The 129,322-nt window shown below is 33.7% G+C and overlaps 1 protein-coding gene and 1 long non-coding RNA gene across 2 annotated transcripts; one reads left to right on the forward strand and one right to left on the reverse strand.

Annotated features, from left to right (window-relative positions):
• Positions 1-34,098: 34,098 nt before the first annotated feature.
• LOC127871903 (uncharacterized) lies at positions 34,099-37,726 on the reverse strand. The gene is made up of 3 exons (XR_008045604.1): positions 37,613-37,726; positions 34,561-34,679; positions 34,099-34,242 (listed from the first exon to the last, which is right to left on the reverse strand). It is a non-coding gene; the product is annotated as an uncharacterized LOC127871903 (long non-coding RNA).
• Positions 37,727-52,599: 14,873 nt separating this feature from the next.
• Positions 52,600-121,386, forward strand: LOC127872195 (slit homolog 1 protein-like). Its single transcript, XM_052415525.1, has 10 exons — positions 52,600-52,808; positions 57,859-57,930; positions 67,676-67,747; positions 74,691-74,762; positions 79,389-79,570; positions 95,019-95,132; positions 95,913-96,026; positions 113,823-113,967; positions 114,665-114,746; positions 116,352-121,386. Exons 1-10 carry the CDS (start codon positions 52,600-52,602, stop codon positions 116,526-116,528), a joined length of 1,239 nt encoding a protein of 412 aa, XP_052271485.1. The 3' UTR covers positions 116,529-121,386.
• The last annotated feature ends 7,936 nt before the right edge of the window (positions 121,387-129,322 follow it).

The following is a 129,322-nucleotide window of genomic DNA, read 5'->3' on the forward strand; positions in this document are numbered from 1 at the left end:
ACACACATAATGTTAACACACGCATAAAAACGATTCTAAAAAGTCATTATTGTTTTATAACGAAACGTTACACATTGATCTAGTATAGATACCTTTTGGGTACACACTATTATTTCAAACAAAGAGTGCAGAGTTTGACAGCCAATCAACGAGACAAAAATTGCTTCGTAATTTCATGGTTCACACCATAAACGTGTGAAATGAATCCTAATGTCATAAACAACAAAGTTTGCAATATGTTTTTAAACATAGATGGCATGTTCAGATCTAGTTATTTCTCAAACTTGAATAATTATTTACAATATTTATAATTAAACGATTAAGAAAAAATGCTGATTATGCTTTTGGGTTTCCGGAGAGCTCAGGCTGTGGATTCTCTACCGCTCTTTGAATGCATATGAACGTTGTTCATATTCAATTGATTATTTCACAGTAATAGGTACTAAAAAGAGGAGCTGACATTGGAAGCTATTGTATTAAGTGTTGTAAGTTTCACTCAGTATTAGGGGCGCCGTAAAATATACGTCATACTTAGCGACAAACTCCTTAGGTATCTAGTAGTCTTTTTGCAACGTAATACGAAAAAAGAAACCGGTTTCTTAATCCATATTTCAACCTAATTTTGAATGGAGATTTACTGACATCAAAAACAGCTTAATGTATACCATACCCCAAAACAAAAAATGTTAACATGTGGGTATTATGTCAATATATTTTTTATAATACATTAATTGTATGTGTAGTTTCATTTATTGATAACTCAGTTCGTTTTTAAGGAACAATTACCGTATTCATGTTTCAGGCCGAATTGCGGACTGATATGTTCTTTTAAAACAATTACATTATCCAAAATTAATCACACATCTTTGAAAAATATTTTATATGTATCTATACTATACGAATATTGTTCTAACACTCGACTAAGTAATATGGTATTTTCATAACACAGGCTTTTTACGACTGAATTACAGCAATGAACAGATAATTAATAACGAAATAACTCATCTATCCTTATTCAGGCCGTTTTCAGAACTGTATTTTTCGTTAAATAATAATCATACATTATACTGATTCTTCGAACTGCATTACATAACTAAGAAAATGACGTCATTCAATTCGAATAAGGGACTGGTATTTTCTTACTTAACCAATAAATAAACATTAACCAATCTGTGAAAATAATTGAACATAAAGCTATGGTGTCAAAACTAATATCCCTTCATATTTCCACTTCGTTCTGTTTACTAGTCATTCAGATTTTTTTCGAGGCTGAACACGGGATCTGCATTTTTTGCTCATCTATTTTTTTTTTGAAATTATGAGCTTTTGTCATCATCTTGGAATCGGCGTCGGCGTCCGGTTAAGTTTTGTGTTTAGGTCCACTTTTCTCAGAAAGTATCAATGCTATTGCATTCAAACTTTGTACACTTACTTATTATCATGAGGGGAATGGGCAGGCAAAGTTAGATACATCTGGCGTGCTTTTTGACAGAATTATATGCCCTTTTTATACTTAGAAAATTGAAAATTTGGTTAAGTTTTGTGTTTAGGTCCATTTTATTCCTTAAGTATCAAAGCTATTGCTTTCATACTTGCAACACCTACTAACTATAATAAGGAGACTGTACAGGCCAAGTTATGTAACTCTGACTGGCATTTTGACAGAATTATGTGCCCTTTTTATACTTAGAAAATTGAAAATTTGGTTAAGTTTTGTGTTAAGGTCCACTTTATTCCTAAATTATCAAAGCTATTGCTTTCATACTTGCAACACTTACTAACTATCATAAGAGGACTGTGCAGGCAAAGTTATGTAACTCTGACTGGCATTTTGACAGAATTATGGGCCCTTTATACTTAGAAAATTGAAAATTTGGTTAAGTTTTGGGTTTTGGTCTACTTTACTCCTGAAGTATCATAAATATTGCTTTCATACTTGGAACACTCGCAAACTATCATAAGGGTACAGTACAGGACATGTTGCATAACTGTGGTTGTCATTTTGACGGAATTATGGCCCTTTTTTTAAATAAGTAACTTTGAATATATGGTTAAATTGTGTTTAGATCAACTTAACTTCTAAAGTATCAAGGCTATTGCTTTTAAACTTCAAATACTTTCATGCTATCATGAGGGTACTGTACCTGGCAATTTGAATTTTACTTTGACCTTTGAATGACCTTGACTCTCCAGGTCAAATTATTAAATTTGGCTTAAATTGCCATTACTTCTTTATTTATGATCAGATTTGATTGAAACTTTGACAAAACAATACTTACCTGACATACCACAATAGACTCCATCCAAACCATCACCTACGCCAACCCCCCCGAAATCCCCCCCTGTAAAAAAGTTGTGTTTTTTTTTCATTTTTTTAGAGATCATCTAATAAATGACCACACCTTCACACTATAGCCCCCACCCTCCCCCCCCCAAAAAAAAATCATTCTTTTTTTTTGGAACATGGTTAAAAAACACAAATATTTATTTTTATCCCCCGCCATAGGCGGAACGATATTGTTTTGGCGTTTTCCGTCCGTCCGTTTTCCGTCTTTCCGTCCGTCTAACCGTACGTCCGGCACTTTTGTGTCCGGGGCCATATCTTGGAAGTGCTTTGGTGCATTTTATTGAAACTTGGTATGAGTGTATATATATATAAGAGGATGATGCACGCCAAATGGCATTGTACACCATCTGTAAAAAACAGAGTTATGGTCCTTTGTATCTTGAAAAAATGCTTTTTTTGTCCGGAACCATATATTGGAAGTGCCCTAGCGGATTTCATTGAAACTTGGTATGAGTATATATAAGGATAAGAGAATGATGCACGCCAAATTGCATTGCACACCATTGAATAATAACGAAGTTTTGGCCCTTTGTCTATTGAAAAAATGCTTTTTTGTGTGTCCGGTGCCATATCTTGGAAGTGCTTTGACGGATTTCATTGAAACTTGGTATGAGTATATATATGGATAAGAGGATGATGCGAGGTGGCGTTGTCCATCCGTCCAAAAAACTTGTGTGTCCAGAAGTATATTGGCGGAGGATATCAATTTAACGAATTTGCTTGTTATTATTTGATTTTTGAAATACCGTCTAACCATCCCACCCAAGAATCCCCCCCCCCCCCGAATAAAAAATAAAATGTTCTTTTGCATTTTGTTTTCGTATTGTTGGAAGATAATGTAATAAATGACCACACACCCACACTATACACCCCTCTCCATCCCACCCCTCCCGCATTTGTGATTGCAGTATTGAGATAGGTCCCGTTACCTTTAAAAAGAAAAATAGATGAGCGGTCTGCACCCGAAAGGCGGTGCTCTTGTTTACATTTGTGCTCTATTAATTAAAATGTTGTTATGATTTCTAGATATATTTATGTATTTTAAGCCATTTCTACACAACTTGCTTAAAGCGGGACTGCCAACCCTGTTAAAAATAACAAAGTTAAAAAGTGTAAAATATATTGATAACAATTTGTAACAATAACACAAAATAAGCAAGAAAAATTATACATTGAGTACGAACTTCATAAAATGCAGAAAAGACAAATAAGCGCCCCGAGCCAATTGTGACGAAGATATTTCGTACATATTTTCCAAAAATAACCGAAGCATTCGTATTTTTATTAGGGTCGGAGTTAGTGTTCGTGTGTCGTATGAATAGATATCGTTGCCTGAAATTAAAATGATCCTTAAACATAAATTTAGATTCACATCGTACATGCATGATATACATGCTGGCGAATTCGGCTGTACAGACATTTCGATTTCAGGATTTAATATCTGTCTTATTTCGCATTGTTCGACACATGTTCTTTCTAACTTTTATTTTAATGTATATTAAAATATATGTAAAATAAGTTTTTGTTTTACATATTTTATATAAATTCATAAATATTTGACAAAGTCGTGGAGTCCCGCTTTAAGGTATAAAAACTACAACGCTAATATATAGTCACGTGCCGCATAAATTCTTTACATGTGTGTTAATTTTCATTCAGTTTAGCTTTCAGTATCCAATAGAACAAAATATAATTTTTCCCGGACTAGGAATTAGTACGTTCTATAGAAAACTAAGGCGGCTTGTAAACTGATACAGTCACTTTCCGTTTCAATGCAACCCATGCACGTGACTATTCGTCCAATTTATTCCACGTGTGTGTTTTCATTTTGAATTATAACGACCATTTTAAGTATACAGATGACATATACACGAGTTTTCACCGACTCTAGACTAACACCTGCTTGTAGAGTACATATGCACTTATCATGGTGATAGAGTGCCGTCTAAATCTGCCACTTACGCGCGATCCGTAATCGAATGTAGTGGTTGTATAACATTTAAATGCACATAACCCATGTTTCATTTTCCGAAATTGCAAAACATGATCTTTCACGGACTATGGACTAAATGATTTGTGTGCGAGCACAAGCAGCTTCCAAGCCCATAAAGTCACATACCGTCTTTAATGCATCTCGTACACCTAGCGATTTGACTTATATAGCGTTCTTGTTTGATTATTTATACCGGAAGTGCAATCGTTCAACGTCCAAAAGTACACAAGCATGTACCAAGGTGATATAGTCATGTAACGTGCATAAACGTTTCCTTTAACGTATGGTGCCAATTATCCAGTGTCCAAAAGTCAAAACTAAGAGCTTTCCCAGACAATGGACACTTTAGTTCTTGTAGATGGAAGTATCATTTTCCAATCTGAAAAGTGCCATGACCATTAAAGTAAATGATCCATATTCAACAAAAGTGTTCATAATTCGAGAGCAGCTTGATGTTTATTCCATGCTGTTAATAATAATGGGTAACATTGTCTTTTTATATTACAGTAGCAAACAGAACATAATAGTCCATTATGTAGAGGTCAATTACCAACGCATACTTAGATGTTTTACCTTTTGAACCATATAAATTATTTTATATATGCCAGATATTGAACAAAAACGATAACAATGCAAACTTTAGGTCACAAATATTTTACTAATTTACCCTTTGTTTTATCCTTTAAGTGAATATTGCTAAAACAAAGTCTTAGTTGACGACGATGTGAATATATTTATGACTAGTTTATCAATCCAAGTGTTTGCACTACATATAAAGAAAACATTTATAAATACTATAAATGCCTGTAATCGCCATGTAAACACTAATTAATGTTATTGGAACTATATTGTTTCATAAAGTACAATGATTCCTAATATCCTTATTATGTTGTTTTTTACTGCAAAATAGTTACACATATTAAAGTTAGTATTAAGTACAACAAATCAACATGTTGGAGCTGAAATGAAGAAATCATTTGTTAGAGCAAAATAATTTAGAAATGATATCATGTATGATATGTTAAGACATTATTTATTTATGGAATGTGCATTTTCATTCTGAAACTCAAATAACAAAACAATTAAAAACAATCAATATCAAAAAGTTTTACTGTTATTTTTAACAGGGTTGGCTTCTAAACAATCTATTGTTTCTTATGTTAAATAAAATACAGATGCATGGTGCAATAACATATTTAGTTTTATAAAATGTTTATTTTTATTTATACACAAATCCTATAATAACAGATACATATACGATTGCAGTGCTTACTGGCACTCACTGAAGATCACTCTACTGGCTTACTTCGAGACTTGTATGTTCAATGGGGATGCATGATTTAATATGTTGCTTGTATTATTATGAAACTTTTGGTGTTCTTTTAATCCACACCGGGAACCTACGAACTATGTTTATCTGTACTTCTTGAATGTCTAATCACGTGCCGTTGTTTGTTGTTTCTTTAGGTACCGGCACAGGTACTTGAAAATAGTTTTTTGGTCCTTATTTGTATAATAAGAGTATATATAAGGATTAAAAAAAAAATTGTTCAAGTACCTGTGGGTACCTGAGTCACAACCATTTACGGTGTGTTTTACGTCCTAATCAAGAACATTTGAAATACGTTGGCATATGTTACTTGGTGTTCTATCACATGGCGCTGTTTGATGTTATTTCAGGGACCTGACGTCCAACCGGATTCGCAACATTTCCCGGCCGGCGTTCAGGGGCCTGACTAAACTACGCAAGCTGTGAGTTACAATAGAAGACAAATGATGTGTCGTGAAATAAATGCCATCCAGCTGACATATATAAATGGGAAAACTTTTTATATTGTTGTTTCTTTCTCTTATAATTGTACAATGGTGCGGTTGTCTGCGCCTTCCATGAATAATGTTGTTTATCAATGAAACTGTGAACTATTCTTGTCTGTTGCTTATTGTTTTTGAATATACATACCTGCTTGCCTTTTCCATATACAGACTTAAGCAGGCGAGTGTTAAAACATTCTTAGCTAATTTTTTAAAATATTTGTTAAAGTATTTAATGGCAGTATAGTTATTGTTCGCTGCTTATGTTAACATTGTTTTTGTAACAGATATTTATTCGAGAACAAACTCGAAGACATAGACGGAGTATTTGATGGAGTGCCGAACCTGCAGACCCTGTAAGACATTTTCAGAAATTAAATACTGTACACATTACGATGTGAAATTATAATTTTGTAACTTTCAATTTGCACCAGGCATAACTGATCACGTTTTCAATTACAAAATGCGCAATTTACAGAATTTTATATATACATGTCACACAACTTCGATACCATATACAAATCTTAAATAATAAATACTGTTGACAATATTCCAAAACGCTTCATTTAATATGTCTAACAATGGTTCAGAATACCCATTTCGGTGAAGATAGATCGAGATACTTTTCTGGTAGAAACATGTTCGCATTTCATTTTACACATATTGTAAACAAATATACACTTAACGTCTTACACATGCAAAACATCTCCGCTTTTCAAGGAAGTGCTTTTGATTCCGTTTGAATAGTTGACTATTTATTGGTTGAATCAAACTTGTTTTTCGATATCTGTTCGAAAAAGTTCTGATACAACTGCCATGTAAGATTGTATTGTCGATATCACGTATCTTAATCACTGTATAAAGTAAGAGGATGCGATTGTGGGCGCAATGGTACACACGATCGTGATTAATGGTGAACACAGTTTGAGAAACGAATTAAACTGCATGTTGATTGATTAAAATATCACGACTGGTATATAACATGTCTTGAAAAATGTTGTTAAGTTTTCATATTTGCAGTATATTCGGTAATAAAATTTACTAAGTATGTCTTACAGGTAATTGGAGAGTTCTGTTGTCCTTATATTTTGTGAAACTACGATGATTGCTTATATAAAGTATAAAATACAACGCTCATTGTTTGAGCATGGATGGCCGAGTGGTCTTTTTACTATAGGACTCCAGGGGTCAGTGGTTCGAGCCCTGTTCAGGGTTACCTTTTCTCTCTTTTATCATTTCATTCTCGATTTTTTACTGGAGATTTTTAGATCCAAAGTTAAAATTTAACAAGCATTTCATGACGGTATTTTAAACCTTTTCTTTTTTTGTCAATCTGGTTGACTGCCCCTTTAACCCATGCATTAAATGATAACATACATATTTTATGATTCACGAGGCACCGTGAAAAGTTTTATATTTTCAGCATTTGTATTGAATTATTTAGAAACAATTATGAATTTTTGAATGCGGGCTAAAATAAAATACTAAGTCTTGTTAAAAAATATTTTCGCTGTGTAATAAAATAATTCCCGTTACATTCGTAGATAATTTATAGTCAAGTTAGAAAATGTCATATTTTTATACGGCTCGAATGACAAATAATGATTAGGTTCCTTGTTGCTTATTCAGCGACGATAATACTAACTATTGATAAATAAACAAATTATAGAAATGATTTAGAAAAACTATTTCATTAGTATAACAACATTGATTTTCAAAGCTATCGGGTACAACTTCATACATGTTCGACATCATTTTAATTTGATAATGTCAGTTGTGCATAGGACTTTTATAAGGAATACAGCACATAAAGGGAAATAAAATTTGTCTGCTGCAAAAAGAAACAGAATAAACGTATAAATAGACATGTATTGGAATATATATTTAAAGCATACTGACATGCAAAGGATGTTCAAGGTAATGTGGTACACTTTCGTCCTTATACGGTTTAAATCAGGAACTAGTTACTTTTTCCTTATTCCTTATCAACACACGAAGAAGCAGAAATATTTCAGAACAATAACTTTGATATTAAATACATTAATACAGGTATTTATAGTTATGTGGTACATTGTGCTACATGTTAAAGTACTGTTCTAATTAAAATAATGGTTGTAATATAAAAATATTTGAATAAGAAATAGAGAACGTGTTCCTTTTTTCTGATTTAAAGGGGACATTTAGTATAAACCAATCAAATGTGTTTGAGTACGTGTATGTGACCAATCAACATATTAAGAGATCAATGATCTTTCAATATTCTTAATTGCGCATTTTTCAGATTCCAAACGTCCCAAAAAAGGGGTTTTCCTTGAATAGGGACTTACACGTTCTTGTAGAGTACATGCACAACTACCTCACTGATACTGTCATGTGCCTCTACGTTCTTCATTTTCACATAGCATGTCATACAATATGGCGGTTATAATTGATAACAATCAGTGCTCATGTTTAATTGTCATGTGTATGTATCGTCACAGTTTGACATTTTCTATATGTCAATTTTTACTTGTAATGACTTTGCATGCATCGTTCCAAAGTGCACGCGAACGTATAATTATCATCGCGCATGCGCCGACTTTTCCGTTTGTCCTCGTTTGTCTTTGTCAAGGTGATTTGTAATTGTGTCGTCTGCTGTTGTTGGGAGAATCGGAATACTTCGGATTTATACATTTAACAATGTATATCTACGAAGTCGGCTGAGGCTATCCAACTGCTGCACGTGCTTTCGTGTGAGCACAGTTTACCGTATCCGTCCAATTGTTCCTTATTTTTTTTTGTTTGAATGAAAGAAAGATTGAGAGAAAGGTTCCTATTGGGTTGTTCGTTCACACTTTTCTTCCTTCCCCGCCAATTTCCTTCGTCCCTAACAACCCTCGATAAATTTCACAAGTTAAGACGGTGTAAAATAACTCTTTATATTAACTATAAAGGAGACTTATTATTATTAATTAATCGGACACTGTGGTAAGCTATTTTATATTATTCTTTATACTTTATATTATTAATGTATATGTATTGTTTTCCGCAGCGCGTCCCATTAAATGATTAAGTTTTATTGTGATTTTGGTATGTGTAATCTTTGTATTGTGTGCTTATGTTAGATTGTTTTATATATTTCTAACTAGATGATATATCTTTATAGGCCCGTTTTATACGAATAAATATAATTTAGAACCTACGCCAGGACTTTGTTGATCATATAAAGCACCCCTGTGACATTGGTGGCCATTGGGGTTTCCGTTGGGCCATAGTGTTAGGGACGGCAGGATCGCCGCCGCCGAGGATCGGGCCGGATAGACGTCGGTCCGGAGGAAGTCTCAAGGCTGAGGCTGAAGAAACCATGATACGGTTTTGTAGCGTTTCTGGACTTTGATCTGGGTACCAGCGGATGTAGATCCATAGGCGTACGCAGGCTCGATCTGAAATCGGCCCAAGATAGAAGTCCGTACTTGGAGATACGGAAGAGCGAGTTTGAGATTTTACTGAGTCAGGTTCGTTGCAATATCTTTCTTCGTTGAAATTTGGATCCGTATGGATTTTCCATGGTGCATCAGAGTTTGTTGAATTTTTGAAAGCTAGCTAGTGATTTTTTTAAGTGCGCGCACTGGTAATTGAATAACTACGGTAACACTGGAGCGATTATCACGACGTGTTATTCTTTCGGAGGAACGGTGGAGGACAGTTGAACATTTGGAACTGTGAGATTCTGAACTTCATTGATATTTGCAGGTAACTCCTGTAGATTATCGGTGTACACTTGTGTGATTTAAATTGATCATTGTGTATAGTGACGGTGAGTTGTGTACTTTGTGTATTTTTCATGTTGTCATGTAATTTGTTGTTTTGTCACATGTTTTCGTGGTAAAATTTGGAGTTAAAATTTTTTCTAAGTTGAAAATTATTGGTTTTTCAAGTAAAACTTTGGCTAGATTGAACTCTACCGGTACGCAGTTGTTTACCACTATCGACAAAGCGGGGGTTTGGGGGCGGTAGTCCCCGATACTAAGGAAATATATAGGATAAAATGGATTATAAGGTGTTGCGTTAGTTGTTATGTGTTAGGTGTTACGGGTTAGGGTTAGGGTACGCTGTTTGATGTTAAGTGTTGCGTACCGGTAAAGTTCAATCGTCCCAAAACTTAAGTGTGATTTAGAAGATATTTTAAGGAAAAACTATCATTTTGATATTTTTAAAATCACAGTGTCTTAGGGGAAATTTTGAGCAGTTTTCCTAAGATTTTGCCTGATTTTTTTGCAAACTTTAGGGAGTGTTTATTTACTGAGTGTCCCAGTATCTGGCCTGAGTTATTCTTGCCCAACTATCTGGCCCTCTTTTTGTACATTACCTTTGCACAAATTCTTTGCACTGCACCTACCCCATAGATGTATGATTGAGAAGAGGAGCGAGTGAGGTAAGTGATATATGTTCTGTGTTGTGGTGTCCATTTCTGATTCTATTTGTGTTGAAACGCGCATGCGTCGTGCCTACTAACAAACTGTTTAACTCTCGTCAAAATTTATTATAAACACTAATCTTAGACTTCAGGGGATTGTTTTCTTAGGTTTAAATAGGTAGTTTTCATTAAATAAGAGGTTGTTTCACTGATTCATTGGCTACTTGCCTCCGTTTCTGGTAGTTATAACACTTTCGCGTGCATTACAGATTTTTTTCGTAGTGACCGTGACCTTCGGAACCGCCGTTACAGACTTGTTTTGAATTATGCATACAGGTATTTTGATTCATTTTACAGCGTTCCTGTTTCTATCCTTGTTTATAACAGACAAAACAGAAGCCTACCCAATCACCCAAGGCCCACTGTTCGTCCAAATAGTATCCAGCCGGGAAATGTTCATATTTATGGTTGTTTACTGAAATTGAACAAGTGGCATATTCCACAGAAATGTACTAGAACTTCATTATTGATGTACTTATGTATTTGCTTCTTTCATTATATAATGACATAGAGACAAATCCAGGCCCCGAATACCTATGTAGTTCATGTGGTACTGAAGTTTTTGAAAATGATTTAGCCATACAGTGTGACACATGTTCTCAATGGTTCCATATAAATTGTCAGAATGTTGATCCCAACACATACAATGACCTTGTAACATTAGATGAGGCTTTTTCGTGGATATGCTCGATATGTGATTGCCTTAATTTTTCAAGTGGCTCATTGCACTCGTTGTCGTCTCTCTCTTCCCATAACAGTTTTCAACCACTCAATGATGTTACACAGACCAGATGAAATACAACGCAGACGGCCACCAAGCCTGGGACACAGAAAACACCATTTAAACAGTATCCAAAATTAAAAGTTATTCTATGCCTTATTAGATCATCATAAACCATATATTGTTGTAGGTACTGAAGATCATAAAGACTGTGAAATTTTCCCAAAGATTTTAGGTTACACCCCCTTCCGAGAAGACCGAAGCAGCAAAGGTGGAGGAGTTTTTATTTTAGTGAAATACACAATTTTGGCAACTGAACAGAAACAGCTAAAAACTGACTTTGAAATACACTGGATTAAAATTCATTTAACCTGATGTAAACCTTTATATATTGCAGCATACTATCGACCAAAAGAAGCTGACGTGCAAAGTTCGGAAGAATTAGGAAATTTCTAGAGCTAACCGCCAACCTGAAAGGAAATGTTTGGATACTCGGAGATTTTAATTACCCCAAGCTCTCCTGGGATACAGAACACAGACCCACAATAAAACCTGGATGTAGTTATGTAAAACTTTATGATGACTTTATTGACTTGCTTGCAGATTTCAACCTTACTCAAATGGTGACTGAAAACACAAGAGGAAACAACATCTTGGACCTTTTCCTGACCTCTAATCATACACTTGTTAACTCTGTAAAAACTCTTCCAGGTATTTCAGACCATGATATTGCATCTTTTATTTTAGATCTAAAAGTAAAAATAGCAAAACAGAAACCCAGGGTTGTACCGCTGTATAGAAAGGCAGACTGGGGTTCTTTTAAAACATACATGCAAGGAGTGAGTGACAGGGTTCTTGAAAAAGGTGAAAGTACCTCGGTCAATTTTTTCAGATGAGATATCAGATGGTATTAAACAATTTATTCCCTCAAAAACTATAGGTACAAGAAGATCACTACCATGGATTACACAACCGATAAAACGACTAATGAGAACAAGAGATAACCTTTATTTCAGACTTAAAAACAATGGAACACATAAGACCAGGAAAATGTTTCTCAATATTAAAAACCTTATCAGACGAAATACTAAAACTGCGTATAATAAATATATCGAGTCCATTTTAGGCATTGAAGACCCTGACGCCCAAGAAGACAGATCCAACTTTAATTCGAAGAAACTGTATACTCTCTTAAAAAACTCCAAACAAGACGCTCAAGGTATATCTACTCTTTTTGACAATGTTTCAGGAAAATCAACATCTGTGAATCAAGAAAAAGCCAATGTTTTGAACCAAAAGTTCCAATCCGTTTTCACCCCTATGTCCCCCTTACCCTATCTCAATCATGTCTCTCTTTTTTCAGAAATCTTAATGGAATTATATCTTCATCTTTCAGAAAATTTCCAACAATGCTAAAGATCACAGGCAGTGTCAATGAGGTGCAAAAGTTGCTATCCAACCTTAAACCAGACAAGGCATCAGGTCCAGATAACATCAAACCTCTTGTTCTTAAAGAATTAAGTAAACAAATTTCTCCCATAATAACACTTCTTTTTCAGAAATCATTGGACTCTGGAATTCTACCAAAAGTATGGACATCTGCAAATGTAATACCACTGTACAAGAAAGGAAACAAAGAAGACCCAGCAAATTACAGACCTATCTCTTTTACCTGTATTTTATGTACATCCTTAGAACATATAGTTTCCTGAAATCTTTCAGCTCGCTTCAATAAATATAACATACTTTATGACTTACAGCATGGCTTCAGAGAAAAGCGTTCCTGCGAAACACAACTTCTACAACTCATTGATGACCTGGCACGAAATATGTCATCTCGACAACAAACTGATCTAATATTGCTTGATTTCAGTAAAGCGTTCGACAAAGTGAACCATCTCAAACTGCTTTTCAAATTAAAGGAACATGGTGCGGATAAAGATACTCTCTCATGGATCAAATCATTCCTTATAGGTCGTACTAAACGTGTTGCTCTAGATGGAGAATTATCATCCGAGGTACCAGTGACATCTGGGGTACCACAAGGGTCTGTGCTTGGTCCGTTACTTTTTCTTCTTTATATAAATGACTTACCTAAATCTATTACTTCTCAAGTTCGCTTATTTGCAGATGACACTGCCGTTTATCTAAATATCAACAATATGCATGACTGTCATACTCTACAAGAAGATCTAGATAAACATATGAAATGGGAACATCTTTGGGACATGGAGTTCAACCCAAGTAAATGCCAAATTTCAACATTCGCCAGCTGGCATACAAGACAATAGTTAGACCACAGGTCGAATATGCTTCTTCCGTATAGAGTCCTCACAATTTACAAAATATACAAAAAATTGAAAATGTACAGCGTCGAGCAGTCCGCTGGGTCAAGCATAATTATTCTCCATATGACAGTGTCACCTCCATGCAACAGGAACTTGGTTGGCAGACCCTACAAGACAGACGAAATGATACTAAATTAATAATATTTTTCAAAATTTTTCAAGGTTTAGTAGCCGTGCCGCTGCCATCATATATCGAGCGACCCACCAGATTCACTCGTCACATGCATCCCCTCTCTTTCAGACAGATCCATACCACTGCAAATTATTATAAGTTTTCATTTTTCCCAAGTGCTATTGTGATGTGGAACAACCTCCCTGCCACTACAGTATTACATCTTGATCTTGAAGGGTTTAAGCTGTCCCTGCTTTCCCCTTCTGCCCCTTGAACTCCGAGAGACATGTTTTTATCAGTTTTAACTTTAAATCACTTCACCATGCATGATTAATCGAACATACTTTTATCTTTCTCACTTATTCACTTTTAACACTTTTATCTTGCACTGACTGCGCACCTGTCAATAATACCCGCAAGGGGAGTTAGACAGTATAGATAGATAGATCGATAGATAGATAGAAGAAACGTTTAAATCAGACGAGCGTATAATTTTATATATTGTCCGTATTGTTTAGAACATCGGTTGTGCGCCTCAATTATTTGACTTTTGCGCCTGAAAAATATTATCGCGTGATAATATTTCGTGTTGCAACGAAGGTCTGATATATATATTATAGCAGATTTTCTTTGTATTTGTTGTGCTTGGTAAGAAAACCATACACACGTCTTAAATTTTGGATTATTTTAAAGTTGTTTCATTGTGGTATTATTGCAGTAAGTTGGTGACTGAATACCATGTAACTGGGTCCGTGGTATTATTAGGCGGATTGTTGTTACAGTTCAGTCAGTCAAATTGAATTTGTAAACATAAACATACACCTTAAAATGTCAGAATTTCACTTCCGGGTTATTAATTATGCTAAGTTTTAAACACATTAAGACAAAACAAAAACGAGAAAACTGCTGTAAAATCCACACTCACATTTCTTATGATGTATCCTTCAATTTATCAACCTTGTATTTGACGTATTATTAACATTAATCCATTTATTTCGCTAATAGACTTCTCAGTTGTGTACCGCGCAATTTTGCAAATCCGAAAAAATGCATTGAGGGCTTTTGTCGATATAGCTGTCAAAGTTGATAAATAAAATTTATATTGAAAATAATTGCGTGTGCACCTGCTGTCTTATAATTACTTATTTGAAGAGGTAAAAACGTTGTTTTCATTGGATCCGCAGCATAAAAAAGTGTGTTATCGGTCCTAATCTTATTGACATTCTAAAATATGGTTTTTCTCAACAACGTCATTTGCGCAATAATACCCAAAGTCGCTGGTAGCAAGACACTTCGACCCCTTGACACTTCGACCCCTATTTTCAATATTTTTATTGAAGACAAATAGACCCCTGATTATTTTAATAAAGACAGGTCAACCCCTTAATCAAAACACTCAATTAGCAATAAATTTTGTACTTTTGGGCTGTGATTATTCTATTTAAAATTCAGCAGTAATATAATTATGTTTTCTTTTTCCTCAATAAATTGATATCACAATAAATAATTATTTTTATAGTTGATTTTTTATATAAATAATGTCCAATGTATTTCAGAAACCCCTATTGAACGCCCTATTGTACCTTTACCCTCTCCCTTGAAAACGTACTTTTATGATCAAGTATAACACGTATGACTTCGTCACATAATGCATATCCTTTTTTAATCACGAAAATCAATTCCAATAAGAATAATTATGTTAAATTTATAAAAAAAAATTAACAGGGGTCAAAGTGTCTCAAAAATAAAAAACGGGTCCAAGTGTATTAAAAAATAGGGGTCTAATTGGCTAAAAGGGGTCGAAGTGTCATCTTTAAAAAAAGAATCAAAGTGGTCGAAGTATCAAGTGTTCGAACGTCATTAATCAAAAATGTTCACGACAAATAATGTTATAATAAAATAAAAGAATTGAAAAAGAAAATCCAACCCTTTATTTTGTATAAATATCAAGGTATAAATACAGTGTTGATTGAACGTTCAAATTACACGATGAGCATGGAAGAAATCTACACTATAAAATGACTTGCTATATCGCCCTTTAAGTAAATGTACCTTTATGCACTGATTCGTCGCTTTAAGTATGTTATAACACTATCATAATACAGCTTTTTTTCTATTAATCGAATAATGCATTCATCGTCTTCTTGTTGGATTCGGCGCACAAAGTAAGATATTCGAACTTCTGTTAGTAATTTGTTGGTACAACATTGTTGGGTCATTTTACTGTCCAACCAGATATGTGATTTCTGATTATAAAATGTCCCATCTGTATGCAAAGGATCCTGTGTTACAAAAACCCACCAAAATTGCATACAGCTCATGTTTAGTATAACCGGTCCTATTTACTAACTATTATATTTTATTTCTTACTTGGGAGTTTTTGGATATTTTAGGATATCTTAATGTTTATTTGTATGTTTAATGTTATTCATGAAATTATATTTCCATTTCCGCGTTATATATATATAACGTTATATATATATATATATATTCCTTGCCTGATGGTTTGATGATATTAATTCAAAACCAACGATCTTGCCAAGGCAGTTCAATTTTATTTCTGTAAAGCGAGACAGAAAATACGGTTTGCGCGAAGCTTAAATACTGATATTAGTGGTGTGATTTCGATTGTGATAGGTCGGCTATCTCCGGACTTTCTGTCAGAGTGCTAACTGGTATTAATCGATTTCTCCATTTTTGGTAAATTCCTAGGTATAATTTTCTTGTGAATCAGTGACCAATTAACTGGTTTTAATAGATTTGTATAATTCCTAGGTGCTGAATAAGTGACCCGCGATCAGTTTGCGTACTGTTTTTCCACCCTGATTCATATTCTTGAAACTGGGTATATGTGTTTTGCTGAACCGAATTCTCTTATATTTATAGGTCTTTAAACTCAACCGAAATATATGCTTTGTTTCGTTTTTGTTAATAAGAATTTGCTTGCGAAGTTTTTTCTTGCTGTGGGTAAAGACAGATGTAAAAACGTATTTCTTTTGTTCTTGGAAATCATTTGCTATTCTAATATACTTATTTTATATGATAATTAAAATATAAAACAAAATGAAAATTATAATATTCTAATATGATAGAATTACCTTGATTTTATTTTGCTTAAACTTTCCAAAAGGGCATTTATTAACTACTATATAACATCACACGGTAGGTAAACAACGCAAAATACAAATATAAATTTTCAAAAGCATTAACGTCTAAAGAACGCTCTATAAAACTAAGTATTTATGACAATATATAGCAACCAAAACAAGATAGATACTGATACACAATGACAAAATATTCATGTTTAAAAACAAACGTCGTATAAATATATATATATATATATATATATATATATATATATATATACATATATATATATATATATATATATATATATATATATATATATATATATATATATATATATATATATATATATATATATATATATATATATATATATATATATATATATATATACATACAATCTTAACAGTTAAAATGTATACATCAAAACTATTGTTATATAAATTTCGTACATGTATTACTGAACTATGATAGTCATACCTGTACAAAAATGATTTTTTTCCCAGATTTTAACATTATCTTACAAATTGACATTTTATATTGGCTTTGTTATGGATTATGGTTCTCAAATGTAGTACAAAAATAGTTCAACTCTTCCAACTTATAGTCTCACGGGGGTAGTTCCAAAGTGATTAGTTTCTCAATTTCAAATTTAAGGCATGCCTTCACAAGATTTTGAAGAAGTGAGGAATGGTATAGCCAGAAACCTAATGATGTTATAAACATAAACATGTTGATCGATGTCGTCCTGAAAAAAAAAAACACAACTAAACATGATATCATTTTTTTATCACGATATGAATTAATCAAGATCCCAATTTTCTGTGGATGGTGCTACAAAGTAATTTGAAGGTTGACTATTAACGGTTGTTGTTTTTAGGCTTGTGGTGTCGCAAAATTTACAAATTCTTATTAAACCCCTGTACTTGTAAGAATCTCCGCATCGACCATGACACCAAAGCCCACAACACTCGTTATAATCGTACTGATCCCATTTAGTAGACAACATTTCAAAGCAGATGTGACATAATTTGGTTATATCCCGATAACTTTTGTTATTATTTTGGTTGAAATGTTTATAATGTTGTCCACAAATAATGAAATGTGCTTCCTCATTTATTAAGTAGAAATCTTCTATCGGCATGCCTCGATATACGCGTGGTACTGAATTAGAATGGTGAAAACGGTGATATGCTTTTTTTGTAATGTCGGAGTCGATTTCAAATGTTTTAATTATTTCTATTATAAGTTTGTTATTTATAATATTGTCCACTTTAAAAAAAATAAGCAAGCATTTGTTCCCTAAGTACCGGAATATCAAAATAATTAATACAGAATAATAAATTTTTTATTGAAATGATGTCTGATAATAACATAAATGTAAATACTGACATTTTCTTTTTATTTATTCTTTTTCTTAATGAATTAAACGTTTTCAGAAAGTACAAAATTTCGTATAAGTCTCTTTTATTTATATATGGGAGAAAAATTGGGATTTTTAATCAGGTATTATTAGTAAATTTAAATAAATTGTCAAAATAGATAGAAAAATGAATGAGAAAACAGAGTTTCATTTCTATATCAAGAAACATGGTTAAACTAAAAATAAAAACAATGAAACACACTTAAAAATATGATAATGTATGGTTATGAGGTTTTTATATCCACGTCACCAGAAAAAATGTGATGATATTTTTTTATGGTAAATATGATTATACAGATTTTTATTTATACATCAATAGCCAATTATAATATTGATAAAAATTCAAGTTCAGGGCAGAAAGAATCTCCATTACAATTTTCCCAGAAGTATTTTCAAACAGTATACCTGTCGTGTCAATGTGTAATTTGGGAACTAATCCAAAGTTCAATATCCTACTTGATATATTATTAGGTAAGTCAATGTTCCATTCTGATCTACATGTCTTAAAATTTTAAATACTAATATCTTAACAAATTAATCCATTACTAATGTAAATGTAGAGAATTGTACCTCTCTGTTGTTTTAAGAATTACAATTTGTTCAGGATCATTATTATACTTTTAACAGGTGAATGAAGATAAGCATGATAATAAAATGTGTGTATTGCAAGGTTTCGTTTAGAGAATTTGCAAATTCGCGTATGGGAGATAAGTTTGTTGAGAGCGTGAACATCAATGTCTGAGCGGCGGTGGGTTTAATTAACATCATCATTACTGTCAATTCCCGTAGTTTTCTTGTTACGATTACGAGGAAAATCGTATTACAGAATGTTAACGTGATACCTACCATTGTAATAATGTTAAAGGTGGATAGAGTAGATTTGAATTTCACCATCTAACATACCTTCTGTTTGGTCATGGTACACGCTTTGATTATTCTTTGTTCTTTTAGCGAATGCATTCATATCTATTTCTAGCTTATGCGATCTCTTTAATATATCTTGCGTATTTTTCTCAGATATTTTAAGTTCAGGTAATACAACTTCTATTTGATTGTTGTATGAGATTTCGTTTAACATTTCGTCCAAAATTGTATTATTAAAGAATTGTTGCAATAACGGTAGATTTACTGGATGTATTTGATCAATATTTATGTCGTTTGTAACACATTTGGTGATGTGTGCTTCTATGCGTTGTGCGTTATTCAACAAATTGAACCCACATTGTATACTTAAAACACATAATTTGTAATTAACTGTGAACTGTTCAAACATTCCAGTCGTTAATCGGTTTGCTAGTAAACTATTGTTTTTTTTCATGGTTGAGTATTCTTATTTCTGACTGTAACGCGTTACGTACAATCTTATATTCACAAATGTCTTTAACTCTAGCCTAATCCCCGTGTTTCATGAGCTCTATGAAACACTCATTATTGACATCTTTATCAAATACCAAATTCTCTTTACATAAAATTGTTGTTCCAATTAAGGGGCAGTGTCGGAAGAACGTTTCCTGAGGAAATGCGTATATTAGATGCTTTTCGTTATAAACAAGACAGTTTGGTTTCTTAGTGTATTCGTTGACGTCTGTATTTTTGATATCGTTGTTAAGAGGAATGGGAAAGAAATTTAATTCATAAATTTAATTTTCCATACTGTTAATCAGTGGAAACAACACCTTATGTATATCGAGCTGTCTATACGACCATACATACATTCAGTGTGATTGTAATAAAATGACAATTCCTGGCTGACTAATTTATATGAAGGATACTGTTCTTGTAGTTTTTCCATGATTCCTACTATCGTATGTGGCATTATTTCGGGGTCTATCATGTGAACAGATAATGTCTTATTACTCAACGCCTCGATCCGTATTGATAAACCTTTCAAATGGCGATCGTATTTTCATCATATTACTATTAAACTCTAGCCTGATTTTTTTCTGTAGTAGTATGGTGATTTTCACTAGTTTCTTACGCATTTACTACGTTGGATCTAAATCGAGAGGTGTTTGCAACAAATTCATTAACTAGTGTTGTGTGCTCGTGTTTATGTCCAGCGAGTGATGACATTTCTCCAAACGTGTGACTAATCGCATTCGTAACAATATTAAATCGTGAAGCTAATTTATTGTCGCGGTCTCGTTATTTATTTAATTGTGAGACCGTAGCGATGCCAAACAGTGTGCCGATATCCCATAAAATGGTAGCAATCCCGTGGATTCGCGAGATAGTCTTTTGTTTGATATAGTAGGTATCATGCTTTGAAAATTATTTAACAAGAGTTTCAAATCGGCTTCCATGAGGTTTCTGAGATTATTGACTTTAATATATATTGTGCATGCATTTTCATAGTAAGCATTGCTGACATTTTTACAATAATGAAAAACATTTAAAAAGATTTTCAAGTCGGTTTCCGAGTGATTTTAAAGACCATTCAATCTTATAGATGATGGGCATCGTTTTTCATAGTGACTATGGCTGACATTTCTACTCATAGAAACTCGTTTACTAACTATGTATCGAAGTTGTAATCAGGTATCTTGAATTCAAACGTGTGGGTCCAATTGTTCTTCACAAAGTGAATTGGTTTTGGATCTGAGAACTGGATACCATGGTTCACAAGTATTTGTTCTGTATACACTTCCGTTATTGCCATGACAAGGATAATCACTCTAGCGATCATCTTGCCCACAATGACATGAAATAGCATGTATAATATATTTTTGTTGCTGTCAACTGTGTCGTGACATAAATAGTTTTTTTTCTCTAAAGTCATCGGCATTTATAAATCTCCGTAATCTATTTATATTAATAGGAACCTTTAATTCTTTGTTTGAGTGTCTTTCTCGTAATATACATGTTCCATTTTTTAATATTTTAGTTATGTAATATAATTGCTCTGAACATTTTCTAAACAGTTTTCTAGATTTATTCAAAGGAACTTTTTCTTGTTTAATGAAGACGAGATCTCCCAGATTGAACGACCGGATCATTGTTTTATGATCATAGTTTTTCTTCATATTTTTCCTTGAATTATCTATATTGTCTTTGGTTATTTGCCAAACGATCGTAAACCTTTCCTTCAGCTCATTAATGTAAGATTCTATTGATGGATTAATTTTCTTTTCTGAGCAAAGTTCTGAAATAGTTGGTTTTATCATGTGTCTGACAAAAAGAACATAATTAGGTGAGAATTTTGTTGTGTCGGAACCACGGAGCGTATATTGACCTCTTATCTAAAGTCCGTGGTCGGAACATACAGAATTATAAGCATGTGTACACTTGATAATTTATCGTGCCATTCATTTTCTGATTTTAAAGTTGTACGTTATATATATAATGTAGTGTGGAATGGACTCGTTCTACTGCCCCATTAAACATCGAATGAAAGCTTCTAGTACGCTGTCTCTTAAGTTGAAATAATTTGTATAGAATGTCCATTATCCCACTTAACAATTTTTGTCCTCTATCACTTGTAATATGTTCTACTGTACCTTGAGATTTTAAAGGAAAGAACATAGCAAATTTTGAAAACTCGCAAATGACACTTAAAACATATTTGTAAACTTTACTCTCTTTTCCGACGGTTATGATATCTATGTGAAGCATTTCAAATTGTTCACTTGCGATGAAATTTTGGTGTAACGGGTGTATTTTAAAATTGTCATGTTGTTTAAATATTTGACATATTTTGCATGATTGTGGAAAATAATAATACTGTTTTATGGTCCAAAAAGTTTTATCGACGCCAAAGCGACCGTTTTAATCATGAAAGCTATACATTATTTCCTGTCTTAATGATTCTGGTAAAGCTAAATGTTTTATGAATACTTTTTCAACTTGGCATTTCTTTGATCTTTGTTAAAAAAAATGAAATAAAATGTTATCAACTATTTCATACTGTGTACTTATATACGGAATTCGTTTTGCGTTTTTATTGTCAGGTAATTGTCCCTCTTTAAAAACATATAAATTTGCCAAAAATCTTTTGAAATCGATTGCAAAAAACTTATGTTAATTTTATCACATATTTTCTCTGGTGTTCGGTCATTGATTTCTTGGATGTTACCTGCATAAGTAAATTTTTCCTGATTTAATGTGACTGGGGTTGATTTGTCCGGTGTTGTCTGATGATTTATTACTGGGATAATGGTTTGTGCTGATGTGTGTTCTGGAGGAGAAAATGGAATGGAATGTGCCACATTATCTAATTTACCGTTTGTCTCAGAAATGGTTTTTTTGCCACCTGTTGAATTGTGGAAAACGCTTTATCCTGATTGTTTGTTATTCCTGGAAAACGCGTTTGTTGTTGTTTCTGGAGATTAGGGCTTAAGTCTGAATAATTCGTATTTTTATGAGTTCTAGATTGTTGCCTTGTGATAACATCAATGTTTTATTCCTTCTGTTCTATGGTAATGCTAATTTCATTCTGAAATAGATTTTTTATGTCTGTTAAGATCATGTCCGTAGTTTCTTGCCTTTTTATTTGATGATCTATTCTGCTCAGAAATCGCTTGGGTTTATTTTACCAGCGGGAAAAATAATTTCGTGGTCGTAATTTTCCTATTCTAGTGCCCAACGATACAGTCGGTCATTTGTATTCTTTGCTGTATGTAAATATATTAGTGCTTTATTATGTGTAACAATTTTAACGTGAATGTCTACATTCTTTAAAGGCGTACATTATTACTTATAATTCTAGTTCACTACTGGAGTATCTTTTTCTGCGTCATTTAATTATCGGCCTCCGTATAAAATTAAGTGAGGGTGATTGGGTTTACTTTCCTGACATAAATTAAAGCCTTCTGCTGATTGACTTGCGTCTGTATATATTGTAAATTCTTTGTTAAAATCGGGTAATCTCAATATTGGTATTCACATGAGTGAAGTTTTTAAAGTATTTAAACTTTTGTAATGTTCTTTGGTCCATTTGAATATTGTATCTTTTTTAAGAAGCCTATTTAAAGGTGCAACAATATGTGAATAACCGTTAATAAATCTTTTCAAGAAATAAGTCATTCCGAGAAAACTTTTGAGTGATTTCTGATTGTTGGGTTTTTGAAAATCTTTGATAATTTTTAATTTATCAGGGTCCATTTGAATTATGTTTCCTTCAAAAACCGTGCCTAAAAATGTTATTTCTTTGTGCAAAATGACTCTTTTTGAGGTTAATTACTAATCCTGCCTCTTTTAATTGGGTAAGAACCTGTCTTAGTTCTTTTATATGAGTTTTTATATTGTTACTCATTAAAAGACAATAATCGAGGAAAAATAATAATTTTTTAAAATTGAATTCTTGCAATACTTTTGACAAATATATTGACCAATAATAAGGAGATTGGCTAAGGACAAATGGGGCCACGTTAAACTGAAAACAACGTCCTGTTGGTGAATTAAACAATGTATATTTTTCAGAATCTTCCGCCCGTGGTAAACTAAGAGATGCCTGTTTAATGTCAATCTTATTAAACTGGTTGTTTTATTTTCTCTGCAATCATATTTTGAACAACAACCATAGTTGGCATTTGATAGTACATCTTCTTTGAAATTTTATTAAGTAGTCTGTAATCTATACATAATCTGTATAATTGGTTTTCTTAAGTTTGGTCTTTATCACTAGAGTCTTTAACTTCAGAATGTGTATGTTTTTTAACTAGTACAATTTATTATGGCAAGCGAAATGTACATTAATTCCTTAAACCACGGTTTAACAGTTAATTATATAGTAAAGAGACTTTGAGCCCGGGTTCAAAGTGCCGTTTGCACATTGATTCCTTAAACCCGGGTTCAAGACTTTGAACCGCGGTTCAAAGTCTCTTAACTATATAGTTAAGAAACGACTAATAAAATATTGACATTTGCCTTCTAATTGTGGTATAAGCTCCGCTGATTGGTTGTCTCCGCATGATGTAGATAAGAGATTTGTATCTATCTTTAGACACACTTTGAACCGCGGTTCAAACTCTTGAACTCGGGTTTAAGGAATAAATGTGCAAACGGCACTTTGAACTCGGGTTCAAAGTCTCTTAACCCTATAGTTATCTGTTAAATAATTAATATGCATTCCGCGCGTCTTAACCCCAGTTTAAGACTTTAAACCGCAGTTTAAGACTTTGAACCGCAGTTTAAGACTTTGAACCGCAGTTTAAGACTTTGAACCGCAGTTTAAGACTTTAAACCGCAGTTCAAAGTCTCTTAACCCTATAGTTAAGAGAGGGGCCAATACGGAATTAATGTGCAAACGGCACTTTGAACTCGGGTTCAAGCTTTCTTAACTTTATAATTAACTGTTAAATAATTAATGTGCATTCCGCGCCTCTTTACCGCAGTTTAAGACTTTGAACCGCAGTTCAAAGTCTCTTAACCCTATAGTTAAGAGATGACAAATGGAGTCGCGGCATTTACCTTCTAATTGTGGTTTAAGCTCCGCTGATTGGTTGATAACATATTTGTATCTATTTTTAGAACTCTTTGAACCGCGGTTCAAAGTCTTGAACTCGGGTTTAAGGAATTAATGTGCAAACGGCACTTTGAACCCGGGTTCAAAGTCTCTTAACTATATAGTTAACTGTTAAACCGTGGTTTAAGAAATTAATATGCATTTCGCTTGCCATAACAATTGGGCTACTCCAAATTGAGGTTGATGGTTTGAATGGGAATCGAACACGGTGCTAATTCAGTATTATAATCGAAATCTTTTACTGTGCCAACATCTGTTTCTGTGTCGCTAAATATATTTTGAAATTGTAAAACTTCCGTTTATATTATTTAATTCGTAAACCTTCGTCATATCTAGGATGTAAATATATGCTAATATGGCGTATTTATTAAATGTATTTTCACAATTAGAATCATTATAAATTGAAAATTGGAAAATTTTATTGTTGAAAGAATTCGCTTTAATCTTTATTTTTTATTTGTCTGAATGGCATTCATTAGTTGCATTGAGAAATCGGACCCAGATTTTGTATGATTTGTATTTATTTAAATGGCATTTGTTGTAAAGTTTAAATTCGCTTCGTATTGTATTAAAAAACCTATTCATTAAATAACGTTATTCGCCAATTCTGGGACTATGAGGAAATCATGATTAAACAGTGTGTTACCAATTATCATGGGCAAGTTTATTAGTTTTGATGCGTGATATGTTTTTTTCAGATACGGCTGTCTTAATCTGAATGTGTGAAATGATGCATTCCTGTAGGTCGACATTTGTTGTGTTGAAAATTTCTCGCTAATAACGGACAAGGGAGAACCTGTATCTAGGATAATTTTCGTAATAATATATGCAACTTTACCTTTTAAAAAATCTTTTTGAATGAATGCATAAACGACTTTTAATGCTAAAATTTTTGTGTGTTTTTGTTTGATTGTTTAACTTGATTTTTCTTTTTGAGTTTGAAGATAAATAAATTGGTGTTTTATTTTCCTTCATGCCCTGTTGTTTATGTCATTTACAAGTTCGAAAACACATTGACTGGAAATGGTTGATTTTTTTACAGTTATAACATCGTTTGTTAAATGCAAAACAGTTCCTTCCCCCATACATTGTGCGTATCCGTATTTAGAACATAAATCTGGCGGTCTTCGAGAATTTTGTAATCGCGGATTATTTACTGAGCGATCAATAATGCGCTGCTTTTGGTATTCAATCCGCATTGGATTTCTGTAATTTTGATAACGACGCGGTTGATGTGTTTGCTGAGTGCGATCGTATGCAATTGGCGGCATTTGATCTTGTGTTAGATCTTTGATCATAAGCGTTTCCATACATATTTTATTTCTTTAATTTGTTCTAACAAAGTTTGATTTTTTTTATCATTTATTCGCCAATATGCATTGTACAGTTGAATACAAACATCACTGGAATACTAAGAAATTAGATTACAGTACAATCGGTCATGTTATAATAATGTATGACAATGCTAAAAAATACAACACAACAATACTAATAATTATGAAGGTAAATTAGTATTACAAACAGATTCGACCAATTCCCACAAACTGTTATAACTATTGGCTAAATGCGTGTTTTGTATAACTGCATAGGCTATTTTGCAGCTACTTAGGAAACCATGAATTGTAGGGGTTACGTAACGTAATGTCATAACCCACAAACGTTTAACTATAACAGAACGTTTTTTTAAAGATAAATGCTACAGAAAATACATGTCGAATATCTTTTTAAAGATATTTTTTGATATATTTGATCGAGAATGTAACCCGCCTCCCAGTTTCGCTGAATGGGTCAAGTTCCCCACGGGTACTACTCTCCCGTACCCCCAATTTCTTTTTCGTACCCAATTTTTTTTCCTACCCAATTGTTTGTTCGTACCAAATTTGTTTTTCGTACCCATTTGTTTTTCGTACCCAAAATGTTTTTCGTAACCTAATTTTTATTCGTACTCTATTTTTTGCCATAATTTTTGTACCCAAAATTTTCGTTCCCATTTTTGTTTCGTACCCAGAATTTTCGTACCCACATACACAATTGTGGTGATGTAGATAAACTTAAATAGATGCTTTTATGTCAACCCTCTTCAAAAGCATCGTCACACCAGTACTATCAGTACTTTGATTTATTCTTGGAACTATGGGTTATGGGTTTTGCTGAACCGAATTCTCTTATATTTATAGGTCTTTAACCTCAACCAAAATATATGCTTTGTTTAGTTTTTGTTAATAAGAATTTGCTTGCGAAGTAATTTCTTGCTGTAGGTAAAGACAGGTGAAAAAAAATGTACTTATTTCTTTTGTTCATGGGAACCATTTGAAATTCTAATGATTATTATATATGAGAATTATATCTAATATAAAATAAAATTAAAATTATATTTGATAAAAACTAAAATTATCAATTAATGTAATATATTAGTCCGTGAAGTCAGTGTTTTGTTTTTAAAGGGATAACATAAGTATGCATAACGTATATATTCTATTCATTCTTGTATTTCATTATAGATCATTAAAATCAAGAAAACCGGGAAAAGCGCACATTGCGCAACATTTTGTATCGTGGTCCCACTTGTTTGCGTAGTAACCACTTTTGTTTGTTTCTTGTTTCAGTTTAATAGAAATAATGTGTTCGAACTTTGTATCTCTAAATATATTATGTTGGTTCTTATATTTCATTTATTATATAATTTTGTCTATCAAATAGCTTTCTACATGTTTCGACGCAGCTGTCTTACCAATTTTTAACTTTTGTTAATATAAAATAAAATGTTGATGAAATTCCCAACCAGTTTTCAAGAATATCTTGCTTTTTTACTATAAAGCCCTGTATTATTAACGATCCTGGAAAACTCTTATTTTGTTTTCAGACATCTGAAACATTGTCACTTAACTTTTAAAAGCTAATACAAACGCTTACGTCGATGAAGTCAGGTGACTATATCAGCATGATAGATGCGTATGTACTCTATAAGCATGAGATTGTCCATATTCCGGGAAAACACTTGTTTTTGACTTTTGGATTATTTAACATGGTCGCTGTATTTTACAATTTAAATAAAGGCGCTACAATTAAATTTGATTAATGGACACTTGCAGAAGATGTATTTAAACGTAATTATATAAATTTGTAAAATTCTAATGCGATCTACAAGAAATTACTAGTCTAAAGTCTGGGTCAACTCTTGGTTGGGACTTTGAAAACTGAACAACTGGTACTGTACATTAAAAGAAAAGTAAAAACAGAAGCTAAACTACAAGCGGGTGTTGGTCCATACTCCGGTGAAATGTCCTGTTAACTTTGCAAACTTTAAAAATAAATACAAAGGTTAAACATAACATCACGTTACCTTGCTAGCTTGGTATGTACTTGTATACTCTAAAATAACTAATTCGTCTATAGTAAATGAACATTCCGAGATTTTTGGACCTTGAAACATGTGTACTGTGCGTTAAAAATATAATACAAGAACTCTAAATCAATTTGAGAACTACATGTGAAATAAGTTGCAAACATTGGTACACATAATCTCATAATTATATCAGACAATCGCTGATCCTTTTTTATTGTTTGTGTTAGGAATTAGGATCTGGTTCCCTTTCCCCTTATTTAAACGGGGGAAGTAAAGGGAATATTTATTTCAAGCAGAAATGTGTTTAAACACGTGGTTACATGTAGATATAAAACATACCTAATACGTTCACGAATATCTGTTTTTAATGTACTGAGTGCGTTTAAGGAAAAGCATTCTTCTACGAGGCATAAACGTGTGTCTCGAATGAAGCCTGGTTTCTCTGTATGTTGTTCATAACCAGAAATAATCTCTTGGCAATATGTTAATGGTATTGCGGATACGGTGTCTTAAAATATGCCCTGAGATACTCAGCAAAAAAATGTGTCATTAATGCTCTTCTTACCTCGACGATAGCAATATGTCCGGAGCTGCAAATAGGGCGTAGGTATGTTAGCATGTGTATATTTGCATGGATGTATAGATTGAACGTAAAAATGCATACACTTTTCCAAAAAGTATAAGATTAATTAGTGTACGTATGAATCCCCGATTGTGAAACAAGTTATATGTAACGTTACATGTTTGTCTTTATTGGGATGTATAATTAACTAACAGAGTCAGTGTTTCGTGAAATAACCAAATTTCACATTTTCAACCACAATCATAAATGATGGCATCAATCAACATTTATAAAATTAAATACTTACAGTTTCAGGTGCTTAATGACAGAGTATGGTTTTTGTTGACTTGAGTTGATCTGTCATCACAAAATTGAGACACTTCAACTTTTCGTTTACAATAATGTTCGTGAGATCACAATTTTGACTACGTTTTCAACAATCTGATCAAGGTTTAATGTATTTGACACTTCATTTCATCGTTCCTCAAAAAGTTGTAGCTCTGTTGCTCTGGTCTCTTTCCTACCATTGAGTAATTAAATGGTTATTAAATTGAATGCGTTTTAATTCCCTTTTATTATTGTTTAATTTGAGTGACGATGCTATGAGGTTAAATTTTATTTACACTTAAATGTATCATGAATATTGCTGGGCCAAGTGTGAGGTTGAGCGCTCTAAAACCGGTTTAAACCCCCAATGCTTTGCATTGGCCGTTCTAAGGCGGTGACCCCAGCTTTATTCATTTATGTGATATGTATGTTGTTTTGTATTGTGCTGTTTTGTGCTGTTTTTTGCTGTTTTGTGCTGTTTTGGCAATTGGTCACTTGCCTTGCCTTAAATAAGAACCAACTAATTGTGTATAATGAGAATTCAATACTGCTCCAGCAGCTGGAGTTTCACTTCTTTATTTTAATGTAATCAGTGTGGACTGATCACGATAATTATTACTGTAACTTAATCATATGCTCTAGTTTATCATCTACACCTTCTTACTCATTTTCCTTGCAATCATCACGCGCATCATCATTATCCGCATCATCATCATCATCATCTCCCGCAGAGTGACTATCATTATCAATTTGATAATTATAATATTCAAAACCATTATGACCATAATAAGAATACGAGAGGCACCCAGATTATATTTGAACAAAATCTTTATACACGTTTAGACATATAATATATTCTTTATTTCCTCCGATATCGAAGATTCCAACAGCATAGTTATTCAATAATCACAAAGCATGTTTAACATAGAAAGAGTGGCATGATTTACAAAATATGTAATCATGAATAAATATACAAACAAATAAATGCATGAAAAACCCGTGCAAATTGCTTTTACTCTATCACGTACAATCATAATGTTGATGTTTCAACCTTAATATTCGTCATTTATAGCATGATGCGTCGAAAGATTAGTGATAAAGCGGAAGGGTTAGTTGTTGGACTTTTGAAGACTAAACACACATATAGGAGTATTCAAAATGAGTTGAAAGCAATGGGATATTCGATTTCCTTGGGTTGCATCAAGAACATTCGTGATAATATTGGACATCAACGCCAAAATATCAATGCTGGCCTTCCGATGCCAAAGTTTAGATATCGTCGAAATGTGGCCACACCGAACGTCATCAGAAAAATTGTATGGCCGCCAAAGTTAATCCACCGACCCAACGTGAGTCGTCTATGTTAGGCATCTCTAAAGGGACTGTATATAACATTATCACAAATATATTGGAAGCTAAACTTAGAAATAAATACAAAGTTCATCAGCTTAACATGGCGCAAATTAAGAAGAGGAGGGCTAGATCATGGCATTTATACATGAAGTTAAGAGGTGGAAGCTGGAAGAACTTTGTTACTTCTGATGAGGCAATATTTCTATTAAGGTGGGCCGTAAGGGCGACGCAAAGTTTGCTACACAAGAAAAGGCGAAACAGTTAGCGACTAAATTAAGTTCGTTAAGCGGGACTCTTTCGCCAAGGGTTTCATGGCATGGGCTGGTGTCTGCTAAAGAGGAAAAACCGAGATTCGCTTTATCAACAAAGGAACTAAAGTTAATAGCAATTTCTATATCAATAAGGTATTGAAGTCGTTACTTCGAAATGACGTTCCGAAACTGTTTCCAGAAGGTCGGATGTCTATGATGTTCCATAAGAACAGGGCCTCAAGTCACACATCTAAACAGACCCTCCAGTTTCTAAAGAAGGAGAACTTGAACTTTATTGACAGTGACGAATGGATGCCGAAGTCTCCGGATGCTGGCCCAATGGACTTTGGTAATTGGGAATCCTTAAACGCCGTCTACAGAAGCGTAACGATAACTCTATTATAGGTCTTCGAAAGCTCTTAAGGACGAGTGGAGAAAACTGGACCAAAATATTATTAACAAGACTCTTGAATCGTGGCAAAATATGTGAAGGCTTATTTACGCATGTCATGGATCAAATATTGAACACTTACTTCAATAAAGGTACTGTTGCAATTCTTTTTGTGCGTCATTATTTTGTTCAAATATTATATGTGCGCCTCTCGTACTCATCATCAATATTATTGATTATCTTCCCAATTATTTTCAACATCGCATCTAACAATATCATAAAAACCACCACCACCAGCAACAGCACCGTCATCACTACCACCACTACTGTTACCATTATCACCACCACCAGCCCCCAACCTGCATCCCCAACCACCTCTACCACCGCCGCCGCCATCGCCGCCGCCACCGCCTCCTTCACCACCACTACTATCACCACCACCACCACCTTACCCAACACCACCACAATTTGCACCACCACCATCACCATCCTCCTTATCCTTCAAAATCATCATCGACAACAACATCATTATCGTCATCATCATCAGCTTCGTCATTTTTATCACCATCATCAACATCATCTTCATTGTAGTCCTCATTATTCCTTTTAAGTACGTGAAACGTATTGTTTAATTTGCGAGTCTATTCGCCATCTGATTAGTGTAAGGAAAAAACAAGAGGTATATACGAATCTAAAAAGCTAAATTTGCAATATTTAAACGTTTTGAAGCCAACATATTACTTCGTTTATTTTTTTACTATTATTTGTTTGTAACTCAAATATATTTAGTGTATAATAAGTTAGTTGTGTTAGTTGAAGGACAAGCCCCGTTTTTGGTTCATCTAAGGAGCACACATACGTATGCATATTATTCATCTTTGCCTTAATTTTTCATCCTCGCCACTTTCAGTGGGATGAGCTGGCGTATAGATGTGCACTTTTTGTAAATCCATCCGTCCGTTTGTCAGTTTGTCGCCCGTAACTCGACAACTATTGTTGCAAGAGTGGTGAAACTTGAAAAAATAGTAATAAGTAAGTTAACTTTTAAGTATTATTTTAACATAATCGGAAACTTTTTTGTTACCTTGTTTGAAAAAGTTTCATTTTTAAAAGTGTGACGCAATGAATTCAAATAAGTTTATCCGCAAGAGTTATGTATATTTATGCTCATATAAAAACTCACTCACCTTCTTACCTTAGTTATTGGGTGATATTTTCAAAATTTAATTTTTATACATATGTTTAAAGTGGACACATGTTGCAGTGGCTGGAAAAATGGGTAGTATGGCTCAAAAATCAAAATTTCATGTTTTTATATATTGTATTTCCACTTCCTTTTAGAAAACAAAAGGCAAACAATAGGTTTCTATCATTGTTAGTTTTCGAGATATTTACCTCAACGTAATACCACCGTTTAGTGCAAACTGACTCATATTTTCCGATTATCCTTACAAAAAATTAATATAAGACAAACACTAGTAGATGATCAATATACATCAATATTTTCAATACAATAATCTTTCTGTCGTTATTTAATTTACCATAAAAATGCATATGTAAATTTTATATATTTTTAATATTCATATTTCAGGTGTACCTCCTGAAACTATGAGTAAATAATTGATATACTACAGTTTTTTTGTGTAGACAGTAAATGCACAAACATACCATGCGCACTTAATGTAATTGACTTCACTTTGCAACATATGCTTAATGTGTGAACTTTTTTCATTGCAAATTGAGTTAAACAAGTCCCACATTTGTATTCACACAATACACATTTAACACAATTTCATATGAATATCAAAACATGTATTATTGTTGACATGGAAACAAATAAATAAAAAAGACCATAGAACATAAGTTTAGTATTTGGCTGTTCAAGAATAATGTTTTACAAATACAGTACCTACATTATAATGTTTATAATTATGAAAATGCAAATGCAATTAAAGGGATCTTTTCACGCTTTGGTAAATTGACAAAATTGAAAAAAGTTGTTTCAGATTCGCAAATTTTCGTTATAGTTATGATATTTGTGAGGAAACAGTAATACTGAACATTTACCATGGTCTAATATAGCCATTATATGCATCTTTTGACGATTTTAAAAGCTAAAAATTATAAAGCGTTGCAACGCGAAACGATTGAATAATTTGGAGAGTTCTGTTTTTGTCGTTAAATTTTTTGAAACTACGAAGATTGCTTATATAAGGTATAAAATACGTTATGATTTGTAAACGGCGGAATAGCTCAGTAGGTTAAAGCGTTTTTACTTCAGGACTCTGGCAGGACTGCAGGGGTCACTGGTTCGAAACCTTGTCCGGGCAATGTTCTTTTCCTTTTTTAAATTTTATTCTTGATTTTTTACTGGAGCTTTTACGATCCAATGTTTACATTTATCGATATAAAGCATTTAATGAATAAGTTAAAAAATGCCAAAATCTGTGAAAAGGCCCCTTTAAGATCTTATTGATTTACAGCCTTTGTAGGCAGATCGACCAATTAAATATATTCATTAATTACAAAACAAACAATTTTCCCGAAATAAAAATATGTTGCACTATCGTTCAAAATAGTGTACAAAATTAATTAATTGTATGCACATTCATGCATATTTGCAGGACAAAACCTCTGTAAAAATCTTAATTCATTCTAAGAACAAATAATAGTTTGAGAGTAAATGTACTGATTATTCATCATGAATATTAAACATTGCTTTAACAATCTTTTTACAACTGCATAACTGACCCTTAGTATAGTTACATAAGTGATATGAAAATTGTCCATTTACATAGCATTACCAATGAAGAAAAAGCAAAATAAATCAAATTATGAACATGTTCTATTATCCCAACCTGCATATATTGCTCTTTTATCCGCTTTACCAGTTCTTTCAACATCAGGCAATAGGCATGTCAATTTTTTCAACACATGTCACCTGCAAACTTCCAGTATGTTATCACAGAAATTCCACTGTTGTTTAGCTGAAGGTCCCTCTCTTGAGATCGTGACCGGCAGTGGTAACTTAAGTACCTCATTGATGCTGACACCTTTTATCAATAAGTTAAACTTAGTTTCCTCAACATTGTCAAGTTCGATGCAGGTAACAAGTCCAGGATCTGTTGAATTGAGCGCAACCTTATGGTGCTGAAAAATTCCCTTCAATAACACAAACAAACGCCATTCAGAGATATCAAATGTCTCGTACACAATAGGTGGGCAGTTGTGACCACGCAGCTTCCGACTCCTGTAATAATTGCACAAAATATTAAAAATTCATTATTTCCATATGTATAACAACCCTGTCTACAAATACCCAAAACACCTGCAACAATCACTTGAAGACATCTTACAGTAAAAAATAGAACCAAACAGCCTTGCAATATATCATATATTGATATAGATAGCGAAATAGGTATTTAAAACTGTGCCATAGAAGCATTGTTATGCTTTGCTTTCAGTGGACAAGGATGTTTAAGAAATTGATTTAATCATGAATTTGTATTAATAAATTACAAATGCAAAATACGTGCTAAATTGTACCCGATAATTGAGTCATAACTACCTGTCGTATTTCTACATCCATGTTAGTAAACGTGTTCTTCCAAATGCCAAAGTGCTGATCTGGGGCAAAATGGGTGTATCCAGCTATCATCATGCTGTACTCAATTTTCATATGCAAGCCTGAAAAATATGAACATTGCAAAATATAATGGATTTCTCTGCATAAAGTTAATTCATCATATTAAAACTGTTGTAGATTATATGTTCACTCATAGTAACGTTTACTTTACCGCCGTTTACCGGTATATTATCAAATAATAATCATTGGTACGCATATAACAAACATGTATAACTTAGTTTTATACGGGGGCAGCAATAAAACTTTCAATTGTCTGAGTCTCACAAGTGGCATCCATCCAGGTAATGGTGCATTCCTGAAGGCTTATTCAAGTTATTGTAAAATTACATTGACCAAATATTCTTTCTCAGTTAATGGTATATTCACAATTGTTATGCGTTAGTGTTTTTAATGAAGGGTACATGTTCAAGTCCTTCCTTCTCAAGTAAAGTAGCAACTGCTTGCAATTTGTTGTTAGGATTACATATTGGAAATAAAATTGCTTAGCAAACTTGTTTTTCCGATATCATAACTAAGAATTTTTGATTTGGTCTGCGTGATTGTTTACATACATTGGACGGTTGACATATGTTGCTATGTCTGATTTCACAACCAGATACAAATATTTATTGTTTTATGTAAATACAATTAATTTCAATATGGTCAGTGATGTAAAGTAAGTACAGATGCCGACAGCAACATGCCTTTTCAAAGAATTCTTCAAGTTGTGTTTTGTTACTAGTGACTTGAGAAGAACATTTACTGGAATAAATGTCAACATGTTGAAGGAAATACAAGGAAACTTAATAATGACCCGAATATTCCGACTCATCGCCTACATCACTGTTTTCAACATGTTCATTACTTTCCAAATATTCATGTATGGTTTTGATTTTATAATAATTGTTCAATAGACCAGTTCACGCGTGACATCACCCGCACCTGCGTCTTTACATCCGGAGTGCTCTGGTAGGCAAAAGAAAGACACTATCAATAGGGAGAAATAGGGCGTGATAGTTTATATTTAAACGATTATATATAGATTTTATTTTTAAACATGCCAACAAGTTGTTTTACTGGACTGTAACAAATAAGATTGAAAACAAGCAATACATATATAAATTCTATATACACAGCATATAAAAAATAACCATAATGATATTTGTCTCGGAAAACTAACACCTTGACACATTAAATGTAATTGTTTTCATGATATTGTTTGCATCAATCTTGAAATCGCGTAAGCCTTTGTATTCCGGTGTTTCATGGCCCGTTAGTTCAGCACGAACAGATAATATCGTTTTGATAACATATTGTACCGACTTAACGAACAACATAGTGTCATAAACCACACCGGGTCGCAGATGACAGTCTGGTCATTAAACACAATTGATTATACCACCATGTCTTCCCTTTCTTGTAGAATTAAGCCGTCATTTAATTGAGAAATTTACCGACAAGTACTGAACTGATTCTTAAATTAAATATGTTATATAGTGTCAAAATTAAAAGTCATACGTCGAATAAAGGTTATCAGAAACTGTACACCGTTAAGATGCTAGCCCGTTTAATTCATAAAAACTAAAGTATTTAATGATTTTAAAATTTACGTTTTACATTTAACGTATTTAGCAGGTATCGATTAATTAAAACTACGTCATTCCATATGAAGAGTTAATGTTACGGCAATGCGCGAACGACATCGTAACAACAAGAAATTACGTTTGACACCAACAGGGGTAAATAATATTTGCGAAAAATAATATATATATAAACGGGATAATGTTTTAGTATGTTGATGCTGTTTAAACATAAATAAGTGTATATGAAGTGAAAACACCCAAGTATAAACAATCGTCGCGATAGACACCTATAAACATAGCATAGACTGTTATATGCGCATAATATCACTTTAACAGGGCTTTGTAGTATTTTCAATTAACACCTGACACTTTCTATCACACATAGTCATTTTTTTATCTCTTTAGCTTACTAATACCCCTTTTAACTATAATTCTATAACTAGATGTATTATTATTTTTGTAATTTATTGAAGCTCTTTTGTAAAAAGTAAGACTGCTAATGCATTGAACTCTTTGTTTTGTAAGATTGTCGGTTTTTCAGTCTTCAGACCATTTTCTCTTTTATTTTAATGGTGTGTACTTTTTAAAGATGCAAATAAACTATATTGGCACTAAATAGGATTGATTTGAAATATTATTAAGGTATTATTATGCTGTTGTTTTTTTCAGAGTTTCTTTTCGATATATTGACTAAACACGTGCCGTTATCCATAAGTTTTACGTTATTGTAACCAGTGCTTTTGCCTACCGGTGCATCGCGCATGCGCGAAAATCCGTATTCAAAACAATAACAATGAACCAGTATATTTTAACATGTTAATGTTAGACAGAATAGTGACTTTCAATGAATCGAAAAGATTCAACCTCATGAATTACATCTTAAAACAAGAGCTTTGTTTGTAAAACACAATGCCTCCTACTGCGTTTTGAAGCCGCACGGCAGCTATTTTAGAAACACGGTTATATTTTGAATGTAAAGGTCAGAGTGACATTAACCTTTGACCTAGTGACCTTAAACCATGTTTGATTGTAGATCTCAATGATATGCATGCACATGTGCAGTTTAAAGAACATAGACCCAAGAGGTTTCATTTTATGAGCAAGGTTAAAGTTTTGGGACCGACACTCACACAAATGACAGACAGACAAGCCAAAAACAATATACCACCTGATCATTTGATCTGGGGGCATAACAATACTATGTTGAATACTTACATAAGGAATTGTGGTACATTGATTTGTTCGTGATTTTTTTTTACTTACTGCCAGTTTTACAATGCTGATGATTTGTAAACAAAGGCATACTACCTTAACAAGTCAGAATTGCACTTCCGGGTTATTTATTATCCTAAGTTTTTTAACAATCTAAGACAATACAAAATTGTGAATATTGTTGTAAAATCCACACTTACCGTTGTTTTGATGTATCTTTCCATTCATCAACCGTGTTGTGAACGTATTACTTACATTAAGCCATTAAAATCGTTTAAATACTTCTCAGTTGTGTACCGCACCATTTTGCAAACCGACAAAATGCTTTTAGGGCGTTTGTCGATATCGCATTCATAGCTTATAAATAAAATAAAATTACTTTAGAAAGATATTACGTGTGAACGTGTTGTCTTATAATTACTTATTAAAAGTAGTAAAATTGTTGTTGTCATTGGAATCGCAGCTGAAAAAAGCGTGTTATCGGCCCAAATCTAATTAACAATTTAAAATTACGTTTTTTTTAACAACGTCATTTGCGCAACTATACCCAAAGTCGCTGCGAACGTCACATATGTGTGTCCTACAGACCCGAAATAACTTATACGAACAGTGCGTATGTTTTATAATAAAAGGAATTTGTTTTATTCGTTTGCCTGAAAAAAGTGGGCTTACAAGTTTAAACACTATAATGTTGAAATAAACAATTTATTAACACTCATTTATTGATATACCTTTTGAATACAAGATACGTTTATGAAATATTTACCTGCATAAAGCAAGAACATTGTATTTATCGCAATTCGTTTTAGAGGACACTTGTAACTTGTTGGTGATTGTTTTGGCAAGGGTTTGTTTCGACGGCGGCGATAGTTGTGATTGCGGTAGATGAACTGGTGGTAGTGGTGGTAGTTGTGTTGACGTCGGCGAAGTGGCGGTTTTGTCGGTGGTGGCAGTGGTATCGGCGGTTGCGTTGGTGGAGGTTGTGGCTTTGTTGGTTGTGTGGCTGTGGTGTCAATGGTTTCGGTGGTTGCGGGGGCGGCGCTGGTGTTAGTGATTTTGATTTTGGCGGTGATGGCAGTGGTTTCGGTGTTTGCGATGGTTGCATAAGTGGCAACAATGTAGGTGGTGTCAGTTGTTTTGGTGGTTTAGGTGGTGGCTGTGATGGCGGTGTTGTCAGTGGTTTCGATGGTGGCGTCGGTAGCGTATGCGCCTGCAATAGCGGTGGCGGCATTGGTGGCGGTGGTGGATTTAGTAACGGTGATAGTGGTGGTTGTGGCGGTGGAGGCGATGGTGGAGGTGATTGCGTTGGTGGCGGAGGTATCAGTGATTTCGGTGGTTGCGGTGGCGTCAGTTGTTTCAGAGATGGCTGTATTCACGGTGAGGTCAGTAGTATTGATTAGGGCAGTGGTTGCGGTGATAATGGTTGAGTCAATGGTTTCGGCGATGGCGTGGGTGTAAGTGATGTCGGTGGTGGCAGTAGTTTTGTTTGTAGCGTTGGTGGCGTGGTTGACATTGGTTTCGGTGATGGTTGTGGTGGCGGTGGTGGCTGTCGTGGTTGCGGTGGCGGTGGAGGCGATGGTGAAGGTGATTGCTGTATGTCGATGGAGTCAGTGGTTTCGGTTGTGGCGAGGGCGTCAGTGTTGTCGGTGGTGGCGGCAGTTCAGGTGGTAGCGTTGGTGGTGTGGTAGTCTGTTGTTTCGATGGTTTCGTTGGTTGCGTGGTTGCCAGTGATTTTGTTGATGGCGGTGATGGCTTAGTTGGCTGTGGTGGCGGTGGAGTCGATGATGGTTGTGGTGGTGGTGATATAGACGATGATGGCTGTCTGTGGCGCTGGTAGCGATGGTTGCGGTTGTGTCATTGGTTCCGGTTGTGGCGTTTTTTCGGTGATGGCGGTAGAGTCATGGTTTTGGTGTTAGCGGTGGTAATGGGTTGACAATGGTTTCGTTGATTATGTGGTTGCGGTGGTGGCAGCGCTGGTGGTTAAGGCGATGGTGGCGGTGATGGTGATTGTGGTGGTGGCGGTGATGGCATTGGTTTCTCTCGGTTGTTGTTGTGTCAGTGGTTTGGGTGATGTTTGTGTCTTTCGGTGGTGACGTCGGTGTAGATTGTGGCGGTGGTGGCGATTATTATGGGTGTAACTGCGCTGGTAGCAGTTATGGCTTTCGAGGCTGTGATGGCGGTAGAGGCGGTGATGCTTGTAGAGACAATGGAAGCTGTGTTAGCGGTGGTGGCAATGATGGCATTTTGTAGCGATGGTTGCGACGTTTTTGGTATTGGCGGTGGTGGCGATGTTTTTTGTAGCGTCACTGATTTCGAAGGTGGCGGTAGTTTCGATATTGCGACAGTGAAAGGTGTTTCGATGGTGGCGGTAGTTTCGGAAGTGGCGGATAAGCGGTGGAAGTGGTGGTGTCATAGGAGGTTAGCAGTGATGGCGTTGTTGTCAGTGGTTTCGATGGGACATTGAAGGTGGTGGTTTCGGTGGTGACGGTGGGGGTGGTTGTGGTGATGGCGATGGTGGCTGTGATGGCAGTGGTAGCTGCGTTGGCGGTGGTGGTGCCTTACCGGTAGTGGCGTTGGTGGCAATGGTTTCCTTGGTGCCAGTTGTTACGGCTGTGTCGGTGATGGCGGTTGAGTCAGTGATTTCGGTGGTTCCGGTGATGGCGTTGATTTCAGTTTTTTCGTACTCAAAGAAGGTGTCAGTTGTTTTGGTGATGGCGTTGGTGTCAGTGGGTTCGCTGGTGGCGTTGGTGGTTTCGGTAATGGTGTTGACATCATTGGTTTCGGTGGTTTTGGTGTTGGTTGTGATGTCGTTGGTATCACTACTTTCGGTGGTGGCGGTGGTTTCGATGGTTTCGGTAGTTGCGGTTGTAGCTGTGATGGCGTTGGTGTCAGTGGTTTCGTCGATGATGTTGCTGGTCATAGTGGCTGTGATGGCATAGTGGTTTCGGCTTAAATTATAAATAAGGATATATGTTTTATTGATAAATACATATATTTTATGGAAAAGTAATAGAATAAATATTTAGTTTTCATAACGTCATCCGGTATCAAATTTATGAGGTGCAGTTCGGTATATGTTCAAATATTATTTAAAATATAAAATTTGATTTACAATGTGGCTTTAATGAAAAATATGTTACTGGTTCATTTTTCTTATTCAGCAGCGCAAAGTAACGGTATATACAATTGAGTACAAAATGTGCAATTATATAATTTCTACTGTTCATCCACACGTATCATGATTTGTAGAGTTAATTGGTACAGTTTGGTCCACATGGAATTATTGTTTACATTAAATTTAAGTTCATTATCATGTTAAAAGATGGAAAAAGATACTAGTTTCTTGTTCCTAATACGGTCGTGAAATCTGAACTTGAGTATAAATACAATTAAGCAGAAACACATTAGAACAATAATCATATTATTCAAATAGTCCATTCTTAAGCGTTAGAAGGTCTGCGAAGTTATTAATTTGTCTCACTTTTTTGTGGTAAGGTTTATCCATTTTTGCTAATAATGGATGCTAATAAATTGTTCAAGGTTTCGCAAATAAAATTACTATTTGTATGTTTCATTTGGTAACTATGTGTTCTTCAACAAGAATGTTTACGTTCAGGTACAAAAGAGCAAATGAACATAATAAAAAATGCAGGTGCGCCTTCATTATTGCAAATGCGCCTCGATGACTTATATATATGATTCATAGAAAGGACTGCCGTTATATACAGCACACCATGGTAAAACGGTGGTCTTATGAATTCGCGTCGTTGTCTTTTTAACAGTAATGCATACACATATAACATCATTCGATTTGTAAGAGTTTCTGGACAAAGGACAACTACTTTTCTTACTATATGTAAATGATATGCAGGCAGTGATTAAAAATAAACTTCTTCTGTATTCTGATGATTCTGCCATTCTTGTTGCAGGTATAAACAGGTCTTTCATTGAAAAAGAACTGACAGATGAATTACAGTCTGTCAGTCAATGGTTAATTGACAATAAACTTTCTCTTCATTTAGGTAAAAGAGAGACAATTTTATTTGGTTCTAAACCTAGGTTAAAGTCTAGTGCTTCCGTTAATGTTAGTTGTCATGATAAAGTCAACTTCTACAGTCAAATATCTTGGTGCTACACTTGATCAGTCTCTGTCTGGTGATTCCATGGCTAGTTCTGTTGTTAAAAAGGCCAATACCCGATTACAGTTTCTCTACAGAAAACGTGATTTTCTCTCATTCCACACTAAGAAACTTCAGGTCATGGCTCTAATCCAATGTCATTTCGATTACGCATGTTGTTTTTGGTATCATGGTATTACCAAATTTTGGAAAGATAAACTTCAGGTCACACACAATAAATTTATAAGGTTTGTCCTCAATCTAGGTCATATGTCACATATAGGTAAAACATTTTAAGATTTTGAACCGGTTACCTGTTTAAAAGAGAGTGGATCAAGCTACCCTTTGTCATGTTTTAAAAAATGGTTTGGCTGCTGAATATATGAGTGAAAACTTTGTTCCTTTTGACACTCTTCATTCATACAAGACTATGTCAAGTTTAAGTGGATGCTATATTTTACCCAAAGTCAAAAGTTTTGGTGCTAAATCTTTTGCATATAATGCTTGTGTTCTGTGGAACAAACTACCTTCCTCCTTAAGGAGTATTACAAGTATAGCTAATTTTAAGTTGTCAGTTAAAATTAATCTTCTTAATTTGTAATCATTCTTTAAGATCTATATCGTTAGTTTTTAATTGACCTACATTTTAATATACCTACCTTTTTATGCAAATAATTGTCTTTTATAACTCAAATCTCTGATATTCATGTCTCTATGTCACTACCATCAATATCCATGGACCACAATGGAAATAAGAAATTAAATTCTCTTTTTTGTGTAATCCTTGGTATAATGTTATTGGTATGGTTTCATTTCTCATACATGTTTTTTGTTTTACTATTTTATCATGTATGTAGATATGCTTTATCATGTTGTATCAATATACTAAAATACATCTATCTATCTATCTAAGGTTATGAAGGTGGCTTCATAGGTTTATCATAGACAACATCAAAATACTGTATATAATTGAATAAATATAATTAGCAGCCTATACATGAACTCTTATGTAGTCTTCGTAGCGGTTCATTAGAACGAAATACCATGTCATGAATTGATTTGAAAATACACGATGCATGTTTATATGAACGTGTGTTATTTATTTGATTTAAACCGTTCACAAATCATCATTTCAATTATATGCCTTAAACACGAGTGGATTAACTCTTATACTACTGATTAACCAGAACTATAACTGGTGCATACACTTTTTGTTGTTAAACAACCACTGAAGCTGAACAATATTTCACGATGTTTATGGTAGAGTTTGATATTGGTTGCTTATTTGAGCGGATCTCTAATCGCAAAATTAAGAGACCTCCACTTTTCGTTTATTATAAATGTTTCATAGATAATATTGTTTTATGGGGTTTCAGCACTCTTGATTAGTGTTTAAAGCAACCTTTTGGCCCGATTACAGTCAGCAATACCGAACTTAATCATAGGCTTCCGATTAGCATCTACCTTCTTAATTTACCTTGTCATTTATCACAGTAATCATGATACTATCAGAATAATAAGTTTTATAATCTTCATTATTTTTACTACCACCGCCAACAACATCACCAAAACAACCAACGCATCCAACAAAACCAACTATAATCACCCTCTTCACCACTGGTATCCTCTTCCTAATAATCCACCTCCTCTTAATAATCATAATCATCATCATAATCATTATTTTAATCATCTTCATCATAACTGTAATCATCATTTTCTTCACTATCGTTCATTTGAGGTGAATGCAACTTATTGATTCATGGGCTGGTCTAGTCAGGCATCTGATCAGAGGAAGTATAATATAACCAGTATTTAAATTACGTTGCTGTAGTGAAAATATGCAATTTTAACATATTGAATTAAAACTATTTGGTGCTCTACAACTTCTTTAATTTGGAATGAGGAAATTTGCAATGAGAAAAATACTATAGTTTTATTTATGTATTCGTTTTTCATTAAAAGCTTAAAAAAAAACATGAATAAACAATTGACATCGTGAATGAAAGCCCCATTCATACTCAAAATCATCGAATATTTCGTTAAATATTTCGTACAATAAAGTTTAAAGATTTAACACAATAAAATGCTAGTTTTTTTATTTATTTGTGTGACAAAATATTCCATGTGAATTTCCTGCGACGATATCCGAATATTTACGAGCGAGCGATAGATTGGCTTCAGGCAGCGTCGTAAGCACGAACTTTTGCTATTTATAATACAGTTTAAATTCAGTTTTCTATCAAAAAGTATTTCGCTTAGATGTTTCATTTAAAAGAAACAAAGAGATTTTTAAAGACCCGCGTCATACGAAAATGGGTCTTATGTCATATGCAGCCAGCGCAGCCCATGCCCAGTCTGCGCCTTTGTGCAGTTTGGTTAGGAGCTGCGCTGTCCGCTATAAATCACGCAAGGCACAATTTACAAAAAAGGTGTCCTACAAAAATACAAGTTGCGTATTGGTGTGAATAAGAAATAAGGAACAGTAGTTTGATTAGGTATGAATACAATTAAGAACATAATTGTTAGAGGATAGGTTAGTAAACGCTGAACTTGTGATAGCATGCATTATATTTTAAGAGATTTTTTTAGAATGTAAATTATCCATTTCGAGATGCAAAAACAAAACAATCTTGAACATTAAGATACTTTGAAATATATGGAATGTCGAAAATATGTTACATTTTCCATTATGCCAGTCATAATACTATGCCTTCAACACATATTCAATGATACAGTCCGTTTAATGTAAACACGATGAAGCAAGTTTTCATGGTATCAATGAGTTGTGACATTTGAAGACTTTTTCTTTTGTTCTCATAACAAATTAGAATTTACCGCTCAAATAATTCAATAGCTGTTTTGAAATTTAATTAAGTTTACAAAATAAAAAATAAAAATAATGTGATGTATTTGGGCACATTTAGTAAATGTTTCCATGTTTTACCAGAGTACCACTTTCAGCGTTCAATGTTGGTTTTTTGTTTAACGGTGTAAACTCAACCGAAAACACACAGTCTAATCCAATGTTATATAAATAAATGAAGTATTTGGCAATTAAAATATAAGTTTAAAAACATGACTTTCCTTTATGCATACATAAATCTCTGTAGATAAATATACAAATAGTGTGTTTCACATAGCATGCAGCAGACAAGTTTACCTCTTATTAAGCTTGGGCTCTAGTTGCTCACGACTAGACTCGCCCATTCTATGGTATTACGTGATTTCATATTTTGCTTGTATTATCAAGAAACTTGTTAATTTTTGGTGTTCTTTATATCAACACTGAAAACCTTTTCAATGTGTTTACCTGTTTTGTTTAAATAACGACTCCAATAGCGTTGTATGTTTTTACTTCAGGAGTTTGGCCTTCAACAGTTTACGCCACATTTCTCGGGAGTCGTTCAAGGGCTTACCTCAACTACAATATCTGTGAGTTACAATAGACACATTATTTTCCTTAAAATACATATCATCCATTTGTCAATGTATACATGTGTTAGTCTGTGGTCTGCTTGATTTAATAGATGAGTGTTTTCTGTTTTTGTTTATTTGCTTCATAATTACCCTCTAGACAGGTTGATTAAGTTCACTTTCTGGTAAAAATGCTGTTGAACAATGAAACGGTTAAATATTCTGACTGTTGCTCTTGTGGCGTTTGAATACTGACACATGCTATTCTTTGCTATATAAAGACCGATAAATATAGGATTATATAGGATTATATCTCACCTCCTACAACAAAGACCTTATCCGATTGGATTAGAGCGGTCAAGTACCCAATGAATATTTTCCATATACCCCGAGTTACTTCCATACCCACTGTGTAATCGAGTAGTCGGTTGAGAAATTATCGTTACACCGTTAGTCGTTACACCATAAGAAACAGTGTAACTAATAATACTGCTATGAAATATTTAATCAAAGACTAAAAAAAAGCTAAATTATCCATATAAAGATATAAAAAAAAAAGAAATGGTTTGTTTTGATCATTTTCAAAATTATTGTTTTTTAAATTTGTTTGAATAATACTTATAATATATCTCTTAGGCTCGTCAGGGGATACCTTGTAAGACCGCGAAACCTTGCATGACTTATTGAGGATAGTGCAGCTTCTAACCAGACTGAGCAATTGCGCAGACTTGACTTAAGCTGCGCTGGCCAAAACGCTATAAGACCCATTTTCGCATGACGCTTCTCTGAAAGTGTGATTTGAATATGTCCAAAGAAATCTGCGCGTTAATCAAATATTAAAATACCATATATTTCGATGTTGAAAAAATATACTCATAAATAACCATGTGAGGACACATATGATGTGATCTCCCGAAGTATAATTGTTATGAACGAACATTTACGTGTGGTTTGAATATACGTGCACATACTATAACAGAACAGAACAGGACAGACGGTTTATTACGACTTATACAAATGTACATCGTCTAAAAACATGAAATATAATATAAAATACTGTCATGTGTCTCTATATTACAACGTATGGGTTACTACAAAATATAATCTAACAATTTGAGACAAAGTATAAGTAACAAAGTAATACGACTTTATATTACCATGGTATAATATCATTTCACAGGAAGTAAGGAAACTTATTTTTCGTTGATAATATTATTTGTTATATAATATGTTACGGCTTAAGCTTTCTTTATATATTTACAGAAATTTATAATTTCAATTTCACAACTTGAGTTCAATAAAGTATGGAACTTAAAAACTGATGGATTGAAGTGGAATTCGTCTTCTATGTCCCTTTGATCACAACATTGGCAGTATCAATCATTACGAGGAATATGGTTACGTCTGTATCTTCCAGTTTGAATTCTCATACGGTGGACAGAAGCCCATAGTTTAAGAATGGTATGGACGCAAACTTTTTGGCAGTAAATCTAAATTCGTTTCGGATTAAAGAGTTGTTTTGAATATCCTATACATATATTAAACAGAACTTTTATTCATATTGCCGAACCATTCTTGTTTAAATGTATCTATTATTTTACATTTTAATTAACATAAAACGACTTTATATTAATCATAGTTGCACTTTTGAATATATATGAAAATCCATAATCATTTAACATCTTTTTTAAATTCGATACCCAATGTGTATACCCTTTATTTCATTTATCGCTTGGTTATACACAGTTTGTATGATAATATGTTAACTATTTACAACTTTAAGCCAATATTTTACAAGACGACCATATCTATTTACATTTAGAGTGGGTGTCTACCTAATTCACCATACACCATTGTATTACATGTGCTGCTTTTAACATTTAACGACCTTTTGCAAAATTTTAAGTGGATGCGTTCAATATCTTTTAATTCATTGAAACCCCATATCTCTAATGCATAATTTTAAATCGAGCCAATAAAGGCATCAAACAATTGACACATTATTCTAGGTTTAAGATCGTACTGTTTGCATTTAAAAAGCAATGTATTCATAGCCGTAAGAGCTTTTCCTACTAAATGTTCCTGATTTAATATAAAACTACCAGTATAATTAAAGTGATATTATGGGCATTTTTCACTGTTGAATTGATCTGAAAAGAATTAACAGATCAAAATAGTTAGTTAAAATGTGGTAACTGACCAATTATATACAACTCATCTTGCTACCAGTTGTTTATAAAAACAATATATTATATTCGATATTTTACATGACTCACCCAGTCCTCTAAGCCGAAATGATCCGTAAAACAAAATTGTGTATGAACTCATCTGCATAAAAACTACATTTAGACTCACATCGTACATCGAATCATTTTTGTCGCCAGTTGTCAAATCGAAAGTACGGTTGATATTCAAATGCATTATTTTTCTATTTCCGGGATATTGTTTTGGTATGTTGGTGCTGCATTAACAAATATAAGTGTGTATAAAGTAAAAACACTAAAAATAAACAAGGGTTGCGATAGACAAGTATATACATAGCATATACTGTTAGATGCCCATACTATCACTTTAATAATTGTGCCAAGATAGTTAAATTATCGACGACTTCTATAGATTTTCCATTATTTGTCCATATCTCATCTTAACGCATTCTACCCCTTTTTCGGAAAACCATTATTTTTGTTTTGCTAGTATTAACAGTCAGTCCCAATGAGTTACAATAAAGGTAAATATTGTCTAAATGAGATTATATTTCTTCTGGGGATTTACCCAAAATTGCCATATCATCTGCAAATAACAATAAAATTAAAATTATATCTTCTTTATTTAAACCAGAATGGACGCTGTCTTTTAAGAAAAGTTCCGAATCCTCAACAAACAATGAAAACAGATTAGGTGATATTACCTCCCCTTGTCGTAAACCAACGGCTTAGCTAAAGTATTCGGAGTATGTCGCGCATGCTTTTACACATGATTTGACATTTTCGTACATATTTTAAATTATTCGTAATTTTGTGCCTTGTATACCGGATTTGTACATTTTTAGCCATAATGCACTGCGATATATACTGACAAAACATTTAAGAATATCAACGTAAACAACATACAGACGCTTATTTTCATTTACAAAATGTTCTACAACTGACATAGACATTACAATATATATGGCATTAACGGTTGATCACCCTTTTCTAAATCCGAATTGTGCATCCGAAATTTTAGCATTATTTTCGCAAACTGATTCGATGCGCTTGTTTAAGATAGTTGTAAATAGCTTAGAAAAAACAACTAACAAGGGTTATCCCTCTATAATTATTTACATCATCCTCAGGGCCCTTTTTATGAAATGGTATAATTATACCTTCTGTCCACTTTTTAGGAAAATAGCCCGAGGTTAAAATACTATTAAAAACAACTCACAAATGACGGGATAATATGTAAATACACTCAATAAAATATTCATTTAAATACAGTCACCACCAGTCGCTTTATAACGTTTAAAATAATTGCTTGCATGTAAGACCTTTTTTACCGTTGAAGGTTGGTCTAATTCTGGAAATGTACAATTTGCAATGTCAAAGTTATTATTCGAACGAAAATATTCTGCCTCTGCATTATTATTTTCTGAATTAGAGTTACTCTAATTTTCAAAATACTCTTTCAATACATCTAATGAAATTTTATTACAATTACCTTTATTTATTGATTTGAAAATTTTCCAAAATTCTTTCGGCTTTTAATTTTTTAAAGATTCAATATCCGCCATTTTAAGCTGATATGCATTCTTTTTATTGTTTCATATTTAATTTCTTATAAACACTTTTGTTTTCGCACAACGATTTTCTATTTAAATCGGTCTTGTTTAGGTTCAAATATCTTATCTTAAAGCGTAATGGTAGTGATTTCGTGCAGTAGTACAAACGTCAATATTGAATGAAGGTTTATTACCGTACGTATACGATTTTGAGAATAGCTCATCCGCTTCACTGTGAATAGTCGCTGTGAATTTATCTAAAATGGAATTAATTGACAATTGGCTCGAATTATTAATACTTCTAACAATATCATTATAAATGGGAAGTTTCGAAATAATTCTTGACCGATTTTTATCCCTATGCAAACTGTCCCATTTATATTTAACATCAGTGAATGCCTCGTAACTAGGTGAACATTTATTACAAAATAATGAAAAGTGCAACGGAGAATGATCACTCCACTCGTTGAATTCATCAACAGTAAATGTTGGTAACAATGGAAGGTTACTTTCATTGGTCAATAAGTAATCAACGACGGATGAACCGTTAATTGAATAGAATGTTTGTTTACAACTATCACATATTCTTCCATTGACAATACGTAAAGTGGTTGATTTACAGGTTTATTAGTTTATTCAAGTCTCATACAATACATGAATCGAGCAGTTTAATTCAATGATTAGACTAAGTGTGTATAGTATCAATATAGGCCCTAACGGAGGCGTGATCTGGTATATAGTCAATATCATCAAGTACAGTGTTAATTGAGTCATATACAATAAAATCTAATTTATTATTGGTTCTGCTATTTATGTCTCCTGTAACAAAGACCATACCAAGTTCAGAATAATATGAAATATCATTTTCTAAAATATCAAACAGATGCACGTTAATGGTATTATTAACTGGCGAATCTTCTCGCCATACATAGCTTCCACACTTATACATATCACTTGCAGTATTAAAAAACATGCTTAAGTTTCAACCAAATAATAGTGCCGTAATGGTTACGTACAATTTCGATGCCATCTTTTAGCTTATCTTTAAAATAAATAAATAATTTCCACCGCAGCATCGTCGTGCATTCCTGTGTTGAAAGTTTCTAGATTGATTTTAATGTTACTCGAAGCTTTGGTCTATGATTCAAGCAAGAAACATATATCAGAAGAACCTAAAATATTTACAAACTCAGCACTAGATTTTTTACATTCGCTCAGTCCCTATTCATTGCACAAATAACACACAAGTCATGTGGTGAATATATGACTAACAAATGAAAAAACAATAATAATTAAAACCTTTTTTTTAAATTAAATTATTTTTCAAAGGTAATATTCTAACTTAATTTCAAAGTCAGGATATATGTCGAAAATATTTTAATATATATTTCCTGTTTAAACTTAACTTCATCTCTGTAATCAAAAGTGGACTTTGTGTGTATACATTTTTGAGACACTATAAAACAATGTCATTTTTCTCTTGATGGTTTTGCTAAATATCCCAACTGTAGACAATTAAAACTCAAAAAAATATTGACGTTTGCATTTTTTACGGGCGTTCGATTAGTCTACGTTAAAAATTCGAACTTCATGCCCTGTGACTGTTATATCAAACACGTTGAAAGAGTAAAGATTGTAAACAAAACGACATGAATAGTTTACCGGAGGAAATACAATCTGCGTTTTTGAAGTACGTATTATGTTTCCAAGCGTGGAGACGTTGATCAAAATGGGATAAAATTTGAATGGAATACTTGGATTAGTTAATTGCGATTTGTCTACATGCATTCCATATGAAATCGCCATCACGGCAATAATATGAATACGATAATTGACAATAAATACATTTAATATACGGACTATTTTAGAATTCCTTGCTGGTCTATTATAAGCCGGTCAGCTACCATTTCATTCGCTTTTGTTTAGCGTCGGAAAAGATCTTATGGTTGGGTCATTTCCTCCATTCCCAATACACATAATGGAGTCGAACAATACAACTTCTTTTTTTTTTATTTCGACGAACACAAGGAAATAACCCTCTACTATTTTACAAATAGCTAAAATCGAATTATTAATGATTTGACTGGCATTTGAATAACGCGACAACAGAACAGAAAATGATATTGACAATGGTGAAAATGATATCAAATAAAAACATCTAGCAATATGTCTGAAATATGCATTTGTTACTAGAATAATCAGGCGGTTTCCCCGTACATAATTCTTAGTCTTTATATTATCCACGTGCATCCGCTCTTCGGAGTTGTGGTGTTTTGTTTCCAAATGTCTGGTTCCTTTTGTTCATCTGACAATCCATTTGTTGAATACGATGATAAAATATTGTTTTCATATAAAAACAAATGAAAAATATACGAAATAAGTAATAGTTTTAATTATATTGTTCATTGGTCTGAATCATTATATACAGTTACACCAGTTTACGATTGAGGCCCCAACGCTTTGGCCGATTGGGATGAGTTATTTTGATGTATCGCAAAGGACTGTTGCTTTCAATGATTAAAATCAAAGCGCTGAAGGCACTGCAGATGTTCGCTCTTTGAACGTTTTCAATATAACTTACAGTCACAGAACATAAAGTTCGACTTTTGAACACCAATGTAATGTTCTTTTAAAGTCTACAGTGGTGAGATTTTGAAAAAAAAATGAGGAAAATTCCACTGATGAACAATCTCTCATAATTAAATACAGGATTCATACAAACTTATCACTTATGATTACAAAGATAAAAACAGAAATTAAACGTATATCTAAGTTTGCGTTTAGGAAAAGTCCGTGAGTCTAACAAAGAATGAACAACACCATAATGCTAATAATAAATTTACTGGTATCAAAGAGCATTGTATTAAATTCTCGATCAAACCACATAAAAAATATTAAATATTTTTAGCCTGATATTAAATGCTTCATTTAACTCCTCTACTCCACCCGTCACCAATATTGTTATGAACGTACCATCTACTGCAATGTTTGATCCGTAAATTAACGTATATTTGCTATAGTTTCAATGGGTCAATACTTTCTCCTCGTGTGCATGTATTCCGATTTAAATTTTTCATCCAAAAATACTTAATGTTTTGAATTGCACGTCTATATTTAGTTACAGCACCTGGTCTCTTGCAACACGCACGCTTTTCATGTTTGGAACTTGACAGAAGACAGCAACTATTTCGAACTCTTATAAAAACACGTTTTTCTAGAAAGGGAATTAATCAGCAAATATTTACAAATGGCTAAAAAAGCGAAATATACATTTGCTGAAATTAAATTGCTACCGCGCAGATTCTTTGAAGGTTGTTGTTTTCACAACTTCTTCGCGATAAGGATTTAATTGCTCATCATTTGCTTTTAAATTTTCATAAGTAACTATTGTTTACAGTAAAAAGGTGAGAGGATGATGCCCGACATTGTCTTTAATGTACTGTATTAATTACCGTTTTAAATTACGTAAATGGAAAACTGTAAGTATGTGTTAAACAATCTGCGGTAAACGCTTACTTCATTGACCGACGTCAATCACAAATAATAGTCGCCAGTTAACCCCGTCCTCATTAGCATTGTCAGAACCGATTGGACGGCGACAATATATTTTGGCGACTAGAAAGTAACCTGCGAATTTCTCGTGACGCATCTGTTTCAGCACACATGACTGTTATGTGCTTTGCGAAATTAACCTCGGCTGCCGGGTATTCGCCAACGAAATAATTTTGATCCAAATAGACAAGTGCAAGGTGGCAAATGACACTTAAATGTGCACTGGAAGACAATTTAACGACAATTCATGTCCGGTTTCCCTGAAAAGGACAAGGTTATTCTGCAAAGGGAGTGCTGAAAATTAAAGAAGATATTCTTCTCGCTCCCCGTGCGCTGCGCTGCTTGTATGGCCTCTCTAGACGCCACAAGCTGTCGACTCGAACCAAAGAACGGTTTTCCCAGCACATTGAGCGTTCTGGGAACCGCCGTTCTTCGACACTTCCATTATCTTCATAGGGCCACCCCTCGTAATCCTGGCCTGTATCTCCGCCCAAGGTCCGCAACGCCCGTCCTCTACGCTGCCACCTCCACTTTCTCCGTCCCTCTTCCGGCGATGTAGTGAAACCATTATCTACCTACAGACAATTACCATTCCGCTTAGCGATCCTTCCAAGTTCTGTGAGTCAGCGAAGTCAGCAGGAGAGAACGTCCGGGTCGAGGGATTGGTACTCGCTTGATTAACAGAGCCGCCCGAGGAAGTTCCCATATCCGACCCTCTTCAGGCGATGTAGTTAAACCACTATCCTCCTACGGACAATTACCATTCCTCTTGCCGATTCTTCGGAGTCTTCAATAAAATCTTCTGCCAGTGACTCTCCCCCCGATCGCGACGTGCATGCTCCAGCTGCTGAGCGAGCTCTGTGAAACTAATTAATACTATATCATTTATAGAGTATCCTTTATTTTTGGACAATCGCCATTTTCTTTAACATTTTCAACTTTAATCGCGAGCTGACAGACTCAATTGCCATTGACGATTTTGTCGATCGGAAACGCTAAAATATAATATCGAGACTTAAAAATAAAGTTTGAATATACGCTTTAAATAATTTAATTAAACAGAAATATTTAAATTGTTGTTGTTGATTTTTGTCACTTGTTTGCCGCATATTCACCGCTGAAATTTGTGTCATTAATTGCACGTGTATTCAAACTACACGTAAATGTTTGTAAATAAAAATTATTATACGTGAGATCATAGCAGTCGTGTCCTCAATTTGTTTATTATGCGTTTACTTTTGTCACCATCGAAATATATAGTATTCAAATTTTTGATTAGCATGCAGTTTTCTTTCGACATGCAGTTTTCTTTTGACACATTCAAAGCATACTTTTCAAGCCGCGCCATGCGAAAATAGGTCTAATGGCGCGATGGCTAGCGAAGCTAAAGCCCTATCTGCGCAGTTGCGCTAGGTTTCGTGGTCTCATTATGTATCTCCTGACGCACTGCAAAACGCGCAGGCTGTGCCATAGCTACGCTAGCTGCATATGGCATAAGACCCATTTTCGCATGACGCGAATCTATAAAAATATCTTTGTTTCTTATTAATGGAACATCTTAGCACAGTACTTTTCGATAGGAAATTGAAGTCAAACTGTGTTGTACATAGCGAACTGGCAAATTTCGGTAGCATTTCAGTCGTTTAAGAACGACTTCCATACCGACTATAGAGTACAGCAAACATTTGTGGTTAGATAATGAAACGATTTTCGTCTTATCATGACATACTTTTGGTCGAAAAAAATATGAACAGTTTTGTCTTTGTGTTTTTGTAAAGTTGGAAATACCAGTTGCTTATGCTGATTGAGGTAAGAACTACATACTTTTTCTTATTTGGCAGCGAAAAAAGGAGCAGTTGTAGTAAGCTAAAAATTGAAGAAGAAAATAATGGTGTTTATAATTATGTGGTACCATGTGTTGCATGTGATTTTTGATAATTAGAATGATTTCCTTCTTAGATTTAGAATAAGGAACTGGTTTTTATTGCTAATTTAAAGGGGTATTGATAATAAATAAATCAAATGTGTTCGAATAAATATAATATTATTGATTTCACAATAACGAAATAACGATATAACTATTACGAAATAGTTCGTCATGTTCACGTAACCATTAATCCAATTTAGCATTTATACTTTTATAACTTCAAGTGCGCATTTTTCATTGACTAAACGTCCCAAACAAGGATTTCTTCCTACATACACAGTATTGTAGAGTACACGCACAGCTACACAGAAGATATTGCAATGTAAAATATAAATGCTTCACTTGCACATCACCATGCATACAATATATCGGTTAATAATTCCTTTGTAGTTAACGTATGAACTCGCAAATATGTTTATTATATAATTTGTTCTATATAATTTGTTCTACCCGGCGGAATTATAGTCACATATAATCTAAGAGCGTGACGAGCACATTAGTAATGATACTGTTTTGGGAGTTCAACTTTCATTATACCATTTTATTGTACATAAGGTCTTCTGTGGAAACATCCACTACTATTTATATCCAATGACATATACTCCGTATTCAGTGTAGCTGTCTAAGACTTTCTTGCACTAAGGTTTCTTAAGAGGAAATATGCAACGCCATCGAAATAACAAATTCTTTAATTTAGGGAAGGGTAACTTATATTAATGAGTCAACATAACATTATCGATATTTGAGATAAAACCCTCTGGAACATCAACGCCATGTCACAGTCAATATTTATTATAAACTTTTAGAAATTCTTGCAAAAATACTGCGGTATTTTCATTCTTAACTATTATAAACTAGATTGGAGAATCGCATTTCTTGACGTGAAATCCGTTTCAGTATTTAAAAGGAATACAAACAGACTAAGTTTGTTTTAATAAAGTATTGTAAATTTCCTTTACATACCGAAATGTTTTTTCGTTTTGTACACAATGAACAAGAAACTTGCTATTGGGTAAACATTACATGCATTCATGCAGACATGCCTATTTCTATATTATATGCGTTTTGACTTTATTTTGTGTAAATGTACCGATTTACAACACTACAATTGTTTTCAATAATAATTCTACTTGTTTTTGATAGGTTGCATATTATAAATCGAATATTACATAACAGTGTTGTTCTCGCACTCGTATAATACGGCGACAGCGCATGCAATAGAACTCATCGGAATACAAACAATTGTATGTAGCAAAGCGGCACAATTAAAACAATGTACTACTTCCCAGGCTGGCAAGTAGGTAACCACGGACGACATCCTCCGCGCGTCACTTATGTCTATGTATTCTTCCCATGGTTAGTTTTGTAAATGCTTAAAAGTAAATATTCGATTTTTATATTAGATGATTTCTGCATTAAAAAAAATAATTATCAAAAAGATAACCGAATTTGATAAGAATCATATTTACTATTATCATTGTGCTAAAATTTTACTGCACTTGGTTACTATCAAACCAGTGAATTAGCTGGCGATTTCTAAAAGAAAATGAAACGTTTTCCTCTGACAAAAGCGCGTTCCTGTGTTTCTGTAATCACAGTATGTATAGAAGAGGCGATTCATTATCCCCAATAATTGGAATACACAATCTTTAATTTACTTCTGATATTAATTTATTACTAAAGTGTGGTTTGTATTGTACAACTGACTAAGGTATATATATATATAAGGTTTCCGGTGTTGATTTTAAGAACGACAACAGTTAACAAGTATACTGATAATATAAATAACAGTATATATATATATTTAGGACACTGTAATATGTTTCGTGTGCGTTTTGAAGGTAAAAAAAACTCTAGAATCGATCGGCGATTGCATAATGTGGCCCATTTAGACGGAACGTATCTATATCAGTAATCAAGATGCGAATGTACTCTAAAATAATGTGGGAAAACACTTTTTCAAGCATTTTGGATACGTAAACATGGCCGCTGTACGTTACAATTAATACAAAAGCGATACAACTAAATTTGACGGATAGTAAGACTTTACCCCTAACATATGACAAACGCTTTTCTTTAAATGGGATTGCGTTCTAAAATTATGTATTTATACCTTGGCGAAATGGACCTCCATTTTGCCATTGTATAAAGTTTGGAACATTAACATAAAAAATAGTGTTCAATATATTGACACGTTTAATAAAGGTTTCCATTCTTTGTTACTAGAATATCACATTCCGAGTTCAAGGTTGTTTTAGTTTTTCTGTGTTAACTAAATAGAAAAAACACAAACCATTCGAATATTTTATAAATAATAGACGTAAAGTAATATTCACATATTGTGTTTTTTAAATGCCTTTCCTTTATTAATTTACAGATTCGATTTTAATAGATAAATAAATGATTGCAGTGCTTTTGAAATAGCGATCAACAGGCAGGTAAACGTGTTATTTAGCTGGGGCTCGCTGGAGATAATTCTACTGGCTGTACACTTGAATCGCCCATTAATTGATGTAACGAGATTACATGTTTTTTGTATGATAAGTAAACATTTTCACTTTAAGTGTTCTTCAAATCATAACCGGGAATCTGTTGAAAGGTTTTCCTGTTTTGTTTGAACGTTTAGTCACGTTTTAACTTCAGGGACCTGAGTTACAATCAGTTACGAAATGTTTTTCGGGCTGCGTTCAAGTCATTGAATCAACTTCAAAAACTGTCATTTACACTAGCATAATTTGTACTTAAATACATACTGTCCAATTGTCCATATAAATATTTGTAAGTTAATGGTCTGCTTGATTTTATGGAAAAACTTTCTCTATGGTTGTCCCTTTGTCATTAGAGGTGCATAGATTTAGCGTAGAACATGCATACACTTTATCAAAAACTATAATTATAATTAGTGTACGCATTAATCCCCTTGTGTCAAACAAGAACTATGTAACGTCACATGTTTGTTTATATCAGGAAGGATAATAAACGAAGGTCGACAGTGTTCAATAGAAAGTTCCCGTCTTTTGCGTTTTCAACCACAATCATGTATGATCACAATCATCGTCATCATCATCATCATCATCATCATCATCATCATCATCATCATCATCATCATCATCATCATCATCATCATCATCATCATCATCATCAACATAATCATCAGCATCATCATCATCATCATCATCGTCGTCGTCGTCATCGTTGTCTTCGTCTACGGCTTCGTTGTCGTCATCATCATCGTCGTTGTTCTCTTCGTCGTCAGCATCATCTGCATCATCAGCATTATCAGCATTATCAGCATCATCTTTATCATCATTTTCATCTTCATTTTCACAATCATTAGCGACGTGTTTACTTGTGTTGCTTTACTGTGTAATCACAAGGCGCTGTTTGTAGTTTTTCGAGGTTGCTTGGACGGAAGAACTGTCTCTGATTTGTGCCATTGTCTTATGTATGTCATTTCGTTTGCGAGGTTTCTTCGCTTTGTTAGAGGTGCGCTGTTTATTAATAAAACTATGCAATGTCCGTGTTGTTGGTACGTGCAGTTTGAATAAAGTCTCTCCTGCTTATTGGCATAAGCAAATGCACGTTAACCATTTCTTAGCTTATTTATAATACATGATTATTTGTTTCGTAGCAGAATAACTATGTTTTTTAATTCAGTTGACTTCGTTTTTGTTCCAGGAGTATAGGCGGAAACTCGCTCTCATCCCTACCCAACGATGCATTCAGAGGACTGCAGAACCTACAGTCACTGTAAGTTGTTTTCGCGTAGTACATATAATTTATGTGAAGTCTTAATTGCGTATGTTTGTTTATATTTGCTTCAGGCTGATGCATCACTATAGATCGTTCTCAAATACAAAATACGGTATTTTAAGAACTTGTGAGATGTTATTTAACTTGATTAGAAAACTAACCCGTTTCATAAATTGAATGCAATTCCATTTTTTAAAACGGTCCCCGGAAAACCTTTTCGAAACTGAAATTTTGCAAACTTATGTATCCTTGTTAATATGCCTATGTACGAAAATAGTATTTGATACATGCTGTTTGTGATAAATAACTGATTATCTTCGCTTAATAAATAATGTATTTTTCAGTTTGGAAAGTGTGTGCACAATTAGGATGTTTCCCTTTTCTCATGGGATTTTCATTTTTCATTGTGATTATATTATTGTTCAATGTTATATTTCCCACTTAATGCATAGAAGACATTTCCATCGATGTTTAAATGTTTTAAGTAGGCTTTTTAGTTCTATTTATCAATTTTAAGCAGTATTGGTGTAATTGCGCCAATTAATGTTTGAAAGATATTGATGGAAATACATTTGTAAATGGGGAAAACATTCGTATGTGAATTTTGTATATACATTTTATTGCATATATGCTACGACTATCTTGATTAAGTTTTATACATAGTATAGCTAATAGTTACATTTGAACAAATTTGCTTTAACTATTTAAATGTCATATTTCCCCATTTATCCTTAGTGAGTACAAATGTGGAATAATAGTATGTTTTCTACCTCAGGACACAAGTCATCGTATATAATCTGTCTGTATTTTTTTAATTAAAGCAATACTTTGAATTTTTCTTCTGAAAAACAGTAAGCGTATTAGTCATAAAATCCATTCTATGTTACATTGTGTTTTGAATTAATAAGTAGTATTAAGATAATGAATATGGATAATAAAACTACTATAACAATATAAGAATATTTCGTCTGTGCAATTCGTTTTCAATGTGTTATCTTGATAAAAAAGTTAGTCAGTTTATGTGATATTTTTGTAACCGAATCATTACATATGTATATTCATATACCGTCATTACAATATATGATTTAAAACACTATTTTATTATTGTGTTTGCCCTTGATGACTTTATCACTAAACATCAAACAAAATTCAAACAAAATGTCGCTTGTTTTCAATAAATGTAATTTGTAAAAGACCAAATGTTAATCTGAATAAACTGTAAGCAGGTTTGTTATGTACTGTTAGGTAAATAGCAGTAGGACGGCAGCTCAATTGGTTGTTGTAGTGGTGTTTTTTGATTTGTTATTGATACAGTACGTGTATTTATAGTTAATTTTTATAAATTGTTCCTTAAAGCATGTGAGAAGTTTGCGAACTATTCAGGTTTCCGTGAAATTTGATAGATGATGATGATGATGATTATGATGATGATTATGTTTCAAGTTTGAAATTTCAATGTTTATTGCTATATGGCCTCCGGTCCTTGCAAGTACAAATAACATCGAATACAACACCATTTCAAAAACACCGACAAAATATAAGCAAACATACATATGTAATGGTACAGCTATTTATAATTAACTGCTATTCAGTAACGCATTTCTTCTTTCAAAAGCATAATACAAGAACATAGAAGTACCCCTGATCACCTTTTCTTATCGGGATCTCATGATTATATTAAACGTATTTCTAGTAGCGGGTGTATAATACTTAATTGGTATATACCTTTCTCGGAGGTCTAAGTATGTCGTGCATATTAATAGAAAATAAAATTCATTTTTAATAACAGTTTTGCAAAAAAGACAGAACCCTTGGTCCCTGTCGATATTCAAATAGCGGCCCTTTTTAATCATGAGCTTATGGGAAGAAATTCGAAAGCATACATATGCATTTCGAAATTTATGATAATGATTATGATGATAATGATAATGATGATGATGATGATTCGTGCGTTCTCACGAAGATCTCACCGTCTCCAAGACTATTCTTGCGAATCCTTTCATGCATTCTCACGAATACTTTACAGTTTCCTATGCTCTCCTTGCAAGTCTTTTCGTGCGTTCTAATGAGGACCTCACATTTTCCAATGCTATTCTTGTGTGTCCTTTCAGGCGTTCTCACGACGACCTCACAGTCCCCAAGGCTCTCATTGCTGGTCCATTAATGCGTTATCAAGACGACCTAAAAGTCTCCTAGGCTGCCATTGCTAGTCCTTTCATGCGTTCTCACGAGGACCTCACAATATTCTAGGCTCTCCTTGCGAGTCGTTAAATGCGTTTTCACGACGACCTCACAGTCTCATAGGCTTCCCTTGCTTGTCCTTTCATGCGTTCTCACGACGACGTAACAGTATCCTAGGCTACCCTTGCTTGTTCTTTCATGCGTTCTCAACACGAACTCACAGTCTCATAGGCTGTCCTTGCGACTCTTTTCATGCGTTCTCACGACGACCTCACAGTCCCCATGGCTCTTATTATGGGTCAATTTATGCGTTCTAACGACGACCTCACAGTCTCCTAGGATCCTCTTGCTTGTCCTTTCATGCGTTCTCACGACGACCTCACAGTCTCATAGGCTGTCAATTCGAATTTTTTCATGCATTCTCATAACGACCTCACAGTCCCCAAGGCTCTCATTATGGGTCCATTTATGCGTTCTGACGACGACCTCACATTCGCCTACGCTCCTTGCGAGTCCTTTCATGCGTTCTCACGACGACATCAAAGTCTCATAGGCCCACCTTGCTAGTCCTTTAATGTGTTTTCACGACGAACTTACAGCCTTCAAGGCTCTCCTTGCGAGTCATTTCATGCTTTCTGACAACGACCACACAGTCCCAATTGCTGCACATGCTAGTCCGCTCATGGGTTCTCACGAAGACCCCACGATCTCACAGGCTGTCCTTGGGAATCATATCATGCATTATCACAACGACCACACAGTCTCCTAGACTCTCCTTGCTAGTCCTTTCATGCATTCTCACGAGGACCTCTCAATCTCATAGGCTGTTCTTTCATTCGTTCTCACGACGACTTCACCGCCTCATAGGCTGTGCTTGCAAGTCCTTTCATTCGTTCTCATGACGACCTCACAGTATCCAAGGCTTTGCTTGCGAGTCCTTTCATTCGTTGTCACGACGACCTTACAGTCTCATAGGCTGTTCTTGCTAGTCATTTCATTCGTTCTCATAAAATCCTCAACGTCTCCTAGTCTTTCCTTGCATGCGTTATTACGACGACCCAACAGTCTCCTAGGCTTTCCTTGCGAATCCTTGGTCGCGATAGAAGCGCAGACAGAACGCAAGTCATATTTGACAGGGGACATACAATTTAAAAAGTGTAAAGAGCATATATATAGAATTCGAAAGTTGAGCAATAGTTCCAATATTAATTGTAAAGTTAAATATTTTAAATTATGATATAAATTGACAGCAATTTCTGTCAAAGGTAAAAGCGTGTTTACATAAACCTCTCCTTCACACAAAATTCTTGACGAGATGTGAAGAACGTTTTACAACGTACACGACATATGTTTCTCAAACAAATACATATTTAAGTCGAACATGTCAATGCATGGTAAATGCCTTATGCAAACCGCTGCGATAATGTGAACATATACTCGTGTTATCTTATAATTGTATTGCACAGTTGAGTTTTTAATTGATTTATTAGGGTTAAATATGACACCACACAGAACGCCTTATCACACGCTCCATTATTCCACGTTTAACCTTACAGCTTTCCTATGACGTGACGTCATGAGTATCAACGTTCGTTACAATGATTCGAACATAATAATAAACGTCCAGCAACATTATTTAAATAGTAATAATTGTTACCATCAGCGCCTTAGAACGGTCAATCCAAAGAGTTACCCGGTTAAAATGCTTATAACACATAATTAGTCCTTAAATACATGCATATGTCTGCTTTTGAGTATTCGGTATATTTTCATCCATTTGTATATTTTAACGGTGAATCAATCTTCATCTTATTCCTTTCGTATTTTCTCTTTTTCAATTTATCGCCAATGTCGTGTTAATTAATATGTCCAGTTAAAGCACAGCGCGAACAGTAAGGAGTTAACTATGTATATGCATTGCTATGGCCAGTGCTCACACCATAGCTCAATTATGAATATGCACACGTTTAAGTTTATTACAACAAGGCATTCCATGCTCTAATTTTATTATTAAGAATGATATATTTCTTTAGCACATAATTTCTCCTTTTTTATTAAATGGACTTATATATGCACCTGGTATCATGACATATGTTTTCATTTTATAATCACTGTAACGCAATGAATATGAGTATACACAGTTAGCTTTTATAACAACAGTATTTTATTGCACTAAACTAACTTTTAAAGGCAATGTAGGATAGTAATAAAGCACTTTAACGATCATACAAGTGGATTAATTTTACTTTTGCCACCAGTCAACCAGTCAGAAAACATCTATCGCATAACAGTTTAAAGTAAAGAAACGAAGAAAAAAAAATAAATACAGATACATTTATGCAATATATGTGATGTTTAACGTATTGAGAACACACACCAGCAAAACTTTACAAATTTACCTATTATCAATACTTTTAAGGTACACACTGCTTTAGCATAACACTTGTTGATAGTTTGACAGTCTAACCACCAGACATTAAATACTTCATTTTTCATGTTACACGCGACATAGTATAATGTATCCTTGTGTCGTGAAAAACGAAAGTTTGCAATATGTTTTTTTTAACATATTTCATTTTCCTATACTTTAATAATGGTTAACCATGTTTATAGTAAAATGATTCTGAATAATTGTTAATATATCTTTGTAGTTTCCTGAGAGCAGAATCAGTGAGTCTCTGCCTCTGTTTGACAACAAATATCAAAGCGTATCAAATCATATTTTTGAAAATATTGTTCTTAATACGCTTCGTCCAATTGATTTGGCGAAATGAGAAGATAGGGCTGACGTGGGTAACGGTTATGTTGAAGTGTTGTAAGTTTCACTCAGTATGAGAGGCATCTTTAAATATACGTCACACTTAGCAGCAAACGTATACACTATACAGATCTTGTTTTGCAGACGGATACGACAATTGAAACCGGTTTCTTACTCCCCATTTAACCGAATACCAAACCATCAACCCATTCGTTTATAAAACCGAAAATCGAACTGACATCTTCCTTTTATAATTACTATATTCTCAAGACTTGATCGCCAAGCTTTTAAAATTATTTAATATGAAGCTATAGTATACAAATATTATTCTAATAGATGTCTACATAGTTGTGTTCATTAATAACCCAAGCACTTTTTTTGTGGCTGAATTACAAGCAATTAGGTAGCTCATTATTCCTCATTTTAAGCGAATAAAAAACTGTCACTTTTGAACGGAAAAAAAATAGTCCATTCTTCCAACCGTAGCCGTTAACATTGCAAATAATTATAAATCTAGGTATGACATTACAATTTTTCATACAACATATCACTATATATAGAGAATAACAGGTTACTGTCGGATCTTTTTGTAATATATCAGGCAATGCTTAGAATAATATAACGGCGAGGCTTGCCGAGCCGATATTTTATTCGTGCCGAGCCTGATATATTACAAAAAGATCAGGCAGTAACCTGTTTTTATGTTTATCATACCTCTACGTCCCCGATTTTAAAGAAATTATGATAAATCGCTAAAAACCTGCAGTTTTAGCGGGAAAGAATATGACTTTTGTCGTTTGACGTGTAAATAATGACGTCATGAGCACGCGCGCTTAATATTTGTAAAAACATATTACATCTTGGTATCAAATTGTTTGTTATGATGAATCGGATTCGATTTTACTAACAATGATTACTTTATAGTTGATTCCGAGTACTATGACCATCCTCCACAAATGACTGATATAAGAACTTCCTGTTAACCATGATAAAAAAATATATTAGGCAACGTTATATCAGGCAGATATCAATGCGGTGGAATGATAAAGATCTATAAACTCAAATTCAATTTCCTATGTCACGGGTAAACAATGACTACGGAACAGTCTAATTAATGTTTATTAAAACAAAAGGAGGAGCAAGTATTTTCTAACTTAACGTTTACTTCGTATGTATCAATATGAACCACGTAATTTTAAGAATCATTTTACATGTTTTCCTGATGCGACATTATTTATTCGCGCTAATTTTTACAAAGGTTGACTTATTGAGAAGAAAACAATTCATCTTTTCTTATTCAAACCGAATACAGAACTGGCTTTTCTCATTTCAATAATAACGGTAGATTATTCAAACTGCATGCCATGACTATGGCAATCATGATATTCAACACATATAAGGACTATCATTTTCTTACTTAAATAATAACTTGACATAAACCAAACTGTGAAAAATAAGTCTACATATTGCTATGATGTTAGAATAATTATCCCTACCTATTTCCACTTCGTTCTGTTAACTAGTCATCTAGTTCATTTTTCGAGGCTGAACATGGAACCTGCATGACATTTATTAAACTGTTCATATTTTAATATCGCCATATAAATGAACATGTAGTTATAATTTCAAAATAAATTTATATTTAAATAATGAATATAGTAATACTAATAATAATAAATTTTAAATCAGTGTACACTTTAAGACTTTTCTAACACAACACTTTTCAAATTTGAATATCTCAGTTATAAGTTAAAGCGGGTATATACGATCTTATCAAATATTTATTACATGTGTAAAAAAATTATTATACATATATTTCAATATAAACTAAAATAAAAGTTAAGAAGAACGTGTGTCGAAAAATGCTAAATAAGCCAGATATTTAATTCTGAAATCGAAAAAGGCTGTACAGCCGAATTCGCCAGCATGTATATCATGCTTGTACGATGTGAATCTAAATTTAGTTTAACGGTTCATTTGAAATTCCTGCAGCGATATCGATTCATACGACACACAAACACTTACTAAAAAGACGAATGCATCGGTTATTGTAGGAAAATAATTACGAATTATCTTCGTCACAATCGGCTCGGGGCGCTAATTTGTATTTGCTGCATTTCCTGAAATTCGTCTTAAATGTATCATTTTTCTTGCATATTGTGTGTTATTATTACATATTTGTATCAATATTTTACAATTCAGCACATATAAAAATCGTATATACCCGCTTTAAGATGTTGATTTAAACTTAACGTGTGATGATTTGACTACAAGACGGAAAAATACGAAACTATACATACCCCACGTGCTGAAGCGTGCAATTGTCATGGTTGAATGATCAAAATGTAGTCAAATGATCACATTAAAAATGTGAAATCTAAATCTTAACTCATAACAGAGATATACAAGTTTGAAAAGTATTGCGTTAGAAAAGTCGCCAAGTGTAGAAACGTTTGAGGTACGAATAAAACTACATGACGTCAATATAGCCCACCTGGCTATAACTTTCAATCGGAAATACACTAACTGATTATTGATATTTAAAAGCTTTTTTCAAAGCTATCGGGTACACTTGTATACATGTTCAAAATTATGTAAATTAGATCATTCTGTTGAACATAAGGCTTTAATAATGAATACGGCAAAGAAAGGGTAATTGTTTTATTTCTTCTGTTGCACAACAAAACAGAATAAACGTATAGGTAGACATGTTTTGGAATATATGTTATAGCATCCTAACTTGCAAAAGGATGTTCAGGGTAATATGGTAAAGTTTCTTCTATGAAAATATTTCTCTAGTTGGAAATGCCGGTTCCTTATTCGGTTGAAATCAGGAGCTAGTTACTTTTATTTATTCGGCATCGAATAATACAATGAAGCCGAACTATATTAGAACAATAACTTTGATAATTATTGCATAAATAGTGGCATTTATAGTTATGTGGTATATTGCGTTACATGTGTACATACTGTTATACATGTAATTAGAACATGCCTTTCCTTATTAGATTTGAATAAGAAATAAGGAACTAGTTCCTTAGTTCCTATTTTAAGGGGAAATGCAGTTGAAATAAATCACATGCGTTTGATAATGTGTACGTGACCATTCAACCAATTTCACGTTTAAATAATATTTTTTCCATCTTAAAGTGCGCCCTGTTCAGTGACCAAACGTTTGAAACACGTGTTTTCTCGGACCATGGGATTACACGTTCGTTTTTGTAAAGAACATGCACAGCTAACATGCTGATACTGTCACGTGCCGTCTAAATTCTTCACTTGCACATCGCAATTCATTTGCTTTTTCGGTAAATGACTTGTTCATAGCTCATGTTTCCCTGCCCTGTGTAGTTTACGTGTGATTTTCTTTATACCAGGCGGATTTATAGTCAAATATCATAATAGTGCGTGACGTGCACAAAAGTAATGATACACGTGTGTGCATTTAACCATATGATATATTTTTATTGTAGAAAAGGTTTCAGACAACACTTATTCCTGTGTTTTGGCATATATATATACATATCATTATAGTATCAAACCATCTACCATCTATACACTAATGATACACTCAAGCTCCGTTTGAATTCGCCCTTTGAGCTTATACGCTTTCAAATACGCAAGTTTCACATGATTCTCTTTTCCTCATCGATATCAAAATATGCACAACAACTACTACTCAATGACAAATAATTCGTATTCGGTGAAGCTGTCTAAGACTTTCTGTGACTATGGTTTCTTGAGAGGAAATATGCGCACGGGGAGATGGAACTCAATTTATAACTCATACAGTTGAGACGAATCATATTTCCAAAAACTTGGAATAAACGATAATAAATTTACTACTGCCATTAATTTAAAGTTAGATTGTGGATTAAATTGTACGACTGGTGAACGTATAATAGTGCATGTACATTAATAAACTATCTAAGTGAACGACAATAACTGAACGTAATTCTATTGAGATAATTTGTAATTGTTGAAAACACGTAGTGGTGTGTGATCGTTATGTAGTGAAAAAGCTAGATTTCACGCAGTAGTTGAAGAAATCAATCAGCGAGTTTTTGAAACTTAACGCACGCTATTTCTGGCTTTCATTTGTTTGTTAAATTTTGCGTTCTTGGATAACCATATTTCGAAAATCTGTTTAACACATGTGTCAGTGACGTAGATCTGCCCAACCAATCAAAGAAACGGTATATTCATCTTTGAGTAGCTGTCGTATGTTTTCGACATCGTGACATTAACATTTATTTCAACATCACACAGGGCTTTTTCAAGACAATAATTGTTTACATTGAATATGAGAATTACAAACCACATTGTTCTTATGTTCTTAAATAGCACTATATAAATAAAGTTTTAATTAGCAAGTCAGGGTCTGATCAGGCTTACCAATACTGTAATTTTATCAAAGGCTTTCGTTTATCATATAATTTCATCGTCTTAGTTTTCCTTGGATTCACGTCAATTATGTCAAAAATTACGTCAAATTTACATATTGTGTTTTACAAAATGCCTTTCCTTTATTTATAAATATAGCCCATCTTAATAGATCAATATACGATTGTAGTGCTTTCACCCAGCGAACAGCAGGCAGGTATACCTGCTATTTTGCAGGAACTCGCTCGAGATAATTCTAATTGCTTACCACTTACCTCTTACAGTATTTTATGTGTTGTTTGTATTATCAGACAACTTGTTATCTTTGAGTATTCTTCAAATCAACACCTAACCCTTCTTAATGGGTTTGCTGTATTGTTTGAATGTTTAGTCAAATGGCGCTGTTTGGTTTTACTTCAGATACCTGCATGACAACAGGTTAGGCAATATTCCTCGGGCAGCGTTCAGCGGCTTGACCCAACTACAAACGCTGTGAGTTTAACTAGATGCATGATTTGTATTTAAATACATACCGTCCAGCTGGCCATGTATACATATGTTAGTCCAATGTCTGCTTAAATGAATGAAAGAACTTTCTTTATTGTTGTTCATTTGTTATATGATAGCTTTCTGGTAAGAATGCTTTTCATCAACGAAACTATGACATCATGCGGCTGTTTCTACATATAGTATTTGAATAAAGACACCTGCTAGTCTTTCCCATATAAAGGCATACGCAAATGCATTTTAAACAATGCATAGCTTATTTAAAATAGTATATCAAGTGTTTCATAATAGTTTATGTATCGCTTTGGTTGACGTTGTTTTTGTTTAAGGTATTTATCGAGAAACGTTATCGAATCCATAGACGCCGGTGTATTTGAAGGAGTGCCGAACATAACCAAACTGTAAGACGTTTTTAGACGGGAAATTTAGTATAAATAACTAATAAAAAGTGTATTATTATTATTATTATAATTATTATTATTAAACATTACATTCAGAAGGCAAAAGACCTAAGTGGACATGGTAAGCATTCAGTGTTTACAAAGTAAATAGTTTATGATTAAAAATGTCATAATACATGTTATTGAAACAATACATAAATTTATTATTAAATACTAGGTTCTTATATTACAAATATGTAATTAAATATGTGTGATAACTTCAAATTCTAATTGAGCTTATTTATTAAAACCACATATGAAAAATATTGTATGCACATATGTTAAGTCTAATAATAAATAATATAGAAATACTTTGTACTAACCACAATTAACAACTTTCGTTCCATGAGGCACATGCATATAATATACATAACATATATATATATATATATATATATATATATATATATATATATATATATATATATATATATATATATATATATATATATATATAAAAGAAAAAATGTATTAAAATATGCCGACCGGTTTCACACAGCTCATCAGGGCATATGCAATATACACAATAACTTCAAATTGTAAGAGTAATTGTTATGAGCTGTGCGAAACCGGTCGGCATATTTAAATACAGTTTAATACCCATGCGACGTTTGTTTTACTTTTTCAATATATTGAAATCTTAGTCCGGATTCACTTTACATTTTTACACACAGACACGCACGCACGCACGCACACACGCACGCACGCACGCACGCACGCACGCACGCACGCACGCACGCACGCACGCACACACACACACACACACACACACACACACACACACACACACACACACACACACACACACACACACACATATATATATATATTAGACAGCTTCACCGAATACAATGAAAATATAGGAAGCACAAAGGCTCTGGTCACATTACACTATTTAAAGAGAGTATGCACGATGTGTTCAATTTTATTATATTGATAAAAATATTAGTATCGTGAAATAAAGTTAACACTAAACAATCAGTGTTCCTTATATCAATAGCCACAATTTCAACGCAAGATGTGGTATGATTACATAGATTTTTGTAGTTACAAAATGCTCCTTTTGATTTATTTGTGACACAATTAATTCTATTTTGATTTCCCGCGAATATATCTATTCATACGACACACGACCACTAAAATGGTACCATGTTAGTGTTCATGTGTCGTATGAATAGATATCGTTTCGGGAAATTAAAATGGAATTAAATATGCAAAACAATAATAAAATCGAGCATTTTGTATCTACAAACATCTATTTTACCAGACCAAAGTTGGCGTTGAAATTTCGGCAATTGCCATAAGGAACACTAATTTTTAATTGTTTAACATTATTTCACGAAATACTTTACAAAATTTTCGTTGATTTTGAGCGTTATAGAGGCGTTAATTGTATTCACTCTAGATACGGCTAGAAATTCCCTGAATATTTAATAACTCACGCCACATATTGGCCTTTTCAACCCCTTCCTAGTTTTTGACACCGCATGGCACTTGTTGTATTTCCACCTATATGTATTATTTTATATGAAGTTATAATTCTGTTATTGTATATTTTGTTCAGACATAACTAATACGAACTGGTTACAAAATTGTACAAAACATGTTTTAAAGTGATATTATGGGCATTGTTCACTGTTGAATTGAGCTGAAAAGAATTAACAGGTCAAAGTAATTAGTTAAAATGTGGTAACTGACCAATTATCTACAACTCATATTGCTACAAGTTGTTTTAAAAAATATATTTTATTTTCGATATTTTACATGACTCACCCAGTCCTCTAAGCCGAAATGATCCGTAAAACAAAATTGTGTTTTTGTATCGTATGAACGAATCTGCATGAAAACTACATTAAGACTCACTTCGTACATCGAATCATTTATGTCGTCAGTTGTCAAAACGAAAGTACGGTTGATATTCAAACGGATTATTTTTGTCTTTCCTGGATATTGTTTTAGTATGTTGATGCTGCATTAACAAATATAAGTGTATATGAAGTGAAAAAAAACAACAAAAAACAAGGGTTGCGATAGACACCAATATTCTGTTATATGCCCATAATATCATTTTAAAGAACAATGAAATATGTTAACCAACGGTTCAGAATACCTATTTCCATGAAGATGGATCGATAAGAAATATTTTCGGAATTAGTTTTTTTTACTTACACATGTAGTGTGAATACAAATACATGGTATAATACTTGGTATACACTTGCAGGGATACTGTTTGTTTCGGCATTAGATCTCATGAACGTATGATCAAAATGTGATGAATCTTCACGGAAATCCTTTCAAATATGAATTGCGATCTATTTACATTCATTCGATATTTCGTCGCTATGACTGCGAAACTTCGAATACTCATTTCCAAGACATCCTTATATACGGGCTAATTTGGAGTTTTTGTTTGTCTTAAGCAGATCTTAAGCAGATCAGCAACAATATCATTCGCATTGGTTTTGCTCGGACATTTCTGCCATTCTGAATGAATATCATGGTACCGACCGGGAAACGTGTGTGTTTAAATTGATTAATTATGCAGCCTTTGCGGTAATGTTCGGCTTATATCCTGAATATGTTATAAATACCTACATCAACATATTATTGATTTAACTGGGATTTTCATAACGCAGTAATGTGAACAGTAAGTGTTATTGACAATGTTTAAATTGTAATGAAGGAATTACATATATTATATACTCAGACGTATTCCTTGTTGTATGCCATGGTTTTGTAGGTTAAACATGCTATTCCGCTCCGAAGATTTTGTAAGAGATGAAATTGTTTAGTTTTTAATGCGAAATTTTCTGCTTTCCTTTTGTATATCTGACTATGTATTGGTTGTATACGGCGACCAAATGTGTTTTTCTGTTCGGAAATCATCCGATGGACCTTACATTTTTGATAATATTGTATAGTGGTCTTAATCATTGTATTGATTGAAACTTATGAATAATACTTAAAGTGCAATGCTGTAGACAATCGGATTAATGACAAACACAGTTCGAGGTATAATTTATACTCATGACTACGATGCAGCCCACTATTGCCTTTAATGCGATTATAACGCAATTCAACTGACCGTGGTGTTTGTCACGCCTAAAGCCCCATTTAACACAAGCCATAAATCTATTACAAATAGCAACACATCTTTTTACAACACTTTGTCCAAAACGTAATGGTAATCTGCTTGAATACAAAATAAGAATTTGGTAACTCGCTCCTCAGCGGAAAAAACTGAGCTGGACAAGTGATAAACAAATAAATCAACAAATAATTAAATCACTAAATCAATAAGTCAATAAATCGATAAATCGATATATTAATTAATATGTTTGAATGCATTTTTTATTAACAACAAACAATGATATACTAATGAAGTAAAGTTGTATACAAGTTCCATTGTTATTGAAAAACAGAACAAAAGCATTCCTCATTTTACTGCAATAAGAAGTACGGCATATTCAAGTTCATTGTTGCTGTAAGAAGGAACTAGAGAAACAGATGATTACAAGTATTCTTTAGCAAACTTGCATATAAAATTATTGACAAGGGGTTACAGTTTCGTCTATGAACAAATTTGTTTTGTGGATAATTCCAGTTTCTTATAAATTTTTTAAAACAATTATTTTATTTTAAAGTGAATGATATTTGAAGTTATGTAGTATGTGTATTACATGTAAAAGAAATGGTTTATGTTTATATATGTTATGTTATTCATTTAGTTAATACATTATATTCGTTATATCGTGTAAGTTTAGTATAAGGAATCTGTTGTGTTTCTTATTCAGGCACGAAAAGGAGATTTCTTTATTAGTTTATTAATATATAAAATTAGGTTAAAACGTGTTATAATGTATATTTTTAAACATCATAACTAGATGCATAATGATTGTTATTGTTGTGTCGAAGAGTGTGGTACACACAAAATCGTTCCTATAAGGAGACATGCAATATGCTTATTTGGTTTGAATAAGTAATAAGGAACAAAAGTATGAATAGCTTAAGTTAGTGGAACTGTCATAGACCACTATTTTCATATACAAATGTAGTAGCATAAATATTTTTTTATTCTGCCTTTAAATGTTAAACACTGCCTATAGTTTGAAAACGCAAGTTCTTCATTCGGTTTAAAGAAGAAATACTTGACAATATTTTTACTACTTGTCAGCCGAAATATAGAGACTGGTGTTTTAATAAATATGATTGCGTAGTAATAGTATACAATTAATATGCATGATATAATTTTCACATATTTCAAGATTATTATATTTATGTGCTTCAGTTTGGTAACGTGTAAGTTTTCTTTGAAGTTTTTGAAAAATGTGAGTAAAAATGTATTACGATAAATCCGTATCTTAAAAATGAATGGTTATTAAATTGCAATAGACAATAGTTAACATGCAGGTATTCCATAATTTTGCTTAGAATCAAGGAACAAAAGTGCTTTATACCATTGTGTTTATAACAATTACTAAAAGTTTTGATATTTCTTTTCCGTCCGTCTTTCCTATCACCGAGACTGAATGGTTTTAGAAAATAAATTATTTCTGAAAATCTGAATTATGTTTATGCTAATAAAAACAGTTGTAAGATATTATAACTAGACACTAGAATCATGAGACAAGTTTTAACTTCTATTAAACACAACATATTCTAGGCATGTGCAAACTTCAATTTAGAAAAAAACTTGTTAGAGCAAAGGTTATTAAATATTTAACGGTTGATGTCATGCATGATAGTTTAAGACATTCATTACATATAGAATGTTAATGATTTTGTTTTCTGATACTAAACAAGAAAACAGAATGATTATTTAAAACTTATGCTACTTTGTCAACGTCGGGGTGGCTTCAGATAATACAAAATTGTTTCTTAAACACCAAATACATCAAGCTACTTTAAAAATACATGGGTTGTCAGAAACTATTTTAACATTTCCATCATTTCCGTCATAAAACTTTAACAGATAAAAAATAATTTAGTCCATTTAGTTGATATAAGAAAACGTTTCAGGATGATTTGAATTAAATGTGACATTGAAAGACTTTTTTGTTCTCTTCTTAACAAGCTAGAATTAAAACCGTATATATATATATTGACATGTTGAGTACATGCTGTCAATTTTTGTAACTAGAATAACATTTTCAGATGTCAAGGCTATTTGAGTTTGATGGTGTTAACTCAACGAAAAAACACACATTGAAACACAATGTTAAATAAACAAAAAAAGTACCGTCAAAGTTAAATATTATGTTTTACACATTGCCTTTTCTTTATTTATATACTTATCCAATCTATATAGATAAAATACGATTGCAGTGCTTTTGACAAAGCCAGCAGTAGACAGCTATACCTCTTATTCATCTCTTTGGGGATACCTCTGCTGGCTGACCACTTGACTCACCCATTTAATGGTTACACGGCAATTCATATGTTGCTTATATAATCAGGAAACTTGCTAACATCGGCGTTCTTTTAATCCGAATATGGAACCTTTGAATTATGTTAACCTGTATTACTTGAATGTTTAATCATATGTCGTTGTTTATGGCGTACCATTGGGGTCAAAAGTCAACAAGACCTACTAGGTAAAAAGAGAAATGTACTTCGACGTACAATATGTACGTCGAAGTACAAAAATTGTACTTCGAAGTACAGATATGAAATGCACTTCGAAGTATATATTTGTACGTTGAAGTACAATTTGTACTTCGACGTACATGTTTTTACTTCAACGTACAAATTTTCTGAACAGCCAATCAAAACATTCGTCTCTTGAGCCGCTTTTCCTTCAGATGTATTCATAATAATTGTTTAAAATCTCTTTTTTAATTATGGACAAATTGAATAAAAATATCAAAATTGAAAAAAACAAACAAAAAACAAAGAAGTTTTAAGTTTTTAATGCATTGAAATAGATTTTATACCAATTTGAAGAAGATTCAAGGCTACCTTTTTTAAAATAAAAATTATCAAGCATATTGTGAGTATTTATTGACCATGCGGGACAGAGTATCACGGTCCATTTCATTACTGTGTAGGAAATTCCCAACGGTAACCAAACAGTTACCTTACGATTACGGGAGTTAAAATGTATTGTAGATGGTTTGGTCGTATTTTGTGATAACCATTATTTGTATAAGTCAGAGGTTAATTCCGCCACGCCAGGTCAATTAATGCGCACAATATCTATGAATTATCGGTCGATAGTTTCATACTTTGGTATAAATAATAATAATGTTCAATAAATACGCATTATATCTATGAGTTAGCGGTCAATAGTCGCATAATTTGGTGTAAATAATAATACTTATAATGTTCAATGTCAAATATATCTAAAAGCAACAGATGTAAAGCGTCTTCTGATTGGCTAACACTCAAGGTTTCGAAGTACAAAATAAAGTACATTTCTCTTTTTACCTAGTAGGTCTTGTTGACTTTCGATCCAAATAGTATGCCATAGTTGTTTGTTGTTACTTCAGGAAACTTGATGGCAACCAGATACGCAATATTTCTCGGGCGGCGTTCGGGGACTTAAGTCATCTTGAAGAACTGTGAGTTACGCTAGACACATGATGTTTAGCGAAATAGTTGCCGTCCAGCTCTCTATAAATAAACTTGTCAGTCTGTGGTCTGCTTGATTGGACGGAAGAACGTTGGCTGTTGATATTTTGTGATTGTCCAATAGGCTGCTCGGTTTACTGCGCTTTCTGGTAAGAATATTGTTAACCAATAATACTGTGAACTAATATGGCTGTTGCTGCACGTGGGCATTCCCCTATAAAGGCATAAGAACATGAATTTTGAACAACCCTAAGCTTAATTTAATATTTGATAGTGAGTCCTAGTGGTATAACTTTCGCTTTAGTTATTTGTTTTCAAATGCTCATAAAACAACGATATTGAATCCATATACGACGGCGTATTTGATTGAGTGCCGAACATTGAAAAACTGTTAGACGTTCTCAGACTTGAACTTAAGTATAGATGAACAATTGTAAGTTCTAATTTTTGATTGTCTATTTGGTTCAGAAAGCACTAATACGAACTGGCTGAACTATTGGATTTAACATCATGTATTAAAGCCCATTTTAATATGTATACCAATGGTTCAGAATACATATTTCCATAAAGATTGATTGCCGTTTATCTTCTGGTGAAATACGTTTCGTTGTGCAACGATTTTGTTTCCGCGCTGGATCTCATGAACGTATGATCAACTGAACGTATGATGAAACTGAAAGGTACTAATTTAAATTCTGAATTGCGATCTTTCTACATTTATTCGATATTTTGTGCCTATTACTGCGAGACTGCGCGTACTTGTTGCCAAAAAATCCATTTATAAAAGGGTGTATGAATTTTTTGTTTATCATAAGCAGGTCAGCACTCATTTCATTCGCATTTTTTTCGGATAAGACATGGTTGCTCGGTAATTTCTGCAATTTCTGAATGTACCTCCTCTTACCGTACATGGAAACTCTTGTGTTTTAATTTTGTACCACTCGCGATAATTACCGACTTATATCTTGAATATTTTTAATAATTCCTACATCGACTTATTATTTATTTAACTGGGATTTTCAACACGCGGTAATTTGAATTATAAATGTTATTGACAATGCGTAAATTGTAATGGCACTACAAACAACTATTTAAATGGATGGCTGGATGGCTGGATTTACGGCCGGACGAACGGATGGACGGACGGACGGAATGATGGACGGACGGAAGGAAAGGCGGACGGACGGACGGATTGACGGCAGGCAGGCATGCATACAGACTTCCTAACAAATTAATAAAAAGAAGATCAGCATTCATTTTATTCAGCTGCAAAAAGGAACTGGATACAAAAAGTATTATAATTATTTTGGAACATTTTTAGCACACTAACATGTTAAAGGATTTACAAGGGGTTACATTTTCGTCTATGTAAATATTTTTGTAAGATGTAAGTATTTAACAACAAAACTTTGAAAGTAAACTGCAAATGCAAGTTCTTTATATGGTTGGAATATTAAATAAGAAATTGTTTTCTTGCTCTTTATTTAGTCAGATAAACGACATTGATTTCAAGTTTATTAATATATGACATCAAGTGCAAACGTATACTTATTTTGAACATCAGAACTTCATGCCTAATGACTGCTATAGTTATATGGAAGAGTGTGGAACATAAGAAGTCATAGTGAGGAAATGCAAACCTGCGTATATGGTTTAAATAAGCAGTAAGGAACATAAGTATGAATAGGTAAAATTTAATGGAAATTTGACATAAACATATTTTGATGTAAACATTCAGATAACACTTCTTTTATAAATTTTTGGTACACTTTTTACATGTTAAACAGTGCATATAATTTGAAAACCCCAGTTTTGTATTCGGTATGAATATGAAATAAGTAACCATTTCGTTATCATTTGTTTAGTCGCGATAAAGGAACTGTAGTTTTCATAAATATTAGTGAGTAGATATATTATAAATAAATATGTTTGATATAATTTCCACACGTTTCATGAGTATCATAGTTACTTGACAGTCTTGTACAATTTTAGTTTTTGAAGTTCTTATAAAAACAGGTTGGTTAAAATGTTTTTCTATTTACCAGTATCTTGAAAATGAATTATAATTAGATTGCATTGGACAATAATAAATATACACATACTTCAAAACTTTGCTTAGAATGAAGGAACAAATAGGTGTTTATACCATGGTGTTTATTACAATAAGTACAATTATTGATACATCTTAGCCTTCCATCTGTCCTTTCTTTTGTTTGTCGGTTTTGTGTGTGGCACGTATTTCACATTTTGTAAACTTCAAGAGAAATGAAACATACGTTAAAATACATTAGCTGCGATGTTTAAGTTTGGTATTTTGGTTCATGCTCGAGAGATAAAATAATTATGCGCAGGCATCCGTATCTTGCAAACAGATGTTTAGTAAAGGTCTTAAACTGTAAATGAATTCGTATCATTTCGCTTTATTTCGTTAATGACCGTCAGTCCGAACATTTCCATGAATGGGTTTAGAACTACAAAAACTTCCGCAAAAGGTTTAATAGAAGGCCTATGTGGTATAGGGATAGATCGTTGGATTTTATCATCAGTTGTCCCCGGTTCGAATCCCGAAATCGAAACATTGTTTTTTACGTTTTCTAGTACAATGACTTTTGACTATTGACATATTAAAGTTATGTTGATAAATACATTATATGCATTTTGTTATATACACAATTGTTAGCAAGTTCCTTGATTTAATCGGTTTTATTTAAGGAAAAAACTATTCAAAATAACAAAATTTGTATGTGTATACTTTTATCGTGGTATGTGTAGGTAAACATAATGTTTCTTCAACTATGAATTAATTATGAACTTCCCATCACTTATCGTTGTTTAAACATTTGTTTGAATTATTGACTTTTTCGATGTACAAACTATGTACTTCTGAATAGCATGGCTTAAGTGAGCAAGATGACGTTAGCAATATGGAGTATTTCGGGCACGATATGTTTCATTTACAATTGATGCACTGCATATATTCCAAACTTGAAAGCAGTTGTCTGCATGTGAATAAAGATATGTTTCATAAGTTTATGCATAAAAAATGTGTGAAACTAAAATATTGTTCCATTTTCAATCACATATACATCAGAGTAAACTTACGCGTTCAAAACGTTTGTGTTTCTTTCTCCGATTAAAAAACGACTGATGACTAGAGATTCTTATTGTTGTTTTTTTTGTTTTCCGATGGACGATAACAACACGTTTGTGCTTGGCCGTCTTTATTCCGCTTGTAACATCATATTAACTATTTAGATGAATTGATAATGAACGTGTGAATTACACATACCACATAGGTTTTCTTTTGCATTATTTATATTCATAAGAGTGTTTGTTGAATTAATAGTACCAAAAAAATTTGAAACAAACGAATCAGGGATGGACACTTGGAATGTCTAAGAAACCTTATTTGTACGGTGTTTTTCTAAACGTTTATTTTAACGCATTATACCATTCACATTGGAAATATGCAACAAAATAAAAGACAATTTAAAGGCCATATTGCAGTATCAAAACCTTAAAAAATCGAATTGTTGTTACAAATTCAAAACGTGTACTTGGATGTAATACAGTGTTAACCATAAAAAATATATATTTGCAAAAGAATGTACCAACACTCATGACGAGAACATTTTTGTATAAAACTATTTAATTAATTAATATTCTTGTATCCAATAAGGAATATTGTTAAAACAAAGTCTCAGTTGTTGATGCTGTGTGTATATTTATGAGCGTTGTCATTACAAGTAACGCGAACATTTACTTATAATCGTCAGGCCTGAACACATTATGAAAACACTATTTTATGTAATCGGTACGATTTGGTTTCAAGCAGTACTATTAATCTTCAGATATAAATTATGTTTTATGCAAATCAAAAAGGGTCTAGTGTATTATTACAATAAAACATGTTCTGGTCGTTTGTGACCTAAAATAAAAAAACGCATTTGCCAGAGAAAAGTTAATAAATTGATATTTTGAGAAATTGGTGGAATAAGAAAATAATTATGAAAGGCAAACACCAAAACACTGGCATATAAGAAAATTACCAACCGGCATTCACGTAAACAGACTTTAACGAATACGCATACATATATAAAATTGTAAAGTCCACTTTAATTAGACAAATAACCTATGCTATTTTTAACCTGATTTCATTGAAATTTGACATTTGAAGACCTCTTTGTTTTTCTTACACTTCACATTGCAAAGTCCCCCATAAATATGTAACTAGCTTTTCTTCAAAATGGATGATATAATACAATTATTTGCAAAGTAAACTGGAAAAAAATGCAATATACATGACTTGTTGTTACGTTAAACATGGTTAAACATTTCAATTTATATTTGGATAAAAAGAGGGCACACAATGTCTAGTTATTATACCGTTGATAATCCAACCATTATTTTATGGGTTAAACAATCATGGATATTATGTCAAGTGATGCAAAGGACCGACACCGAAGCTTAAAACAGTAGCAAACTATTGTTTTATTACAAATTCGTTCCGCTTTGACATCGTGGTATTGACTTGTTATTTTGTTACGGTCTTCATTTAATAATAAAACTGCAATTCAAAATTAAACAGCTATAGCAAAACATATATTGTTTTCCAGTGATCTCACAAATAATCCTCTCAACTGCGACTGCCAGCTGCGATGGCTCATTGAGAGAATGCAGGGCAGCCAGTTCACTCTCAAAGTAAAGTCAGCCGTGTGTAGTGAGCCCGCGCACCTGAAGGGGCGTAACATAGCGAGCGTCAACCCAATGGCTCTCAACTGCGGAACACAGATAAACGGTATATGCATATTTTTAACATTAAAATAACAAACCGTGCCTTTTTTATAAGCTCGTCTGAGCATAACATGAGCTTATCTAATCACTTTTTGTTCGTCGTGCGTTGTCAATATTCACCTTGTACACACCCTTGAGACCACTTTATTTAAAATCTTTACGAAACTTGGTTAGTCAAATTCTCCCATTAATATCTCTGCTGTGTTTGTAAATGGTTCCAGTGCGTTAAAAACATGGCAACCAGAGAGCGGGGTAGTTTTCCTTATATTCCTATGGTCAAACATTGTTAACACTGTAGAGGTCACATTTTTAGTCCAATCTTCATGAAACTTAGCAGGCACATTTGTTCTTAGGTCATTTTGGCCGAAAGGGTTGTGGTATCTTGACAAAGATGGCCGCCAGGTGACGGGGCAGTTTTCTTTATAAAGCTCTAGTACATACGTGTTAACATTGTAGAAATCCCATTCTTAATTGAATCTCAATCAAACAGTGTAGGAACATTTATTTTTAAGGATCTTGGCCATTCAAAAAATGTTTGTGGTCCGTTGAAAAACATGGCCGCAAGGGGCCGGGGCAGTTTACTTGTTAAGATCATAATTTGAAATGATACATGTATATGAACCTATAGAGAAAATGGTTCCGGTACGTTGAAAAACATGGCCGCAAGGGTGTGCGTGAAGGTTTCCTTTTATGGCTATAGTGAAACCTTGTAAACACTCTTTAAGTTAATTGTACGTTTCAATATTAATGACACTTGGTCAGAACATGTGTTATATTGATATAAAGTCAAAACTGAGAACAGCGGTCAGTCAAGGGAGATTACCAAAGTGGCCGTTTTCCACATGTGACCGTTGTTTTCGGATCACAATGTTAAGATGGTTTGTCAGTTGGTTGTATTGCTACGTCGTTACCCCACCCAGGCGTTTGCATACAGTGTAAAAAAGGCTTATTGCCAATAACTCAGCATAATAACATTATTAAATTGCATTGAATAATAAAGAATAATATTTTATAAATTGAGTGAATTTCATATTGTTACACTAAATCAATGAATTTATCAACGATAGTATAATTGTTTATTCATGCATCTCGTTCATTCAGTAAATTAAACTTGTAACGTGCCATTGACATCACATCGAACAAGGATGAAAGCGGATTCGATGTCACAAACCGAAAGTACGGCGTAACTGTACCGTTCTCATCCAAAGAAAAAGACGCCAAAATGTCTTCGTATGCAAACATCACACAAACAGCATTCTCATTGAAACAACCTCATACAAAATAAAACATGAACAAATCCTCTTTCATAAATGCCTAAAGTTTGTTATAAATGTTGCAATTCAGTGTATTTTTGCCTTTATAGACGATCACTAATCCTTTTATCGCCTTCTTATAAAAACACTCGCCGGCTTAATGTTGTTTTTAAGACTTTATCAGTGATAAAGATCAATTGATATTGTCACGCGCTCATGCGTTATGCCTGCAGCCGATAATTGCTACTTATACACATTGTAATTGTTAATTTCACCTGTTTCATGTAATCAAAAAGCAAATTCAATAATAATTGTGAGACAAACACTGACATATTTTATTTTGAAGATAACCCATAAATATCCCCGGAAAACAAACCTTCGGAACACCCTATTATTTGTTTATTCGCATTGGGCCGCTTTTATCACATCAAACGCAAATACCGCTCTCAGATGCTTTACCCGCAAAATAGACGGACAAATGATGTGCTATGTTTTTACTTTTCGCGATTCGAAACGACTGACCCGTGACCGTTGTATTCAGTTCAACCATGACTTTCGGAGAGATATATACTGGCCGTTTGCCGTTATGGACGATTGACCGTTATTCTCAAGTGAAATAAAGAGTTTTTTTTATCGGGGGAATCCAAACTGACCGTTGTCGGCAGTTAACCGTTATTCTCAAGTGACCGTTACATCAGTTTTCACTGTATGTGCGGAGTTTGACGAGTGTTCTTCCCCGTTGAAAAACATTGCCGCCAGGGGTCGCGGCAGTTTCCCTTATATGGCTTTATAAAAAGATTTTTAATACTGTTGAAGTGACAATAACAGTCAAATACTCACGAAACCTTGCTCTGATCATTTGCCGAATTTCGAAAATGGTTTCGTTTCTTTAAAACAACAATTCCGCAATGGTGCGGGGTAGTATGCCTTATGATGCTAGTTAAAGCTTTTTTTCATTGGCCACATGTATTGGCCAAAATTTATTAAATTTGATCAGAATATTTGTTCTAATGAGCCGCAGCTGAGGTCGAAACTGGGTCACCTGGGCCCCCAAAATAGGTCACTAGGTCAGATTTTAAATGGATATTTAAACCTTAGTATTCACTTTTTGATCCTCTGTCAGACCATTTGTTCTTATGATATTTCAGCCAAGTTCAAAAATAAAAAAGGGTCGACAAATTAATTATTATTGTTTTTTAAAGTACTTTACTATAAAAGCCATAGCTGTGATGATATTAAATACTTTCCACACTTGCGTACAATGTTTGAAAAGTCGAGCAGGTTTATGAATCTAGTGGAAGCACACTGGTTTCACAACCGAAGGATTGCAAATTCGAGCCCATGAGCGCTGTTTTAACCTAATTAACCTACAAACTCATCTGTTGCACGAGATGTTAAACTGTGGTGCAGGACCCAGGGTAGACTAGTTGTCAAGAAATCCCATGTAAATTGTGTATGATAAAGATTAAATGTTTTTATTAATGATGATGTATGGTACCTTGATGATATTTTTTAATGTTATAAACTTGAACTGTTTACCACGTATATCCAACGTGGTGTATTTCATTTATACAGAATATCCTTCTGGCTTGATGTGTGCAATTTAAATGGTCAAGTCTATTTTGGAAATGCCACAACACAGCTTATTGTCATAATTATAGCAAGTGATTGATATTGCTTGCTTGTGTACAGAAGGGTCTAAGGCAACAAATATAGTATCAAATGTTTGTTTATTTTAGCTCTAGCTTTGCCTACTTTCGTACGCAGATGTGAACCATAATATTTGAAAGTAGTTACTGTTCCGTGCATATTTCAAAGAGAGATAGTTTCTGTTCTCAACTACTGAAAGAGAGCTTAAAACCTGTATGCGATAATAATGCTAACAGTACTATATCAGCTTAATGTGTCTGGAGTATATTTCATTTGCATTTTGCTGAAGTGTCATTTCTATCTGAATGTTTATCGATTTAAGAAAACGATTGCATGGCACTCTTTAAGTCATGGTATTGCTCCTAAGGGTTTGAATGGTAAAATTATATCAGACTATGATACGTGTAATGTCTGAGACTCCAGATTCTTCAAGTTTCCTGACATGTTCAGATTTATGAATATCATACAGTATCATAAGGAAAACAATTAAAGTTCATTTTGAAAAAAAGAAATTAATATTAAGGATATTAATATTCTTATTATTTTTTCCATGTGAATATATAGGTTTTCTGAAATGTAAAATACGGTAAAGGTATACTTTAATAAAGAGCATAGATTAATGTGCGTGACAAAATACCTGCTGTCTCGTAAATAGCTTGTAAAAGGTTTAATTTAAGTATTCATTTGTAGAGATAACTGCAAATATGGTTAACACCCGTTTTGCTTTCCAAGCTGCCTCTTCACAATCATGATACATATTTGTTTTTATTTTTATTGACGATGCTTCGAAGCAGCTCGTCTAAGTTATCATACCATGAAATAATTCTTCACAATGGCGACCTATGTAAAAGACCGAGCCAGTCCGATTGAGATAGTTCGATTTTTTTCTAATCGGCATACCTCGCTGATTATCATTGATAAAGGTAAAGGAAGCTCAGCTATAAATAGGACAGTATATTCTGGGAAAAAGATTTAATAATAGTTTGAAAACATTAATTTTAAATCAGTTATATTCAATAAATTATATGTTTATAGATCAATGAAACAACTATGCATTTTCTGTATTGTATTTGACATTTGTCGTGATTCTGTAAATGAATTGCGAATGAAAACGTGTATAATTTACGTTTAACGCGATCATGAGTGTAAAGAAAACGAATTATTTCGAACCTGCCATTTGTAAATGTTAAAGCGAGTATGGTATATAAACAGCATAATAGCCGTACGACATTTGTGAAACTCGCTCTTCTGCGTGCTTCTCATTTTGCATATTAAATAAACTTTTCAAACAGAAATAACAGAGCCACATCAGTGCACACACTATGTTTGATAATTCATTCGTTTGTTGGATATTGTTTTCTGTTTAAAACACATATTAGGTCATATCGCGGAGATTTAGTTAACCTTACCATGTGTTCATGGGCGAACTAACGTATTAAAGTCGTATTTGACTATGTGCTCATACCTACTTTCGGGAATCATCATGAAATTATTGCCGTACTTAACGAACAAACATGCCTAAGCTTTTTGAATTAGAGAAAAAAACAATAATCAAAAGAGAAAAAATTAGATGTTCATGCACATTGGCATGTGAAATAACGTCCGTACACATAACATCATTAACTCAGGAAAGGAAACAACGAAATATAAAGTTTGGTATGATATACATGTGAAATTAAAGAGCATGGTGTAATTAAAGAGTTTTGAATATATCTGCTACGTAACGCAATGTTATAACCCACAAACGTTTTACTGTAACAGAACGTTTTTTTTTAAGATAAGTGGTACGGAAAATACACGTCGAATATCTTTTTAAAGATATTTCTTGATATATTTGATCGAGAATGTAACCCGCCTCCCAGTTTCGCTGAATGTGTCAAGTTCCCCACGGGTACTACTTCCCCGTACCCCCAATTTTTTTTATCGTACCCAAAAATTTTTGTACCCTATTTTTTTTCGTACCCAATTTTTTTTTCGTACCCAATTTTTTTCGTACTCAAATTTTTTTCGTACCCAATTTTTTTGTGCAAAATTTTTGTACCCAAAATTTTCGTACCCATTTCTTTTTCGTACCCAAAATTTTCGTACCCACATACACAATTTTGGTGATGCAGATAAACTTAAATTGATGCTTTTATATTCATCCTCTTCAAAAACATCGTCACACCAGTACTGTAAGTACTTTGATTTTTAATGTGTCTGTCATGCAGCACATCAAATACTTGAAAGTAAACGTTATTGTATTATATTATTAAATGCAATAATAGCGCAATCATTTTATGATTCGTTTTTGATTCCATTCCGAATGAAGACCTAATCTCTACTGAGTGTGAAATTGAATATAGGAATTAGTGCTGAAGCTAGGATTTGAAAAGGGCAGGGTGGTTTTCGTCAAACAGGCAATTAAGCGCGTGCGGTCATACATATGTTATCCCTTTGGAATTGTTTCATTAAAGTATGTTTTATTTAAATGTTCAATATAACATGTACATGCATTTTCATTCACAACATTGCAATTTAAATGAATAAAACTAATTTCACTGATAAAAAAAAGTTTAAGAAGAAAAAGAAATTTATGGATTCTTCAAATACAATTTGCTCAATAATTATGTGATCAGAAAATAACAAGGACAAGTTTGGGGTCCAAGCATGCAGGTTGGCACACTAGGCTGGCAGGGTAATATACAAAACAACTATAAAAGTAGAAATAATCAAACGCTGGAGTCACCACTATGGGAAGTCAAAGCAGAGCATCGGAGCTTAAACAATGTTTAAGGCTTCATGTAGCAGAACCTTACTCGTGACCCGTAATTAATCACTACACATACATGCTAAACTTTTACAATTAATATGTTTAAAGAATTTATATCAATTCATTAACTTTGCTCTAGAAATGTGTTGTTTGTACTTTAGGTTACAAATGTCCATACAATGTTTTATTTAAAAACATGTTGGTGTAATAATATGCTAGACCGTGTTTGATTTGCATAAAACATAATTAATATCTGAAGATTTTTGGTACTGCTATAAACCAAATCGTACCTGTTACATCAAATAGTGTTTTATTACGTTTGCAGGCCGTATTTATACATTGAATTCAGTTTATACATGAATTATCAAAAATAGTGTTTTTCCCAGGAGGGAAAAGGGGCATGGAGCATGACTTTCAAAAATGGCATTTTAACGCACAGTTTATGCAAAAAAGGACAAAAACGTTCTGTGGATACCTGGATTTGAGAGAAACATTCAATCGCATCAGAGGCAGTTGTGAGAAAACATAAAAATATAAACAAGAACATTTAATGGTAATTGATGGATTTAACTTACTTTATTTAATATTAATATATATTTACCTTGCTATGTCTTCCATTAAAGTTCCATGCTGTTTCAGTTAACTGTACTGCATGACAAACATAATAAAGCAAGATATGCACATGAATCTGATTATAAACAGATGCACTTACATATAAATGAAACCATGTTTGTCTTATCCCAATTTCTAACGATAACCTTGTCAGATGTTTTAACTTTGCGAGTAAAATGAACGCTAACAATTCGCAAACAACTCGTTTCTGTTACATATATCCACTGAGTAGATTACTAATAAATATGTTGTTGGTATTTAAAACGCTTTATGCATCGTTCGTTATCACATGCATTAATTTGAATTTCAGTAATCCCTTCTAAATGTATGATCTCCATCGTTTATTTGATCGTTATTTGCCATTTTTGCCGAGAGTCATAATTTATTTTCTGTATTGCCCGCCATCTTGTTAAAATGATGTAAGCGATAGGTGCGCATATCAACGTAAAATCGTATATGTACATCTAAAACGCGATTCGCATTTAATTTAATTAGTAAACGGTTCAATAATTGTTTCAATAATTGATAATCTAAACGACCATAACGATGAAGATACAACTTGTTTGTGTTTTTTAATTTAATTAAAGACATTAGAAATAAGTGTTTAGATATTACTGTATCATGCATGAAATGCACAATTTCCACGAGGATTACATCGACGTTTTAATCTCCGGAGTAACTGTCCACGATTTTATCGTTGACGAGAACACATTACGGACCGATTAGTGGGCGAGGTATAAGCCAGTGAAATTATCGATTGATATTGACACGGGGTAATTCACGCATGACTAATACACTACCGCGCAAATCTTCGCTGCTTGGGGCCATACTCTGAAATTTGGGCAAGGGGCAATATAGATTTTATCATTAAGGGCGCATGGCGGCTTTTTCCTTTGAAAAAGGGCAGAGTGGTGCTTATGAAAGGCGGCATTGCGCAGCGCCACGCAAAAAGGGCCAGGGAAAAAAACTAAAAAGGTTTTAATGACAGTTAAAACTTCAGAGAAATGTACATCATATACGTATTTGTTACATTTCAAGCTTACCTAAGCACAATGTGCTCTTGGTGAGCTTTTGGGAACACATTTTGTCTGTCGTACGTGGTGCCTTGTCTTTCGTCGGTCTTCAACATTTTGCCTTGTTAACACTCTATAGACTGCACTTGTTGTCAGATCTTCATGAACAATGGCCCACATATTTGTCCCAATTATATCTTGGTCGATATTTAAACTGGGTCACATGAGGTCAAAAACTAGGTCACTAGGTCAAATTAAAGATAAAGCGTGTGTACACTGTAGAAGTCACATTTTATGTCAAATCTTCATGAAACTTTGTCAGAACATTTAATGATGTCTCAGCTGAATTCAAAAATGGTTCTGGTTCTTTGAAAAACATGGCCAAATGGGGGCGGGGCAGTATTCTTTTATATGTCTATAGTAAAACCTTGTTTAATTTATGGCTATTGTAAGATTTTGAGAACTCTTCAGGACTCACATGTATAGTCCAATCTTCATGAAACTTGATCAGAATATTTGTTCTAATGATTACTAGGCTGAGTTTTTAAATGGTCATGGTTCGGTGAAAAACATGGTTGCCAGGGTGCAGGACAGTTTCCCTTATGTGGCTATATTTAAACCAGGTTAACACTCTAGTTGTTATGAGGACGTTGGGGCACAATCATGATGATGATGATACAGATAAATCTAATTTGCCATTTTTTTCCATTGACTTATCATACTCTCTGTAAAACTCATATATACCTTGGATTGTTGCAGAACAATAGTGGTGATTGATTCTTTCTTAAATAACCATGTGATTATTGTGTAACAGGTTAACTGCTCCCTTTTAATTTGCCGCATTTAACTGGGCTCTCACATCAAAGACCATTGATCAGACTGCTTATACAGTTTGCAGTCAGTCAGTAGTTTGTGTGTTATTATCAAAGACTTGTGATTTTAACATGTTTTGTTGTTATTTAATGGTAAATATCATTGTAAGGTGACTCTGAAAATTGTTCTGGTAGTTTAAAGAAACTTCATCCAAGATGTGAACAATTGGGTAAAAAAACACAATTTTTTTCACAATTTTTAAGAAGTACAAAAACTGTTTGGTGAAATAGCTTAGTTGTTTTGGCAGTAGTTTTGGCAAAAATAATTTTAGTCGTGGGATCGGACAAAAGGGCACTGTTCTCGGTGGTTATCAGTCATATTTTTATATAGTGCAACTGGTTACGTTTTCCTTATTCAGCCGCGAAAAACATATCATAACAAAAGAGAACTTAGAAGAAATCAACTGCAATACATAAATAAATATATATAAATATTTTTTATTCCCAACCTACATTTACAGTGATTTTCCTTGTTTTATGCGTCTCTTTATTCATATAAATTTATTTGCTAAGTAAGATAATACCAGTTTCTAATTCGATTTGAACCTGTTCCATATTCCTTTTTTAAACCGAATAAGGAACTATATTATCATTAAATATAACAAATTAGAAATGTACTTCAACTAATATATGTATACCTGTCCTACATTTACAATAATTGTCGTTGATATATTCGTCTCGTTGGTTCATTTTGATTTATAATTTATAGAAAAACATTCCAGTTCCTTATTCGATTTCAAACTGAATAAGGAACTGGATTATCATTACTTAAAACGAAGTAAAAATGTATGGCAATTAGTATTTAAAATGTACAAGCTAAATATAATGATACTCATTTATATGAGGTGAACTTTGGATCAATTTCATTGATGTTTAAGTTAAAAAATGCAAGCTCCTTATTCGGCTTGAATAAGGAATATATAAATGTTTCATTTTTCCGTATTCAGCCGCGAAAAAGGAACTGGATTATAAATACAAACAAACTTATTGAAATAAACACGATTGCACTTTTATATCACAAATTAGAGAATATCGGTTCGGTTTAAACAAGAAATCCTATGCAAGCGCGAGGAAGAAACATGAATATGTAACGTAATACCTAAAGTAAAAGTATTCGAGTGATTTTGTTTTGATAAACCTAAGAATTGTATGCATTATTTTTCTTTAAAACCCTATATCAAATGTGATTAGCTCGAATAAGGAACAGTTCCTTATTCCTAATTTGAATAATGAGTAAGGAACGAGGAAAAAGGAAATAACTTACTCTCCATCTTTTGTTGCCATGTATGAATGTGTGAAAATAGATAATACAGTAGTACAAAAACATATTTAGACACCCATATAATTATGTTATATATGCTATAAAAAGGACGTTTTTGTAGACAATAGTATCTACCTTATTATTAAAATGTTCAATTAAGACACTTTTTTTCCATGATTATTGTTAAGAAGCTTGAAGCATAAACTACCATGTAAGTATTTTGCATGCAGCAAAATAGTGTTTATTATGATTTGCTTTTATTGTCAGCCGAATGAAAAAGACTTTGAAATCAGTATACATTTAAAATCATTGTTGATTGGAAATTATAAATAAATGAGAACATTGTCGGATGCAAGCACATTATATTACAAGATAACACATGTGAAATAGAAATAAAATCGCTGCCCCGTCGTATGTCAAACAATACATCAAATAGATTTTACCCAACATATACTTTCTGAAATGGCTATAATATGTATATCGTGAATTCGGTAATGGTTTGTTTGATTTTCTTATGTCTTGGTAATTATCAATATGAAGTTAAATGAAAGATTGTGTATAATATAATGTTAACATGTATGAGAAAATACTTGTAGTATATTCACATAACATTTGTGTTTTAGAAGATCAAAAGTCATTTCGGAAAAAAATGAAAATACACCCTATTGCACTAATTTAAGCATTTTTATACAATTCACATTGACACAAAAGTGCGAAAAAATTTAAAACCGTACATGTACAATATAGCCCTGCAAAAAAATTGTCATTTTCCACTAGACCTAGCCTTGCGGTGTACTTTAAATGTTGTTTTGTTTTGGTAGGGGTCATGTTTCTGATTACGCATTTAAATGATGCTGGTATGGCATAACTAAGGGTTTTGAGGAATTCAAAATGGCGTGCAAGACGGCGGCTCTGTTCAGTCTTATTTGGTTAAGCGTATATAAATGCATTATGTTATGTATATTAATGTCATTTTGATAGTGTTATTCATACTAAAAGAATGAAGATGGCGTTCACAATGGCTGCCTGAATCAAAATGGCTGCCCAAAACTTGCTGCTTAACCCAAGATCATTTATAATTTTGCACAAGAATTATGCATATATACATATAATACACATTTATTAGAACTTAAGTGTTTAATAAGTGTCTGATTATATGAATTTCAATATAACATTGTAGAGAATAGTATATAAATATTACATGACTGACAGGGTGACAGTAAATTTGTGAACTTGAAGAAATGCTGTCAACCGAGGCAAAGCAGAGGTTGACAGTATTTTCCCGAAAGTCAGACAGCAATATTTATTTTATTATTACGAAAAACTATTCAAATACAAACAATTTATATGAACCATGAATAATCTTAATATTCAATAATTGTATTTAATTTCAGCTATGAACAACCATTATTATTTTGATAACAATAATAAAAGTACACTGGTTAACACAGTCAATTTCTTTTCACAGAACATAGAAATTTAATAGTTAAACAGTATTAAGTATGTCTCTTAAAGTGTTTTCTAAGCTTAACAGTAACAAAGTATTTACTTCAAACAATTTTCAAACGTCGATTATATCGATTCTAACACGATTTCACTAATAAGTTATCCGCGATTAAAATGTTATAACTGAGACTTACATTAACTGAACGTCCTGAACTTTCCGTAACTTGACGTCACCACAACAATGAAAATCAAATGACGTCGTCTTCATTCATAAACAGGGCGCGTACAATCAAAGTGACGTCATTCCGCACGTGATTGCTAAGGTAGCGGGCGACATTATTTTTTGAACAGTAAATTTTTTCCCGCTGTGTCTGACAGTATTTCTATGTCACCATGGCCTATGGGAGTCTAGCATTGTGAATAAAAGTGAGGTATAATAATATAACATGAACATATTGCCCTTTTATATACCATTAAATACAAATTGTATCTTTGTATAAAGCACCTTCTTTGAATTTATAATTTGTTTCATATGAACATATTCTGGTGAAATGTCATTACACAAATAGATATCAATTGAAATACTATTATACGCATTATCTAACCTTTGTTCACTAAGGTAAAAATCAGGTCACCTTTTTCAAACATTTATCAAGTAGTATGTATACCAGTTTATCTTTTGCTGTTAGCAGTCAAGCATACGGTAATGTTCATGTGTAAATATTAGTTCATTAAAAATATTTTGTGTTTTATACCAACGATTACATGACATTATACACTCTAAGTCTCAATTTTTCCTTTTTAGAGACAAAGTTAGTAATCTAACAATCACGAATTGTCTGCTTATTGCTAGATTGTATTTTGTCAACCTGAATCTTTTGACAAACAATAAATATAGCACAATGTATTCGCGCTTTATAACAGAAGCACCGAAATTTTGACCATGGGCTATCGCTTTTACACCCAGATTATATCATTGTTAGTACATTAGGTTTATCTCAAGTATTTATTGATGCTACTTTAATTGAAAAAAGAGTGTTTGATGCCTCGTCCCTTCGCCAACAGTAATCACATTGATTCAGATCCTCGGGTCTGCAACTAAAGCGTGTTTCCATATACATGCCTGTATATGGGCACGTTTCACATGCTCATAACATGCTTCCTATGCTGGTGTGCTACTGATCGTAAAGTCTCACCTTTCTTGCGTACCATGGCTGCCTGAAGGTATTTTCTTGAACAAGGTATTTCCTCTGTATCAGGCTTTCCTTACCATGCTGAGACAAACCTGACCGATTCTTTCACAAGTCCTAGCTGACATATCTCCAAATAGTCCTTTTAAGTTGCTTGCGTTCAGCATCTTGGTAGCTTTCCCTTCACGGATACCAAAATAGTCAGCTACAGCGTCGCGTTACGAGATAGATTGCACAGGGAGCAAGTCGGTCGCGAAATATCTCTGCTTTTAATCCATGTTGCGAATTTCTACAACAACTCTTTCCACTAACTGGTGATTCCACGATGATCAATAACAAGAGTAAGGACAACATAAGAATGAAACAACAAAACAAACATGCCTGTATCATCATCTACCACATGAATGCCAATGTCTTTTGTTTCGACAGCATGAACTATTTGCAGTATCATGATGACGTCAGCTTCTTGATGAGTTGTGTTAAAATCAGATCGATTGATTATGACTATTTTATATATTTCAATATCATGATCTCCTGTAACGCCTAACGTGTGTGTTTGAGTGCATAAGGGGTGCACGTCTTTATTCGTGCATACATCTGTTCAAATCAGAGAGATCAGATGTTGTGTGTTCTCAGTGAAACCTAATATTACATTCTGTGATGGTACTGTCATGTCACCTTTTAGTTAGTTCACCCTTTATATATAAGAGTTTCTAACTTTCCTCGCCGTGCATTTGGTGCTGAACACCATGTATCAGTCACGCGCTAATTACAAAACACATTTCCTCAGTTTTTGTCTAATTTAAGACGTAAATATGTCATGTATGTTTCCGTCTATTGGCCAGTGAATGACATGCAGAACAAATCAAAATCTATTACTGAACATGTGATCGTATAACCAATATGCCGCTGAGACACTTTTACTGTTAATTTTTTCTTTAGCACCTTATTGGAATTTTCCTCCACTGAGTGCCCCTGTTTATATAAACATAGCAGTAGGTACTGGAGCCAATTTATGTCTTAGTATATGGTGAATGCCAACTTCCGTAAAATTAGCTGCTTGTTAGTCAATAAATCGTTTATCAATTAGATTAGTGGAATATCATCGTGGGATTAATTATAAGATATTGACCTTAACATTTTCCGGCCATGAGCTTTTTAATTATGTCGTATTTGTTTTACCAATATCTTTTGCATGATCAACATAAGCAGATTTTGATGCTATTGTTCGAGTCGGAATGTTCACAAGACTGGGTGGATGCTTGCTTTTGATCAAACGGATCTGTTCATTGTGTCAACTTTCTCCGAAAATTGTATCCTTAGCATCTGCCCTAATCCTCCCCCCATTTTTGTTCTTTGTAATGCTAATTGATGTTCACTAAACTGGTACTACTAATGTCGTTTAGATCTTATTTCATTCTGCTTCAATAATGCAAGCTCACACTTCAATCCATGAGATGTCCAGGTTTAAGTGTTGAACTGCTATTCCTCTTCTTACCATGGCGATATCTCATAACAGTTGTTTCTTTCAACATGTCGCTCCATATGGCATTCTATACCCTCTATGTATCATGACAGGCTCTTCCTTAAACATTTTATCTTGTACGCGCTCACGTATTTTCTTCATTGACCTTATATAATAAATTACGACTCGGGCGTTGTTTGAGTTTGTGTAGCAACAAAGCTGTATGGTCATACGAGCTAAAAACAAGTGGATCAGCAAATAACCTTCTCATTCTGCTCGAAGATTTATTTTGATAAGGAATACGGTTTGAATCAAACAATCAACACACCATTTAGACGTATGACTGGCAGAAGATAAATTGTTAAGATGCATTATTAAATCATAAAATAAATAAAAAGTATTTTCAGTGAACACCCTGCATATTTGCATGAGGTTTAAGAAGATCTAAGTGAAATAAGTAGTACCAGTTTAATGGACATGCATTTGCAACCCAATTAACAGTGTACAAATAAAAGACTGTTTACTCTACCAGCTCTTCCATCCCACTATTAGCCGGCATGGTTCTCATTGACCTCACACGACTCATCAGAACGTGCACACTACATGTACGTTATATTACATCCTGAAAAGGCCCGCAGCACACACACACACACGTTGATGCGCGCTCGCCTCACCGTTTGGATGAAGCATCCTGCTTCATTTACAGCAGGCTCACAATTGCATTTTAAAATTCACATAAATATCCACAATTTTAGTTACACAATTCCACGGCGGTTGGCTAATTAAATGGTTTGGGAATATAAAACACTTTGTGATGTTGTTTGTCTTACCACTGACTCTACATTTATTGATAGAGCTGAATAAACACTCAACCATATTATTTTTTTCAAATCGTAGAAACAATAATGGTGTTGTAAACTGTTATTAACACTATTCGCAACATAATTACTTGTCGTAATACTTAGTGTAGTCCATGCGTATCCGATGTAAATCAAATTGAACTATAAATTATTTGAGCTAAACGAATATATTTACATGATGTTCGCACCATGTGTTAAATCTAGTATGCGGAACATGTGTATGTTAAATATGTCTTCTTAATTGTGTTGTCTTTGATACCTTCATGTAAAGGTAATAATACAATTAAGTTTTATTATGGATAATAGTTAATGTACATTACAAAATGCCATATTAAGACAATAATTCTAGTTTATATAGCCTGAAATTCAGGTCCAATTTATTGTGATGGATGTTTAACAGCAATCATTTGTATAAGTAACCATATTTGCAGCCATTTTTGGTATAATCTTGAATTTTATTTGAATCAATTAACTCCTAAGCCATAAAGCACCATAACATCATTCCATTTTATATTAAAAAGATGCTAAATAATGAGTAAAGTCATAATCATATAACATTTTAGAGCAAAATGCTGAAACGACGTCCATCTTGAACGCCATCTTCCAAATCTCAGGACCCTTAATCAAACCGGACCGGGATCATTCTGAATCTTGATTTGGGATATTTGTCAAACCAAAAATCGATTTAACATTTACTATTCATCCCAAGAACGGGTGTATGACATATTCTACCGGATTAGCTATGTGTTGTTGCTGGTGCAATTATACGCTACTAAGGCGAAGGTTTACACATCGTTTTATCAGTATCAATACGTTTTGTTCGAACGTTTTAACGAATTGTACACCCATTTCACACATAATCAATTTGTTTAATAATTGTCTTGGCGCGTTTAGTAAATATTGCACAGTCACCACATAGGCTACGTTTTGCGCGAAGAGTCGTCACTCTATGTTCAAAAGGAACACTGCGTGTTGACAATTATTGCTTTATTGAATATTAACGCCCTTTGTCCACAATGTTAAATGCATTAAATGCGTAATTTTCCAATAAACATAATGTATGTGAACATTATTTCAGATTTCAACGAATGCGCGTTCGACCCGTGTAAAAATGGCGCCACGTGCAGCAACTTTCAGTATGTGTTCTCATGCACATGTTTACCTGGCTGGAAGGGATATAACTGTGACCAGGGTAGGGTATAACTGTAGATTTGTATTTAAATATATGAGATTATTGCATCGTTTTCATATACTTTAGGAATGTTAACATGCATGACCTTCGAGAAGGATATGTTAATAATACACTTGTCAGTCCGTAATAACATCACGCATTTGAAATTGTCCGATCTTCTCCGAACATTAACTTCATCTTGTTTTGAACTTATGTTACTTGTTGCAAGTCTAAGTTTATTTACCGCCTATATCTTAAATATGAGCATTGATCATTCTCGATTTTAACTCTATTATTCATACAATGTTTGCATTTGCTGAAATATTTAACATACGCGATATATCAACTACGTCAATATACATACGTATCTTAAAGATGTCGACGAATGTGCCCCAAACCCTTGTAAGTACGGTACGAAATGCAACAATCTTTAGAACGAGTATTCGAGCACGTGTTAACCCTGCTAGCGGGGAAACAAATGTGACCAATGTAGGTGTATATATATACCAGTAAACCGACCATTATTGTCAACTCAACTGGTTTGTCAGACGTATGCTTGAACAGAGCTGCCGGAATGACAGGCCAAAAACTGTGCAACTTTTGTATTCGAGTTTGCAATCTGCGTTAAAAATTTGGCAGCCATTACGCTTGCAGGCGGTGTGTTGTTGCTGGGTCAATTTAACGCTAAGAAGGCGAAGGTTTGCACATCTTTTTCTATGTGTCAATACGGTTTTACAGAAAAAAATAATCTAACCACGCTGATTATTTGAGACATTGATGTTTGTTGTGTTTATCGTTCAGATATCAACGAATGCGACCTTGCGCCGTGTAAGAACGGCGCCAACTGCACTAATCTTCAGAACGCTTACTCTTGTACATGCTCACCGGGCTGGCAAGGCACCAACTGTGATCAGGGTATGACTTTAAATCATTTGAATATGAACATACTTGTTTCATAGATTTAAGCTACTTTCATTTCACAATATGAAGCAACGATTCTCCGTGCCCAGTCTGTAATTGAGCGCCTAGTTTCTAGGTATTATATACTGTCATGGCTGGTATATAGCTTTGCGAATTGTATTTACTTTTCTGAAGTTAATATATTCGTTTAATAATATTGATCATTTATCGATTAATATATTATAGTCAATATAAATGTACAGGCTACCTTTTATGCTCTAAGTCGTCTCTCTGTTGTGCATACTCAGCGTGTAAACGAGTGGTCTTATTTAAAATTATGATATATTGTCATGGCTAATCAATGGCGTTGCTAATGATACTGTCATTTCACAGCATAATATTTTGGTTAAATAATAGTCATGGCGTATTTACACTTTAATTTTCATTTGTTCATTTCTTTTAGACAACGCAAGTTATCTGACAGTCGTGTTATGTCTGCTTTTTGATAGATTGTATTATGTCAACCTGAACCTTTTCACAAACACAAAAGATAGTACTAGTTAGTCGCGCTTTATAACATGAGCACCGAATTGTTGACCATGGGCTATCGCTTTTACAGCCAGATTATATCATGGTAAATATATAAGGTGGATCTCAAGTATAAATTGATGCTACAGTGGAACCCCTCTAAACCGGACGCCTCCGGGATCGAGAGGAAATTCCGGTTTAGAGAGGATTCTGGTTTAGAGAGGATATTGACTTTTTTTCTTACTTTTGGGTTTAGAGAGGACATTGACTTTTTTTCTTACTTTTGGAAGGTCAATTACGTAGCCTAATGTGCAAATAAAACACTTTCAGCCAATTTGCATAGTTTATTTATATATAACATTCATTCATATTGCATCATATCAGAAAAACACGCTTAATCTGTTTATTTGAAAGCAATATCAGTCACAACATAGATCAAACAGTGCACCCCGAAAAACACACAATTTTATACATGCATGTGTTAGGTGAATTTAGTTTCTTTTCACACTGAAAAACATGTACGCCGACTTTTTTGCACGATATCCCCGATCGTCGACTTTCCTATTCGATATTTCTCTGACAGCATCTTGAGTGTAGGTTTTGGCAACATCTCTGACTCTTTTATCAGTTTAATTTTGTCTTCTAGAGACATGTCCGCGCGCCATCGCTTAGAAGGAGGTTTGGACATTTTTAGTCTTAGTTATCTTAATTACCAATTTGAAAATCTAAATGAATATCTAAATGCAACTGCTTCAAGAACTCTGCAAATCAACATTTTATATGACACTAAAATAGCAATTGTAATAAACAACACAAAATTAAATAGTATAAAGATTATTTAAATTTAGCACGGCTTCCTATATCAAAAACAAAACACACTAAATAACTCTATGTTTGTTTTCAGTAATTATAATCAGTATTATAACATCTATTGAGCGATATGTACATCACATTACAGGTGTCTTTAAACTGTTAACAGTTTGGAAATTTTTCGACAACCTTTATTAATTTCACGCATCTTTAATCCGCTATTCACAACTTTTTGACACTAGGTCTGAGGTGCAATAAACCGGCCCTGAGCGGTTTAGAGAGGTACAATTACGTATGGAATTACCCAATTTTGATCCACAGTATGACCGGTATTCGGAATTGAGGGGATCCCGGTCTTGAGGAGATATTTTACGCATGGTTTAATAGGGAAAAAAATGGCACAGGACAATTTGTCCGGTTTAGAGAGGATTCCGGATTAGAGAGGATCCGGTTTAGAGGGTGTCCACTGTACTTTTATTGAAAAAAGAGTGTTTGATACCTCGTCCTTTTGCTAACAAAAATCACATGGATTCAGAGACAGGGGCCTGCATCTATCGCGTGTTTCCATTTACTTGCCTGTATGTGGGTACGTTTCACATTTTCATAAATGCTTCCGATGCCGGTTTGCTAGCGATTGCATCGTCCTACCCTACGTGCTTACCATGGCTGCCAGACGGTGTGTTCTTGAACATTTCCTCTTTATCAGGCTTTCCTTACCACGCTGAGACAACCCTGACCGATTCCTTCACACCTTCGCAAGTCCTAGCTGTCATATCGCTCTATAATACATTCAATGTTGATTTCGTTCAGCATCTTAGTTACTTTCCCCTTACTAATACCAAAATATTCAGCTACAGCGACGCGTTCAGAGAGAGAGAGTGCGCAGGGAGCAAGTCGGTCGGGAAATGTCTATGCTTTTAAACCATTTTGCGAATGTCTTCAACCACTCTTTCCCTAACTGGTGATTCCATGATGATCAATAACTCGAGTTAGGACAACATGAGAATGAAACAGCAAATCAATCATGCCTGTACGTTCAGCTGCCACATGAATTCCTATGTGTTTTGTCTCTACAGCATGAATCATTTGCTTTATTATGATAACGTCAGCTTTTGCGTGGGTTGTGTGAAAGTTAGTTCGATGGATTATGACCATTGTATATATTTCAGTATCATGATCCTCTGTAATGACTTACTTGTGTGTTTGAGTGCACAATGTGTGCAGTATTTTTCGTACATACATCTTTTCAAATCAGAGATATCAGATGGTGTTTGTTCTCAGTGGCACCTAGTATTCCATTCTGTGTTGGTACTGACATGTCACCTTTTCGTTAGTTCGCCCTTGAGATATGAGATTTTCTTACCGTGCTTGTGGTGCTGAATAACATGTTTCAGTCGTACACCAATTAGGAAACACATTTTCACATTTTTTGTCGAATTCAAGACTTATAGTTGTCAATGTAGTCATGTTTGTTTCCGTGTATAGGCCAGTGAATGACAACACATGACAACATATCAAGTTATTACTGAACATGTGATCTAATTACAAGTGTGCCGCTAAGACACTTCTACTGTTAACTACAGATATTATGAGATATTATGAACGTGCATGCGTCGTGCAACTAACAGCTGTTTTTCATCGCTCTTTCTTTTTCCAAAACAATACACTATGCCGCGGCACCTGTTGTGTTGATTTGGTTTGGTTTGCTTTGAACTTAATTTTTGCACATATTCTTATTCAGCTTTTGGCCTGATTTCAAGTTTTATTGTTGTAATTAGACTTTTTTTTCAGCGAAAAATTTCCCGCTGATGACCTTGACCTTAACTTTTGAAACGGAAGTACATTTTGTTTACCATGTTTACAGGTATTTTCTTGACACTATTCTTAGTTTTAACTAGTGTTAGGCTGTTTAGTATACCTGACATACGTTCCCAGCTAACAGATCAGATACCCAGACCCCAAAATCAGCCAAACAGGTACGAACCTAGCCGTATAATATCTTGTGCATGTCTCATGAAAACAGTGAAACTTAGAGTACCCATCCGAAATTGCAGAGTATCCGCATTAGGATACCTGTGCACATTACTGTTGTCGATGTCTCATGATGTGGAGACAAATCCAGGACCCCAATACCCCTGCGGCTACTGTGGCCAGGAGGTCTTGGACACTGACCAGGCAATAGAATGTGATGGTTGCTCATGTTGGTTCCATATACATTGTCAAAACATGAGTCCTTCTGCATACAATAACCTGGTGGAGATTGACATGTCTTTCTCCTTCTCTTGTACTAATTGTGACCAACACAATTATTCGAATTCCCCATTTACAAATAACATATATTCACTTGCATCTGAAAACAGTTTCCCTGCCCTCGGGGATATGAACGGAGATAAGATCACTAGTCATACAAGTCCCTCTGGAGGTTCCTCACCAAAAACGAATATAACATACTACAATATCAAGCAAAGTCAGTCATTACAAATTTTGAACATTATTTGTCAATCAATTGTCAATAAAAAACATAACTTACATGCTCTGATTGATGAACACAAACCAGATGTTATCGTGGGTACAGAGTCATGGTTGACTCAAGAGCACTAAACTGCCGAAATCTTTCCCCAGTGCTTGGGCTACACACCTTTTAAAAGGGATAGATCCGGGTCCAAAGATGGGGGTGTCTTTATTTTAGTCAAGCAAACATTAACTGCTACGGAACAGCCTGAACTTTAAACAGATTGCGAATTACTATGTGTTAAAGTAGAAATGTCCCAAAGTAGACCAGTTTACATTGCTGCTTTGTATCGTCCAAGGGAGTCTGATGTTTATGGAGCTGAACAGTTTAGATTGTCCTAAGAACAGACTAGATTATTAAAAGGTAACATCTGGGTGCTAGGCGATTTTAATTACCCTCAGTTTTCCTGGGATGAAGATCATACCCCAAATATCAAACCTGGCTGTGCCTACCCACAAATATATGAAGACTTCATAAATCTTCTTGATGATTTTAATCTGGTCCAAATGGTAACAGACAGCACTAGACAAGATAACACACTTGACTTATTCTTAACAGCAAATCATACACTCACAAATACTATTAAATCTCTTCCTGGAATCTCAGGACATGACAATGTAGAAATAAATTCGGATGTAAAAGCTAAAATAAACAAGGGCTGTTTGTAAAACATGCATGCCCCCCATATGGGCTGTCCGTTGTAGTGGCATCCATTGTGTGAATAAGTTTTTTGTCACTGTGACCTTGACCTTTGACCTAGCGACATAAAAATCAATAGGGGTCATCTGCGAGTCACGATCAATGTACCTATGAAGTGTCATGATCCTAGGCAAAAGCGTTCTTGAGTTATCATTTGAAAATCATTTTACTATTTCGGGTCACCGTGACCTTGACCTTTGACCTTGTGACCTCAAAATCAATAGGGGTCATCTGCGAGTCATGATCAATCTAGCTGTGAAGTTTCATGATCCTAGGCATATGCGTTCTTGAGTAATCATCCGAAAACCATTTTCCTTTTTCGGGTCACCGTGACCTTGACCTTTGACCTAGTGACCTCAAAATCAATAGGAGTCATCTGCGAGTCATGATCAATCTACCCATGAAGTTTCATGATCTTAGGCGTATGCATTCTTGAGTTATCATCCGGAAACCATTTTACTATTTCTGGTCACCGTGACCTTGACCTTTGACCTAGTGATCTCAAAATCAATAGGGGTCATCTGCAAGTCATGATCAATCTACCCGTGAATTTTCATGATCCTAGGCGTATGCGTTCTTGAGTTATCATTCAAAAACCATTTTACTCTTTCGGGTCACCGTGACCTTGATCTTTGACCTATTGACCTCCAAATCAATAGGGATCATCTGCGAGTCATGATCAATGTACCTATGAAGTTTCATGATCCTAGGCCCAAGCGTTCTTGAGTAATCGTCTGACAACCAACTGGTGGACGGACCGACAGACCGACCGACAGACCGACCGACCGACCGACCGACATGAGCAAAGCAATATACCCCCTCTTCTTCGAAAGGGGGCATAATAAACAAACACCAAGAAAAATACACTTGTACAAAAAAGCAGATTGGCCAAACTTTAAAAGTTATGTTGAACAGGAGAGTAATAGATTACTAAATGGACATGAAACTAAGAGTGTCGAGGACATTTGGGTGAGTTTCAAACATCTCATTGAACAAGGTATCTCTAAATTCATTCCAACAAAAATTATAAGAGAAAAAAGATCTTTGCCCTGGAATACCATAAAATTAAAAGACTCATTAGAAAAAGAGACAAATTATTCAGACTGTCCAAACAAGCTGGAATGCATCATTTGGCCAAAAAACACATAGTCTTAAAACATTTAATAAGGCAAATCAAAACATCCTATACAAATTACTTGGAGAGCATCTTAGGCATTGATGACACCAACCCGGATCAAAGTTCTTTTAAAAAAACAACAACTGTTTTCACTAATTAAGAATGCTCGACAGGACAATCAAGGTATTGCACCTCTTCATGACAAATCCACTGGCACACTGAAATATAGTAACATTAAAAAAGCAAACATTCTTAACCAAAAACTTCTGTATTCACTCCACTGAACCCTCTATCTCTTGCACAGTCTTGTTTTCATAAAATAAGAGACAAACTTCGTGATGCTGATCTCCCCTTTCATCTCAGAAGCAAGTACCCATCAATGCCTGGCATTTCCATCAGTCTTAACGGTATTCTCAAACTATTATCAAACCTAAAAACTGATAAAGCTTCTGGTCCTGACAACATTAAGCCAGTTGTGCTGAAAGAACTTCGCTGCCAAATAGCTCCTTTTCTTCAAATTCTTCTGGCTACTTACCATCTGACTGGACAAAGGGAAATGTGCCCCCCCCCCTCTATAAAACGGACCCCAGAGTGACCCATCAAACTACCGTCCTATAACTCTGACTTGTATTCTTTGTAAACTTACTGAACATATCATAGCATCTAACATCTCTGTTCATCTTACAAGATACAATATATAATATGATCTCCAACATGGCTTTAGGGAGCGCCGTTCCTGCGAAACGCAGTTCATCCAACTGGTAGATGACCTTGCGAGAACCCTTGTTGCAGGCCAGCAGTCAGATCTTATTCTTCTGGACTTTAGCAAGGCTTTTGATAGTCAGCCATTCTAAACCTCTCTATAAACTTCACGAACATGTTATCAGAGGCTGTACTCTTGACTGGATCCGTTCTTTCCTAATAGGTAGAACTCAAATTGTCGTTCTGGAGGGCGAGAAATCTGATGAAGTTCCAGTGACATCTGGGGTGCCCCAAAGCTCTGTCCTAGTCCCCCTCTTATTTCTCCTCTACATAAACAACCTACCAGATAATGTAAGATCCCACGTCCGTCTCTTCGCTTATGACACTGCTGTGTACATCACGATCAACAACCTAAATGATTGCAACCAATTACAGCATGATCTTAATACATTGGAACAATGGGAAACCAAATGTGAAATTCAGTTTAACCCCAGTAAATGCCAATTTTTTAATATAACTCAAAACAAACACCAAATCAAACAAAATTATATATTACATGGCCAAATCCTTGAAACCGTACCAAGTGAAAAATACTTGGGAGTAGACTTATCCGAAGACCTTTCTGTCATCACTCACATTAATAGAATATGTACAACAGCAAATAGAACACTTGGTTTCCTTAAACGTAACATCCAAACTAAAAACAAAAAAGTAAAAGAAACTGCCTATAAAACTCTTGTCAGGCCTCAAGTAGAATACTCGTCTCCAGTCTGGTTGCCATACACTAAACAAAACATCAATAAAATCGATCAACAGTCACTCGGTTTAAGATCTCTAGAGAACAGACGGACTGATGCTAAAATAATATTATTTTATAATTGTCCACTCTTTAGTAGCTGTCCCCGTCCCCACTTATTTGGAAAAACTCAGGAGATTGACTCGCCATACACATCCTTTAGCTTATAGGCAGATTCACACAGTTGCTAACTGTTATAAATTCTCATTTTTTCCCAGCACTGTCATACTAAGGAACAACCTCTCTTCAGAAATTGTCCTCCTGCCAACGCTTGAATCTTTATATACATACACTACCACTTTCAAACTTTGTTTCAGTCTTACTTTCTTTCTTGACGTCTCACTGTCAATAATTTCATTGTACAACATTGTACAAATCTTTTTCTCGCTCTGACAGCGCGATCTGTTAATAATACCCGAAAGGGGAATTCAAAAGTATCCGAAGATAGATAGAATTGTTCCTGTTGCACCCAATTCTCCTCTGAGTGACCCTGTTTTAATTAACATAGCAGTACGTACTGGAGCCAATGTATGGCTTAGTATATGGTAAATGGCAACTTCCGTTTAATGAGCTTGTAAGCCAATAAATCTTTTATTAATTAGATTAGTGGATTACACTTTTTTTTCTGAAATCCTAATATAACATAACGTGGCATTAATTATAAGATATTGACCTAGACATTTTGCGACCATGATATTTTTAACTATGTCCTTTTGGTTTTACCAATATCTTTTGTTTGATTAACATTATCAGACTGTGATGCTATTGTTTGAGTCAGAATGTTCACAAGACTGGGTGGATGCTTGATTTGGATCAAAAGGATCTGTACATTATGTCAACTTTCTCCGAAAACTTTATCCTTCGCATCTGCCCTTATCCTCCTCCGTTTTTGTTCTTTGTGTTGCTAATTGATGTTCACTAAACTGGTACTACTACCTACGTTGAGATCTTATTTCATCCTGCTTCAAGAATGCAAGCTCCAACTTCAAACCATGAGATGTTCAGGTTCATGTGTTGAACTTCTAATCCTTTTCTTTCTTACCATGGCGATATCTCATAACAGTTGTTTCTTTCAACATGTCGCTCCATATGACATTCCATACCCCTGGAACATTTCCCATGACATGCTCTTCCTTTAACATTTGTCTTGTACACGTTCAAATATTTTCTTCATTGACCTTATATAATATATACCGAATCGCGCGTTCTTTTAGTTTGTGTAGCAACAAAGAAGTATGGTCGCATGAGACAGTATTTTTTTCACCATTTTAGGAATGGGGCAGAGTCCCTTTGAATTGGGAAATATCGCGTCTTTTGTAATAAAATTGGGAAATTAATGTTATTGATTTTATGCTTACAAATACTCTAAAATTGATAATAAAAGTGTGATTTCAATATTATATTTTCTAAGGTTCAACTTATAGAGCTGGCTTTAAAGAATTTTGACATGTTTACACTTATAACAAAAAATTGTTTCGGAAACTTTCGATTGGGAATTTTAAGGTCCCTTTAGGGAAAATTAAAAAAAAAATCCATTGGAAATCGGCCCCCTACTGGACCCAAATTTGAACGGAAAAAAAAACACTGCATGAGCTTAACTAAAACTAAGTGGAGCAGTAAATAACCTTCTCATTCTGCTCGAATATACATTATGATAAGGCATACGATTTAAACAAACAGTCAACACACCATTTAGACTTATGACTGGCAGAAGGTAGTTTGTTAAGATGCATTATTAGATCATATAATGCATGAAAAGTATTTTCAGTGAATACCTTGCATGAGGGTATACGAAGATCTGAGTGAAATAAGTAGTACCAGTTTAGTGGAAATGCACTTGCAACCCAATTATCTTTTCATGTACAGCAGGCTCACAGTTGCATCTTAAAATTGACATAAATATCCACAATGTTAGTTATACAATTCCACGACGGTTGGGGAATGAAATGGATAGGAATTTTGTGATGTTGTTTGTCTTACCGCTGACTAAATTTATTGATAGAGCTGAATAAACACACAACCATATTATTTTTGCAAATCGTTGGAAGAAACAATAATGGTGTTGTAAACTGTTATTTACTATATTTGCAACAGAATTACTTATTATAATACTTAGTGTTGTCCATGCTTATCCGATGTAAATCAAATTAAGATGTAAATTATTTGAGCTAAACGAATATATGCACATGATGTCAGCACCTTGTTGTGTTAAATCGAGCATGCAGAACATGTGAATGTTAAATATGTCTTCTTAAATGTGTTGTCCTTGATAACTACATGTAAAGTTAATTATATATGTACTTCAAAGTTTTATTATGGATAATAGTTAATGTACCTTACCTTACAAAATGCCATTCAGATAGACAATTATTCCAGTTTATATAGCCTGAAACTCAGATCAAATAATTGTGATAGATTTTTAATTGCAATCATTTGTATAAGCGACCATATTTGCTGCCATTTTTGGCATAATCTTGAATTTTATTTTGATCAATTAACACCCAAGCCATAAAGCGTCATAGCATCATTCTATTTAGGTTATGAAGATGCTAAATAATTGGTAAAGTAATAATTATATAATAATTTAGGGCAAATTGCTGAAACGACGTCCATCTTGAACGCCATCTTCCAAATCTCAGGACCCTTAATTAAACCAGACCGGGATCATTCTGAATCTTGATTTGCGATATTTTTCTAACCAAAATCGATTAAAAATTTACTATTCATCCCAAGAACGGGTGTATGACATATTCTACCGGATTAGCTATGTGTTGTTGCTAGTACAATCATACTATGGCGAAGGTTTACACATCGTTTCATCAGTGTCAATACGTTTTGTTCGAACGTTTTAACAGAACAGAACAAAACAGAAATTGTATTACGACTTGTACATAGTACATCGTCAGTCTAAACCATGTAATAATAAACATATCAAACAGTCATGTAAAAAGACAGAGTTTATACAGTTGTAAAGGTTGTACATACTATCTAACATAATACATGATAGTGGTGGGTAAACACAAAACAATTAAGACAGGAAAAAATTGATTTTTTTTCAAAGTGTTTGTGCAACATAGTTTCAAACAGCTATTAGCATTTATGGAAAATAAACTAACATCAACAAATGCTTTGTGTATAATAATGATTAAATTATAATAGAAAGAAATAACTCACGAACTTTGCATGAAGCAAATTTGGCGGCAAAATTTAATTTATCATACAGTAAATGGCAATTGGTTTTCTTACGTATATTATGCACAAATATATTAAAGTTCATTAGAGCACATATGTTACATAACATAACTACAATTACGCAGTATCTAGTATGAATACAAGTAAATTTACTTTTCTTGCGTAAGTATAATTACACAAACAATTAACATAAACAAATAAACAAAATCAAACCCGCGGAACATAAAATTCAGCTGGTGATATTCGTAGTAGGTATAATTTATTATATACATACAATTACACAAAACAAATAAACCAACACAAAATCAAAGCCGTGTAACATTACAATTCAGTTGGACGTATTCGTATTCTGAACAACATTCAATATAGACTTCCTAATTAAAAGAGTTTCTTTAACAAAAACAGCTTACTTAATAACTTCTTCTTTAGAACATGTTTTCATTTGGCGTAGAAATGTATATACTGATGGTCGCTTGAAATAACAAGTTTTTATGTATATTTTTCTGATATCGTTATAACAAGGGCATATTCACATAAAATGGTATTCGTCTTCAATGTCGCGTGCGTTACAACAAGTACAATATCTATCTTCCCTAGCTATGCGATTATTATTAAACCTACCCGTTTGAATTCTTATTGGATGACTTGAAAAATCTTAATCCGCAGAAGTAAACTCTGAAACTTTAAGGAAAGACATCTAAATATTTTTCATTTTCAAACGATATTTTAAACTCTTTGTACAATAATAAAACTGGACTTTCAAGCGCAACCAATCTTGTTTAAAACAATCTATGACTATGCATTTAAATTCACTGAGAAATGTCTTTTTGTAAACAAATTGGTGATTTTCAAACACGTATGCAAATCCATAATTATTAAGGAGATAAGTTGACATTGGGTACCCAATTTCTCTTTCCACTAATACAGTCTTTAGGAGCTTCGTTATAAACTTCACTTAATATTATAGTATCACTGTCTTTAATATTTAACCAATATTTAATTATTCTGATGTATCTGTGGATATACAGTGGATATCTGCCAAGTTCAACATAAACTGCAGCAGAACACGTATTTCTTCTTACTCTTAATAATCTTTTGCAAAATTTAAGATGGGTTCTTTCTAGTTCTTTCGATTTCGTATATCCCCAAACTTCACAAGAATAGTTAAGTATTGGTGTTACAAATGCATCGAATAGTTGACACACAGTTTTGGGCGAGAGATCAAAGTCGTTACATTTGCAGAAAAGAACATTTAAAGCTTTTAAGGCCTTTCCATTGACATATTCAATGTTTTTACAAAAGTTCCCTGTGTAATTAAAAACAGTACCTAGATAGTTAAAATCATCAACAACTTCGATTGGTTGGCTATTATATGCCCATTTTTCGTTTGCTAATAACGCCCCGCGTTTTCGGAAAACCATTTTTTTAGTTTTTGTGATATTTACAGTTAGACCCCAGGTGCAACAATATGAAAACAAAAGATCTAAATGCCTCTGAGTTTCTTCAGGGGTTTTACCTTTAATAGCCATATCATCGGCGAATAACAACAAAATCACAATAATATCATCAATACTTAAGCTTGCGTTAATGTCATATTGCAAATAAAGCTCTAAATCTTCAACAAATACTGATAAGAAAAGGGGTGACATCACCTCTCCTTGCCGTAAACCAACAGCGTAGTTGAAATATTCAGAATAAGAACAAACCTTGACACAAGAGTTTACTCTTTGATACATGTCTTTAACAATTCTTAGTACTTTACCATCAATACCTGTTTTATACATTTTTAGCCAAAGTGCATTTCTATAAATAGAATAAAAACATTTCATCTTGTCAACGTAAATTACATAGAGCCTCGTATTTTCATTCAAATATTTTTGAACAAGAGAATGTAAAAAAAAATTGGGTCTACTGTTGAACGCACTGTTGGACAAACAACTTACAAGCGTAATACTACGATAATTATTAACGTCGGTTTTATCACCCTTTATGTAGTGGTATTATTAAACCTTCCATCCAGCTTTCTGGGTAGTACCTGAATTTAAAATCCCGTTAAAAATATCACATATATGGCAAGCAAGGATATCAATACAATGAAGTACTCGTTTAATAACTGGTCATTGCCCGGAGCTTTATTACGCTTGAGCAATTTAACTGCAGTGTGAATTTCACTGTAGGTAATAGGCTGGTCAAGTTCATTATTACAACCAATTACATTATTTAAATCGTGATGTGTACAAAAATATTCAGCTTCTTCATTATAACAGTTAGATAGATCATTAATTAAATTTGAAAAGTATTCTTTGAATGTATTAATAGAGATGCCACTATGATCGGGTTTCGGTTGACTTTTAAAGTCTCTATAACGCTCAAAATCAACGAAAATTGCGTTAAGTATTTCGTAAAATAAAGTCAACACTTTAACAATCAGTGTTCCTTATAGCAAATAGCCAAAAGTTCAACGCTAGATGTGGTATGATTACACAGATTTTTGTAGATACAAAATGCTCGTTTGTATTTATTTGTGGCCACAATTAATTCCCGCGAATATATCTATTCATACGACACACGAACACCATTTTAGTGTTCATGTGTCGTATGAATAGATATGCAAAACAATAATAAAAACGAGCAGTTTGTATCTACAAACATCTATTGTACCAGACCACATCAGGCGTTGACATTTCGGCAATTGCCATAAGGAACACTGATTTTTAATTGGCAAGGCACCAACTGTGATCAGGGTATGACTATTAATCATTTGAATATGAACATACTTGTTTCATAGATTTAAAGGGATCTTTTCACGCTTTGGTAAATTGACAAAATTGAAAAAAGTTGTTTCAGATTCGCAAATTTTCGTTTTAGTTATGATATTTGTGAGGAAACAGTAATACTGAACATTTACCATGGTCTAATATAGCCATTATATGCATCTTTTGACGATTTTAAAACCTAAAAATTATAAAGCGTTGCAACGCGAAACGATTGAATAATTTGGAGAGTTCTGTTTTTGTCGTTAAATTTTGTGAAACTACGAAGATTGCTTATATAAGGTATAAAAAACGTCAACTATGTGTATTCGGCGGAATAGCTCAGTAGGCTAAAGCGTTTTTACTTCAGGACTCTGGCAGGACTCCAGGGGTCACTGGTTCGAAACCTGCTCCGGGCAATGTTCTTTTCCTTTTTTTAATTTTATACTTGATTTTTTACTGAGGCTTTTACGATCCAATGTTTACATTTATCATTATAAAGCATTTAATGAATAAGTTAAAAAATGCCAAAATCTGTGAAAAGGCCCCTTTAAGCTACTTTCATTTCACAATATGAAGCAAAGAAACTCAGTGCCAAGTCTGTAAATGAGTGCCTTATTTCTAGGTATTATATATTGTCATGGCTGGTAAACAGCGTTGCGAATTGTATTTACTTTTCTTAAGTTAATATATTCGTTTAATAATATTTATCATTTATCGGTTAATGTAGTAATGCAAAGGCTACCTTTTATGCTCAAAGTTGTCTCTCTGTTGTGCATACTCAGCGTTTAAAATTACTATATAGTGTCATGGCTAATCGATGGCATTGCTAATGATACTGTAATTTCACAGCATAATATATAGGTTAAGTAATAGTCATTGCGTTTTTGGTTTTGCAGGGGGCCTTTTCACGTTTTGGTAAATTGACAAAATAAAACAAAATGTTTCAGATTCGCACATTTTCGTTATAATTGATATTTGTGAGGAAATCGTAATACTGAACATTTACCATGCTCTAAAATTGCCATTGTATGTATCTTTTGACGATTTTAAAACCTAAAAATTATAAAGCGTTGCAACGCGAAACGATTGAATAACATGGAGAGTTCTGTTGTCGTTATATTTTGGGATAATACGAGTATTGCTTATATAAAGTATAAAATACATCACTCGTTGCATAAGCTTAGATGGCCGAGTGGTAGAAGCGATAGACTTTTACTCCAGGGGTCAGTCGTTCGAGTCCAGTTGAAGGTTACTTTGTTTTCTTTCTTTAATGCTATTCTTGTTTTTACTGGATCTTTTTAGATCAAATGTTTACATTTATCAATAAAAAGCATTTAATGACAAACTTCATTACATGCCAAAATCTGTGAAAATGCCCTTAAAGTATAGACGTGCATTATTTTATGTATAATTATGCAATTTTGATAGTGTTATACATATTATACATGAATTGCCAAATGCATGCAATATTTGTTCAATGAGGAAGATGGCGTCCAAAATGGTTGCCAGAATCAAGATAACTCCTCAAAACATGCTGCGTAAACCAATACCTTATCCAAAGTTGGCATAAAAATAATAAATATGTACATATAATACAACTAAATTTCAATATAACATTTTAGAGTATTGTATAACATGAACATATCCCCCTTATTCTGACCATTAGATAAAATTTATATATTTGTATAAAACACATTTTACGAATATATGATTTATTTTAGATAAAAACATACCGGTGTAATGTCATGGAGCAAAGTAGATATAAATTGAAATATCATAATACGTATTATTTGACATTCGTTCATTAAGGTTAAATAGGATGTGTATCAGGTTATGTTATGCTGTCGGCTGTTAGGCATATGGTGATGTTCTTGTATTAATGCTAATTAATTTAACATATTTTGTCTTTCATACCAACAAACAATCAACCCACAATTTAGACATAATCACAAATTATAATGAATTTAATTGTGTAGTCGATGCTTACCCGATGTAAATAAAATTACAATGTTCACCAGTTGAACTTAACGAATATATGTACATGATGTTTGCACCTAGTGTACAATTTATATGAAAACATGTGTATGTTCAATATAACTTCTTATTTTCGGTTTCTTTAATCTCTTCATGTATAGTTAAAATAATGCATTTAATGGATTCATTGTGGATACTCATTAAAGTTCCTTACCAAATGCTAACAAGACATTTATTCAAGTTTGTATAGCATGAAATTCCGATCCAATTGAGTGTGACTGAATTTGTACGGCAATCATTAGCATAAGCGACCATATTTGTAGTAATTTTGTGTATACTCTGTAATTTTATTTTCATCAATTTACTCCCAAACTAAAAAGCATAATACCATCATTCTATTTCAGGTTTGAAAGATGCCAAAATGGATAAAGGCATGATTATATAACCACATAATATCAAAATATTGAAATAGCGTCCATCTCGGACGCCATTGTGGATATTTTAGGACCCTCTATAATACAAGAGCCGCATCATTGAGATTATTGATTGGGAATATGTTTCCAACCGAAAATGCATTACCCTACACCCTAAGTCCGGGTTTATGTCGCATTTTCCCGAACTAATAGGACTGTTTTTGCTTGCATTGCCTGATATGAATGGGGTTGTGATCCTTCTTTCAAAAAATATGTTTTTATGTGAAAGTTGTGTACTTGAAACACAGTTCATAAAGTGCGGACATATCAAATAAAATTCATATAGTTTTATTGACCTTCATGTTAATTACCAAATAAAGCTTTTTTGAAGTATTGTTAATGGATTTTATGTTTAAAATGATGACTGAATGGAGTTCCTGAAGTAGCCTTGAAAACCTTCAGAATGCAGGATTTTGCCACTGTGCTTTCAGTAGGGCTTGTAAGCCCCCATACATTATATTTTGGCCTCCTTAAACAATTTTAATTAAAAACCATGTGCTTAAGCTAAGTTTTGTGATCACATTTTGTGCGCCAAGCTTTATAAACTCTGAGGCCATATTTATTGCCGAGCATTCGAGAAACTATGTAATATATTTTGTCCCAATTATATCTCGGCCACGTTTGCCACTTCGGTTGCAAATAATAGGTTACTATGACAATTAAAATAATCTTTCTCAACAATTATTTCTAATGATTTCTAGGCTGAGTTCAAAAATTGTACCGGTCTATACAAAATTTCCGCCAGGTCGTGTTACAGACCATGTATTCGTATGAAATTTTAAGCGATATTATGCGCATTTTTCACTGTTGAATTGAGCTGAAAAGAATTAACAGGTCAAAAAGAGTTAGTTAAAATGTGGTAACTGCCAATTGTCTGTAACTCATCTTGCTACGAGTTGTTTATAAAAAATATATATTATATTCGATACTTAAGAAGACTGCTCAGTACTCTAAGCCGAGCGGAACTGTCTTTTTATTAGGATCGGAGTTAGTGTTCGTGTGTCGTATGAAAAGATATGGACGAATCTGCACTAAAACTAAATTTAGATACACATCGTACATGCATGATCAGTTGTCAAACGAAAGAATGGTTGATATTCAAATGCATTATTGTAGCGTTTGGATTATAATCATGAGAATTGAGTTATGTTAAATGAAACATGACATTGTTCTTTAAAGTAATTAGATATATTGTTAGTTAGTCCAATTTCAAATTCAATTCATAATGTCAACGAGTAGTGTCATTGAAACATGTCCGTCACACAAGATTAATACTCTTTACTGTCGACTTTTTGAGATTAAATTATCGTTGTTATTGACTTTGTATCGAATTGTACAAAAAGCGTCAAAATAACAAATTCGTATAGGTATTTAATGTTTTATATGCGTGTCTGTGCGAATTCCTAAATATTTGGTTGGAATAAAAATTAATTCACGTTTTTGAAGCGACATGCTTTGGTCGATCGTCATGTAGTATCCACAGTATGCAACAAAACTTTATAAAAAAAGACAGAATTTGGTTATTTAATAATTTATGTAAATAATCGGCTATTGTTGCCCAAGAAGAATACAAATCCGTTCACAACTACAACCATATGGCCGGTCGTTTAATATTTGACCCGATTTAATAATATTTCGCTGCCTTATTCACACATACACGGGTATGTTCAATACAATCGTACATAAAGCGTTTTTCCCTTTACGACGTTTGTTAACATATTTCCAAAGTTGAAGGCCCAAATACATGGACTGGAATTTAATCGTTTTGCTATGTAGTTACTTACGTGCTTTTTCTGCTGCAGGGCAATATTGTCGAAATCAATTTTTGTTTTTACTCACTAAACACTTGAGCCCCGTCAAGTGTTTTCAAAGCAAAATGCTTACATATATTTTATATTCACCACGATCTTAAAATTAAACCATTTAATGTGACATTAATAATGTTCATGACGGAAAAAACAACCATGCAGCGTTGTGATTCCTTTATACAACTGAAAGTATGCCACCAATAAGTCGATTATGAGATCGGTTACTTATACTTCAACTGCCTCCATCACATTTGTCCCTTTGTCAGCTTGATACAATTTTAATTATTTTGTTTGCTTTTGCAAAATGAGAAACATAACACGTGTTCCATAGACAGGCATTATTCAAGCCTGATAGAACTTGTTTTACTTGTGTCTGAATATGAGGTTTTCAAAGGCGCTTTTTTATTTTGTATATATTGCTATTGTGTTCCAATTACAATGCAGAGGCGTCAACATCTCAAGCGCCGGATTTACAATCAACTGCCTCACCGACTACGAAATCGTTGACATATGTGTACATCGGCATTGGGCTTGGCGTCTTTGTGTTGGTTGTCATCAATGTAGCAGTTATTGTCATCATAACAAAGAAGTAAGCTCAAAGATTACTTGTTAATATTACATTTATATTCAATGTGAAATAATTGATACTGAAGAAAAAGTAAATGGTTTGCTGTGTGCGATTTCACTTAATACATCCAAGGTTATTCAATTATAATCCATAATGTGATGTACGACAAAACATGCATGATTTTTCGAGCAAGCGTTCATTACACAGGTATTAAACATTCGCATTGAGTACATGCGTAGGAAATAGAGTGTCTGATTACATAAGCTTATCTTAAAATAGATATGGTTTGAAATTTCTCAACTTGCTCCATCATATTCACATATTTATCCTACCCAATAAACTTCTTCAACTCCTTTTTAAGTGCAACGCCACCAAGTGAATGCGGGGTAAATTCATGAGGGGTAGTTTTTTCTCTCCTTCATTTTCTTACGACAGATGATTCCGGCCATTGCTTTTTGTTCCTAGATGCATCAATGGTATCTTAAACTTAGGGTTGTCTTGGAAGTTAAAAGAAGTTTGATTGCTGCTGGTTAAAAACTTTGAAAGTAATTTTTGTGTGCACATTTGTTTCGTGTTAAACTGAATTCAAATTATTTATTTATTTTAATTTTTTTTTAAATTATTTAATGCAGTTTTTTATGTATTTATTTATTGATGTGTTAATGTTTTTATTTGTATTCATAATTTTATAATTTACATTGAACCTTTGTAATTGAAGACGCAGGAGGCGTAATACCCCAAGCTATCCGATGACAGACCCCCAACAGATGACGCAATGCGTTCCCTCTCAGATAGATGCTGTACGTTGCAACGCCTTAATACAAACACAGTTATTTATATGATATTGCTCTAGACGATCTGTAATGTTAAAACACAACTGTACAATTATTAAAACAACAAGATATTGGGGAAAGACGAATATAGATAAAGTGAGCCACTATTCCTTAGTATTTTGCTGACTCGTTCGTTGCAAGCCGACCTTTTCGCTAGGTGATCGCTAAACTACAAGGTATGTTTAAAATATTAGCGATTACCTAGCAAGCAATGAGAGAGTGAGCAAAAGATTAAAGTGATATTATGCGCTTTTTTCACTGTTGAATTGAGCTGAAAAGAATAAACAGGTCAAAAGAGTTAGTTAAAATGTGGTAACTGAAAACTGCTACCAGTTGTTTATTAAAAATATATATTATATCCGATATTTTAGAAGACTGCTCAGTCATCTAAGCCGAGCAGAACTGTCTTTTTATTCGGATCGGAGATAGTGTTCGTGTGTCGTATGAATATATATGAACGAATCTGCACTAAAGCTAAATTTAGATACACATCATACATGCATGATCAGTTGTCAAACGAAAGTACGGTTGATATTCAAATGCATTATTTTTCTCTTTCCGGGATATTGTTTTAGTATGTTAATGCTGCAGTGTATATGAAGTGAAAACACCAAAAATTGTTGAATTGAGCTGAAAAGAATAAACAGGTCAAAAGAGTTAGTTAAAATGTGGTAACTGAAAACTGCTACCAGTTGTTTATTAAAAATATATATTATATCCGATATTTTAGAAGACTGCTCAGTCATCTAAGCCGAGCAGAACTGTCTTTTTATTCGGATCGGAGATAGTGTTCGTGTGTCGTATGAATATATATGAACGAATCTGCACTAAAGCTAAATTTAGATACACATCATAAATGCATGATCAGTTGTCAAACGAAAGTACGGTTGATATTCAAATGCATTATTTTTCTCTTTCCGGGATATTGTTTTAGTATGTTAATGCTGCAGTGTATATGAAGTGAAAACACCAAAAATAAATAACGACTGTGATAGACACCTATAAACATACCAGATACTGTTAGATGCGCATAATATCACTTTAAAGAAAATGTATTTGTGATAATTCCTATTTCAAAATCTTCAATCTGGAGCGATCAAATGATCAGTCTTCGCCCAAGCCGCCATGTAAACCAAATAATGTGTTACTGTAATGGTAACTATACATAATTGACTGATTCTTTCTAAAAGCTGAAATATTCAAATACTAAAATAATTAAGATGTAAATTGATTTATTTTGCACGGTTTAGTAAAAGAAAACCAGGACTGCAGACGATTCCTCGCTCAAACTGTGAAATGACGTCATTGTAATATTCAATGATCATTGCCAACTGATAGTATTTTAAGTGTAAATAAAGCAGACGCTTTTAAAATGCAATCAATACCAAGGTTGTGGATGTCAGAATTATATAGTATTTAATTTGGTTATAATTCATACAGGATGATATTTGAAAGAATTGTGCACACACGAAACGATAATATCTTCTATACAATAATAATAATAAATAATATATTTATATAACCTAGCATCCTTATGAACATGAGCCAGACCACACTTACCTTATTATGCAGGTGAGAGATTATCAACCACTGGCAGACCGTGGTCTGCTGGGAAGAGACTATGATCGCATAGCAGACCGTGATGTGCTTCCAAGAGAGCATGATGAGGTAGAGATCACAGAGACGAGCCTTCAGTCTGACGTCCCACAATACAGGGCGCCACTAGCAGCAAGGACGATGGTTACCTAAACCAATTACTGAAAAGATGTCAAGGGACATATCAATACCACTGAAACCAAAGGACTAGCCGTAGCCGTAACGTTAAACGAGTGTCACTTGCAACATAACACCAGTTCCAACAGAGCTTTCAATGGATATACATGCTCTGCTTAAATAGACAATTAATTGTCCCTTCGCGCAAAACATCAAGGCATCAGATTTTTTATCCACATGTACGCAACCTTGTAAAGTGGGAAGGAATTGTTTATATTGTAAAAAAAACAAAATTATTTTGCTTATTTACATTTTATTTATAAATAATGTATCACAATAACAATACCAAATTAAAATTGAGTTGTTAGTTTAAAAAAACAAAACATATTTAGATAATTTGTATTCTCTCAAACAGGAATCTGTTTATTGATGTTTGCGACTAATTGTGTGTGCGTGTTTTTCCTTAATGTCCTTATAGGATATTCTAACAGTTAAATATTTATTTGACGCTTTCCTTTCGTGATGTGAGTTCTGTTTATATTATGTTTATTCTTGATATACAATAACGCTGTACAATGTGCATGCAAATTGATGTATTTCTTACGTTTATCACATGGCCATGCGACAAAATACTCAAACTTTTAATGACGAGTTCAGCATACAACCGTCACATTTTGAATGTATGAATTTCTTTTATTGAAATAATGCGATTTAAACGAACTAGTTTGCTGAATAATGTAAACAATTAAGTTTAAAACAATTTTTTAAGTTCACAGACTGTTGGCTTAATATTCGTAGTCCGGAATGTAATAAATATTGGACAAAACAAACACTAATATGGCGGTACAAATGATTTCAACCCTTGTATTCATTTTGAAATCACATACCGTATCGATTATACTGTATACTTATTTCAATGAAGCTACCAGTGTTACACAACATGGATCATCGGTGTTTGTTATGTCCAATGAAAATATTTCGTCTAGAAATACGGATTTCCAGAGTTCCGTTACAATTTTGAGCAATTTTGCCAAGAACTATTTTGCTGTTTTCATACGCTTGAATTACCTTTCTTGCCGTTTCTTGAATTATTTTAGCCCGTAAGTATGGTTGTATTTCATATTGATTGATGAAAGTTAGTAAAGCGAAGTCAACAATACTATGCTTATATGAGTTATGGGTATTCTTGTATGTATATGTATATGAACATCAGTGTTATTCTTAACGTGTCAAATTTAAGATTGTAGATTTTGTTATATATTACGCAAATGGAATGTGAATGTCGTTGCTGCAATTCGTCAAATAGTTGTATAAAAAATAGCATAGCGAGAATACATGCGTGGTGTGCACATACTTGGCTGAATCAAGCATCACATTCAGTCGTGTTTTAATATTACAAAATATTATTACTTACGACTGATGAAGTAGTTTGTTTTTGCATGATATTAAAATACATAGATTGCTTTGAGAATGGTCTAAAACCGCTTTTTATCACATGCTATACCCTGTTTCCCATGGTATACAACCATTACATAATTTTTTTTATTACACATGTGTAATACAACATTTTTAAGCGTTTTCATTGGCTTAGATTTCGTTTATTGACCAATCGAATTTTGTTATTTTGCTGAAATGACGTTGCAACGTCAAATGACGTCACAAAATGTAAACAACATTCGGGATTTATCATTATGTTTTCGTAAATATTTATTTAATTTGCTCTAAAGCATGTGATGAAAAAAATCTGACACTCGTCATTTCATACCATATTTTATTAAACTCATCCAGGAAATTCGTTAGTAAGCTCGCCAAAGGCTCACTTACTAACAAAATTCCTGAACTCGTTTAATAAAATATGGTATGATATAACAACTCTTGCCAGGTCCTATATATCTTTTTGACACGCATGATATTGTTACATTGGATTAATGCATTACGCTATATTAGAAGTCTTAATATTTATATTCTTATATTGTAAGAAAAGAATTGAACTTAATATCATATTTCTGTACTTCGATATTATTTATTCTAGAAAACTTTAAACTATAAATCATGAACAACTGATATATTCCTTTGATAAATGGACTGTACAGTGTACGCACATTGCATGCAGATATTTTTTTGTTCCCTTTTTCTTTAAAAAAAAATTAATGTCTCGCGAATATATCTCGAAGCTTGTGTTTCGTTAGATTTCTGAACATATGTTTCGATGTTATTTATCATTGAAATAAATGAACTGGTACAATGCACTATACTTTCTTTGTTATATGTCCTTGAGGAATAAACTGACTGTATATTTAGAAAATCGATTTAGATATTATTGGTGAATGAGATAAATAATCTCTATCGAACAGATGTACTGGATAATATATATTAATTTAATGAATGTATATATAGCGTAAGTATTTAGATGTATTCCTAATATATTGACATTTTTTACGGCTCAATATTCTTGAGAGAAATCAACTATTGAATACATGTGTTTTGATTTTGTTTAGTTTTTTTACAGAAATAACATTGTATTGTGAACATGTATTTTGATTTTGTTTTAGATAACATAACTGAATAACTTTCAAACGTATATTGTTGGTTCTGACATAAATGAAATGTATATTGTGTACATATAGTTTTACTGTATGATTTCCTTCTACTAAATAACTGTATATTGATCGCGAGTATAGAGTACTGGTTTTATTTTACGGGAGATGTTATAACTGTAAATGATCCAAATGTATCTTGATTTTATTCTTTCCGGTTTTAAAAGTACGGGATATTGCTCACATACATTTTGATTTAGAAAACATACATCAATTGTATTGTGTGTGCATGTGTGTGGATCTTATATTTTCATGCTATAAACGAACATGAGCTGTATTGAGCAAATATATTCAGATACAATATATGATTAAGATGTATACATTCCTTATTTAAATGAATGAAAATAGTGCGCATATGTCGTTTGTTTGTATGTAAATGTAATGGTCGTTGCACAGCTGTATCGCCAGTTTTTATGATGTTTTGTGCTTAATGTTGTATTGTATGTATTGTCTTATATAGCATAAACAATTGGTCATATGCCTTAAATTAAAGACTAACAGACACGAATTTCTATCCTGTCAATGATTCCTGAGTTTCATTTCATCAATATATTTGATAAAAGCTGATTATTCGCATTACGTCTTGATTTCTTTGTGAAACTACATAAAACTGACCTCGCTTCATATTCTACGGGAGTGTTAATACGAGACATATATATACTCAATATACTTTATGCAGACATTTTATAATCATCTTGGACGATAATTTGTATTCGACAAAATTCAAAATGGCGGACACTCAATACAATTAAAATGGATTGCTGTCAGCCTTCTTGAATAAAATAATGTTCTTCGAAGTTTCTCCATTTAATATAAAACTTCTCACGTTTTATATATATGTATATATAAACACAATATGGCTGGACGACAGTTATTATTTTGTTATGTCAATAGTGATTATAAGTCGCCACCTTGGGTTTGCTTAATCTTACAAAACAGCAGTTTTCTTAAAAATGAGCACACTTGATGGACTCAATGCGTGGAAGCATTTTAAATAAATATATTGTTGAACAAAAGTCTAAATAAGAGACTGGTGGCCATAATTTTATTTAGCCGAATTGTTGCATTAAGGATCTGTTTTATTTTGTGAAGACGTACATACAAGTTCATGCGGTTGATAAACATAATGCGTACAAGTGTTCGACATAAAGATTACACCAAAAAATACAAGCCAGTCGACTTATTGCTATCTTAAATTGTTAAAAGTGTCAATTTTATTAAGTAAACTTCGTTAACATGTTTTGACAGATTTTGATTCAGATCGAAGTAGTTGCTCTAAATGGTAACTTTATTTATGTATTTATTTACCTTAATTTCGAAGAAAGTAAACATGCAAAATGGCTGACTGGAGGTAAACTATAGCTTTCATTGGTTATAAGCACTGTTGTATCTGTAGTACACACAAATATTGTATATGATATATATTTATATTTGTATGTTAAGCTGCACTGAACTAAAATGGAATTTAATCATACTGTCAGTCTTTTTGGTTTTACTTATTACGTATGGAACATACTTGCGTATTTACAAACTGAATATCATTATAGGGATTAAGGCACTTAAATATATAATACGAAATCGTAGTATTCATCGGTTACATAGAATCGATATGTATACAAAACAATGTAGCCATGTAACCATTTTTTTCGATATAATGCGAATCTATCTTTTATTTAAATATATTGTTCCGAAACGTAGGGTTTGAAAACAGCACAATTAGTATTATATTATATATGTTAAAGCATATATTTGCTTTCGCCTGCTCTTAGTTTTCTAGTTGCTGATTTTTTAACGCAAACTGACATTTTTGTCTGACAGTTTCTACCATTTGCCTTACATATTGGTTAGATAAAAATAAACCGTATTTCTTTATGAAATGTTGCGTATATATATTGTACATACTGGTTTGTATAAGATGCTTTAGTCCCTTCCCTGTATTTAATGTCTATATTGGAATACTTATATATATTTTGTTTAAAGCGACTATGCCAACAAAAGTCGTCCAGCTGTAGTATACACTTAAAAAATAACGTTAATAACCCAAGTTACAAATATCTATAATAATTAACATATTATTGAAATAACTATAACTTTCTGGGAAAGAAACGAAACAATGTAGATCGTGTTTCTTCGACTTTATTTGTTGTTTACACCCAACCACATGTTAACTTTTTACACTGTCCGTGTTATTTATAATTGGTTTTCTTTTTTTTAGTATTTTTCTTAATGTGTTTGTATATTCATTTCTTAAATGTTATATTATTATTTCGCTTCGGGAATATAATCTGTTGGTATGAACTCTCGCGGTGGATGTATGAATGTAATTCTTTCCTTCAGTATATTACAGTATAATAAATATAGCCTCTTTCTTAGAGTTTTATTTGTTTGTTAAACCAACAACTTACCGAGCATAGAAAGAGTAAGTATTTACACGATTACTGTTTTCATGTAATGAGTCATGTAAGTTTGAAAGTCACACTCGTATAGAATACCTAATGTGAATGTAATATCGTTCTAAATCTTGTAAGATTGCTTTTATTACATTTTAAAGGGACATGAATAAGCTGATTAATGAACTCTGTTTATATATATATCTTTCATCAATTTGAAATAATTGTATGAAGGAAGCTGCACGCACAAATGACACACCAACACGGTTACCATAGGACATTTAGTCCGAATGAGATGCATCTTAAAGAAAAAACCACACCAGCTAGGTAACTGTCTTATATCAAATCTAAATGAAATTAAGTTACAAGCAGATACATACCGACAACACCAATGATACTCCCCATAGCAGTTAGTTGACAATATGAAAGCAAGTCAGCGTAACAATTAGCTACATGCACATAAATAGCGGCACACCATCTTATAAGTTACGCTTTGATTACACGAGATGTTACTATAAGAAGATGTACAGTATGTTGTTTGTTTTTCAATGTGTCATACACAACACACATATAAAAGCAGATATATACTGCTATCACACTTGAAACTCAACCAATACACATACCTTCATTTCATAACATAATATTGCTGTTCTATGCTGTAATCACAAATGTTACTGTCCGAAAGAGCTAAATAACAATATGATTTTAAAATGATATTGCAATTTGTTTTGACATCACCAAAATGGTATTAACCCAAAAAGCTATATTACATTAAGATTTTCCAGTCTATATGTACATCACACATTTTACAACCAACAACAGCAATGTAAGAATATGATAGCGACATCTTTACTGCCATCGCAAATATAAAAATACAAAACAGATAGTTTACAATATGATAAAATAGTCTATACTTCAAAATAATTCCCCTCACACCAGCTATATAACGTTATGATATCGATAGTCTGTACTGGCATAACACATAGTAGACATCAATGCGGTTTGGAAACAAAAGGATATCACCAGTTTTAATTGACATCACAAATGATGCTTCTCCCATAACAGCTGTTTGACAATGTGAAACCATATGACTACGCTAGTTTATACTCACATTACAATTGTTACTTATAAAAACGTTGCCATATGATATCGCCATTCTATACTTATATTACACAATGTTGCTTCCCACAACCGCTAAGTTAGACTATTATATCGCCGGTTTATGATAAAATCGCAAATGTTACTAAGCACAACCGCTACGTTACGATATCGACAGTCTAAACTGACATCATCAAAGTTTTATTAACTATAACAGCTATATTACAGTCAGATATTCCCAGACTATGCTGGCATTATAGCTATTTCTCCACACAAAATCTATGTAAGAATATGATATCAACAGTCTTTACTGACATCTCAAATATCAATCCTCAAAACAGATAGTTTACAATATGATATAACCTGATTCAATTACATCGCAAATGTTACTATCCAAAATAGACACGAACGTCCCCCATTTTGTCACAGGAAGTGGTTATAAACCACTATATTTTTGGTCAACAATACAGAAACGAACATCATGTAAGTGAACAACATCACCGAGATGAACGACATCACTGAATTTGACATAATAAGACAGTGCCTCGACAAATCATTACATATTTAAACAAGATAACACTATTATTTAACATTATAAGATTTTGTTTAAACAACTCAACGCAATATTTTGACAAAATAACAGGACTATTTGACATAATAAGACAGGGTGAAGACAAGTTAAAACCGCATCTGGACAAGATAGAATGACGCTTTGACATAATAGGAGTGAGTTTTGACCTGTCAACACAACATTTAGACAAGATCAAATGATGGCTCGACATAATAAGACTGCATGTTGAAAAGTCAACATCACATTAATTTGGACAAGATAAAATGACGGTTTGACATAAAAAAAACTGTATTTTGACAAGTCAACGCGCAACATTTGGACAAGATAACATCACTGTTTGACATAATAAGACCGTATTTGGACAAGTCAACACCACATTTGGACATAATCACACAATTGTTTGACATAATAAAACTGTGTTTTGACAAGTCAACACCACATTTGGACAAGATAACACGACGGTTTGACTTAATAGGACTGTATTTTGACACGTCAACATCAAATTTAGACAAGATAGACGATTTGACATAATAGAACTGCATTTTGACAAGTCAACACCACAAGTGAACATAATTACACGACTGTTTAACATAATAAGACTGTATTTTGACAAGTCAACACCAAATATTGACAAAATATCACGACGGTTTGACATAATAAGACACCTTCAAAAGAAGACAGAAATAATTGTAACAACGTAAGACAGCTATGGCGTTCCGTACTATAAGGTCTTCCACTAAAACGTATGACACAACCAGCTTTCCGTACTTTTATTTGTGTTCGATTGATTTCGCAATTGTGACGTAATTTATGTGACGAAACACGCCAGTTTAAGCTAAGTATGTTTGTCACGCATCATTTGAAACTTCGATATGAATAAAATATATCGCTTGGATTTCGTAAATCGTGTTTTTGGTCACATTGTACATAAGCACTCGATACAAAGGTGTTTTTTTTATTTGTGGTTTAAAACAAATTTATACCAAAGCCTTAAAAGGATGGAATAACAGAAAATGTAAGTGCATATCTTCGTAATTTAATTGATATAAGCATTGGATTTAAGACATTAAGTTATTGAGGTAAGCGTATCGTTTACTAAATTTTGTGTTTTGACTCCTGTTCAAATATCTTTGAATGCCATATTTTGACTCCTCTAGGCAGTCTGTTGAAGTTTTGTTGTTATAAATAGGGATTAAGGTAGCCTGTTTTCCTTTCTATTCGGCCACTTAAGAATATAATAAGCTGTAGATTGTAAATAAACACAAAAATAAAAAATAATAACAATATGTATTAACGCAATATAAATAACAAACAAGTTTTAACTTGAACTTTCATCGGAAATGGTTTGTTTGGAGCGATTTTTTTCCTTTCTTTATAAAGTACAGGAAAACGGCACTTTTTCAAAGAGGGAAAACTTCAAATTTCCCTTTTGCGGTCAACAAAATTCCCAATTGTAGGTTTCTACAAATAGAAATATTTTTTTAATAAATTGCAACATTTAATCAATTAGTTTTCCTATGCAGCTGTATGGCTTGAACCTAAATAAAAATACTACTGACAACTTGATATTTAGTTATCAATTAAAAAGTATTTGGGAGCAAAAAAATCAAATACACCAATTTCCCAATATGAAGACTTCACGACGCGAATTTTCCCAATTTCAGGTTTTTTTGTGAACAATTTTCCCAATTTTGCTGGTACAGGTACTTTTCCCAATTGGGCAAACAAATTCGCTAGTTTGCAAATAAATACCTCTTTTTTTATTTGACAGTTGTAGGTCAGGATCGCTCTGACACTTATAAATCTATTAGGCCACTCTGATAGGTCGAACATTGGCGCGTGCAGAATGAGGTTTGGTACGGGGTATCGCTTAATTTTCGTAAAGGCTGTGTTGAGCGAGTTGTTGGGTTTTTGTGAGTGTATATTTTATAACATTATATGCAACGAAATTCGGTAACAAAACGATTAGATCTATGTATTCACATAAAACAAACATATTAAGGTGATAAGGATCACGCTTTTTTGCCGAACAAATTTATGTAAACATGTTTACAAATTACCAATTTAACAATTCAAAGAAACGTATCATTGGATGTTTAAGAACAACGAATTCAACGGAACTCGTCTCAGCGTCTTACAACCTTTGGCAGAATGCCAAGTGGACCCAATGTCCCATAAAGGATACGTCGCAATTTCCCCAGCTGAGAATTTTAAGAGTCGGGCGATCATTCATATTTGTTGACTGCCGTTGATCACAAACGCAGCAGACATCGTTATAATCGACATCATCATCAATGTCAGCCTAAGAATCCTCGTATAGTACTGTGGATAGTACTGGCTGACGGCATAGTCGTGATGGTTGGCCTCCTTTTTGCGGGCTTCTTTTCTTTGTCGTGCTCATTTGGTGTCGAGTTCTCCGTATCTAGCTCCTCTTGATGAGCATCGATTTCCATCATGTATTGTTGGCCGGTAATTTCTCGGCCACTTTGATTCGGTTTCGCTCTTTTTTGATCTTACATCTGCACGAACCAAACTCTAAGTTCGCAGATGTTGGGCCACTTTGTTCGTCAGATATTCCAGAGCCGCCTCTTTCCCCCTTGAACTGCATTTAACTTTCTTAACTGGCGTTTCATTCCTAAACGCTTCACATGGGAGTTGTTTCGGCGAGATGGCGTTTCTATTAAACGGGAAAATTCCCACCTTCCTAAATGCCGATATTATGATTAGGTGGGCTGACAGCTTTTAAATAAGCCTTGCATGCGATACGGGCTACTTCATATTTCATTAAACCTTTCCCATGTTTGCCTGTATGTAGACTGCGCAGTCGGAGTAGTAGTACCGTTTGAATGGTTCAAATACCACAACATCGAGAGGCTGTATGATATGTGAAGCGTGGGCAAGCAAAACGAACACATATATGTTCCGTTCTCTAGCAAAATGGATAATATCAGCGACGTATGGGTTTTATGGCCGTCAAATATCAACAACACCGATTGGCTCATATCGGAAATGCGTGTCCATGTATTCTTTGAACACATCTCTATTTGAACATCCGGTTTCCGACATTGTTGCCATTGCTCCGATCCCGTTCATTAGTTCCTCGTTCATCATTTTGCCTTTGAAAACAAAGAAAGGTGGTATGTGGTTCCAAGCAGCGTTGGCGCGGGCTATGAGTGTGGTAGTTGTTGATCGCGGTAAAGTTATTGCCTGGGGCTTTTCTTTTGTGGGGGCAATCACATTTGGTGGGCGATGCTCAGGACTAATGCCAGTTTCGTCCATATTTTACACGCGCTCGGGGCAGTCAACCTAGATTGATGTATAAATAATCTGCAGACTCTGGTGTCGATTTTTTGTTACTCTCTCAAGCGGACGGTTTCTTTGAGTCAACTTTCGATTGCCACCTCTGCAAAATCCATACAACCAGCATATGCTGACGGGCTTGTCCATTGGCCTTCTCCCAGATCGGAAAGCCTTCCCGCCGGCATACTTCTGAAGAGTTGCATTTTACACACCATAACCCAACCGTGCCTTCACCGCGGTGATTTCGACAAGACCTAGCTCTTCTTCTTCTAAGAAGGGGGTTTCTCTGCCGAAATCATCAGGGTCAATCTCGCCGCTTATCCTGTCACGAAGCGTCTGAGACGGAATACCAAATTCCATAGCAGTATTCAGTATGGATTTCACACGAATCTCAAATACAGCCTTTATAGTTTCTGTAGAATATTTCCTGTACCAGATACGCACCTTAATGGATTTGCATAGCACAGTAGGTGTGTGATAATTTAATAACGGACGCAAATTGGATATTAATTGTAAACGCTTAATTTTAGCGTATTACCAAAAACCCATTGTTGAAATATAGACGGGCCTCAAATTAAGTTCTACAGTATAAACAGAGAAGTAGTCACGTGACCCGATAAAAGCATTAACACGCTGACGAGTGTTGGAATTGTAAAAATATGACGAAAAATAACATTTTATGAGTTACTTGCACATAAAATTAATGTTAAATTATGTTCAGGTGAATGCGTTATAAACTGCAATTACGGTTTATACATGTGTTGTCGCATTTTACACTTCTGATGATCAAGAAACAAATGTTGTGGAAATTTGCTCAAAATTCGGACACGTGCGGATACTCGGATTTACAGTTTATTACGTCATAAGAAAAAATATATAGAAATGACCGAATAGATAGGATACCAGACATGGCGAGAGACCGTCACAATTTACAGTCCAGGAGACCAGGAGAAAAAAATCACAGGCCAGTTGAAATTTGCACAGGCCTCAATTGTAAGTGTTTGACCAGGGAGTGCATAGAGCCCTTATTCTCGGCATGGCAAAGTAAATTCACAAAAAGGCAAACATAAGCATACAAATTTGAGTTGGGGAACTAAATTAAGCGTGTTAGTTACAGTTTGTGGATATATTGACGCTTTAAACATATATACTCGACTGTTGTCGATGTATTTAGCTAAGAATAATTAAAATATTAAATAAGTTTACCTTTAAATAACCATTTCACTAACATGCCATTACAGGAAACTGTATAGAGTGGCAAACATAATAAAGCAGAATATGCGCATGAATCTGATTAAACACAGATCCACTTACATATAAATCATGTTTGTCTTTTGTTTTCATTTTCCAACGATAATCCTGTAACTGTTAGATGTAGTTTCCTTCGAGAGTAGACTGCATTCCAATTTTCAAACACTTGTTCTGTGACATTCAGTACATAAATTAAAAAAAAAAACAGAGTTTTATTTGTATTCAAAACGTATGCTCCGTCGTAGAATGACACGCGCTTTTCATTAATCCATACTAATTATATGACGTCCGTCCTTAATTCGATTGTTATTTGTCCTTTTTGCTGAGCATCTTTTTTATCGTCCGCCATCTTGGATCACGTTAACAACATGTGTGCAACGAACGTAAACTCGTATATGTCCGACTACTTACGCGAACCAATAGTAAAGTATGATGTCGTTCGGCGAGACGCTCCGATAACGTTTTGAATCACTTTCGGAATGTATCGATGCAGTTTGTAATGTAATTCAACGAATTATGTCCGGAAATATCATGAGTCGGTAAGCACGAAATAATAAAGTTGTGAAAACTGCAAGAGGGTTACACTCTTTTGAAACAAAAATCGCCGGCCAGTTAGTTCGTCGATTTTTCATTTCACCGTCGGCCTTTTTAAATGTTCGTCGGCAATGGCCGACGGACCGACGGGTTTTTACCTTGTATCCGAAACAATGATAATTATTATTGTTATTTCATCACATATTTATCTTGTATTTACACATTTTGAATGCAATTGACTGTGTTATCAACCAAAATTCGTTAATAAACTAAATTATCTTAGTCTATGTAACGGCGGCCATATTTATTGAGAGTGCCCTAAAACGACGCTTCTGTTTGGATACCTGATTTCAATGTAAACATAACTGCTGTGGAGACTGAATGCATGGAACATTAGCTCGGGATTGTTGTTTTTATATTTTTATCACCTTTAAAGCAACCTGGATCTGAATTCATGAAATCAATTGAGGTTTTGATTTTTATTCATGGCAATCATTAAAAAGTTTCAACAAAGTTGCATAGATAAATGTTGCATCTTGTTTTACTCCTCACCAGCACAGTAAGGACACATGAAAACACCACCCCTCCTCACAACTCTCACTTGGGTACAATAAATTAGATGAACCCTGTGTCCAAACTAAGAACATTGTACCCATTTCACAAACACCATTGAAGTACTCAGTCGAACCTCACTTGGCGTGAATTGATTGCACACACAGCAAACGTCTGTGTCAGCCTCATGCTCTGAAGATTCATCGAAAGCAGGGACAGGTGATACTATTTTTATAATTCCATAAGGTCAAAGTTGTTCAGTGTTGCTCAACGTCTGTGACTTTATCTTCCTGTTTCGTTCATCTTCATGTTCCTGTATGCGCTGAACCATGACAGCCTCATTTATAGCATTGCCACTGACTACTGAACTGAGGTACTTTCGCTTGTTTTCTGGGATTTTATGTTTTCATCTTTTTTGCAGAAAATTTGGAGACTTCCGTTTTAGAGGGCTGGATGTTTAGAGGACTGGTTTCTTATTGTAGGGCCTCCGTTGACTTAAATATTGAGGATTCTATAACATTTGGATCATATGGGTAG

Source organism: Dreissena polymorpha, chromosome 3, assembly GCF_020536995.1.
Source record: "Dreissena polymorpha isolate Duluth1 chromosome 3, UMN_Dpol_1.0, whole genome shotgun sequence".
Lineage (NCBI taxonomy): Eukaryota > Metazoa > Mollusca > Bivalvia > Myida > Dreissenidae > Dreissena > Dreissena polymorpha.

Excerpts from the sequence above, each read along its gene's own strand:
- LOC127872195 (XM_052415525.1), top strand. The coding sequence starts at position 52,600 with ATGGCCTCTCTAGACGCCACAAGCTGTCGACTCGAACCAAAGAACGGT. Across the intron at positions 74,763-79,388 it reads TTAAGTCATCTTGAAGAACT|TGATCTCACAAATAATCCTC; the intron begins GTGAGTTACGCT and ends ATTGTTTTCCAG. Across the intron at positions 113,968-114,664 it reads ATTGTCATCATAACAAAGAA|ACGCAGGAGGCGTAATACCC; the intron begins GTAAGCTCAAAG and ends TTGTAATTGAAG.